The sequence below is a fragment of the Perca flavescens genome, chromosome 9 (assembly GCF_004354835.1).
Source record: "Perca flavescens isolate YP-PL-M2 chromosome 9, PFLA_1.0, whole genome shotgun sequence".
In the NCBI taxonomy this organism is placed as follows: Eukaryota; Metazoa; Chordata; class Actinopteri; order Perciformes; family Percidae; genus Perca; species Perca flavescens.
In genome coordinates, this window is record NC_041339.1 from 29,816,719 (window position 1) to 29,960,897 (window position 144,179).

Sequence of the window (144,179 nt, forward strand, 5' to 3'; positions counted from 1 at the left end):
GTGCGGCCAAAAGTAATAAGGACGTTCCACTCTACGATGTGAACCGCCTGAAGACAGCGTGACCAAGTCTCTGGTTGTAAGAAATACCTGGAACACAGAGAGAGAGAGAGAGAGAGAGAGAGAGAGAGAGAGAGAGAGAGAGAGAGAGAGATCAGTTGACATCAGTTGACGATCAATCACAGTCAGCAGCTGCATTTCTACCAACATTTTTGCATCAGTTACACGCCTTGCTCTGAGTGACTGACTACATTCCTAAATTGCTGAAATACTAAAGGGGAAGTAGTCTCTGAGTACACACGCTGATGACTTAAATGAGATAATTGAGCAATAACCAGCTTCTGAAAAGTGAGGATTACCTCCTTTTCTTTGTTTTATATAATTGTAAATCTAATAACTTTGGGTTGGCACTGTTGGTTGGACAAAACAAGCACATTGTGAATGTTGTGATGGAGATTTTTCACTGTTTTCAGTCATTTTATAGATTAAATGTTTAACAAATTAATGAATTGAATGAATATGAATAAATGCTACCACACACACACACACACACACACACACACACACACACACACACACACACACACACACACACAGTATCTCCCTACCTGCTCCCCTGGTCTGCAAAGGGGTACGACCATCCATAAGAGGTGAAGCACTGAGGGCCCTGCACCAAGGCGAATCCTGACATGATGAAACAGTAGCCAGACCCCACCAGGCCGACCGCAGCTGCCAACACTGACCCGCACATCTGGAGAATAACACAAGCAGACAAAGTGATTTAACGTGCACGTGTTTGGATGCCTTTGTGAATATGTGTGTGACTTGTTTCATTTATTCGTTTAATAGCTCAGATACAGAGGCAGCTGCAACAGACACACACACACACACACATACACACACACAGCTGTTAGCAGTTTGTGAGGTGTGCAGGTGTGCATGTGGCTTGAGTGGAGTGTGACAAGCTTACTTTGTTAAGTGTTGAATAACAATGGGACCCTTCTTAAATTATCACTGCTGGATTAGCATTAGCATTCCACCTCATAAGGACACAGTGTTGGCTGGCTTAATGACAACTGTACAGTATTATTCTCCGAGTGGGGAGAAAGAAAGAGCAAAATAGCAGTTAAATGGGAACATTATGAAGAGTTGCAATGGGTAAAAGACCAAAAAGCCTTATATTTTGATTTAAAAAAAGTTTAACAGTTCATAAATAATGGTCTGTATGTAGCACACAGAAATATATGAACATCAAATGAAGTCTTGGTTCTATATTTAGAGAGCAACTGTTGAGGAATTTCTCAAGACATTTGAGATAGCATTCTGCAGATTCAGCATAAATAAGTATGGGGCTTCTCTAGCATAGCATTAGTTTAGCGTCAGTGTTATTACTCCTTGAGTTATTGGTGCAGCCTAAGCTTGGCCTAGTGTACTGTAGTTCGGTAAGTCCCTTACCATTAAACTCTCATTCCAGGAGCAGCTACATTTCCCCAGAGTGATGAAGACCACAGCTGGAAACAGTTTTGTAAAAACTGTTAAAACAGTAGCATTCATTATTTTTCTTTCATTTAGGAAATTATACACATTAAAACGTTTGAGATAAGAAAGTAGTATAATAGTAGCCTAAAATAGGCCTAAATATTTAGATGCTAAAGCTATGCAAGATAAAATATTATCATATTTTACCACAATGGAAGATTGTTGTTCTTGTTTTTCTTTGCTGGCAGTTACTGGGAGCATTTCATAATATTAACACCACCACCTGTACCTGTACCATCACCCATATCACTACAGCCCTACAAGTCAAGCCAAGTCAATGCAAGTCAAATTTATTTATAAAGCACACAGCCTACAGTCCCTTCTAAGATCTTTGTCCCACCAGAAATTAATGGGTTGGTCAATCATCATCCTTGTTAAAAGCAGTATTCTTTATATGGATATTCACCAGAGGTGTCAAGTAACGAAGTACAAATATTTTGTTACCTTACTTAAGTAGAAAGTTTGGGTATCTATACTTTACTGAAGTAATTATTTTACAGCAGACTTTTTACTTCTACTCCTTACATTTTCACGCAATTATCTGTACTTTCTACTCAGTTCTACTACTTCAGTTTGGCTTGTTTTCATTCTGGCTTTTCATCGTTCAAAAGAACACACACAAAAAAAAAAAAACATCCATCCATCCATCTTCGTCCGCTTATCCGGTGTCGGGTTGCTGGGGGAGCAGCTCCAGCAGGGGACCCCAAACTTCCCTTTCCCGAGCCACATTAACCAGCTCCGACTGGGGGATCCCAAGGCATTCCCAGGCCAGGTTGGAGATATAATCCCTCCACCTAGTCCTGGGTCTTCCCCGAGGCCTCCTCCCAGCTGGACGTGCCTGGAACACCTCCCTAGGTAGGCGCCCAGGGGGCATCCTTACCAGATGCCCAAACCTCCTCCACTACTCCAAGCTCCTCCCAGATGACTGAGTTTCTCACCCTATCTCTAAGGGAGACGCCAGCCACCCTCCTGAGGAAACCCATTTTGGCCGCTTGTACATTGGATCTTGTTCTTTCGGTCATGACCCAGCCTTAATGACCAAAGGTGAGGGTAGCAACGAAAACTGACAAAAAAAAAAAAAACTATCCAGATGAATCGCGCCATCCGGATAGAGTGAATTTCGTTGTGGTTGGATGAAAAGTATAAACATATACCATTCCGACACTCTATTGGTTTGTACGCGATCCATCGCACCTGCACAGACCCGTGCTAATACGGCACCGGTGCCTTAACAACCGTTATCTCCCGGACCGAAAAGCAACGTGGATTTCGGTGCCTTATTTAAGTGTCACTTCTCCCTGGTGCTCCGAAAATGGACTTTCAAAACATGAGCTGCGCGAAAGAGAAAAAAAAAAGCGTCATTTATTGCACCCAGCACTTCTGGAAATGTAGCCTACTTCCGAATGCGTCTCTGTCCCCAGCACATTTCAAACCAAACTGACGCCCATGGGGGCAGAGGAGAAATACAGAGAGGAAGCAGCTGCTTGACATGTAGATGCGACCGGAGCAGAGTTGGTGGAATAAGTTTCAGTGTTGTAGCCTACACAGTGTGTGCGGTGTCTGAAACAAACTCTACACACTTCTTTTTAGTTTCTAGGTTTTCAGCAATGAAAAATCTGTTACGGTCAGGCTGCAGGCATCAGACAGCTTTTCCGAACTACCGTCCGTGGCTAAGCGAACATCTGATAGGGTGGGCCGACTGCTTGCCTTTACGTGATTTGTCAAGGTCCGAGGTAAATCACGTAGTGCCGTCTGTAGTTTATGTAACGTTAGGGTTGAGGTATATTAACATCCTACTTTATTCTGATCATTCTATAACTTGTATTTAGGCCATATCTGAACTATCTATATGTAGCTAGAAGTGATGAACTTTAGCCTACTTTCAGAAGACACCTCTCTGGAAAACATCTGTCATGCTTATCAGTGGGGCCTCGAGATAAGGCCAGTTGGCTTTTAGCCATTGGTCAAAGTATTGTTTCCTCCCCCATCTATGTTACATATGTTATAGAATATAGACCATGTTCGAACAAAAAAAGCCAGAGTGACTTTTGAGAATCTGGGTAGCTGTTGCTCTCCAAGCTCTGCAGGACTTGTACATGATGCTGATTTCTTTGATGTAAATAAACCTTTATAATCAAGAAACAGTGTCGGCGGATTCCTCTCTACCCAGCAACGCACCATCGATACCATATAAAACAACAGGGTCAATCTGTCTGACACTGACGCTTTCTCTGTCAGTGGTAGAGTACCGGCTACATGCGAGAAGTAGCGGTATGCAAGAAAAAGTGCAGGTACGCTTAAGTGTAAAATGTAGAAGTGCCGGTAGGCCTACAGCATACCGGTGAGTACCGGCCCACTTCGAGCACTGATCTAAACATGCTGATCAAAACAACTCTTGCATCAAGACATTGCACTGAAAGTGTTATTGTGTACCAAGCCAGACCATCACACTGCATAAAAACAGACACAGTCCAGCAGCTACAGACAGAAATGTGTCAGCAACATATGAGCTGCTTCACACTGGTCTCTGACTGTAGTGATCAAGCCTTGTAGGTCACAGACTGCTAGCGCTGCTAAATCCCCGAGTTCATTAAAATGATGCTGCGCCACCCAGACTGAACTCTTGCTTGTGTCAAAGTATGATCAACTTAATACCACAATTGCAGGTTTTCTGGTTTCAGCTTTCACTTTTACATTCCTGTGAATCCCAAACATGACTAATGTCAATAAACTAGCATTGCTCAGTTTACTCTTTTCAACCCAAGCCATCTAGAGAACAATTACAGATGACTTTTTCAGTAACATGTTGATCAGTCCGCAAGGGTTTTTGAGTTACAAATGATGCTACACATGAATGACCTGTGAAGTGCCAGATCTCACTGAAATTTATTGTAGCACTCGCTACTCAAACCATGGTTGAATTAGCTCTTACGGGTACCCCAGCCAAAAGTGTGTTATTTCAGGGCCAAATTGATCGGTGCATCCCTACCTCTGTGACTGTAATCAGTCAGAGGTAGTGATGGGACAACCGACTCTTTTACGGGAGTCGGTTCAACCGGACGGTCGTTGGTTGGCCTACCGAGTTAATAGATTCGGTCACCGGTTCGCGTGCCCTCGGCGGCGGCGGCGGGGGGGGTGATCGCGTTTAACTTTACATAACTATCAAGATAACATTACGTGTATTTGTATGTGATATAGGCCTAATACTTTCCCCTTGGTAATGTAGCACATGAATTTCCATAAACACAATTCTAAAATGCACGAGACATAAAGGCTTCTGCTATCGGTTGATAACTTAAACTTGCCGAGAACCAAGACATCGCTTGATTACATTAGAGTCGAGCGGGCCGACAGGTTGCACGGTTACATTAGACTCGAGCGGGCCGGCCGGTTGCACGGTTACATTAGACTTGAGCGGGCCGGCAGGTTGCACGGTTACATTAGACTCCAGCGGCCGGCAGGTTGTACGGTTACATTAGACTCGAGCGGGCCGGCCGGTTGCACGGTTACATTAGACTCGAGCGGGCCGGCAGGTTGCACGGTTACATTAGACTTGAGCGGGCGGTTACGGTTACATTAGACTCCAGGCCGGCAGGTTGCACGGTTACATTAGAGTCGAAAGCGGGCGGGCCGACAGGTTACATTAGACTCGAGCGGGCCGGCAGGTTGCACGGTTACATTAGAGTCGAGAGGGCCGCAGGTTGCACGGTTACATTAGAGTCGAGCGGGCCGGCAGGTTGCACGGTTACATTAGACTCGAGCGCGCCGGCAGGTTGCACGGTTACATTAGAGTCGAGCGGGCCGGCAGGTTGCACGGTTACATTAAAGTCGAGTGGGCCGGCCGGTTGCACGGTTACATTAGAGTCGAGCGGGCCGGCCGGTTGCACGGTTACATTTCGGTTGCACGGTTACATTAGAGTCGCTCGGCGGGTTGCACGGCATAGGGTCTCTAGGCATTAGTAGCTCATTTCCTGATTGATTCTACCACCACCACTCCAGTCCAGCGGAGGCACTAATGAGCTAGATTACAACACACACAGTAGCAGAAGAATACCAGCTACACAACGGCCAACCATTGACATATATATAATGCCAACGGTACGAATGAAGTAAAAGAAAAAAACAGGAGTGAGTCGGTTCATTGACGTATAGCACTCGATTCTCCCGGCTCAGTGACACAAGTCTGGTTAATTAACCGGCTCTTCGGTCAGTTCGTCAACACTAGTCAGAGGCTCTTCCACAGAATACAGGTTTCCCCTACAGATGTATTAGGTTCATAGTAACATTGCTGCAAACATTGGGTTTCCACACACGATGCAGTGACAATGTGCTGTCAGGCTATAGAGCCCCCTGCTGCCTGCCTGCTGTCATTATTAAACTGAATTTGTATTCTTACATTCTTCAGTGTCATTTGGAAAATATAAAAGCAGTTAGACAGTTTCAAATGCAATTTTTTATATTACATACCTCTTGGGTTGTTGTGTTTTATTCTGAGCTGTAATTATCTCAGTAACTTATCATATTTAGCAGATTTTACAAACACCGTTTAGTCAATTAGGTACTAAAATTCAATTTCTCCGCTGTTGTCTTTCTGGAGTTTTCTCAACTGTTCAGCCAAATAATCCCTTCTTCTTTTCTGTTGAAGAGAAACACACTTGTTAGTACCTGTACAGCATCCTCATTATCCTGCTCTTAGTCTGAATTTGTGTCCCTGCCCAATTAGATTCCTTACCTTTCTTAGTAACAGTATACGTTGTCTCCATGCCACCTAATATGTGGTCAATGACGTGACAGTGGAGCAGCCAGGTACCAGGATTCGTAGCGCGCATCTTTACTGTCTGAACAGGAAAAAGAAGGCAATGCCAACATGATTTACTGGTCACAAGTTTTATTTTGAATAATGTTTGACAGCAATGTCAAGCCACTGTAATTTACTCATGCAAAATGTTAAATGTAAATATCTGTAAGAGCCATTTTCATTGGTTTGGGTGTAGGACACAAATTGTGGATGATGAAATGTTTGTTGATGGAGCTTGATGAACACATGGTTTCTTGCATGTTTATATGAAGAGCTTTGTGATCAATAATTGTCCAGCAAAACGCAACGATGACTATTGGAGTCTGTGATTTCAACAGGAGACTACTGAGTGGTGTCAGTTAGAAGAGGGCGCATCAGCTAGTTTACTAGCCATAGACTGTTTGTTTGTTTGATTGTTTAAGTCCGCATAGCAGCCCCTCACTGGCTTTAAGTTTTAGGCTTAGCCATTATAATATCTATCGTATTTGTTTGCTTGTTTGCTTGTTAAACATGGAAGGATTGGAAAAGGAACACGTCACTAATATTCAAGCTTGATATAATGTAATATAATTCTTGTTTTTTGCCCCATTTGCAGATTTCTTCTGACCAGTTTTAGGAAAACATATTGCAAAGAAATTACTTGATACGATGAAGATTTTGCAATCAAACGAATGAGATTTACACCTTTTTCTGTGGTTACACTGATCGCTAGAACTTACACCAATGAGTATTTATTGACATTTAAATGTAACTTGCAGCATGTTTAATGTTGCAAAAGACAAATAAAATCAGGTTTTACCTGGAAGGTAGCTGGAAAGAGCTCATACACATCAGTTCGATGAGGACCTCCGCCCAGCTGTAGAGAGAGAAGAGTTGATTTTTGTGTGTACCAGCTTGTATAATGTGTAACTGCGTAGGGGGGTCTTGCATTTTTGTATGTTTTATATACCTTGTATTCCACACTGTGTCCATGCCAGTGTGCAGTGTGTATGTCCACATCATTGCCCATTCCCATCAGGTACCAGTACACCTTATCACCCACCTCCATATTCAAAGTATTCAGATTGCCATACATATAACCATTAATGGCTGCAAGCAAAGAAAAGCACACATACACACAACATACATATGAAATACATTAAGGACATTTTGTCTAGACAAAGCAACAAAAATATCATCCCATCTGTCAAATGATGCAGTTCATTTTGTGTGTGTGTTTATCTCACAGTGTTTCTTGTTGCTCTCTATAAAGGTTGCATCATCCTTCAAGTTTGTGCGAGGGTTACTGATGTAGGTCCTGATATTTTCATCCAGGTACCTGGAATAATAAAAGTAATAATTTGTCAAATATTGTACTATAAATATACAGTAGTTTATCTTCCTGGCATTGCTGCAGAAGACACCACAGACAGTGATGTACAGTCTATTCCGACAGTGATGTGTACAGAAAGTGTGTTTCATGTAGCCAAATCAGATAAATGAGGGCTAGGAGGATTATTATATATTTAGGTGGGAACCCATCAAATTTGAAATTGGTACATGTACACTTCACTGTTAAACTACGTCTACTGATGAACTACTCCCAATGGAAAATGTTGACAGTGCAATCCGCAGATTGTCATCATTACTTGTGGGATTGTTTCTAGAAAGACAATTTACAAGTATACAGATTTTTTGTTTTAGCATAATCAAAATTCCATTTAATTCCATTGTATTGGGTGGTAGCAGTAGGCAATTTGAAGGGGGGTGAGGGTGGGTTGCCATCCCGCTTGTTAGCAACATGAGCAAAATACATCCCCTTGTTAATCTGCCATCCCTCTCCATCCCATACCACTAGGGCCTAGTAGCAGAGATAGTGTAGGGGCAGAGGGTTTGTTCAGTTGAATATGTTATTCTAGTCTTCTAGTCTGCCCGACTCATTGACCCTTTATCTGACTGAGGTTTGTGCAAGTTAGAATCTATGGCCCCGACCATGGCTCTGAAATATCAGAAGCCTTGCTGTGCTGTGTATTGATAAATCAATGGTGCTGTCCATGGTGCTGAGGTAGCAGACAGATTTGTAATTGCGACTTTTTCTCTCAGTCCCGCCCTTCTGTCAGTTTCGTCTTGGATGTATAATATTCTCTAAAATATAGCTTATATGGCGGGTTACTTAAATAAACTGGCCTTCACATCACTAAGGTGTTTCCACTGGGCCATTCCCCCTGTTAAAAAATAACAAATTGGGCATAAGTTTCAGACAAAACCCTTAAATATAAAACCAAAACAGCATTTGCATTGTAGATACCATGAATTAAATGGACTAAATCAGATTTTTTTATTTAAATGTACAAACTACTAAACGTCTAAAAAGGTTAGACTTTACTTACCAGCTGTAATTCTCATTAAAAATCAGGAAAAGCAGCACAAACTCTTCGACTTCCTTCTTCATACCAAGAGTCCTGGAAGCAACACAGTTTGTACAACTGTACATTAGCACTCTATTATAGTCGTTGTGTGATGCAGAACCAAAATAATTCGATCTGCCTTAGACCTCAGATCTGGAAATCACACTGTATACGCTGCATAAATAAGTGAGTACTAACTAGTTTGGGTAGTTCTTTATTCATTTACAGATGCGAAAACACTCACCTGCCCCAACTACGACGACAGATCACCAATGGACCAATCAGACCGCTGTACAGGTCCTGTTAAGAAGGGAGACAACATAAGTGCGTGCATGCATGCGTGCGTGCGTGCGTGCGGGCGTGCGTGCGTGCATGTGTATGCATGCAACATACAGTACAGGCCAAAAGTTTGGACACACCTTCTCATTCAATGCGTTTCCTTTTTATTTTCATGACTATTTACATTGTAGATTCTCACTAAAGGCATCAAAACTATGAATGAACACATATGGAATTATGTACTTAACAAAAAAGTGTTAAATAACTGAAAACATGTCTTTAATTTTAGATTCTTCAAAGTAGCCACCCTTTGCTTTTTTATTAATAAGGGAAAACATTCCACTAATTAACCCTGACAAAGCCCACCTGTGAAGTGAAAACCATTTCAGGTGACTACCTCATGAAGCTCATTGAGAGAACACCAAGGGTTTGCAGAGTTATGAAAAAAAGCAAAGGGTGGCTACTTTGAAGAATCTAAAATATAAGACATGTTTTCAGTTATTTCACACTTTTTTGTTAAGTATATAATTCCATATGTGTTCATTCACAGTTTTGATGCCTTCAGTGAGAATCTATAATGTGAATAGTCATGAAAATAAAGAAACACATTGAATGAGAAGGTGTGTCCAAACTTTTGGCCTGTACTGTAAGTGTGCATGTGTGTGTGTGTGTGTGTGTGTGTGTGTGTGTGTGTGCGCGTGTGTACATGCGTGCATGCGTGTGTGCGTGCATGTGTGTTAGCGCACCTTGGTAACATCAGCAGTGGAGTAGTATGCTGACACAGAGCACTCTTCCTGCTCTGGGGTTGGTCCTGTATTCTTATTAACGTACCAGTAGTAGGAGTGAGTCTCACCTGGAAAAATACATTTTTTCAAGGTATTGAATTCCATGCTATATTACGATAACTTAAAGTTACACAGAGTCTAATAGAGCTGGGTGGATGGACAGATAATACTGAGGTCAGCTAATACACAGGCATACACAGAAACCTTCATATTCTGAGAAAATTAAAGCCATACCCGCTTTGATTGTAATACACAATGATAATTAAATAAATCCACAAAAAAAAAGAAGCATTTTGTGTCTCTTTATTAATTGTCTGCTACCCTGTCAGCTGATAATCTTTCTGTCTCTACCTGGTTGGGTGAGATGAACATCTGGGGTTTCTGTCTTGACTCCATGTGCGTGGATAGAATAAGGCCTGGATGCCATGTTTTTAAAAACCACTGTCACCTTGTCTCCCACATCAGCATGAATCATTGGACCTGAAAGAAGGGAAAGTGTTCTATTGACAAGACCAATCAGGCTGGAAAATAAATCCATGATGTTTCATATATGTGTGGCTTTTATTTTACAATCACAGTTTTTCTGCATTTCTTAATGGCCAGAAAGCCTACCCATAATGCCGAGGTGTTCCATATCGGCTGTTCTTTCCACCTGCTTGGTGAACTTGTTATTGGTGAACTGGCGGTAGAGCACCTTCTTGTAACGGGGGCCTATATACCCACCCTGCTGGTCCAGGAAGACAAGAGCAGGGCTGCAGAGGGAGAGGACCGGCTTATTTTGCAGAGCAATAGGTGGTTGAGGTTTGATGTGTGTGTGTGTGTGTGTGTGTGTGTGTGTGTGTGTGTGTGTGTGTGTGTCTGTTTGTCTCTCTGTGTGTGTGTTTGATGCCAATTTTCTGCTGATATTCTGTACAAACACTTTGTAAATGACAAAGACTATATACTACTCAATGACTACATATGCAGTGGTACCGTACTTATCCGGACCGGGGTACATCTCAGCCTCCCAAGTTCGGTTTGGAGAGTAGTTCCAGTCCATTTCCATGGCAGCGATGTAATAGGTTTTTGAGTGAAGCATAATCTCACCCTGACGCTGAAGCATGCTGCATTTCTTTACCGTGTAGTTGGCTCTCATCCCAGCCTGATAATGGTTCACTGTGGCTGACACCACTTCAAACTGACCTGAAACACACACAAACATCATATGTGCAGAAATATATTGTGGTGTGTGTGTGTGTGTGTGTGTGTGTGTGTGTGTGTGTGTGTGTGTGTGTGTGTGTGTGTGTGTGTGTGTGTGTGTGTGAGTGAGAGAGCGAGAGAGAGTTGTATACCCATGCTGTCTGGCTCCATAGTGACAGTGTGTGAGATGTGAGGGAAGACGTTAATGGTGTCTCGTCTGTTCTGGAGGTAGATGAAGCGGTTTCCCTCGAAGTAAAGGCTGATGATGTCCGTCTCTGAACCCAGTCCTGACACGTGCCACGATACTTTATCCCCCTTACACATGGTCAGGCCTGGGAGGTTCCTATACACAAAGCCATTGATGGCTGAAATAGAAAGCCACAGTAATACAACATATAGTGATTATCTCAAAAATGCTAAAATTATTCAGGGAAAAATTCTCCTATGATAAGGCAAAATAAGAGAATCAAAATCTAACTTTTTTGCTAAGCATTACAAATTCATATGTAGAGAGTGATCTGAGCTGCTAGTGATCAGTATGTGAATATGTGTTTGCTACACACCATGCATCTTGTTGCTTTCTATAAAGCCCTCATCTTCCTTGTTAACAGCAGAGGGAACAGTGCATAGGGACTTAATGTTGTCATCCAGATACCAGCTCAGGTTCTCATCAAATATTGTGGCCATGAGGTGGAACTCTTTGTCGTAGTTTTTCTACATGAGGAGAAGAAGAGGAAAGGTGTCAAAAATGTGGTTTCATCAATACATTTTAATTATGCTCTTACTCAATTGAAGCTGTCATCCATCCTTTTGCCAATATCCCAAACATTGGGATGTGTCCTAATCAAACACTTGTGTAGTTTCTGACGCTCTCTTCTCACCTGTTGTCCTTTTTTAAGTGATCCAGGTCGACAGATAAGGAGCGGTCCAACCAGTCCAGAGTTGGTGTCTTTAACAGGGTCCACTCCAGAGTAGTACAGATAGGACAGACAGTCAGCCTCCCCTTCTACTGGACCAGCACCCACTGGCACCGTCCACTCATAGGTGTGAATCGTCCCAGGTCTGACCAGAGCAGCTGGGAGAGGGGTCACCACTCCTGATTACATAGATTTATATAAAGAAAATTAATTATTATATGACATGATATGATATGATAATAACAATAACACATGCTGACTTAGATTAGTGATCTAAGTAATACATCAGGTTAATTGGTTCCTTCTTTAGCTCCCGCAGTTTCTTCGCTGTATGGGTCTCTGAGGAGAATAAGTGTAGAAGAGCCCTCAGAGACACAAAAAACGATAAGGAAGCATTTCATGTATAATGTAGTTCATTGATAACAGTGTGTATGTATTTGCGTGTATTAACCTTTTAGTTCATTGTGATAGAGCGTCCCATCTTGTTCGATACTGTACTGAACACCATGGGGTTGTATACTATAAGGCCGGCTGGCTTTGTTCTTAAACACCACCTTGATGTTGTCTTTCTCTTCAGCTCGCAGCACAGGACCTGGAGACACAAACAGACACACAGCCACAAATTTAGGACAAAGGACCATTAGATGGAATTTTGTTGGGAGAAATCTCATCAGGGTAACAATATCCTGCAGACATATTTCCAACATTTGTGTTGAAACTGGCAAACTGTTAAAGTAAAGGAGGAAGTCTGTCCAAAATAGGAATCAATGCCTTCAACAATGATGATGAAGGTCAAAAGATAAGACAATTGACATACCCAAAAAGCAGTTTCTCTGTTTTCTGTCATTGTAATCTGAATATCTTGGGGTTTGGGATAGTGGTTTGGACCAAACAAGCAAATTGAAGTTTTCATTTTAAAGGGGAGCAAAACAAACCTGCAAGCAAATTAGTTACATAGAAATACCATTGATTCATTTATTAACAAGAGCGGTTGGTTGTACTAATATGACTTTATTTCTGCGTACAGAGAATCTCGGACTCTGAAAAACCCAGCCTGGATTACCCATAATTCCAAGGTGTTCCTCCTCTGGGCTGCGTAGCATCTTTCTTGTGAAGGTGATGTCAGTGTATTCCACATAGCGGACCTTCTTATAGCGGCTTCCAATACGGTTTGGTCTTCTGGTTACAAACATGTCTGCTTCACACACACACACACACACACACACACACACACACACACACACACAAACACACACACAGTAAACTTTTTGAATGTGTCTCTTACAGAATCATCAAGGCCAGACTGTACCCTTTCTATGAATATGTGTTATGTATAGAGTAACTAACCCATCAGTAGGCTGCGTAGGAGCGTAGTCCCAGACTTCTTCTTCAGCAGCAATAAAGAACGGTCTGAGCTCACCGTGTGGCCGGGGCTTATGGACGTTGGGGAAACACTTCTTGATCTCAAATATAGCCTGCATTCCAGCTGGACAAACGCATGAAACAAAAAGTCACAAAGAAATACTAAACAAATGAGAAAATTATCCAGTTGAGTGACAAAACGTTGTGCGTGAGCTCACCCATGAAATGGTCATTAACGTTGCACGTCAGCAGCCAGTTTCCGGGATTGTCAGCCATCATTTCAGCTGTAGTGCTGGAGGCGGGGAAAAGACTGACTGTGTCTGTGTGGTGGTTCTGAAGGGTCAGAATCTGGCCATTGAAATGAACTGAATGTATGTCCACCTGGGGTTGAGTAAGGACATTCAAACTGGGTTCAGACCAGGTGCTTGTAGCTAACACGAGACATGATGTAGGCTACAAACTGCAAGAAATAATCCTATTTTTGGACAAAGTAACACGTTCACATCAATAGAGGCAAGATTTCATTTTAGAGGCAGAACAAGCATCTTTTTGACAATTCTCAAATCAAATCATTCAAAAAATCATTGGCGAAAGACACCGCAACAGACTTTGAGCTACAAAATGTGAAAACTAACTTTCGTTCTTAAAAGGTATATATATATATACCTTTTATATATATAAAATCTGTGAGACGTTTAAAGGTACTTGATGTTCAAATTTAGCATATTGTAAATAATAAGGCCCATTAAGGCTGACAAGTTTTTAAAAGACATTTAGCCTCTTTTAAATGTACTTAAAAAGACAAAACCGACATAATGCAAAATGTCTAAGATTAAAAGGACTAGTTGTATATTTTGAATTTGATAAGTTATGTTCCTTAACTAAGAGTTTTCAATGAGCAATGTCTGGAAAAACTAAAATATAAGACATAAAACTTGAACATGACAATAACAATTTTAAAGAATCCCTGTAACATCAGATATTCTGGTTAGCAATAATAATTATAATAATACAATATTTACCTCATTGCCTAAGCCAATCAAGTGCCAGTGGATCTTGTTGCCTTGGCACATGCTCAGTCCAGGCAGGTTACCATACAGAAAACCGTTTATACCTGCAATCCACACTCAGAGTTAAAGGTATGTGTATGTATATGGGTATGTGTCTGTGGAGAAGGATGCTGCCCCCTCACCGTGCATTTTGTTGCTCTCAATGAAATCTTCATCCTCCTTCAGGCCTCCGGCAGGAGCACTAATGTACGTCCTGATGTTGTCATCCAGGTACCAGCTGAAGTTCTCATCTGACACCATGAAGAGCAGAGCGTACAGATAGTCTCCTGACCTGTCTCCATGCAAGTCCAGAGTTCCTACAGAGGAGAGGACATTATGCATTCATGTTTTAAAGGGGAAACCTACTTAAAGGCCGTAAAAACATATTTTCTTAATTAACTTCTTACTATCAATTAATCCATTATTTAACTAATCGTTTCACCACTAATAAAACTATTAAGAAATATTGCTGAATTCCTGTCAAATCTGTGAGATCAGCTGTGTCAATACCACAAAGCAGCATTGAAAATATTTCTTAAGTAACAATAGTGAAATATAATCAAGTACCTCAAAATAGTACAGCACTTGAGTACATGTACTGATTTCAACCACTGGATACTATAAGGTTACATAGCTTCCTGTACCTGTCTTACAGGTGATGAGGGGTCCTATCAGTCCTGATGGGATGTCTTTTGGTGGGCTCACGTGGGAGTGGTAGAATCTGGTCACGCAGTTGCTGTCATCTGATGCTGGGCTCTGTCTCTCTGGGAGGGTCCAATCATAGGTCACTGTTGTACCAGCAGGCACTGAGTCGTCACGCTTCAGCTCTAGACTAATACCGTCTGGGTATAGGGCTCCTGAAAAAACAGATCCAAGCACAGAAAGTCACAAAGTCACACATCAATCTGTTATCTGTCTATTAAGTCTGCCAATTGATTTGTGCATTGATCATTAATTCCTCACCCTCATTGCCCTTGCTATAGTTCAATCCATGCGGGTGGATGCTGTAAGGTCTGGTTGCCATGTTCTTCAGGTGGACAATCAATGTGTCTCCCTCCTCAGCCATCAACAGGGGTCCAAGGTAGCCCAGCCAGTTCGGTTTTATCACCTCAGTCCTGTAGGTGGCGTCGCTGTACTGTTTATACACAGCCTTCTTGTAGGTGGAGCCAATACGCTGGGGGCCTCTCTTTAAATACACTGCGGCTTCTCTACAGAGAAAACATGAGGATTATTATGGATTACCATTCAAATATTTTAAAAAACTGTTTCTATTTGTCAATGCGTCATATTGTTTTGATGGTCTTGTCATTGTATTTAACCAATATTTGGCCAGTTTTTGTGAGGCCTTTATGTACCTACTGAATTCTGCATGTATTGTAAACAAAGGAAAGTGTCTGTAAAGGTGCTTCTGTATACATTGCTGACTATGCAGACACAAGTATTCATTCATGTATGTTTTTAAATGTATCCAATCAAGTCAATGTATTTAAGAGTAAAGAGTAAAGCATGTGGACTAAGTAATACAAATGAAACAGGTAAATGTAATAGGCCTTTTGCATGGAAAGCACATTAAAAAGAATTCACAGAATCGCTGTCCAAAGGATGCATCTCTGAAATTTTCTTAGATAAACTGAAAGAATGTGTTCTATGTTAAGAAAATGATCCTACTTCTGAAGCTACATAAACCATGTAACAACTCATTGAATTATCGGGAGAGAGAAAAAAAACATTGTCACAAGGCTATTTTTCATATGTCATCAACTGTTGACCTTTTGAACTTACAAGGTTTTCACACAACAGCAATGATTGTAGTCCTAATAATATTAGCGTGGACTAAAGAGCAATTGTTAACACATGGGATTTAAAAATTGATAAACAGTAGATGGGAAGACTTGAAATTGAGGAGTAAACTGTTTAGCAGCCTAGGGCAAAAATTAATCAAAATTATTAAAACAAAATTATTAAAATTAAATCAAACATCCATGGATTTTAAATAACGTCATGGAATTGAGGTGGAGAGACAACTGGAGAAATTGTGGATTATAATATGATCCTAATCTTATAAAGTTGAAATATTAACATTTAAAGCGACGCCAATACAGGAGAGATATGGTTTCTTTTCTTGGTACCAACGAGGAGTCTTGCTGCAGAATTTGGACCAACTCTGTGAAGGCTGACTGACTGAGTGACTCCAACATTATCGAGACAAGACAATGTACTGTGCATGTACTTACTCATCCTCCTGCAGAGTACGGTTTTGAATTAAGTTCATCCCGCTTGGAGCATAGTTCCAAGACACCTCTTCTATCTTAAGGAAGTATTCTCTCCTCATCCCAGACACACATACTGCTGCCCAACACAGCAGCAACGCTCCACTTAACCACAACCGATGCATTTGGCCAACTACAAGTTAAACTGCCAAGGAGGAAGATGATTCTTTCTTTCTGTTCAGTGATCCAGAGGATAATAATGATGAAGACAAGCAGTGCATGCAACTGACAGCTGTCAGTCAGTCTGTCTGAGAGACTTTAGACCCTCGGGGTATCTTTATACTCCCTCAGCTGACTGCTCACTGGTCACTGACCAACAAACGGGGTTTGAGCCAACCTGTGATAAAGGTAAGAAAAGGTTAGACTTGCACAAGAACACGTTTTTCTATGCAACATCCACATTTAATAGTCCAAACATAAGGAGATCAGGTACACCGTAAAAAATAAAAAGTTGACACAACTTACAATTTCAAGGCAACAAACTTCAGCAAAATTTTAAGTTGGGGAAAGAAACTTAACTTTTTTAAGTTTAAATGAGTTGGTCTAACTTTCAATTTTAAATTTGCTTAACTTAACTCCACTTCAAAACCTTACTTATCTTAACTAAACTAAAAGTCACAGTTAATCATAACAATACATTGTGATGACTTTAAAACCTTTCTTATCTCAACTCAACTTTAAGTTTCAGTAACTCATGATTGTGCTTTGTAACAATTTTGAAACCCAAGTTAGGGCAATTTCAATATAACCATAATACCCACTTATACAAATAATTTGCACATGCAAATAATCATATACAATGTCTTGATTCAAAGCTTTTTTTTATTCAACATGTATCAAATGCTTCAAACAAGCAGCTGAGAGCAGCTGAGACCCATAACTGACCTAATCAGGCTAAACAGTTATACTTTTCTAACTTTTAAAATGTTGCAGCAAATGCTATGTGTATTAAAATACTGTCTGTGTGTCAACAATTCACACACAATGAAATCCTTACACAAGTAAATAATACAGTATAGTATTATATGTAACTAATAAAGTGCGGGTTACTTAAAGAACAACTGACTATAAGAAATGGGTAGAAAAGGAGAAAAAAAGTTAAGAAGTGTACAGATAGAGCAATGTTTGTTAGTAGCAGAGAGATAGTTAAAAGTAGTACTTTTACTTCTTCCCCCCGCATCCTGTCCCCCCCTCCCCTTCTAACGGCCTGATCAGCGCTGCTGCACAAAGAGAGAGCGGAGAGGGAGGAGGGGCTGTGGCTCTGCTCCTCACTCAGTCACAGAACAGAAGACTTGGCGGCCACAGGAGAGAAATACCTCTATAATAGCAGCATTATATTAGCAGCACCTGTGAGTCTATCATTTGACAGCAAAAACGCGAAATGCGGAGTATGTCCTGTATCTCCCTTACCGGCTAACGTATTTCAAGATGGAGCATGAATATGGAGCATCCACCCCAGTTCATGGTTGTGCAAATGTAAAAATTCAAGCCAATAGGTACTTGGAATTGATGGGAGTGGTACATATTTATGAAAAAGGACAAGTTTGTGAATGGGCAACGAACAAGTAAAAACGTTATATGCCAAAAGCTATACGGAAAGGGACTGGCCAGTTAACAATTGAACAACTTCTGTTATAGCTGCCTTTTTTATTTACTTAGGCAGAGGACTAAAACTGAATCCACAATTAACTATTGGTAAACAGCTGTTTTCTTCCAAAACCTCAGTTTCATTGAGGTTGGTGAACTTGCAGGACTTGCATTGCATTCAACTTAATCTGAAAGACAAAGGTTACAATAGATTGGTAATAAGCAAAACAGGCATACGAGAAACAATTAAGTATGAGTACACACTGCAATGCAAAAAAAACTATTGAAAACACTGGACCCATGCTTGGCATGCTTGGAAACGCCTGGCTCTTAGATGATCTAAGAGCTGACTGGTTCAGAATTGACTCAACATGATGTGTTATTGTTTTTGAATAAGAGAGATTTTAATTGATATTAGTCTGATTTGAAGCCTTATTCAGATCACATGTTGCGTGACTGACAATAGCGTTTTGTAGTCAGAGACACTAAATCTGATCATCAGCAACATATTGCATGTAGAGCATTTTAACAGCTAACGTTACTCTGTCATAATAAAAACAATTGGAGACTCCGTACAAGCTGAAATCAAATAACATTTTAATAAATTGTGTAACTGTTTTATAAAACCTCCTTACTTCTCTCCTGAATCAGAAGACGGGGAGATGCAGGTAGAAGTATGTCCATGTGTTGAGGCAGCATGATTTAGCTAGCCCAATCTATTCTTCTTACCTGTTATGTAGACATTATACGGTAATGTTAACTCACGTTAGTACTAAAGTTACTTTAAAACACAATTCCACAACACTGACATGAATTGAACCCTTGAATCTGAAGTAACCTGGCTGCTAGCTTACGATTAGCCGAAGCTAGTGGCAAACGTTAGCTTTGGGCCAAACTGTTACAATGAAGTAACACTGCCAGACACACATACCTGTGCTGCATATGACAAAGTGTTTACCACTGACATTTTTGGGGATTTCAGTGTAAAGTGCTTTGGCTGAGTGTAATTGCTAAATGTCCTAACTATGAATTTTAAATTTTGTTTTTTGGGTGGACAAAGATCAGCTTAAACTTAATGACTCACTGGAAACTTAAAATGGAAATAGTCTTTTATTTTTATTCAAGGCAGCACAAACAAACATACATTATAAAAATATGTCACTAAAATATATATAAAGTGTCCATTAACACTGATCTAGCATCCAAAACATATAAAGAAACAATTTACAACAAAATGCTCTGGAAATTAAAACAAATGTACAAAGACAAACACAAAAATCTGCTCTTAATCCTTAGGTGATCCAACACAGTGTATAAACGTTGGAACCACAAGTATCAAACTGGACAGAAAGGACACTTCCTGGTGCATCAAGATAATCATGTCAGCCAAGATGCTAATGAATAACTAAATAATGGAAATGAGCATCATCAACTCATCATCATCATCATCATCATCATCAAGGACTGTATAGAGATTTTTGCCACTTTAACAGGCACATTAAAAGCTTGAAAATATAGCAAATATACTGACGTGGCAGTCAGGTGTCCATGACACTGCATATGTACTGTAGGTCGGTCTGTCTAAGTAAGATTGAGGTGTACTTCCACACATATAAATGGTGCTGGGCAATAAGGTTGCGTATGCATGTGTCCATTAATGTCCTGTATGTATGCATACATTGTCGAGTGTGTGACTCTCAGCAGGTGAGTCTACATACACGTATGCATGTGTGTTTAGATCTAAGCATTAAGACTATACTCCTGCTTGTAGCAACAGGGCCGGCAGACGGCATTGACTAAACCGTTTCCCAGCTGTAAGAGACAGATGATGAACTCCAACACGGCCAGGCCCAGTAGCACACACAGCAGAGTCACGTTCCACTCTACGATGTGAACCGGCTGAAGACAGCGTGACCAAGTCTCTGGTTGTAAGAGATACCTGGAACACACAAAGAGAGAGAGAGATCAGTTGACATCAGTTGACGATCAATCACAGTCAGCAGCTGCATTTCTACCAACATTTTTGCATCGGTTACACGCCTTGCTCTGAGTGACTGACTACATTCCTAAAATGCTGAAATACTAAAGGGGGAAGTAGTCTCTGAGTACACACGCTGATGACTTAAATGAGATAAGTGAGCAATGACCAGCTTCTGAAAAGTGAGGATTACCTCCTTTTCTTTGTTTTATATAATTGTAAATCTAATAACTTTGGGTTGGCACTGTTGGTTGGAAAAAACAAGCAAATTGTGAATGTTGTGATGGAGATTTTTCACTGTTTTATGTCATTTTATAGAATAAATGTTTAACAAATTAATAAATTGAATGAATATGAATAAATTCTACCAAGCACACACACACAGTATCTCCCTACCTGCCCCCCTGGTCTGCAAAGGGGTATGACCATCCATAAGAGGTGAAGCACTGAGGGCCCTGCACCAAGGCGAATCCTGACATGATGAAACAGTAGCCAGACCCCACCAGGCCGACCGCAGCTGCCAACACTGACCCGCACATCTGGAGAATAACACAAGCAGACAAAGTGATTTAACGTGCATGTGTTTGGATGCCTTTGTGAATATGTGTGTGACTTGTTTCATTTATTCGTTTAATAGCTCAGATACAGAGGCAGCTGCAACAGACACACACACACACACACACAACTGCAGCTGTGCATGTGGCTTGTGTGGTGTGAGCCAAGCTTACTTTGTTAAGTGTTGAATAACAATGGGACCCTTGTTAAATTATCACTGCTGGATTAGCATTAGCATTCCACCTCATAAGGACACAGTGTTGGCTGGCTTAATGACAACTGTACAGTATTATTCTCCGAGTGGGGAGAAAGAAAGAGCAAAATAGCAGTTAAATGGGAACATTATGAAGAGTTGCAATGGGTAAAAGACCAAAAAGCCTTATATTTTGATTTTAAAAAAAGTTTAACAGTTCATAAATAATGGTCTGTATGTAGCACACAGAAATATATGAACATCAAATGAAGTCTTGGTTCTATATTTAGAGAGCAACTGTTGAGAAATTTCTCAAGACAATTGAGATATCATTCTGCAGATTCAGCATAAATAAGTATGGGGCTTCTCTAGCATTAGTTTAATGTCAGTGTTATTACTCCTTGAGTTATTGGTATTGGCAGCCTAAGCTTGGCCTATGTCATATAATGTGCCCATGTAAATGTGGCCGTATACCTTTAAGGGCATTCTGCTGCATCCCTACGCACGTTGCGCCTGTAACGTAAGACTCACGCAGTTGTGGAGAGTTAAGTTTAGCACCTGCCTGTATGTTACCTGCATGTTTGCTTAATACAAAGGATTCTTTCAAGTATAAGACTGGTGTGGACATTTGAATTCTTTACATGGTGTCAGAAGCGTTTGACGGACACATTGCTTCTTCGAAAAGATGGCCAAGTTTCATCCTGTGGAAAGTTTCGCTTTTAGAGAGATTTTATTTATTTATATGCACATTAATGAACATTTCTGTAAATGCACCAGTGTTAGCCAGTCAGCTGATTTTCAACTGCAGTCCTAGTTGCATGCATGTCTTTACAGTGGGAAGAAACCAGAGCAAACCCATGTAAGCACGGGGAGAACATGCAAACTCCACACAGAAAGGCCCGGGACGACCTGGATTTGAACCCAGAACCTTCTTGCTGTGAGGTAGAAGTGATAACCACTGAGCCACCGTGCTGATCGTCCAAAAGAACGGGCTGACTGGAAACAACGTTTCCTGCGATTTCGGTTGGCCACTAAACTGAGTAAAGAGGACGGCGAAGTGCAGGTCAGTTTGCTGATTTATGCCATAGGGCCTGAGGCTGAAAACATTTTCAAGTCTTTCACCTTGAAGGAGATGGATGGGGATGAGAAGATTGACGTTGTGTTGGGAAAATACGACGCATACTTCCACCCTAAACACAACATGATTCACGAGCGCACCTGCAGAGATTGCAGTGGCCCGGTGAGAAAGCTGAAATGTTTATCAGAGCCCTGTACGATTTGTCAGAACACTGTGACTTCGGTGTAAACAAAGACGAACACATCCGTGACCGCATTGTGGTGGGCATTTTGGACAAAGAACTGTCACGTAAATTGCAGCTAGGCTAATGGCTGATCTTACACTTGCCCAAACCATTACAACTGTTCGCCAGTCCGAGGAGGTTGCACTCCAAGTTCACCTGCAGGGTGAGTCATGCGCAGCGGTGCAGGAAATCCACGGGAGAGGATTAGGCAGAGGAAGTGGAAACCTAAAAAGAGAGAAAATGATCAAGGAGACTCGAAATGTGGAAAATGTGGAAAACTGAAACACAGAGATCCGGAAAGGTGCCCAGCCATGAACTCTACATGCAACAAGTGTAAGAAGGTGGGTCACTGGGAAAAGAAATGTTACAGTAAATCAGTCAGAGAAGTGACAGAGACTGTTTCACAGACACCATACTTCCTGGGTGCAGTCACCAATGAAAACAGAAGTGATGAACAATGGACAATACGGTTTACAATTGGAACAACACCGGTCAAATTTAAAATTGACATGGGGGCAGATGTAAACATTATGGGAGAAGAGACATTCAAGAAATTAGTTCCAAACAAGAAATTGGAGTCATCTAATGTTGCACTGTGCAGCCCAGGTGGTCAGTTGGACTGTTTAGGAAAGTTTCAAGCCAGCACAGAATATAAAGGAAAGCCATACTCTTTTCCAGTATATGTCATCAGTGGCCGAAACGCAAACAATCTGCTAAGCAGAGTCACAGCAATGATGATGGGGCTTGTGAAACGTGTCAAAGAAGTCCACAAAGCATTCGGTGAGCATGGAACACTCAAAACCGAGCCTGTTAAAATCCTGTTAGGAGATGACGCCAAGCCATACACAGTGCACAGTGCTCGTCGCGTTCCGTTGCCTCTACTGCAAAAAGTAAAAGAGGAATTAAAACGCATGGAGGAAAATGAGGTGATTGAGCCTGTGACTGAGCCCACTGACTGGTGTGCGGCTATGGTACCAGTTCCAAGGAAAAATGGGAAGGTGCGCATCTGTGTCAATTTGAAGAGGTTAAACAAGGCTGTAAGGAGAGAGGGGTACGTCCTTCCAACTGCTGAGGAAATTACTGCTAAACTCAGTGGAGCAACAATGTTCACGTCACTGGATGCTGCCTCGCAGATACCTCTACACCCAGAAAGCACAAAGTTAACCACCTTTATAAAACCCTTTGGGATATATGCATTTAAAAGACTCCAGAGCAGCACGACCAGCGTCTCAGCAAGGTGCTGGAAAGGATCGAGTCAGCCGGCCTGAAGTTAAACAATGAAAAATGTAAGTTCAGGCAGGACCAGCTTCACTTCTTGGGCCAAGTCATTGACAAATCAGGTGTCATGACTCTGACAAAGTCAAGGCAATCTGCGAGCTCCCACCACCACAGAACATGGAAGACCTAAAGCGGATTCTGGACATGTTTAATCACTTAGGAAAATTCATTCCCAACTTGTCTACAGTGGGTCAGCCACTTTATGACCTGTTAAAGTCTAAATCAGTATGGACATGGGACCGTTCTCAGCAGGAGGCATTCCAGCGGATTAAAGACATCCTGTCCACTTCTCCAGTCCTGAAGTTCTACGATGTAAACCGCCCTACTGCTGTCTCAGCCGACGCCAGCAGTTATGGCATAGGCGGAATACTACTGCAGCTGCATGAAGGGGAATGGAAACCTGTGGCATACTGCTCACGTCGTCCGTCTGATGCCAAGACCAGATATGCACAGACTGAGAAGGAGTGTTTGGCGAGTGTCAGGGCCTGTGAGAGATTTGAAAAGTACCTGTGTGGCCTTGAGAGCTTCAAACTGGTCACCGACCACAAACCTCTGGTTCCACTCATGAATCAGAAAGACCTGGACAATGTGCCAATACGGTGCCAAAGGCTACTCATGAGACTTATGAGATTTAAACCGATGGCCGAATATGCACCAGGGAAGACCTTAACAGTGGCCGACACACTGTCACGGAGTCCACTACAGTGCCTGGAAAAGGAGACTGACACTCACTCTGACGTAGCGTGCTACATAGCAGCCGTTGTTGACGCCATGCCTGCAACCCCACGTAGGCTTGAGGCCATAAAGACAGCTACAGCAGCAGACCGTAACCTACAATTGGTGTTGCAGTACATAAAGTCAGGGTGGCCAGAGTACATAGGCCATGTTCCAGCAGCAATCAGGGAGTATTTTCCCATGAAAGCTGAATTATCTGAATGCAACGGGATCATCATCAGAGGCAGCCGTATGGTGATTCCAGATGTGCTGAGAACAGACATCCTGAACAAAATACACGATGGACACCAGGGTTTGACAAAGTGTAGAGAGCGAGCCCATGCGTCTGTATGGTGGCCCAGCATCTCATCAGAAATCCATCAAAATGTCCAGTCCTGTGCCGTGAGATGAAACCCAGCCAGCGGAAAGAACCTCTCATCTCTACCCCCTTACCTGAACGGCCTTGGAAGAGACTTGCTATGGACCTGTGCGATCATGACAAACACACTTACCTTGTCGTGTCAGACTATTTCTCCCGGTTTCTGGAAATACTTCACCTGCCGACAACCACTGCCTCGCAGGTAATCTTGAAGTTGAAGGCAGTGTTTGCCAGATTTGGCTGTCCAGACGAGGTTGTGTCTGACAATGGGCCTCAATTTTCATGCCAGGAATTTAAAGACTTTGCGAGAGAGTTTGACTTTACACACATCACCTCAAGTCCACACAACCTTCAAGGGAACGGACATGAAGGGAGAAGTGTTCAAACCGCTAAAAGAATCTTGAAGCAGAATGACCCTCTGCTCGCCCTCATGTGCTTTCGGTCAACGCCTTGCACCACCACAGGCGTGAGCCCGGCAGAGCTACTCATGGGCCGGAAGATAAAGACAACGCTTCCAACACTGGAGGCAAATCTACAGCCCCGATGGCCTGATCTGGAAACTGTCAGGACCAAGGATGCATTGGAAAAAGGGAAACAAGCGTTCTACTTTAATCAGCGCCATGGCGCTATGCCTTTGCCTTCTTTACAACCAGGTGATCCTGTCCTCATGAAGCTGGACCATCAGAAAGCCTGGAGAACACCTGCCGTTGTTTCTGGAGGCAGCATCACACCACGCTCCTTTGTCATTGAAACACCCCAGGGAGCAACTTTGAGACGCAACCGGTGTCACTTGCAACAGGTTTCTCCAGCGGCTGGAGCCACACATCCTCTAGCTCCAGATGGACTACAGCAAGGAGCTGCCACACAGAAGCCTGACCCCACAGTCTTTGCTGACACTGCATCACCAACCCCCAGTGTCGAACCGCCTGACACACAGACTGGACTGTTCCATACCCGGTCTGGTAGACTGAGTAAACCTGTTGAAAGGTTGAATCTGTGAAGAAAAATCACATGTTCGCTGTGATGGTGTGGCTGTTTTGTTCATTTTGAGTTATGGACTATGGGGAGGGGAAAAGAGAAATTATGGGAAATGTTTATTAATTCTGTGGACCGACAAGTTTATTGACACTGTGAAGAGAGCTGATGTTATAATGCTCGTTAATATAATGCACAGAGTTATGTTTGATGAGTTAAGTCAACTGATATTAGTGCCTTACTGTTTAATCAAATGCAGTACCTTTCAAATGATCAGTTATAGGAACAGTCAGGATATCTTTTGATTCTTGTTTATCGTCAGAGAAAGAAACAAAACTTAAAAGGGGAGATGTCATATAATGTGCCCATGTAAATGTGGCTGTATACCTTTAAGGGCATTCTGCAGACTTGTGTGGACATTTGAATTCTTTACAGCCTAGTGTACTGTAGTTCGGTAAGTCCCTTACCATTAAACTCTCATTCCAGCAGCAGCTACATTTCCCCAGAGTGATGAAGACCACAGCTGGAAACAGCATCTGGAAAAACACAGTTAATTGTTTTGTTAAAACAGTAGCATTCATTCTTTTTCTTTCATTTAAGGAAATTATACACATTAAAATGTTTGAGATAAGAAAGTAGTATAATAGTAGCCTAAAGTAGGCCTAATATATAGACGCTAAAGCTATGCAAGATAAGATATTATCATATTTTACCACAATGGAAGATTGTTGTTTTTTTTCTTTGCTGGCAGTTACTGGGAGCATTTCATAATATTAACACCACCACCTGTACCTGTACCATCACCCATATCACTACAGCCCTACAAGTCAAGCCAAGTCAATGCAAGTCAAATTTATTTATAAAGCACACAGCCTACAGTCCCTTCTAAGATCTTTGTCCCACCAGAAATGTATGGGTTGGTCAACCATAATCCTTGTTAAAAGCAGTATTCTTTATATGGATAATCACCAGGGGTCAAGTAACGAAGTACAAATACTTTGTTACCTTACTTAAGTAGAAAGTTTGGGTATCTATACTTTACTGAAGTAATTATTTTACAACAGACTTTTTACTTCTACTCCTTACATTTTCACGCAATTATCTGTACTTTCTACTCAGTTCTACTACTTCAGTTTGGCTTTTTTTCATTCTGGCTTTTCATCGTTCAAAAGAACACAAAAAAAACAACCTATCCAGATAAATCGCGCCATTGGGAGAGAGTGAATTTGATTGTGGTTGGATGAGAAGTATAAACATATATCATTCCAACACCCTATTGGTTTGTACACGATCCATCGCACCTGCACAGACCCGGTGCTAATACAGCACCGGTGCCTTAACAACCGTTATCTACCGGACCGAAAAGCAACGTGGATTTCGGTGCCTTATTTAAGTGTCACTTCTCCCTGATGCCCCGAAAATGGACGTTAGAGGGAACCAAAACATCGCCGCACGGGACGCTAGTTAACACTACACTAGACAGCAGGTAACTTTAGCCTACCGTTAGCTAGCAGCTGGAGTAAACACGGTTAAAATGCTGACAGCCCATCTGAGTTTGCAGGTATGATTTTAATATAACATTATAGTCATTATGGCCTTTAAAAAACGTTTTTGTTGGGTAGGAGGTAGTGCACTATAGGCCCTTGTGGAGCAGGCTACTTTTACTTGAGTTGATAATTCAACTTCTACAGAAGTCTTTTCAAACCCTAGTATCTATACTTCTACTTGAGTAATGAATGTGAATGCTTTTGACACCTATGGATATTACCTAAAAGACCCGTCATCTAGGAAGTAGGTCTAAGTCAAGAAGTACTTTGTCATAATCTGCTGTAGGCTTACTTGTGCTTTGAACGGAATGCTAGCACATGCTAACGTAGTACATAGCATGTTAAATAACATGGCAAAGGGTAAATATGGTGCACTATACAGTAATCAAGGGATCATTTGCCGTCTTTGACTGTTAGCATGCTTTGTTAGCATTACCATAGAAATGAGATTTAAAAGTATCCTAACGGGTTGCACAAGTGAAACTTTTGACCTGTTGTTGGTCCAACGTGAAAGGTCAGGGGATCAGGGTTCATCTTTTTCAGACCATACACATCAACACTAAATTAAATGACAACAAATCTGATAGCTGTGACAATACAAGTGGTCAAACAAGAGCTAAGGCCACAGATGTTGTACAAACGTTGCTCAGGGAAAAGAGAGAAAACTGCAGGGGATAGAGAGAAATAATGGCAAGTCTGTTTGTTTGTTTCAGGTTTCTCATGTTTTACTATCCCTCCATCCCTTTTTCCTCTCCTCCTCTTTCCTGTGTTGTTTTCTCTGTCTCCCAGCAGTCAAGGACTTTAACCCTTGTGTTGACTTTGGGTCACATTGACCAGTGCTTGAAGTGGAAAAAAAGGTGCCCATACTCCGGTACATTGGCAAATCATTAGGCTATGACATTTGAGATTTCTACAGTGAAAAACAAAACTTGGAGATATTGTGTGTGTGTGTGTGTGTGGGAAAGGGGCAGCATAGGCGTCGATTTCAATGGGGACGCTGGGTACGTGTACCTACCAGATGTCGTTATGAGTAATTTTGTACCCACCACTTTTTTGAAAACCTCAAGCTCAATTTAGTTAAAAAAAAAGTCCATAACACATATAATTCTTGAGCGACAGATACCAAAAAATCCACAGCAATCTCTATCCCCACAGGGCAGGCACAGACACAGCCGCTCTGCTGCTGCGCTGGCTGCACGCTTCTCTGTTCACAACCCTGCATGTCGGGACATTCTGCTTAACGTGAAAAAAACTTAACATGGTTTAATCTACCTAAACAACGATCAATGATTACCAAATGTCTCATGGCCATATCTTGTAATGAAAAATTAAGCCTGTCAAAAGAACTAAACTGAAACCCAACGATTATATAATTTATCTCACATTAGCGTTTTTTATTCTTCATTGGAGCCTATGGCGAGGAAAAAGCTTGTACCTGAACAATGATCAATGATTACCAAATTTCTCTCTCATATTGCTCCTCATAACCACTGAAAACTGTCAAAAAATCTAACCAGAAATGTGGTGATGATTGATCGTTGTTTAGGTACATTAAATGTTGAACTTTTTCACGTTAGGACTTATACGCTGCCCTGCTGAAAATGTGAAGCAGAAACGCTTAATGTCAGATAACGTCCATAATAATTGGACTTTGGGTTCGATTTTTTGACATTTTTCAGTGGTTATTAGAGCAATATTAGAAAGACATTTGGTAATCATTGATCATTGTTTACGTAGACTACATTAAACCACGTTTTTATTCATTCTAAGCTACAGGACAGTGTCTTTCAAAACATGAGCTGCGCGAAAGAGGAAAAAAATCTGGAAATGTAGCCTACTTCTGAATGCGTCTCTGTCCCCAGCACATTTCAAACCAAACTGACGCCCATGGGGGCAGAGGAGAAATACAGAGAGGAAGCAGCTGCTAGACATGTAGATGCGACCGGAGCAGAGTTGGTGGAATAAGTTTAAGTGTTGTAGCCTACACAGTGTGTGCGGTGTCTGAAACAAACTCGACACACTTCTTTTTAGTTTCATCAGACAGCTTTTCCGAACTACCGTCCGTGGCTAAGCGAACATCTGATAGGGTGGGCCGACTGCTTGCCTTTACGTGATTTGTCAAGGTCCGAGGTAAATCACGTAGTGCCGTCTGTAGTTTATGTAACGTTAGGGTCAATCTGTCTGACACTGACGCTTTCTCTGTCAGTGGTAGAGTACCGGCTACATGCGAGAAGTAGCGGTACGCAAGAAAAAGTGCAGGTACGCTTATGTGTGAAATGTAGAAGTGCCGGTACTGTGTACCGGTGAGTACCGGCCCACTTCGAGCACTGATGGGAAGACAACACAAGGGTTAAATCACGTCCTAACAGAGGAGGGAAGTTCCCAAGGTCCCAAAGATCATAGGCATCATTGCACATCCTGGATGTCCCCCTAAAGATTATCTTTGAGCAGAGGCAGAGAGAGAGAGAGAGAGAGAGAGAGAGAGAGAGAGAGAGAGAGTGGCTGACAATACAGAGGGAAGTGCACAGCGAGAAAGGAAGATAGAGAAAAGCGGAAAAAGGAGGGAGGAAGAGCGAGGGAGAGGAAGGGAGGGAGATAAAGATAGATTTCTCTCAGAGGGGTTTAGTTTGCTCTTTGACTCTTTAACCTTCTGTCATTTCCACAAAGAAAGGAAAAGACGACAGGGATATTTTCTTGGCACACAGAGAACACAAAGAAAACAGAGCATGGTTAAGGTGATATATTAAATACATAAAGTTTTATGTAATTAATGTGTAATTAATTACAGGGGAGTTACAAAGCAAAAGTGTCATTCAGTTTCACTCCGCAGCTCCCAAAGAGCTCACACAGAAACACATTGAATATAACAGTTTGGCAAAAGTATTCTCTGACCAGACAAAAAAAAAAAAAAAAACATAAATGAAGATAATCATGTATGAAAATCTCCCGAAATAACACAAATAACTCCCTGTGCTTGCAGAAATGTTCTGTCTTCTAAGATGTAACAAGAATATACAGACCAACCTAAACACAGATGAACTACTGTATATTCCTAAAATAGTGAGCCTTTATTCCCCTCAACTGGGTTTAGAGGCCTTTATTTCTAAATTCCCCCCGGTTTGTCATCATGTTTTAATAGGACCCTGTTTTGTGGTCCATTCCTATTTGTTGCTGTTTGATTTTAATACTAACTTCCTCCATAGTTCACATTAAGAACCTTCCAGCAGTTCAAGGGGCCTCATTTTTATTGTGGAACATCCGCAGGAAGTGTCATTTACAGCATGTGAAAGGAACATTTTAAGATTCAAACCTTTCTCTCTCATAACTTGACTGGTCTTTAAAATGCATTGCTCATTGTTCTGCATCCTCTTCTGGTTGTGAAATGCATGGCCCGTGCTGATTCATCGCCTCTATAAATAAAGTTTTCTAACAATGAGAAAACCAAAATGTTCAAAACTTGTTGTACCTTTTGGTTTGTTCTGACAGCTTTGCACAGAACTTAACAAGCAGTTAAATTGCCCCTCTTCTGCATTAAATGAGTAGTAGTGGAAACACACACTTGCTTGGTCATGTATATAATTTACTTTTCTGCTAACCATTTTCTATGCAGTCTGTTGTCATGTAGAATACAGTATATATATATATATATATATATATATATATATATATATATATATATATATATATATATATATATATTACAGTGACATGCTAAGATGTTCGGAGCCTTTCTTTATTTCCAAACTAAATAAGAATCTAAATATTTGTACAGAGTGAAGCTGCGTCCACCCAACACAAGTGCACTGCTGTTCAACAAGGTTAATCTTGTTTGGGAAAATACAATCTCTCCTCTGTTCCTCCTTAAAACCAAACTAAAAGAACAGCTCCTTTCTGCTATCGGAGCATAAACCCAACAGATCAGCAGCATGTAGCAGACGGATTAACTGTGAATTCACATAACACTCCATTGTTTTCAATGAGCAACTGCAGACACTCAGACTGAATGGTGTTGAAGGGACACAATTGACATTTAATAATATTTGGTCTAAAACAGCATGTTTTATGAATCAAAGGCTTACCCTGCATACAGATAAGTGCAACAAAACAAATCAACAAATCACAATGGACAAGAAAGGCAAGTTAAAAGCATGAGTGAGCCTGAATTAGCATCAGTCTGATATAATAAACACAAACTGAGAAAAAAAAAGGCTTCAGTCTATATAATAGTAAACACTATCTACTTTACATGTACCAGCGTCTGTCTTTATACCACTGAATAAGGGCGGAAGGTTTTTTTTGGTAAATGCAGCTCGTTAATGAGGCTTTTTTAAAGTATGCATCGCTAAAAAGCTGTGAAAGAATCTCATTCATAAAAAAAACTGCGGTCAAAGCATGGTTTTAAAGAATGTTACTGATGAAAAGTGTATCTCATGACTTTTAGTTTCAATTAATTTCTCTCTCCAGTGCAACTGACAGTGATAAGTTCCACCAAGTGGTACCCGTGACCTCAATTAAACCTACGCCCACATTGTTTAAACCGCCTCTGCCAGGCAAAATAATCCAATCCAATATTTGGAAAATGGCTGCCACATTGCACCGATACCAAACATTTCAACTTCTTTTCATTCATTATGGTGAATGACGATTTCACAGAAGTACAGAAGTTATAGTCAGATCATACAGACTCGTAACTCTTTACCCTCAGAAGTTTCACAGCTTTCTGTATCAGCTTATTACAGTATATTATTTTCCACACTCATACCATGTAAAAAAAAAAAAAAAAAAGGAAAGACCAAAACCTGCCACAAATACAGATGCCAAACTTTGAGTAAATATCATATTCAAATCTCTATGCACCAAGCTCACACTGCTGCAACTGTAATCCGATTCTATTTGAGCTGCAGGCAATGAATGGCAGGATGTGCCCGACGTGGGAAAAAGAGCTATTATGTTTAAAGTTGTGAATGACAAACCAGGGTTTTGTCTAAAATCTTGTCGCACACAAAGAATAAAATATAGTTTAAGGTGTTTTTTGATTATTGATTGGCATAAAAAACAAAGTAAAGTATTTTTTAAAAGATGGTATACACATTTTAAACTTAATGTAAAGCAAAAACTTTGGGCTGTATAAAGTTGAAGGAAAGTTATTTTCATGATGCTAAAGTTGAGCTTTTAAAGAGAGGATAACCACACTACACTTTGTTTGGTCAAGGTAAAATAACGGGACCTTAGTGTGTGGTTCTCCTTTCTTCAAAATATGTCACTGCAATTACCAGAACCTAATGTTTGGTGTATGTTCACCAGTAAACTAAAGTTTCTAAAGAAATCTGATGATTTGACCAAAGCTGAAAAAATTGGAATCAGAATATTTTGACATTTTGACACACAAAACCTATAGTATAACCCTAGAAATATAACAAATACTCATCATCTAATTAAAACATGAAGGCAGTTTTTTACGCACCAGCAATCCACCTCCTCCTAGTCCACCAAAGTACCAGATGTAGCTGGCCAGGCGGTCCTGCTGGATGTAGGTGATTTCTCCCATGGGAAACAGCAGCAGTAGGTTGGCCAGGATACAGCAGAGGGCCAGAGGCAGCAGAGCCAGACCCAGAGACCTGGCGAAACCCACCGAACAACACATCGCTCAACCCAAAAAACACTCACAACCGCAGGGAGGAAAGGAGAGAACTGGAATGGGCCGAGGAGAGCAAGAGAAATTGAGCAAGAGGGGAGGGAAGGGTCAGAGCAGCTGGGGAGCCAGGAAACAAAAACAAGTGACAAGAGCCTGCTGTATGTTAGTGTGTTAGGTGTGTGTGTGTGTGTGTGTGTGTGTGTGTGTGTGTGTGTGTGTGTGTGTGTGTGTGTGTGTGTGTGTGTGTGTGGATGTGGATGTGGGTGGGTGTGTGTTTCCCACATCCTCTTAGTAAGCCAGGCCTCACACAGCACTCTGGAGTATTAATTTCCCTCGATTACAACATCGTTTTTTTCTTATTTCCTTTCTTCCATGGTAAACACATTTGTAGTAGATGTACCATATTAAATATTATATATTCCTCACTTTATCAATTATTGATCATTTAGTCTATACGATCTATTATATACTGTATATATATATATATATATATATATATATATATATATATATATATATATATATATATATATATATATATAAAGAAGAAAAAATAAGCAAATCTTCACATTTGCAAATCTTCTTGTAATCAACTAACTAATGGACTAATTATTTCAATCCTATTCTGTACTATACCAACAGTAGTATATCACAGTGTTAACCAAGTACCCATGGGTATAAAAACCACTGGGTCACCAATCACACCCAAGACAATGGGTTATTTTGACCCAGACTAGTGTTACTTAGAAATATTTTAAATGGTAACAATGTCATATTTACATTTCTGTTAAGCCATCCGTCAAACCAAAAGGGTGCATACACATATGCACCTATAAAAACTTAAAGGTGCAGGAACCAGCAGAAGAAGAAGTATTCCAATAATTTACTATTACAGTAAAAGTAGAAATCCTCATTCATAAATATACTTTATACTAAGTGAAATTTTAGAAATAAAAATGTTACTTAAGTGAAAGTACAGAAGCATTAGCAACAAAATGTACTTGAAGTGTCAGAAGTAAAAGTACTCAAAATGGCACCTGTCAGTCAGTGTTTTATGACTTACTTACGCAGTCGAAGTGGAGCTAATTTTAGTAGTATTAAATCTGTGAGAATACATCATATTGTATAAACCGATCATATGTTTTGGATCTAAAATCTGTACAGTAACTATAAACCAGACAGCTGTCAAATAAATGTAGAGTAAAATGTACAATATATCCCTCTGAACTGAAGTGGATGATATAAAGTAGTAGAAAATTGAAATACTAAAGTAAAGTACAACTATCTCAGTACTTGAGAAAATGTAATCAGTTACTTTCAAATACTTGTAAGAACATTGCTGACGTATTAATTAGATGGTGATACATTTAAAATAAGCTAAACTGCCTTATCCAAAATTTTAACTTTTCAGGAAAATAAATAAAGACAACCCTTGATGACAACATTGTGTATTAAATCTGGATTAAAGGATATACCAGACATCAACATTCTATCAACATCCATAAATTTTACAAGAACCGATTCAATCCAAATGTCTCACAGGTGTTCCCAAATTCATCATAGTGCCCATAGGCAAGGCCGCCTCTTTCTAGGTCAGAAAGTGTGGGACAATAATGCACAACGTGATTTCTAACACAGATTGTGTTACGTGTACATGTGTGTTTAAGGGGCCCGGCATGTTGTGAGCTGCTTTATAATCCAGCTGGATTAAGATAAGTAAAATGGAATTGACCACTAACGACCTGCTCTAACAAGATGTTTCAGTAAGTGTTAATTAAGACAGATTATGTAAAACAGAGAGTGTTTGGGTGACAGAACACATGGCTCTTAATAGGACTAAACGGTTGGTACCAGGTGGGGGTTGGAGCTGTAAGGAGATCAACAATGAAACAAAGTCCAACATCATGTTTCTACATCAAGAGATTTGTGTTGAAGCGGAATCATGATTGAGCTGTATGGTGAAGGGTACACATGGTTTACAAGCTGTTTACCAATTCTCTCATGTTTTCAACATCCTTTTTTTCACACAACCTAAGCATCTGCATACAGTAATATGATTTATCCTCCTCACTGTCGGTCACTGTTTCTCATGTCTGTGGTATGTTGAGGGGCAGCAGGGCATTTCCCGGCAGCTAAAAAATTCACTTAAACATAAAGTTCATACACATACACAAGGCAAAACACCCACTTCATCAAGCCTGCACGGAAACATGCAATGCAAAAGATGCATCATACGCAGTGTTTAAGTCATCAGACACACTTGGGGAGTTGGAACAGATTTAGGTAATTTCATGGATGCCTGCATTATAAATCTGTGCACATTTTGATACCAGACCATATCTCATGGAGTGTCAAAAACAGAATAAGAATGAAAAATGGTTTGTCCTCTGGTCTACTTAAGTGTGCTGTGTAGATGTAACAGCAATGTGCCCATTAAACTCTTAAATAGATTTTTGATGGTGGTCTATGTGGTGGAATTTCCGGTAACACCATGTTGTGGTATGATTAGAGTAAAGGGAAAACTTAGAGAACATCAGGTCATTCATAGGTCACAGGTCAGGGGACGAGAATATTCGGCCAGTCTCTAATAACCAAAACCGTTCATGTATAATTATGTTTGTCTGTATAGATTCAGGGAATCTAGGCAGCTGTATGATAAGGGAATGTTTTGTCTCAGGACTATCTCCTTTTGGAGGTCGGAGGGCCAGCCACACTTTAGCATACTTTCCAGATAGAGAGAGATAGGCTGAATTAGGCTTCAGCATCATTGTTTATGGTGCCTGCAATATCTTTGTTTACCTTAAAAGGTACAGTAAAACGCAACGCCTCCAGCATGAGTTTAAATACACCTTCAGGAAGACAGAACTTGAGAGAGTTGGGACGGCACTGCACAATAAAATACATCATGGTTAAACTGTACTGCCTGCCTAATTGTCTCCTCAACTGAGTGTTCATTAAATGCTTCTGTGTAAGTCATAAGTCTCCCAAACCTTCTTCACATACAATATGTGAATGAGTTGTGGTGTTTTTCCTTAAACAGTCTAAAGAGAAAAGGTCAGAGAGTAAGCAAATAAGTATTCACCCTTTGGGGACTGTGAATGTACAGGGAAAACTGTAATACATCGCTCTAGTAGTATATATGTTAGTATACAGTTTTACATTACAGTAGTGCAGCACAAAATTATTAGGAATCATCGTTTGATGACCCTTAATATCCACACATACAAGTCCTTTTTGAGCTATCTTTCTCTGGACCAAAGTGTTGGACAGACCAACTTGTGCAGGTGCTGAATCCGAAAAACTGTTACTGAGTATGTTTTTCTTTACTATGTTGGGATTATGGAGGATTATAAAGCCCAGGAACAAATTAGAGAACTAATCATCACTTGAAAATAAATTACATTTATTTGTCAATGTTAAAAGATTTACAAAATCATGAATAGATTCAGCATCATTTGAAATGCAGACTGTTAAATCTGTAAATATATTTTAGTTTAAAGTGCAAGAAAATGATGCAAAGGGAACTTGAATGAAGATATAACAATGATTGAATTGAATCACATTACATTATCTAAATTCAATTTGTTTTGTAAAAAGTCACCCAGAGAAAAGATTATATCTATAGCCTATCATTTGATCATCATTTCATTGACGAAAGAGGGTTATATGTATATGATATTGTTGTCGTTTCTAGACCGGCAGCAACTAATTAAAAACATTGAAACAGATAATTATCTCAACCAGGGTTGAAGAAGGGCATCTTTGGTATGTCATGTAATGTCACACAAAGATTTGTTTTTCAATTTGGACTTAAGAGGATGTGGAGGGACATATGATGAATAGAGAAACTTACGTGCTATGCTATGATGCGGTGCTATGACTGTGTTATAAACCTAAGTTGTTGTCATAAAACCAATCGTCTCATTAAAGAAACCAAAGGAAAAAGGTTACTGTAAATTACCACCAAATATGTATAGTACTTTTGCTCTACACATAAAGGATTTTGCCTACAGAAAGTTTTGTAATCAGTTTATCAGAATATTACATCTGCAGGGAAGAGGAGAGGAGGTCAGGTATGTTTAATATCCCTGAGCACATCCATCCGCTCTGGGGTCTGATCCCGCCCACAGCACCCTGTATGGACCATCAGCTTGATTGACAGATGGGTTCCACCAATCCCCTACTGTAATGATCTGTCCCCGCCCAAACTGAGACCTCTTGTGACCTGTGTGTTTGAATGAAAAGATAAATGAAAAGAAATGCAGTGAGCCCAAACTCTCCCATCTTTTACTGTTATGCACTATAAACCAAAATATCCTGTCTCATTAGCATAATAAGATCATGAGATGAAGGTGGCAGATAGGTTGTAAGGAAGATACACAGAACTGATTATTTTCTCAAGTGATGAGCAGCACAGAGATGAACAGTTAGACGTTTAGTTTCTTAAATGTGATTTATTTTGTTATTGAATGAATGATTGGAGTGTCATAGTCTATAGTCCACACACAGGCCAATACAAATAGCTTAAGACAGTTAGGAAGAACAGGTTTATTTTACCTTGTATTTTCCTATTTCTAAATGTTGCCCTGAAAAAAAAAATCTATACATCATTGCAGCATTCATTTTGAAAAAATGGCCAAGATGATTGGCAGATAAAAGCTTCTTCACCACAACGGAGATTGCTCTCTGATCCAATCATGAAGTGGCTGCTGGTTCTTCCAGAATTAAACAAAGGCTGATGGCAGTATCACACAAAACATGATCACACTCTTCAGAAAAGCCAGAGAGCAACAGCTAACAAACCCATAATGTTGCCAGGGTAGGGAAGAGGAACAAATAAAAAGATCCTGTTTGCAACAGGAAGCAACAGGGTTTATGGGAAGCATGGTCTAATACCACCAATTTAAGACTACCAGTTGTTTCAGCCATGGTCTTGTTTATGGCCTTTACTATACACCAATATAACAATTAATGTAACATATTAACGTTTAAGTAGGCTACATGTAACACCTATTTATCATAAAATACTTCATCAATGAGACAAATAAAAAACTGAGAATGGGAGAATGGTCTACTTTCTGGAACGGTTGCATACTTATCATGTATAAAATACCATGCAGCCACTCAATGCCAACAGTAGTTGTGTAAATAAAAAAGTTACCTGTGATTGGCCAGCTGACTTTGTGGCCCCGTCTTTTCAGCTCCTCGGCTACCTCCTGGCGGACCCCCTCCTCCAGATTAACCGACCACTCATCAGCTGGACATACAGAATGTTTTATCAGAATATCACTTTCATAAGCATAGGACACAGACAGTCTACTTTCACAAAATTGTATATAAATTAAAATACAGTTTATGATTGTGTGTGTGTGTGTGTTTTGGAGAAGGGGCGGGGCATACTTGTGCGGTCATACTGTACATAGACTCTTGGTGCATCCAGAGCTTGTTGAGGATTCATCCCAAACTCCAACATGTTTAACAACACCTAAACACAAGAGCAACATCAGTTACTCATTAACACATTCAACTTACAAGTCTGAATCATAATTAAAGCAAGGCATATTCAAGTCATGTTGACGATGTAATGAAGTCCCCCTAACCTGGTACACACAAACATTTTTGTTTTTCTAGTTACGATTTCTCCAATGCCTGATCTGGTCTGACTATAAAATAACCAATAACAACTTATTTACAAACGGACAAATCAAAAGTTAATGTTCAAAAACAAGATGGATAGAAAAATGAATTAAAAACAGTGATAGCGACATTTTTATGCTTTATCTTAAAGTGCTCATATTGTGCTCATTTTCAGGTTCATAATTGTATTTAGAGGTTATATCAGAATAGGGTTACATGGTTTAATTAAAAAAAAAGAAACACCATATTTTTGTTGAACTGCACATTGCTGCAGCTCCTCTTTTCACCCTGTGTGTTGAGCTCTATGTTTTAGCTACAGAGTGAGGCATCCCACTTCTGTTCCGTCTTTGTTGCGAGTCGCACATGCACAGTGCCTAGGTTAGCACTGCTAGCCAGTCAGAAGCAGAGCAGGAGGGAGTGCCATGCTAGCAGCTACGTGAGCATAATCAATAGAGCTGTTAGGAGCAGTTTGTGAACAGTGTTTATTGTTGGAGATGGTAAGTCCCTTTGGGGTGGACTTCGGGCTTTTTCACTTTGTAAACCTATAACATGCACAAAAAAGATATAAGGGAAAGGGAAAAGGCCAAAAAGCATACTATGAACACTTTAAAGCAAATTTTCTGCACTTTATGCTCCAACTCAGTCTATTTTTGATCATACCTGGACGTGTCCTTGAGGTTGCATAAAAGCCCCCATCACCCCCAGCGCAGCGAGGAGTCGTGGTTTTTGTGATGTGGTTGCGGAGTCAGTGAGAAGTGCAGGTATTATGGTGTGATATGGCCGCTTCCCCCCAGCAACACAGTTAACATGGTTACGATGCAGAGAAAAGTTGGCACCACGATTCTGTGACCGGGAAAAAGGGATTTCATGAAAACACCTATCCATCGCTACCTCACATGCACACAAACTCATATCCTTTTTCTGACCCCTCAGACCTGGAGTGAGAATCCACAATCCTTAGGGACCAGCCCAGTTCCAAAGCCAGCAAATATGCTGTTGATGAAAGAACAGGCATTGCCCTGACTGTCAATCACACAGAAATAGACTGTGTCACATCCTGTTGTCAAGCCAGGCTGCACTCCTTCCATGGTCCTAAAGTTAAAAACACACGTCAATTAAAAACACAAATAAAGCCATTATAGTTGTTATGGTTTTCATCTGCTGGCTCCAGCTACATATTTTGGCATACACACATTAGGGGGGTATCAATCTTGCCATCCAGTTCTCAGCAAAAAAAAGCAAATAAGTGTATTTCCCAAACCATTGATATATACTGTACCTTTTAAGTGTTTTTCTTTGCTAAGCATGTTTGTGCAGCAAAAACTAACTTTTTAAAATTCCTAATGTTAAAATGCACTGAAAGATACATAATGAGGCAAACGTGGCAACTACTGAATGCTGATTTATTTTCTAAAGGAACACAAATATGATATTTTTATCAAATATATTTAATTGGAAAATAAAGGTCCTAAGTAGTATTACAAGGCCCAGACTGCCTCACACATTTAGAAGCACTGGCTAGGTCATCTTTATAATTGTGTGCTTTCTCACTAAAGCTGACTGTTGGTCCTAATGTTGCGACCAGAACAAAAAAGCTCTTCAGCCTCTAGCGTCATATACCACTAATAAGCCATATGCCAGCCTTGTTTCAAAAAGATGGTAATGTGTTGGCTGGGAAATTTGATTGCCAGCTGCATGTAAACACAGGTTTTACAGTAACCAGGTTATTGAAGTGCATATATTGTAAATATGATCTGTAATTTCCTGCTTTCGCTTGATTTCTCTCAGGTTTATTGTGTGCATGTAGACATAATGACTGTGAAGACAACACTTTTCTTACCGTTTGCATTAATGAGAGACATTAGGTTTTGATTCACATTAAATTTAAGGTTGGTTGAATCAGTCGGGTTGAGGTGAAACTAAAAACGAATGGGAGGTGTAGGATTTGTGTATATACTGTATTTGTGCATGTTGCCTGATGCAGTAACACCCTCAGTAATTTAAAGTTAGTAGAAAATATGAAACAGAAGGATTTAGTACAAAAGAGTGTGTGTGTGTGTGTGTGTGTGTGTGTGTGTGTGTGTGTGTGTGTGTGTGTGTGTGTGTGTGTGTGTGTGTGTGTGTGTGTGTGTGTGTGTGTGTGTGTGTGCGCGCGTGTGCGTGTGCGTGTTGAGATACAGTATTATTATGTTGTTTTATACTTCAGTCTGTTTGTCTATTTGTCTTAGAACTGATTAAGGCCTACAGTTCAAAGTTCACCGTTCTGACCCGTAAATACATACTGTTGCCAAAACATACACACACTGCCACACAGCAGATGGAGCAGTGGAGGAGGGACGGAGGCATGAAGGGGTGTTAAGGTCGGGGAGGAACAGTCTTATCTAAAGTCAACAGAGCATAACTGGTACACAGTGGTACTAACAGACACAGACACACACACACACACACACACACACACACACACACACACACACACACACACACACACACACACCTGTTCATGCTGATGTGCTGCGCTCGCTGGTGACTGTAGCTCTTGTCCAGTAAGGTTTCCAGAGGGATGGTAACATGGTCTGGATCGCCCAGGTAACACAGAGCGTCTATTTGTGCCAAGCGCACGGCCTCCACCAGTACATGGATGTAGTCCGAGCTGTTGTGGCCAGCAGCTACACACAACAGATTAGTGCAAATCAAATTCTATGATCCACAAACATTTCATTTTTTTTTGTGTGACTTTTGGTTTTGTCCTCTCGAAAAAGGACGACAGTAACTTTAGACAAATACATAGTGAACATAATCAAGTGTAATTTCCAAAATCAACATGTCATCCCCATTATTTCTTCTTTTTTTTTTTACTTGCTGTCACTAAAGATATGTGACATTGTGGGACTTATCCCATCAACAGATCAAGTGGCAAGCTACAAGAAGCATACAACCATCCACCATCTATACCTTATCCAAGAAAGAGTCACAGAGGCTGGAGCTTTTCTCAGCTGTCATTGAGTAAGAGGCCGGGTACACCATGGAAGCTCTAATTGCTGTGTTGTATTGGTTATGACTGCACTTCCCAGCGATCAGTAAAGTGAAAACTGATTCTCGTGTAGAGGAGAAGCTGCATCTAAACAGCTTTATATAATCCACAGACTGTGAACAGTTTTCACTGAAACCACTTTCTATAAAAGAAATAGTCCCTATGAAAACTAAAGTAAATTGTATGGGTTATGCAGAGGAACTGCTGCATTTTTTCAAGTGTCAACATAATTCCATTAACCTCCGTTGTAATGTTATGGGAGCTGAGATTTAAGAGGAGAATATCGAATTCCAGGCAAATAAAACCAAGACTAATATGAGTAATTATGTTAGTATGCTATTGTTTTATTTTTTCATGAAGTGAATTTTGACTCATCCACATCACCAGACCAATATCTACATTTGATTGTATTATAAGGCCAGTAACTACCTCTGAGAGGGAAGTTCCCCAGGATGTTGAGCAGTAGCAGGGCAACCAATCCCTGGCTGTTTGGAGGAGGCTCCCATAGACGCACACCCTGAACACACAATGGAGTCATTCCTTCTGCTGACCATGTAATCAAAATACAGACAAGAATAGGCGCTGACCTCACCTTGTATTCTGTGCTTATGGGGGTGACGACCTCACTTTCATGGCTGCTGAGGTCATCCAGAGTCATGACTCCTCCATTTTGGTTAATGATATCGACGATGGCTTCGGCCACTCTGCCCTGGTAAAAAGCTGGTTTCCCGCGCTCACCCAGTTTCTGTGAATACATCAATCAATCAACTTTTCAATCAGTCATCATATATGAGGGCTTATTTCTTTTTTCAAATCACTGTACAAAACACAAAAACATACAAAATATGTTTTGCATGATGTAATGCCACACATGAGTGTAGAGTTTGAAAATATGCAGGTGAAATGTCCACTATTGTGTGTATCTACAAGTCCAATCAATGTTAGCCCACGAACAGGATGGTGTGTGTGAATGTGTGATCTTTTTTGTTCCACAAGAACGTACTATATCCGTCATCATTGAGGAATGACCGCCATGATGCCATGGAAACCATCCATCAATGAGGCTGAGGTCACTGCTATTGTTTCTACTGTCTCAGGGGTGTGTGTGTGTGTGTTTTTATTTTTTTTTTATTTATCCTTTATTTTACCATGTGACGTCCCATTGAGATAGTCAAATCTCTTTTACAAGGGAGCCCTGGAGCAACAGTACACAAGTTACACAGAATCACAAAAACAGACACAGCAAACAAAAAACTGATTTACAGTACATATTAAACAATTTAAAATAACATAAAAAGGCTTATTGAAAACATGTGCATTGTTCAAATTTCGTTTGTTTAAGTAATTGTTTAAAATGTTTAACTGGGATGAGAACAGAAAGCTTCAAAACATTTTGGAGTAAATTCCAACACCAAGGAGCAGCATAACTAAAAGCAGTCTTGCCAAATTCTGTTGTTACACGTGGGATATTCAGAGCCAAAATGTTAGCGGAGCGTAGATTGTAAAGGTGATGATTCCTGGTCAACAGACTAGTAAGATAACTGGGTAAAGTACCATTAATTGCTTTAAAAATAAAAAAAGTGCCAGTGGAACCATCTACGCAGACCTAAAGAGCTAAAACCAGTTTCCTCATAAAGACGACAGTGATGAGTGCGTGACTTGGCATTAGTAATGAAACGTAAGGCACCATGGTAGACTGTGTCAAGTGTGTGCAGCGTGGTAGAGGCAGCATGCATGTAAATAACATCCCCATAGTCTAAGACTGGTAGGAAAGTGACACTGATCAATTTCTTCCTAGCTTGGGTAGTAAAACAGGATTTATTCCTAAAATAAAAACCAAGCTTCACTTTCAGTTTTCTCACTAATTTTTCAATATGAATCTTGAAGGTTAGCTTTTCATCAATCCACAAACCAAGATATTTATAAGATGAAACATTTTCAACGCACTTCCCATCTAGTGTGGAAATGGCTAGAAGGGTTGATGCGGGTACAGTCCAAGACTTTGTGAACTGCATCACTTTAGTTTTACCAGCGTTTAATACCAGTCTAAGTTCAATGAAGATGGTCTGTAATAAATGAAAAGACTGCTGTAGTGATTGATAAGCTTGAGCTAGAGTAGGTGCGGAACAATATAGTACTGTGTCGTCTGCATAGAGGTGTATTTTGCCTATATCTGCTACAGAGGCAATGGTGTTAATGTAAATAGTAAATAGAATCGGAAGTAAATAGAATCGGACCAAGGATAGACCCTTGAGGGACACCTCGCCGGACCCCCAGCGGGACAGAACTATGCCCATCGACAACTACAGTCTGTGTTCTGTTATCTGTTTTTTTTTTTTTTTTTTAATTGATGCTGTATTGTGTGAATGATCTATTATTATTGTGTTTTTACGTATTTGATCATGTGTTTTTATGTACTTTGATCATGTTGCTTTGCATGACTAGACTATGCACGGTATCCAAGACAAATTTCCCAGTGATGGGACTAATAAAGTATAAAGTAAAGTAAGATAGTTTCTGAACCAGTCTACTGCCTTAGTGCCCAAGCCAATGCCCCGGAGCCTCTTGAGGAGGATACAATGATCGACTGTGTCAAAGGCCTTTGATAAGTCAATAAACAGGGCAGCACAGCTCATCTTATGGTCAAGATCACAGATGATGTCATTAAGCACCTCGGTAGCTGCAGTAATGGTACTATGCTTGGCCCTAAAGCCTGACTGTTCCGGGCAAAGTATGTAATGATTTTGCAGGAAGCCCTTAAGTTGGGTATTTACTAAAGACTCTAGGACCTTTGCAAGCACAGACAGTTTAGAGATTGGGCGATAATTATCGAGAATGGAGGGGTCCCCCCCTTTCAGCAGGGGCAACACATGGGCAGATTTCCAAACATCTGGTAAGTCATTTGAAGACAAAGACAGGTTAAAAATGTATGTAATAGGTTCCACTATGATATGTGCTGATAATTTTAGTAAACCAGGATCTAGGCCATCAGGACCGGCTGATTTCCTAGTATCAATTTCTTTAAGAGCCTTAAGCACTGCAGATGAGGGAATGAATTCAAAATCAAATCCCTCACTGACCAGAGAAGCAGGTGAATTGTATTGGAGGGGTGAGGAGACATGGCCATGTGAGACCTTTTCCGGATAGGTTTGTTTAAAAATGTCACCTGCCTTAACAAAATGGTCATTGAAAGCATTAACAATATCATTCTTGTTTAAGATCTGTTGGTTGTCTTTAACTATATGCTTAGGGAGAGCCGAATCACTGGGGGGTAGTTTCAGAGATTTTATTGTCTTCCAAAATTTAGATAAATTATTTAGATTTAAGGACATTGATTTAAGGTAATAATCAGATTTGCATTTTCTTACAAAGTAAGTGCACTTGTTCCTAAGATACCTAAACTTCGTCCAGTCAGATTGGAAGTTTGTCTTCCTTGCTAAAGCCCAGGCTGCATTTCTCTCATGGATCAGAGAAGACAGTTCATTAGAGAACCAGGGGTTATCACATCCTTTAATTCTATAGCACGTGAGAGGGGCATGTTTATCAGTAATCGAGAGAAAAAGTGAGTGAAAGTAGTTCCATGCCACATTAATATGTGGTATAAGGCTGATTCTAGAGAAATCGCAGCCATTTAATTCATGTAAAAAGGCTTGTTCTACAAATCTGTTAAAATTTCTTTTAATGAGGATGCAAGGCTTAGATTTAGGGAGCTTGGTGTCCCTAACACATGCTATGGTGCAACGGTCACTAATGTCGTTAGAGAACACCCCTATCTCTTTATATTTTTGTGGAGTGTTTGTGAGTATTAGATCTATTAGGGTTGACTTATCTGGAAATTTTATATTAGGACGGGTAGGGAAGGAAACAAGCTGAGTAAGATTTTGTTCATTACAAATATTTTTCAGGCAGTCAGAATTAGCTGAGAGCCAGTCAAAATTCAGATCTCCCATAAGCACAATTTCCAGATCCCGTAATTCGACTAATACATCAGCTAAAGAACTTAAGGCCTCCTTAGCAGCAGAAGGAGGCTTATAGCAAGCAATGACAGTAAGGAGTGATGTGGAAGAAAAAGAAATATCAATAGACAGAAACTCAAATATTTTAGGACGGGAAATACATTTACTTACTCTGCAATTAAACTTGTTTTTAATGTAAATGGCAACACCACCGCCCTTACTTTGACGATCACTACGAAACAGATTATAACCAGTAATATGAATAGAGGAATCAGAAACCGATTTCTTCAGCCAAGTCTCAGATAAAACCAAAACATCGGGGTCTGAGGTAGACACCCAAACCCTGACAAGGTCCATGTCAAGACTTCTAACATTCATATGGAGGAAGCCAAGACCATTTTGTTCTTTAAAATCAGATGGGGTAGGTAAATTAATACATGGGGTTGTGTGTGTGTGTGTGTGTGTGTGTGTGTGTGTAAGGGGGTTATCATGGGCGTACTCGGCAGTGTTTCTGCGTTACTGAATTACTAAAGAGTGTGTGTTTGATCTAGTAATACAGAAGAGAATCAGTGCATGCTTTAATGGTGACACACACACACACACACACACACACACACACACACACACACACACACACACACAAATGGGGGCTGCCATCATTCTAGTAAAGTCTCACTGACAGGAAACTACAGAATGAGCTTGGTTTTATAAATTATACATTGTCCACACACAATCATGGTCACACATTCACATGAGGGTTTTTGTGCCAATGCATCCAGTCACAGTGGTTGTTGAGATATTTCAGTCTGCATCAAGTGGGGGACCAACCGTCCATGACATGTTGTCAACATTTTGTCGACATTGAAAAAGCTGTAATTAAGATCAGGAAAGTCCATTAAAATACGAAGAACTTGTTGATGGCCAGGTAAACAGTCGGACTGACCTCAGTTTGACTTGTGATGCACTCCCTAATCCACACATTTCTTCTTTTCCCATCCACCCCTCCTCCTCTCTTTTGATCAATCTCCATACCTGCCTTTCCTTGTCCTGCTTTTACTCCCTCCCCTCCACCCTTCCCTCGCTATTTGAATCATTGGAATCCTACTACACCCACCCCTGTATTCCTCCCTCCCTCACTCCCTCCCTCTTCCTTGTTGTCCTCTCATATTCAGTACATCACGCTAATGGGTTCAGGGTTAATTACCCACAATACCTCAGGGTTGATGCAATGTCTTCCCATGTAGAAGACTGAGTCAATATTTAAAAAAGAAAACAACCTCTGAGAGGACGAGGAACCAGCACAGCGGTTTCCGCCTGCGGGTTCCACATTGTTCTGTTTCCTTCTGTTTTAAATAACTCGATTTTAGAAAAATGTCCCAGTGCTCCTCACGCGACGCCTGTGTTTCGGTGTGTGTGTGGGTGTTTTAGTTTCAAGGATTTACCTTCAGAGTCTTGGCCAGGGAAGGGTTTCTGAATACTTGTCCACATTTTGGCGCTTGACCATCAATCAGCAGGTCTCTATTTAGTTCCTTCCCAGCATCTCTCAGAGCAGCCACCAATTTTTCCCAGTGGTGAGCTGTTACCTCGGCAACAGGAAACCCCACCCCTGCGAGCTCTGCCGCCGCGCTCAGCACCTCCTGCAAGGACAGCTAAGGAAACAGGAAGAGGAAACACACGGTTATTACTTCACAGGAAAACTCGCTGAGCAGGACATGTGTGAGTCATTTTTTTTTAGATGAATATGTGGAGACTATATCATTGGTTTGTAATTTCCTCTTTAGTTAATAATGTAGTACATTTTCCAAGACACATTCTGACAACACAAAACTAACAGTAGTGAAGGTGTTGCATGCATCTCATTCCTTTATTTACATGTTATGTAGGCTCAGTTGTTGTGATAGTAGTGTAGTGAAAGTATTTTAAAATGAATGATTAAAGATTACATTGATTTGTGAAACATAGTACCTCTAATCCAACACCTTACGTTGTAATGGACCTGTAGAAACCCTACCAAAGATGACTAAATTACTCCTGTTTTCACCCCCCCCCCAAAAAAGTTATTATTATCCACAGACCCCGGTGATAGGTTGTCAACTCCTTGCTTATATCTCATTGATTTAACTTCAACACCACTGTTTAAAACACACACACAGTTAGGGCTGGGCAATAGGGAGAAAATCAGATATCACGATTTTCTTGTCCAAATATACCTTGATATCGATATTGCGGCGATATTCTAGGGTTGACAATTGGTGCTCTAACAAAATATTTTCACACTTAGATTTTAGATAAATAATCATCAGTAATATGGACATAATGTCTAAGTGGGGAAAACGCAAATAATAGAACAGCTAAAACAGTCTGGTAAGTTCAGAAAAGTACATCACTGTACTGTAATGCAGCCTTTAGAAACCAGTAATATTATTTTTTTTAAATATGCCTATTTGTGGAAAGAAATATGTAATATTTGAGTTACAGAAAAGCTTCCTAATTGTCCTTGAAATAGTGGTCAAAAAACCCCCCACTCCCAACACTAAAATGGTTTGGCACACACACACACACACACACACACACACACACACACACACACACACACACACACACACACACAAAGTCAAACCTTGTGACTACCAAACAGCTGTACGGTGTCGCACCAGCATGCAGGGGCCCCTGGTACTGTGACATTCAAGGCATCGGAAGGTGAAGGGGGGTTCTCCGCAGTGTAACCAAGTCCTTCCAGGAAGTCCAGGGTCTGAGCTCTGGGCGAACGACCACTGAGGACACAGAGAGAGGCACAGTTATTAATCATTCTATTGTATGAAGACAACAGCAGTCAGTAGCGAAAGAAGGATCTCCACCTTCCGTTAATCCCTCGGATCCCTCCAGTTTTTCCGTTGTAGAACAAGCAGAAGGCGTCTCCGCCCGGACCGGTGCTGAACGGCTCGGTTACCGCGAGCGCTGCTGCAATGGCAACCGCAGCATCTGCTGCATTACCCCCACGCTTCAGGACGTCTGGACACAAACACACACATCCATATGGGATTGACTGATTGATGTAACCCTTGAGTAGGCCCTATGTTATAGGTGAATTTGCTACATATTTGGTCATCCACAGCATATTAGGCCTACTAACTAAACATAATTCTCACTATCCCCTATAGTTATATTTGCACTTAGTTATATTTTTAAGGTTTTCGAGGTAACGTTATTCAACTCTGAGACGCTCCACTCAAGTGTCCCAATGTCTGCCTACGTTTTAGATCTCCGTGGCCACTTTTTTGCCCACTCACCGACTCCTATACTGGAAGCTAGCCGCTGACTGGACGCCACGCAGCCGTGTAAACACACCACAGGTGACCGACGAGATGAGAAAGGCAAGTCGGTCTCCATTACGCTTTTAGCGACTGTAGTTGGCAACAACAACAAGGCAAAATAGGCTCGTTCGACATGAACTGAATAAAAATCCGCTGTCAAGTCGGACAGTTTTCCAGCCGATTCCAGCAGCCTTCAGGCTGATCAGGAAGTGACAGAAACATTATGCTCCGATTCCGATTTAATAAAATGTTACCAGACCCATAAATCTGCTGCACAATCTCCAGTTGTTTTTATGTCAAAATGCTCTACATGCGATCTGTTGCTGATTTTAATTAACAACACACTGTAGATGATACGTAATCTGAACATATTTAGTCTCTCTGACTTCCAAACGTAACTATCAGCCACACAACATGTAGTTTGTACAGAATAAATCAGACAAATAGCAGTTAAAATCCCTCCAATTCAAAATCAATAAAAAGTTTATATAAAACGTCATCATGTTGAGTCGCTTCTGAACCAATCAGCTGTTAGATCAGCTGAGAGGCCGGCGTTTCCCAGCATGCCCTGGGTCCGCCTGGCTCTTGCAGTCGGTGGAGATTTCTGATGATTTCTACAGAACAAGGGCACAACAAAGCATTAGAAGCTGTTTTAGGTATCCTGCCTGACAGCAGCTACATCGAGCTGTCTGGGAGAGGCGTGGGAAGAGTTTTTATTATAGAGACCTCTTTGTTTTACAGGGTTAAACAAGATGGCCAAGATCCAATCCGAAGCACCTTTCTAAAATGTCCACAGATTAATGACTCATTTGGGTGCAGGTGTTTGTCTTTTTCACAGTACAAAGAGCAGGATTATAAACCTTTCAAAATCAATGATTTCATGATGGATGTCTTTATTTTTAATCAATATTAACTCAAATGTAGAGGATATACAGTTGAAACCCCTTGATTAGCCACATTAGTTACAACTGTGATAAAGGCATTGCTCAAAATCATGTTTTCATTCTCTGAAACATTATTTACGTGAAATTATCCAGAGTTCACATATGGATTAGAACTAATCTAACTGATGAAGAAATCTGTCTTGTTAGTTACTCACTAAGCCAGAAGCAGATCAGGCTATGCCGTATCGACCAACTGTCACTTCCCTTTCTTTCTCCATGTACACAAAACACATGGTAGAACATTAACCCATGTGTCATGGTGTGTGTGTGTGTGTGTGCACACAGGTATAATCCCATGTTGTGTTCCTGCCATATTATAGCTGGCCGCTATAAAAGTGTAGCAGCAAGTGTGGGTTGGGCTATAAAAGCATAAATATAGCATCAACCCAATAAGAAACAGGACAGGTGAGGCAGACAGTGCTTTTTGAAGAAATTGTTAGGAGGTTTTGGCTGTAATTGGAGATAAATATAGGCCTAATTTGCAGCCAGAAAAGCCAACAGGTGGAGTGCTATTATTCCCCTGACTTGGATTGGACAAAACTGGACCAGATTTAAGTCTCCACACTATTTTTAAAACCAGGACATCCTTGCGTTGACAGTTTTAATATAATTCATTCGAAAGATCAACCTAAGTAGAGTTTCAAGATACTTTTAGGAGTTACTAGTTACTAGTAGGGGAGGTTGAAGCACCAGTGTCAAAATGTGTTCAGGTGGCTTTGCCAAGTGTCTGGGGATCAGTCTGATGCCTCTGGCGATTGTGTGTGTGCTGTGTAACATCCTGCTCTTCTTCCCCGGTGGAAAATATGTCGAAAGTGGACACATCACACAGCAAGTCTGGTACTTTGGAGGCATTCTGGGATCTGGAGTGCTGGTGAGTACGTTCAAATTTCAACACTCACAGTAATAGCTGGTAAAATGAAGGATGCTCACCGCGTGATATCAGCTGCTTTTATCATCACTGAAGACAAATTTCTGGATTTTTCAGATGTTTTTCAAATTTAATATGTTGCTACTTAAGCACGATGAGGCATTTTTGTCATGATGACGATATCCGTGTGTCTGTGTGGACTCATGAACACAGTAGTTTATGAATAACAAACCAAATAATCATTAATTCAATAGTTATTTTCATTGTAGATTAATCTGCCAATTATTTCCTCAATTAATTAGTTAATTGTTTATTCTATAAAATCAGTCAGAAAAATAGGGAAATTTAAAATGCCTGTTATTCCAGATCCAAAGGTGCATGTCTTCAGATTGCAATTGTTCTATCTGACCAGCAGAACCTAGATATTCAGTTTGCTACATATAGGGCTATTGCTAAAGAAACAAAGACAATCCTCACATTTAAGAAGCTGGAATTGAGGAATGTTTAACATTTTGTCTTAAACAAAGAAATTAATTGACAGATCCATCAATCAACTAATTGTTTCAGTTGTAAAACATCCATTTTTTCTTCACCTGGAAAATTTAACAAATCTATGAATCAGTTTAAAGCCATGTGTAGAATGATGTATGTGATTTTAGCATCTTTCAATGATGCATGACTGTTTTTTTGTGTGTGTGTGTGTGTGTGTGTGTGTGTGTGTGTGTGTGTGTGTGCGTGCATGAACTTGGGGTGTGTTTGGGCGACAGATGATCTTCCCAGCTCTGGTCTTCCTGGGTCTGAAGAACAATGACTGCTGCGGTTGCTGTGGCAACGAAAGCTGTGGGCAGAGATTTGCGGTGAGGAGATGTTCCACTGTTTAAATTCTCACCATAATGAAATAATGATTCACAGCTGTGGGTTCCAAAAATTGGGCGTAGATTCAAATTAGGCCCACGGAGCAGAAAGATTAGAATGGATCCCGTGATAGTTTTGCAAAGACCGGTGTTTTAATTTTTGTCGGGGAACAAAAAAATCTAATGTTAAACACACACACACACACACAAGTATGTAGGTCCACACAAGTATTTCCATGCCCAAGTATCTTAGGGTATAGCCTCAATAAACAATTAGGATTAGAAAGTAAACCAACATCATAAATTTAAACAAGGTTGACTTCAGCTGGGATTGTTGCATGCACAATACCAGGACACTAAAACTGAAGCAGCTCAATGGAATTCAGCCATCGTTCATTTTATTATTTACACCTGTGCTTTTCCCACTGTGAAATATCAAAATATTCTCGGTGAAGGCGGTCTATTAAACTGGCCTGTTGCTCATGCAGATCAGGCTCTGTGCCAATTTTTGGTGTAGTGGCCACACTTGAAAGTGCAAATCACGCTACACCCAAGAACCTAGAAAGTCATTTTTCTGTATCCTACAAAAGTGATCCATTAAGACAGCCATTCATGCATACAGGCAGTCAGCAAGAGAAAGACCCACGCAGCAGGATCAAGAACAAGCATTTTTCCCAAATGTGTTGCTTAAACAGCGTGAATTGGAGTGAAAAGACTGCCATGTTTGTCCTACTCCTTGTGTCAGAGTTGAATTGGATATTTGCAACCTAGAATATAACGTGAATTGCAAAAACTTGAAAAGAATGAAATGCCCGCACTATGCTAATACTCCCATACGTTTATTGTGCTGCAACGTTTTGACCCTGCTGGGTCTTCCTCAGGCAAAAAAAAGCCTGAGGAAGACCCAGCAAAAGTTTAAAAATAATTGGTGTTAATTTTTAATTCTAAAAAAACAACTACTGAATGTGATGGATCGGATTATGAAATACCATTTACAGCACAAAAAAGTAAGCGCAACATTAGGTTGTTATGGCTTATTTAGCTTTTTTGTTATTGTGTTTTTGTTTGCATTTGCTCCACATTAATGTCTTTCTATAACATAATAATATCTTGAGCTGTGTTCGCCACAAGAGGACCTAAATTACCGGTAGGAATTTCTTCAGAAAGAAGACACTTTTCACCGCAACACAACTTTTATATTCTATTATAGTCCCTTTTATTACTTTCTTGGTAAGAAATAGGTACAAAAAGTTATAAGCCTCATGAGTGGCCAAAAATAAACAAATAAGAGAGTCACTTCTACTTCTACTTCTACCAGTGGATCTACTACAGTATGTTGAACTGTTTCACTGCCTTATCAGTTGTAAAAACAAACACAATGGCACTGTGTACACACACTTCATGATTTACACAGCCAAATAAAATGCCACACACACATTCACACACAATATTGATGAGATTTGGATCCCCGTACAGTAACAAAAATTTTCTTCTGATTGGAGTTTCGCATGACTTTATCACACAGAGCTGGTATTGTTCTGGAACAGACACACATAGTGGTCGGTACTTTAGGAATGTGTATGTGTGTGAGATGAAAGAATCAGCAAACACAAGTCTGTAAGATTACCACACACACACACACACACACACACACACACACACATATACACACACACACACACACACATACTTAGTCTGTTCTCTGCACACTGAGAGAATAACTTCATTGTACAGTAGTCACAGAAGTTAAAAGTGCGATAGTTAAAGGTATTGATTCCCAATATGTTAACTTATCCCTCTCTCTCTCTCTCTCTCTCTCTCTCTAGATGCTGAGTTCCATACTGTTTGCAGCTGTGGGTGTTGTGGGTGCTGGTTACTCAGTTATTGTTTCCTCTGTAGCCATAAACCACGGACCTCAGTGTTTGGTTAGGGTTAATGAGACATACAAGCAGTGGAGCTACCCCTTCTCAAATGGGTGAGACAAACAGCTCTATTAAGTATAAAACACGTACTTCTTATTCTAAATTACGTGCAAAAGTACCAGTGGAAAGATGGGCACGAAGTTTCTTTCAGCGAAAAATGTAAACCACAGTTTTAGTTGCTTGAAAATTGATCAGTTTATGTTAAAAATGTGATTTTTACTTTTCATAATTTGGAATCATTTTTGTTAATGTGAATGTCTCAAAAAAAAAAAAAAAGTGAACACATAAGGTCTCAAACTATTCATTTAACATATTGGTTGTGGATATAAAAGAAAAAGAATGAGAATAGCATTTAACCATCCAATGATGAACTAATTTAAAGGGTCAGTTCCAGTTTTGGTCTGGTGTCAGACTGCTTCCAGCCTTTCGTCCAAGGTGCTCACCATTTCACCATGTGATGCATGTGATGTCTTACAATACAGTAGAACAAACACAAAAACGCTCATAACAATCCATTTGTAAATAGACCTTGAGTCTAGTCAAGAGTATTTTAAAAATAATCACACTAAGTTTCATTCACATTCACTTCAGGCAATAATCTGATAGATTTATGTAAACCAAACCTTAAAACGGAACATTTTAACATCCCTTAACGACATTCTAGTCTGTTTTTATTGGTGCTAACTCTGCTGCAGTTCACTACACGGTAGCTTGTACCACCAGACTATTAAAGTGACTGTAATCCACTGAGATCACTCACTAATTAACCTGCTTTTAACCAGTTTAAAGTGTCTACAGATTTTTCTTTTTTTTAAACTTGCGGTCTCTTCTTCTTCACCCTCCCTCTCCAGTGACTACCTGTCCAACAAAACTGCCTGGTCAAAGATATGCTTAGAGCCAGCTGGCGTGGTGTCCTGGCATCTCTCTCTGTTCTCTGTGCTGCTGGTCATGGGTTTAATCCAGATGGCACTGTGTGCTGTGCAGGTGGTGAACGGCCTGCTGGGATGTCTGTGTGGGGACTGCTGTGGAGGGGTCAGTATGAGATGAGATGAGTTCAGTCAACCCTTGTGTTGACTTTGGGTCACACTGACCTGTTTTTTCATGTTTTTTTTTTTCAAGGTTGACGGGAAGACAACACAAGGGTTAAGACTATTTCTGAGACGAATTGGATACATTTGAAGGGATAATAGACAGTTTATAGGTTATAATGGAATATTCATTGTTGTAACACTTTTTTGGTTGGCTTCTTTGTCAGAATTAAAGATTTTGATCTCAATGAAACATTCACTTGGTTAAATGAAGGAAAAGAAGAAGAAGACTAGTGAGGATCTCACAGGAAGTTAAAAAAACAACAACATTCTAACCCAGATACTTTCTAATAATATAATTGATAAACTGTATATTGCCCATATAATAATGATTTGATACTTGGCTGGTGAATGAAAGTTAGCTGACAATAACTCAATAACTGGGATCCAGTGAATTATTTAACTGGTTACTGCTTGACAAAGATGAATTACATTTTTAGAGTAAACCATGAAAATGTTGATCATGTTTGTCTTTCAGAGTGATGGAGCCTGAAGTTTGAACACGTCCTACAGCTGTGAGAGTCTGCAGGCGGCTGTTTCCTGTATGTTGTCTGTTTTTAGAGGATGACAGTAGTTTCTTGCTTTATGCCATAGTTGTACATTTTTGCATAAGAGCTCATTGATTACATTGTGTGTACTATCAGACAACACTGTTGAAATGACAGAGCTCTAATTTAAAGGGTTTCCCATTTACTCTCTAGCAAACACTAATGACTGCATCTTCTCATTATTGTGAACACTAATCACTGTACTGTAGTTAACAATTTTCCTCCTGCTATACACAAATCAGTGAATAAAGATCCTATTTTTTATATGTATGAGAAGCAGTGGGACCATGATACATGATAGGGTCATACTATTGCGTAAAATACTTACTTTTTTTCTTATCTAGTTTAAACACGGCAGCAACCTGTTAGAAAAATCATTCTTAAGAATTTCTCGCTTGAGATAAGATATTTCTTTTGCGTGACTGCCCCCTGCTGGGCATTTGGTGTAGTAAGCATGAGTTTGATGGGGGTTAAAAGGTCATAGAGGTGGACCTACATATATAAACCATAGACTGTGAAACAATATAAACTATATATATATATATATAATTGTTTACAGTCTATGGTATCGACACCATCAATACAATCTAACATAATGTACCTCTCATTGAGTGTGTTTACATGGTGAATGTGAATGTTGCTCTTAGAATCAGAAGTACTCCAACAGAATGCTTTTATTTCAAAATGTTGTTCCACCAGACTTTAGTAAGGTTGTTGTCATCCAAAATTTCCCTTGGGAGATGAATAAAGTATCTATCTATCTATCTATCTATCTATCTATCTATCTATCTATCTATCTATCTATCTATCTATCTATCCATCTATCTATCTATCTATCTATCTAATCATATATGATCATGACAAATGTGTTATGGAGGTGTTTTCTTGTATCAGTGTGTGCCACGGTAAAATATTTCACACCAATTACTCACTTTATGCATGGATGTAACTGTTATTAGGCTTTTTTCACTTCTCTTTTGTACAGACTTACATATGTCGGCCTTTTTATGACGAGGTACTAACTTGTGTGATGTGTTATTAAAGTACATCTTTCTGTACGTTTGTGAGTGACTGATCTGATTTCATGCTGTGTATGGGTTTACAAAATAATCTGTTATTTTTAACTAACCTCTGCCAGAATTATGATACAGCATAAGCAAATAAATTGGCTGTTAATTGAAGACTGGGCGTAACATGGAGCCACTTTCATCTCCTCTACATCTTTTGACATATTGGATAACAAAGTGAAATGTGTAACTTTCTTACCGGAGCTCCCAGTTATCCAGACCGTCTCCGGTGATGACAGCCATCTTGACAGCATGTTACTGTGATGAACAGCCCATCGATGGTGCTTCCGCACTCCAAGCACACCAACTGCCAGAAAACACACAGACTTCTTTGGTCCTTATTGCTTATTCAAAGAGAAAACTTACAGTAATATGAACCTATATGACAATATTATGTGGAATAGTCTGTATGATGCAAAGAAACTATGGTGAAATTTACTGTAGCCTAAATTTGTTGTAAATTGTAAATGTGTTGTTTGTTTCTTTGTTGTTAGATCAGTGTGATGAGATGAAGGAGAAGGCCTGAACACTACATTCAGTTAGGCTAGTTAGTGTCTGATGCCTGTTCTGTTGCTGGTTTCTTTTATGCCTAGAAAAGACTTAAAATTAGAGACAGTTTCAGAGGATAATGTCATTTATGCTTCACTACATGTATTTAACAACTGTAGCTTCTGATTACTTTGCAAATCAATATTTTGCACACAAAGCATCTGTTCACCTTATAGATAAAATATGGAGCATTGCTATAACTATATCAATAACTCTCAGTTATATTGCAATAACTTGTTATAATTTGATACTATAAATAAATTGAAATTGCTACCGATTAAACAATTAGCTCTACTTGAACCTGCTAAAATACTATATGCTAATGCTATATAATAAATACCTCAATCGTGTGCATAGTAATATATAACAACTGCTCAAAAGCTTTTTATGTAAAATGTTAATATGTAACTTCTATGTGTCAAATAAATGTAGCCTAAATAGGCTTAAAACATTTCCTGCTGAACTGTAGTGCAGTATTGTAGTGCAGAGTGTTGTAGTACCTCAAAAGAGTGTTGTAGTACCTCAAAATTGTACTTAAGTAGGCCTAGAGTACTTGAGTAAATGCCTTACTGGATAAGTATTTTATTTTTCTAGACGACCAACTTTTCAACTGACTCCTCATTGCTAAAGATGAGATTAATCTGTTTTGGGACGGACGAACTGAATGATGCTCGTTTATCAGCCCTGCTAATCATGTCAAAGATCACTTATAACCGTCTGAGAGAAAAGAGAAACACATATGTGTTTGTAGCAAGTTTATTTTTGTCAAATTATTAATAAATCTACATGCTAGCTTGCTTCGATTTAGACTCACTGTATTCAAGTGGAACCATTAGTTTAGGACGCCTCTTCGGAAGGAAATAAACCGCGTACCAACGTGTTTCTCACATCCGTGCCCACTACATACGCGGTGACCCCGGGAATACATGTTTAAAGTATGATGTTTTTATCCTAAAACAGAGGTAATTATTGTGCTCGTCCGTGTTTCGGGAATGCAGTTATATATTAAATGCTAAGACATAGGCCTGCTTCAGCTGTGTAACGTTAGCCGTTAACTCAGTAAAGTCGTTGTGTCGCGGTTAGTCTCAAGTCTGCAGTAACGTTATGAAGATACGTTGAGATTTTTCACATTATTTGTGATGTTTATCTGTCTGAGCTATATTGTAGTTAGCGGCCGCAGACAATTTTACATGTTGGTTAACGTTAGCTGAGAGAGGAGTCTAAACCGGTGAAGGTGAACCCATATATGAATAATAGGAGCGGGGAACCAGTATAAAGAAAAGCCTCTTTCCGACCAAGTAGTTACAGGAACGTCGTTACAGGAACAGTCCACTTCTAAACAGTTCTACTAACTCTCCCCCAAAACCGGTTTTCCCATTTGCATTCGTACTGGCCAAGTGGCCGTAGGAACTGGTAGGAGGGGTAAGGGAGTTCAGACAAAGTTGTCTGAAAGCCAGTGTAGACCTTTTGTGATGATAACACAAAAATGTCAACAGGTGTGATTAGATGGCTGTGTGAACACAAAGTACCTTTTATTATAACACAGCCACAATACCACAATATTTAGTTATGATACCACAGCCATTTAACCTGCTGCTGCTCTATTTTTTTAATCAAGCAAGTAGGCCTACCTTCATGTGTGCATGTACAAATAACTGTAGTTATCCACTTTTCTATTAAATATTGTATTTATATCAAAGTAAAACACAACACAGCAAACGTTAGAGTGCAAAGATAAACTTAAGACCTGTTTACAAAAGTAGAAGGCATGCTAAACAGTGAAGTTAATACAATATTAAAAAGGGAAAGACCCTGCCCTGAGTAGAAGCTGAAAGAGTTACAGGAACTGCGGCCAGAGGAACTTAATAATCCCCAAATTCGTCCAGTCGCAACACGAGAATAAAAGGGTTCTAGGAACGTTATGTTCTAGGAGCTGCAAAAATCTCTCCGGTGGGAAAGGGACTTAAAGACAGAATGGTTTGACTGGTTTCTGTATCGGGTTCAACATCCGCTCATCAAGTTTCCTCTCTTGGTTTCGCCATCTTTTTAGATGCTTTGGGTTCTGTTTTATTTTCCATGCATCTTCATGTGTGTTAAATTTAGTTTGTTTGGGAGGTTGGCAGAACAGTGTTTGTATATATTTATACAACTTGTCTGTTAAAGTGTTATCAATTTTATTCTCATGGATATTTTTTTGTACTATCTGACACTATTGACCAAATGATTGATCGGGAATAATAATCAGGATTTATTAGTAATTAAAATAAACATTTGTAGCCCTAATCCAGTTTACATTTGATCCTTTTTATTCATATTTTAATTAGCTTTTTTTTTTTTTTGGGAGTGAATCAGCTTTTATTGTGTCTTTGCTCTGTCTAACCTGATCTGTTTACTTTTTTCATCAGATGCTCTCTTATATGTTTAGAACCACCTTTGCAGCTCAGAAGGTAACAGGCCAGTGATTTACTTGCTCCAAAAGCTCTTTTGCTCATATTTTAATAATGTATCACTTTAAAACTAAAATGCATTTTTTTTCCTATGTAAATGTCTTGTCTTTAGGTATGGCATTGGGCAGGTCCTCCACAAAGTTGCTGGACATCGGTCCTGACACGAGCTTCTGAAGGTGGATCCAGCTCCCTGCAGACCTGCTGTGCCTCAACAGCAAGGCTGCCGTTTACAGAAAGGGATGCCGGACGAGTAAAACCTCCTGCTGTCCTCGGTTTCAAGAGGATCCACAGTCATGCAGCTCCATTTTTAGTGAGGAGCCAGCATTTCCACTCTTCTGCTGTGAGACTGAAGAAGCGACCAAAGCTTGAACCTCCTCCCAGAGAGCTGGATCTGCTGCGCTATGACATGAAGGACTTGTGGAAAGGTCCCAAACCTGCCCTGTACCTGGGGTTTGCAGGGCTGATCCCCTTCGTCGCCCCTCCTCTACTCATGGCTGTGACTGAGATCTACTCTCCAGAGTTGGCCTATGCTCAGTTAGCTTACGGCGCCTCCATTGTTTCCTTCCTGGGTGGAGCTCGCTGGGGATTCGCTCTTCCTGAGAGCAGCCCAGCAAAACCTGACTGGATGAACCTGGCCAACAGTGTGGTTCCCTCCCTGTTAGCCTGGGTGTCCATGCTGATGAGCGACAGCATTGTTCCTGCAGCCACCATGGTTATCATGGGACTAGGAATATCACTGCATTATGATCTGTCTCTGCTGCCCACTTACCCCAGCTGGTTCAAAGCCCTGCGCTCCATCCTGACCACTGTGGCATTTTTTTCTCTTATTGGTACACTCATAATAAATGGAATATACCTAGAAAAGAAGCTATTCTCAGATTAAATAGTATAAAAATATATATAAACTATAAAGCCATTTTGGAGATCTTATTTCTTGAAAATAAAGTTTTCTGCCCCTCTTCTGTATTAATCACAGGTCTGTCTGTCTGGTCATGATCTGTGTTTTTTCTTGAACAAAAGTGGCCTATGTCTAATGTATAGAAGTTTTGTATGTACGTGTACCATCTTTCAAATTATTCTGAAGAAAAAAGCTTGTCAGTGATTTTGTTTTTTCAAGCTAGCACCAGGAGTCACACAAATCATTTTTCAAATACAGCACATTAAAAGAACTGAACAAAAAAAGACAGAAATGTGGAAGTTGTTGCTCAATGAATGTCAAATAAATGCACTTTTACCATTCAGCATACTATGTTCTTTAGTCTTAAGCTAATTGTTTTCTATTTTTGGCCCAGACATCTTCGATTTGTGATATTAATGAGGAAAAAATTTAGAAGCGGTGACCAAAAAATGTTCACATTAAACGTTTTAGCTTGATTATTCAGAAATCAAAATCATGTTTTGAGTTATTAAGCAGGAACTGGATAAGTTAGAAAGCAATCTCCTTTAGTCACTTCTTTAGTGCAATACAAATGAGCAGAACCCCTGTTACTGTGTCCTGGCCAAGATCAGACAGCTACAGTCAGAAGTATTGACATCACTGGGCAAAAGAGTATTACATAAGATCTAAAGTGGAGTAATCTGTACTTAAAGCTTCAGGGATCAAATGGTGCAACACACAAGGCTCGAGTGAAAGCTTGTACTCAGATTACATCTGGTTTCACAGAGCCAAGTTTTCAGATCACAACTGATTCATTACTTGCCTTGTTATGTTGTGCCACACCTTTATGACAAACATCAAATGTTTTCTTTAAAATACATTTCAACCACAGTAAGCTGAAAATAAATGTGTTCAAAACGTCTCACTTTTGTATTCCAATTTTTTTATTAATGTAAACACCAGCATCTAATGAACCAAATACTGAAAAGAAAGGCAAAAAAATGAGGGGTGTAAAAGTCAACAGATATCTGAGAAAAATCACATAAGGCACATTACTCCCCTGTTCACCAAACTTGCACATATCCATTCCCAAAGGGACATACCTGTCTCAAACATACCAGAATGTGAATCACCAAAGTGTAAATACAGTATTGCACTTCAAAAGTTCCCTCAGATTTCTAGGTGAAACAGCTCCCCACTCAAACAATATTTTGGGAAACTGAATATAAAGCTGGACGAGTGTCTTTAAATGAATGTAAAATGTAAATTTTCTTACAACAGTTTGTCTATACAGATAGCAAAAAAAAAAGTGTCATCCCCTTATTTTATAGTCTATTGTTATCCCACTTCAGCAAGTGTTTCACTTTTTGGAACTTGCTGGTGCCTTCTGGTAAAATGTTAGAAGAACCTGCAACATAACTGGACCCATCCTTAAAATGACTGACACAAAAAATATTGCCATTTCTACCCACATCAACAATTATAAGAAAGTGAACCTCTCCAAGTGTTTTTGGTTTTCATTCATTCTTAATATCCACCTCTTTGGTTGATTCAACTGAAAGTGAAACTGACAGTGCACTTAAATCTGTGGTCTTGCAATCACTTAAAAAACTTCTACAATGGCTCCATATGCGGCAGATTGAGACTTTGGAGACCTACAGATAAACAAATTATTTACATAACAGTTTCCCTAATATGTTAAAAAGGATGTGTTTTGAAATTTAAAAAAAAAGTTGCTGCAAATCCTCTTACACTCTCGCAAACACACATAGTCACAAATGACTCTGCTGCCTACTTTTGAATACCCAATTCAGACCTCATGTGCTCATACACCACGTAGCTGATGCTGACAGCCGGTATGACCTTCATGAAATTTGGCAGGATGCCACGGTAAAGTCCAAAGAAGCCTTCATTTTTCAGAATCTTCTTCACCATAACGTTCATGGGCAGCTGCTCTGATCCCTCCAGAGACGCTGAGAAAAAGGGAAAAAAGATCTAAAACTGCTGGATTCTTGATAAAAGCAGACATACTAGTGTCAGATAATGATGTCCGTGCTTTCATTTGTCATTAAGTAACCAACCAGGTAATGCCAAATGTTTTTCACCTTATATACTGTACATTTTTTTGTCACGTAATCAATCATTTCTCTCAAAGTTTATGAGCAATCTTTGAATCACGTGTGCGATAATAAAACCCACCCCAACCTGCAGTAACTGTTTTTTGCCACTTGGGGGCAGCAGAAATGAGCTGTAAACAACATTGATATATTATCACCTAATAAAGTTGAAATTGTAGAATTGTAACAGTTACCTATTTACAAATCCAGCAGATACGGTGCAACATTACCAATTATTTGGAGTTGTTTTTGTGTCTACGTAGTCTGGCTCAACAGATGTACATTGTTGAGATAAAGCCTACCGGATTTCCTTCCCCTTCCGCTATCTCTGCTATCTATTTTCCAAGGGCATCGTTGCTGCGTCCGGGGCTTAGCGCCATCCAGGCTTTCGTGATTGGTTTAAAGAAATACAAACAAGCCAGAGCCTTTTCCTCTATCCCAGAATAGATAAGCAGTGTAGCCAGACCACACCTCAATCAGAAAACAGCACTGTGGAGATGGAAATGCGAGAATAGTGTCGACCTGATGAATGTAAGTCCAATAATCAATTTCTTTCTAGCCCTAATTTTAGTCTCCACTAACTCCTGAGGGAAATATCTGGTTCTTTAGCTGCAAAATGCTTTTCACCAACTTAACGTTTAGTTTTTTAGAGCTTTGCTTGCAGGGGTGGAAAACACAAGACTAAATGCGGTGAGAGTGAACCAAAACAGTAAAGTTGCCAGAAAACTAATAAAATGAGCTTAATGACGCTGTAAAGCTCAGTAGAGCTAACGGGAACTAATGAGTTAGGCAGGTAATAATTCTCTGTAGGTTCATCACAACAAGGAACATCTTTCACATACAAATATGTATGTCATGCGATCCATTGTTCATTTAAAAATATTAATTATAGCTGCTTTAACGTAATATTTACTCAATCTTTACTTTGGCTACAGTAGTGCTATTTAATAGTGCCTATTAAGGGATATTTCTCTACCAATAATACAACATTCACAGTTTAATTGGTTAACTACTTTCTATATTTTTTCTAAAATTTTGAACAATTTTGAAATGATTTACTACACCATGTTAATCCCTCTGGATAAGACCATGGGAACACTGAGTAAATGCGAACAAGGCTAAATTAAAAGTTGACAGAATCTTGAATGAGGTTTGGTTCTCTGTACCTTGTGCCTGCATCCTGGTGCGGATCAGAGCCAGGGGGTAGCTGGCCAGCTGGCCACACGTGCTGGACAGGGTACCACAGCCCAGCAGCACCACAACCCCGGGATTGGCTGAGTCTTTGGCGTAGCGGGACAACCAGAGGTTCTTCAAGCTCTGGTGAGGACAAGGAAGTGTTTGTGTGTGATAAAGGACTATTAGTTCTATCATATTTAAGTGGCGTCTATTGAACATGCCAAGTGAAAACCCTTCACTGTTTTAATGTTGAATGTGGAAACAGCTTTGTTTCTACATTTTCCACATACCTCGTACACTGCCAGATCGATGCCAGCGTAAGGGATGATGCCTATAAGATTGGGAATGTAGCCCTTGTAAAACGCCTTCACTCCCTCCCTCTTCAGGATTTTTTTGGCACAGTCAAACATTCCTGAGTACTGTCCGGTCTTCCTCAGGGTCAGACGGGTTTTCATCACCTGTACGGACATAAGGGTTAACTAGGGACTGTTCCTTACCGGACAGCATTTCTACTTTAGAGCAGTCAGCAGCTGAGGCTTAACAATAGCAAGGTAGCCTTCAGTCTGATTAAAGCTAAGTAATATGTGAATGATTTATTTGTCATTATTGATACATTATGTTATTATTTAACCTTAACAAGCAAGGAAGGACATCTGCATTATGTTCTGTAATGTCACTCACATCTTTTTACTTTGCTCTTTGTTTTCAGGTTAGATTGAAAGAGGCAGGGTACAGGCTTATTTAGAATGAAAAGTATATGTTCAGAGAACAATTAATGTAGACCTAACAGAGACAACTACCATCATCAAAGTTTTTTTTTTGAAAATACATTTTCTCTAACCTGATGGTACTCTTAATTATTAGCCATTACCACAGGTACACCTGTAAATGCCTCCAACTCTGCTCACCTCCATGGGATAGATGACAGTTTGTGCTGTGGCTCCAGCCAGTGATCCAGCCATGAACCTCTCATGGGTCTTGACCTTCCCTGGTTCACTCGACAGCAACTTCTTAAACTAATGAAACACAGTAATAATAATAATAATAATAATAATAATAATAATAATAATAATAATAATAATAATAATAATAATAATAATAATAATACATTTTACTTTGGGGCGCCTTTCATAGCTCTCAAGGACACCTTACAGTTAAAACAGCAAAAATACAGTTAAAAAGGCAAATATAATTAAAACAAACAAACACATTTAAAAGACTGAGATAGAAAATTAAAAGAAAGCAATCTATCCATGAATTTGATGGAGAGTGGAGTTATGTGGGGTAGGCCTTTCGGAATAGGTGGGTTTTGAGGGAGGTTTTAAAGGTGGGTAGAGACTCTATAGTACGGCTGGATAGAGGGAGGGAGTTCCAAAGGCGAGGAGCAGAATGGCTGAAGGCTCTGAACCCCATTGTGGACAAGCATACAGAAGGAGTGAAAAGCAGTGAGGAAGAGGAGGATCCGAAAGTTCGGGATGGAGTGTAAGGCTGACGGAGTTCAGAGAGGTATGGAGGAGCGATATTATGGAAAGCTTGATAAGGGAGTAGTGCATTCAAACTCAATGACTATTGAAGACCGGTAGTATCAGTAGTAATCAACTTCAGCTGAAAATTGCATCATTTTACTCCACATCAATATTATGATCTTTGGTATTAAAACATTACATCAACAGTGACATGTTGCAGAATGATAATCTTTCTAGCACATAACCTGAGGTGTATAGTGTAATCAGTTTGGATTTACCTGCTCATAGGCCATAAATTTAATGGCAGTCTCAGGGGCAATCTTCAGAACGTTGATACCGTTTCCTCTCCACAGAGACATCAAGCCTCCTTCTTTTAACATTTGCTTAAAACCACCAACCAGGCTGATTTGGTTGCTCTTGGAGGAATGCACCTGTACAGAGAGATCTTGCATTATGACCCATTACTTTAAAAAGTTAACACATGTATGCAGTATTAAAGGCAGCATATTTTTACTTTTGTCATTACTGTAATTGTAATTCTGTAGTATGTTGTAGTATGAGATTATCCTATTCTGATGGCACACGTCATATTACTGTGTACATACTACAGCTACCACTGTTCAGTGACTCTGAACCCTGTTTTGATTGAACCATGTTTTTGTTTTGTCGGAAAGTTACGTTGGCCTTTAAGGAGTACATTCCATACCAAAATATAGAAGACAGAGTGGACATGACGGACAACCAATAATGAAAAAAAAAAAGAAATAATGCGTTTTGACACACCTGCATGAACACCTTCATCCTATCCAGCGGCGCGGTTCCTGTACGGGACACGGCGCCGGCCATGGCCCCCGCTGATAGCTGCTTCCACCACATACCAGTCGTCTTCTCCTTCTCTGTGAACTCATCTGGGATAGAGAGGCTGTCACCAATATCCAGCACCTACACACAACACAATACAATTAAATCACAGTCAGTCAGAGAACCTTTTCAATACTGTGTGAACTGTGTTTAGTTTCTATACATCAATAAGGAGGTAAAAGAAATTCTTCAAAACCTGTTCAGGGCCCCGTAGACTCTCAAAGTGATATAGGTCGACTTACTGTATAACCAAAACATGAGTTGGCTGCCAAAATAGACCTGTGTGAATTTCACTTAAGCTTTGTGTAATTTCAAAAGTCATTTCAAACCATGCTCTTGAGATCCATGTGTCATTCAAGTGAATCCCTCAGCTTCAAAACCACACAATTAGCAGCTTTGCCGCCAACTTAATGCCTGGCATCACATAACAAACCGCATGCCTTTATCCAAAGTCTTATATACTGTAACTACAGCTCCATGCTGTGAGATCAATTACATCATTGCACAGCACTTTACAAGACTGGTTGTTTAAAATATTTTTTTTTATAAACATAAAAAAAAAAGATTCTCACTTACAACACTGCAACTGCAATCTAATTTAAACAGACAGTTAAGTGAAAAAAGAAAGTGTGGACCAATCATCCTGCAATATAAAGGCTTGCATTGATATTAAGGATTTATTAATAGTGACATATTGTCTTTTTTACAAGATGAATGGAAAATATGTTTCCATATAAAAACAGGGCAAAACAACATGAACATTTGCATGATGTAATAAAATAGTGAGTAATATTCCAGCAATGAACACTCGCTTTTGTGACTCTATAATATATATCTACAGTATATATATATATATATATATATATATATATATATATATATATAACCGGAGTTGATTGAACACCTTTGTCTCACAGTCCGGAAAAAAATGGAACATTATAAGCTATTGGATTCAGTGTATCAGAATAGCTCAGGTGTTTACGTTATTGTTTCCACGCCCAGCATTATGGCCTTTCACCATTCGAGAGTTTTAAAAATGCTAATACAATACATAAGTCAAGGAACTAAGGAAAGATACAATAAGCACAAGGAACCCTTGCATTTGGTTAATAAAGAATTGTGACAAAGGTATGTACTGAGCGAGACGTTTTACAGTTGAGAAAACAAACGCTCTCTAGTGGCAACACTATTTCTAAAATACTGCAAACATATCATGACTGCAATTTAATGTAATTTATGGTCTGACATACTGAATATTTTAGTATTCGTGAGAAGCTAAAATGTATCAAGACCAAGTTTTCATTCATGACCAGTCGACAACCTGGACTGTGAGGCTAAATACACAAACCCACCATGTCCACCTCCACCAAATAGATCCCCCCATCGTCTTCAAAGTCATTGAAAACCCACTTTCCCTGTTGCTGCTGCTGAGGGTGCAGCAGAGCCATGGCCATCCAGTACAATATAGTCCCAGTGTTGTACAAGCTCCCCTCCTAAACTCTATTTCTCAGACTGATCAGGATCATTTACATAAAGTTCCCCCGCGTCAGATGTTGAGGGTCTGCAGATCCAATCCAGCCCAAGTGGAGAAACGTTGAATCCCGAGTGGCCGGTAACCATCGACGTGAATACGGGAGTGGGAACCTATCACTGCCATAGAAGTTACCAACCACTAGCTTTAGTCTCACGGATGCCTCAGCTCAGTGACTTGACTCCAATCCTGTCCTGTTCTAGACTCCCGTCCTCTCTCAGTGACGTGTCCCAATCCCACTGACAAGATAATCCTTGTGAAATTAGTTTATCTCTGCCTCAATTTAGCAGCCACAGGTACATTATATTTAACCTCCAAGGCTGTGCCAGTGAACGGATGCAGCAAACATCAGAGATTAGCCATTGACTGGTCCTGGCTGTGTCTCTGTCATGCAACCATAGTACAAGTCACAGTATATTTCTATAAAGCCAACAATCTACATGTGAAATTTCAGTTAAAGCATTGCAATTTGAATATTCTTTGTTTGTCTAACCCGCTGCAAAAGGTTTAGAGGTTAAATAATGTGTTTGATATTGATGTACAGTACAGGCCAAAAGTTTGGACACACCTTCTCATTCAAATGCGTTTTGCTTTATTTTCATGACTATTTACATTGTAGATTCTCACTGAAGGCATCAAAACTATGAATGAACACATATGGAATTATGTACTTAACAAAAAAGTGTGAAATAACTGAAAACATGTCTTATATTTTAGATTCTTCAAAGTAGCCACCCTTTGCTTTTTTATTAATAAGGGAAAAAATTCCACTAATTAACCCTGACAAAGCACACCTGTGAAGTGAAAACCATTTCAGGTGACTACCTCATGAAGCTCATTGAGAGAACACCAAGGGTTTGCAGAGTTATCAAAAAAGCAAAGGGTGGCTACTTTGAAGAATCTAAAACATAAGACATGTTTTCAGTTATTTCACACTTTTTTGTTAAGTACATAATTCCATATGTGTTCATTCATAGTTTTGATGCCTTCAGTGAGAATCTACAATGTAAATAGTCACGAAAATAAAGAAACACATTGAATGAGAAGGTGTGTCCAAACTTTTGGCCTGTACTGTAAATCAACAATTAATACTACATATTTAAAACAGGACCAGAAGGTTCTCACTCAGTATGGTAAATAAATCTATTTGTTAAATATAGTTTTCCAAGAAAAGGCCATCGTTCAAAAGTTAGGCCAAGCTTCTATCTCCACCTCTCTCCCTCCTTTTCTCACCTCTTCTCTGTAAATGAATGAGTCTAATCTATTGACACAGAACTACTTATCTGTTGCCAAATCCTCTCTTTCACAACTTTCCCTTTGAGTGAAATGGTTCTTAATGTGGCTCTTACGAAAGTCAAAGGACATAAAGATGGTTAACTGTTTGGCCTCCATGTCTCTTCTATTTTTATTAGAGTTTCTAACTAGTGATTTATTTTTCAATGTGAGAGCATTCTCAACCTGCTCAGACTGGCTTTGGCGTCATTACACAGGAGAACAAAACAAATACATATTTACCAGCACCATCCATTTAAACCAAAAAAAAAACCCATTAACAATAAGTTTAAAATACTTTAAAGCTTTGAAGTTTGGTCCACACCATATGGACAAAGACAGTACAGTCACTGAGTCATGCCCTCCCCTTACCGTAGAGTGCTTCCAGAATCGGATAATCTCCTGCAGGTCGGTGGCTGGGTTAAACAGGAAATGCTCTCTCCATTCATTCCAGTCCAAAGTCATAGTGCCGTCCACATCGATACTGTACAACAAGGAAAAGAAGAAGACATTTTTTTTCACATTTTGTATGTGTTGTTTTTGTCTCAAATTTGAACCTAATGTCGGGAAAAAAAGTTTTGTATTTTAGCATTGAAGGGAAACAACTGTGGACATTTTTGGAAGCACACAAGCAAACACCACCACACAGGCTAGACAGTAAATCTAATGTATTCAATTACAGAAAACATAAATGGAATGAAATATCAGGCACTAATTTATATTCCTTAAAAAATCATTACCATCACATTTTTTAAGATAAAGGTCACAATTTATCTTGTAAACTTCACGTCATGTGATCCAAGCCCCTCCACTAAAGAAAATGGGCTACTGTATTAGGAACAATGCTGATACTCTATTCCAAATCCCATTCACTTTCTAGACTAATTAGGCTCCTCCTTACAGTCAGAGAGAGAGAGAGAGAGAGAGAGAGAGAGAGAGAGAGAGAGAGAGAGAGAGAGAGAGAGAGAGAGAGAGAGAGAGAGAGAGAGAGAGAGAGAGAGAAAGAGAGATAGATAGATAGAGAAAGAGAGAGAAAGAAAGAAAGAAAGAAAGAGAAAGAGAGAGAGAGAGAGAGAGATTTGCCTAATGGTAACAGATAGTGGTAAGGGAGCATGCAAACAAGAAATAGGTCACATTATGAAGATTGAGGTCATCAAAACCCCCATTAACTATAACAGTATTTCTTTTTACATTCATTTTTACAAGTCTAATTTTTGATTAAATTAGCAAACAAAAATGCCTTAGTTTATCTACCTAGAAACACATTGTGTGTCTCCTCCACCTCTCCTTTGGTCTTTTCTATAATCAATCTATGTCCTCATCTGCTCTAAATGTTCATCTGTCCTTCATTTCCTTCCTCCAGTTTAGTTCTGCAGGATGACACACACATACACACTCATGAATTAGTCTCTGTGGATTTCAAACAAATCTTTCGTTCTGATTCATAGTCATGCACAACCTGCTTTACTTCTCTTTCTAGGTCTCACTATCAAGCCTGCTCTTGTACATCTGCTGCTTCTAACTTTGTTTACGCAAAGTCAGAACATATACTGTAGAGCTCACTGCATAAACCTGGCCTGACTTGCCGAGCAAACAATATCAAGTGCTAAACAGGATCCAGTTCAACAATTCAATTGTAACATTTCAAACTTGTTTCTTCATAAGTGTTAAACATGATTTTTCTCTACTGCTGGACATTTCTTCACAATTTGCTTACTTAAAAAGTGTTACCACGTAATATTAATGTCTGGTTTTTTTTGTTTTTGTGCTTCCAAGTATGACTGACTGAAAGACACATAATAAACAGGGTATACACGCATGTAGGTCCCAGAGCTTTGACTTATTATTATTTATTAAAGGTTTTTGAAGAATAATAATAACAAAATCATTAAATACATAATATTATTTTAGCATCAGGTAGCTCAATCAGCATTTATGAACCCAAAGCAGGGAACCAAAGATGTGTGGTATACCGAAAGTAACTATAGTCTGGAGCTGCTCCTATATCTGTCCTATATATTTTAATATCTTATAACCTTTATAGGCCTTTGTGTGTTGATGAAGTTTCAGGAGTCCCTGATGCCAGGGTTTTGCGAGGGTTCCATGCAATCTGAGAAATATTCTACAACTATTTAAATAGGCTACCGTACTATCATAGCTATATTGAGAAATGTGTATTAAAAAGTCTAGCCACTATCTCTCCACTTCCACGTCTACTGCAGCGGTTATCTTTCTCATTACCGTATTTACGGGCACAAAACTAAGCTTCTTTACCATAGTTATTTACACAACTTGCGTCTTTTTCTATTATATTAAGTTCCTTTAAGTAATGTATAGCTTTCTCTATCTTTATGACCGTTCATCATCATTTTACAACACCAAAACAACATGTTGACATATGTGGATGTTGATTTGCACGGAATAAAAGCGACGCAAGAACTTTTGAGTAAACTTTAAACACGATAGCCTACGTATTCTCGTCATTTTTAACAAAGGATGTCGAAGACGGTATTAGCTTAAATGTTTATTTCATAGCTCCAGAGGAAAGCAGCCACCGAACATTTTAATTAAAGAGACTAAACCCTGAACCGTTTCTTCTACTCGTAGGCTATAAATCACTGTCTGCAAGAAAAAAACAACGCAGGAAATTAATCCTGTGGCGACATTAACCGACGAGCCAATGAGGAGTCACTGCAGTCAACGAGCATTATGATTGGATGGGTGCAATTATTATGGATAGGCTAGTAATATTTTATCTAACACTACTTGCAATACTAATACTGGATATTGTTTGTGGGAATATAAACTTAAACTAGTAGAACATTTTAATTGAGGTGGTTAAAATGATTATTATTAATGTCTGTCTAAATGTAATAATAGACATGTTTTTACTATGAGGGTGCAAGTTTTGATGACATCACAGAAAAAGTAACACACATATGTAACTTACACAAGTAGGTCAGAACATTATGTACAAATGACCAAGAAAAATGTTATAACAAAAAAATAGATATGTACAGCCCTGCATACCAAGAAAGAAAGAAAGCATTTATTTTATGTCTTTATATTATTATTATTATTATTTGGTAATTAAAAGTTCAATATGTGTAACATGTAGGCTAATTCAAATGAAATCAACTTTTAAATGTTCTTGAGGATTTATTTATTTATGTGCATAAGTAAAGAAAATATTAGTTATTATTTCACACAACTACAGTGCTGATAAACAAATCCTTTAACTCATGGAGGAAGCATGTGGGCTGTTCATCAGCACAGACTTGTTATTTAACTACAATAACAAAGAAGTGAATAGTATAAGTGTATAAATTAGGGCTGTCAGCATTACCGCGTTAATCGCGATGCCGGCCGAGCATAACGCGTTCATTTTTTTAAAAATCGCATTGATCGCATGCCGGCATTTATTAATTTATTTTACACTTCACTTGTCTTCGCGCCGTGCCTAACAGGCTACTATTTTGACCCTTTGCCGCACCGTTAGTTATCATCAAGCCGTAATACCTCCTGCTGCTGCAGGCATGATGGAGAAATGCAGTAGCAACACGATTCCGAATGGCGCTTTTCATTTTCCAAAACTCCCGGACGGCTCGTAGACAAGTTGAAAGCCATATGCACATTGTGTAAAGCCGAATTAAAATATCACCGAAGCACGTCAAGCTTGAGCTACCACCTACGAGCTAATTAATGTGACTCAGGTTGATGCTACCCACTAGCATGCTACCCACTCAGGCAAAGCAGTATTTTGGAGAGCGCTACGAGTGCTACTTGCCTGTGGATAAAACCAAATCCAAAAAAATTACTACAGCTCTTACAAAATGGGTGGCAACTAACTGCAGACCTGTCAGCATCGTAGAAGACTTGGGTCTTAAAGAAGTACTACGGTTGGCAGGTTCTGACCCGTCTCATTGCCGTCGAGGGGGACAGTATAGTTTCACAGCCTGTACTCCACGGAACACTGCAAACGCTGTCTCATGAACCGGTGATCGCTGGACGTCAGTGAGTAATCAAAATTATTTAGGCGTTACTAAACACTATAGTGACTCTGGTAAGGATAGGGATTTTTTGTTTTTTAGTTAGTTACTTGGAGGAATTGTGCACTAATGACAGATTCACACATTTTTCTTTTGTTTACAGTAAATAAATATTAAACAAATACAAATCTTAAAGTCAAGTTCATAAAGTAACTTTCTTTGCATTCATTTGATTCCCAATCAAGATACACTGGTAAGAATTGCTTCCCATTGTTAATATGTACTTAAAAACAGTTCTGAAATGCAAAATAATAGAATTTTAATCATGTGATAAAAATATGCGATTGATCGCGATTAACTATAGACAGTCAGCAATTAATCGCGATTAAAAAAAATGTTTTGACAGTCCTAGTACTAATATATTATGTGTGCTAAAACTGTGATTGCATCAGAAAGATACTTTTTAAAAGGATATGTGACCAAATCAGCAGTGCTTGAGAAACAAAATTACATGGACCCATTTGTCCCAGAAAATTCCAAATTACAGGTTTTTTTTTTAATCAGTTTATTTTAAGATAAGATTTTCCTATTATTGATCTACATGTTTGGATACATTCTCTAACACAGTCAGACATCTTGCCAGCTCTTTATCATGTGCTGTTAGCTTTCAGCCAAGTTACAGACTGAACTGGTTATCAGTCCCTCACACTGGTCCCCACCTTTGACATCTTAAAGGTTCATGAGGGTTTTGGCTTGGATCCACAAGTAAGTAAGTAAGTAACAGAATATTTTCATAAGAACCTCTACCCCTCTGGCAGGCGCTACAGATCCCTGCGCACAAAAACAACCAAACATAAGAACAGCTTCTTTCCCACTGCCATCACACTACTGTGGCTAAGAGGGGGCATCCACACTTTGGCCACTCACCCACTTCTCTACACATTACATACTTATCATTCCAATATGCATTTACATATTACTTTTTGAACTTTACATCCACACTTTACATGTGTACTTGTCTTGATATTATGTCTTATTTGTATTTTTGTACATTATGTTGATATGTGCCATATGTATAGTGTTGTCTCTATTGTACAGTATGTGTCTATATTACTATGTGTCTATGTTACTACTACATGTGTATTTGTTGAATGTATTAGAGAGTTAACACATACCAAAGTCAAATTCCTTGTGTATGCAAGTATACTTGGCCAATAAATCGGATTCTGATTCTGATTTAACTCTCAACTAACTCTTTAGAGTAGAACGAATACTGCAACGTGACCTTGCTCAATTAAAGCTAAATTAAGCAGAAATACCTTTGAAGGATCTTCTGCGCCTCCTCTTTGCTTATGTCCATTCCCAGATCTGCAAGTGACTGCTGTATCTCCATTAAGTCTATTTGACCTGTTGAAAATAAAAACCGAGTAGAATTCCTGGCATTTGGTTTGACTTTTTAGGTACATTTTCATCATTCATGAACTTAAAAGTTTGCTAGGTAAGATAATTACACCATACCATCATCGTTTTTGTCCAAGCTCTTGAAGGTGAGTCGTAACTTCTTCTCATGTTCCTTTAGATAATTGGAGAACTCGATGAAGTCAAGCCCGTCATCTTTGTCTTCGTCTCCAGAGGACATTATTTCCTAAATAAAACACAGAATATTAGAAATTCCGTTTAGTTTCAGAGTATCAGAGTCTGATGGCTGTCGGAAACCCTCACTGGGTGGTAGGAGTGGTTTTTTGGTGAAGTCTGTCATCTCCTGTTTGTACAGCAGCTGCTTGAATCTGCCAGCTGGTGGCAGAATAACACAGTCAAATCCTCCTTTGAGTCTATATTTCCTGCTTTGCTTTTATTCATTTAAATCTGAATTGGATCACTTTTTATTAATTTGCAAAGTGCTATGTAAATAAACACTATCCTTGTTTGTAGAGAAATTGTCTATAATCAAGAGGGGATTTCATTCAGTCTTGCTGTATTACATTACATGTCATTTAGCTGATGCTTTTATCCAAAGCGACTTACAATTGCTATATATGTCAGAGGCCGCACACCTCTGGAGCAACTAGGGCTTAAGTGTCTTGCTCAGGGACACATTGGTTGATGTATCGCAGTGGGAATCGAACCCACGTAAGGCATGTGTAATATCCACTGCGCCATCACCGCCCCACCGCTGTAGGTGCACAATGTTGCACAACAGTGTGCCGATTCGGGATCAGAATATAAACTGAAACCTGGACCTTAGTGTTACTATTGAATATTCCCAGATAGTAAGGAGGCCATCCAAGCCATGTAGATGGGTGCAATCTACATGGAAATTATTAACGGAAAGGAAAAAAGTATTGGGAAAAGTCAAGTTTTAAGAGATGACTTGTGGACACTACTGACTGAATGAGGCAGATTAAAAAGCAGCCAGTGCTCATACTGATTACCTCTTTATGATATTCGTATCACAGATAGTTAAAGCTCCTGTTTTACAACATCTGGCCACACACAGCTGTGACCTCTAAACCTTTTTTTCTTGACTCAGTTATCAGTCAATTATCAGACTGATGAGGAATGTTAATATTATTTGATCAGCGAGGATGGGACCTTCCGCTTCAAGTCACAGCCCACAATAAAAGCTCAACTGCACCTACAATTTAAACTATGAGACCGTTTCAAACATGCTGGCCCGCCTTTTCTCGACCCACCCTGGACCCACCCTGCTCCTTGCAGGCCTCAGACTGCTGTTATTTTTGTAGAGAATCCAGATTTCTAAAGAAGCCAGATTGTTTAGGTAAATATGCTCCAGGTGATTTGTTTCTATCGGAGTATAGACGTGTTAGAAAATTCTGTTAGATTAGATTCATGACTAGAGTTTGGGTTTAGGATTGGTTGATCAGAGATGGTTGAAATACTCCAGATTTACTGCTCTTTCATCTTCCCTGCTCAGTAAAAGTCCTGCATTCAAAATGTTACTGTAGTATCAGTAAAAAAAAAAAAAAGTAACATCTATAACAACTGGACAATGTGACATAATCAAAAGTTTCAGAAGACCTTCCAAATGGAGCTGGTGGTGAGTTTTCTAATCTCTTTAGGATATGTTTGATGTGTGGTCTATGAAGAGGTGACATCACAACATTATTACTGGACAGGGGCCGTGTTTACAGTAGCTTAGGTTTGATTGAAAATCAGAAGCTGCGGTATTTGGAAATACTGTTGAAGCGATTAGTTGATGAATTAATGACACATTTTCATTTAATTCAATTATCAAGCTAAATTTACAAATATTTCTGGTTCCAACTCCTCAAGGGTTGTGACAAGCTGCTTTTCTCTGTTTTATATAAAAATAAAGTGAATATCTGAAGGCTATGGACTGCTGGTTGGACAAAACAAGACATCTGAAGATGTCAGCTGGGAATGTGTTGAGTCTATTTCACTCAAATTTGTTTCAAAAACATACTCAACAGATTATGAACTGATAATGAAAATAACTGATATTAAAGTAAAACTTACAATAAAGTACCATGCATCTAAAAACTGTATTCTGTGACAGTATTTGAGTAAATGTACTTAGTTACTTCCCCTGAGGCCCCTATTGTTAGGGTTGTTATGTATGAGTAATTGCGGTCTGTTCCTTCAGGAATGCAGTACTACATAAACCAGCCTCTCTGTGCCAACTGTCCCTCCCTATGAATGGATCCATGGCGGTTACCTGAGCTGCATCTTTCCCGGAATTGATGCCCATAGCAGCCAGGCCTGCCTTCAGCTCGGACACATCCACTTTTCCATCCTTGTTGGTGTCCAGCTTGGCGAACAGATCATCGTACGTTTTCGACGCATCTTCGGCGCACTGGCAGTCCGTAAAAAACAGCTTCCTTACGACTTGATACATTGTTGAACTGAGAATGAAAACAAGCTCTACGCAGACATCAACTTGGGCAATAAAACTGCACTGGAAACACACACACACACACAAACCGATTCCTGTGGCTGATGGCACTTCTGGTTTGAAGCAGCAGGATCTTCCCGTGTGGTTTCAACGAGATTTCCGCAATTCAGTTCAAGTTGTAGAAAAAAATCCTTTTACATCGGTGTGGTAAATAATCCGGTAAGTAGGACTACGTAATGTAGATTTAGTCTACTAAAGGCAGTTTATGGATGAGGTAGGTTGACAGCGCTGAGCAGAAGGGTGGGGATACTCGGTTTAGTTTGATTTAGAAGACCTCCTCTTTTCTGCCCGCACATACAGAGACAGACACACCCTCAGCAGAAACACAAGTGACACATTTATGGCGTGTTGCCATGAGTGCCATAAGTGCCTGATTACACAGGTGATATAGCCTAGACGTAGCTGCTGTGATCGTGCTTTTCCTTCATATAGTTCCATTTCTTATTTATTTTCCCAAGCTTTTAGTTTCTGCTTTTTGAAAGTTAGTTTGTCTTTTGTTGTGGTTTTTTGTGGTTGTGGTTCCCCCCACACACACACACACAAATATGCATATTCATATGGTCCTAGTCCCCATATAGTGTGCTCCAGTCGATATATACAGTCTGATTCAGTTCAGTGAGTCATACCGACAGGAATTAGCTGGCAGCTGGCCAAGGCAAAACATATCCCCAGAACCCAGACGACAAAGGCAGATATGAATATGGAGAGGGGGAGGCAGGAAAATTGGAAATCGGATTAATCTCTTAAATTCTGTTTTTCCATTTTTACAAAATCATGTTGTGCACCAAAGAACTTCCAAAATATGTCAAGGTGAAACTTTAGGAAAACTTCATAAAATTATAGATATTGTAGCCCCCTCCTCAATACACACACACACACACACACACACACACACACACAACAATGTATAAACAAATATTCACATATTTAAGTTAGAATAAAATAATAAAGTAAAGTAGTCAATGAAATAGAACAAGGTAATAGTGGATAGGCTGTGTGTGCAATACCTGTGCCGTATGAGTAATATATGTTAAAGTGCAAATTGAAAACTTTGATTATAGTGGGTATGGTAATGTACAAAACCAGCATAACATAATATTCATCAGAATCATGGGTTAAATTTTCAAGTTGTAACAAATAAAATATTATTAAAAGATTAAAAGAAACTGGCTTGAAAAGTGAAGTTTAATGTGAATTTCAAGGCAATGCCTTTAATGTACCACAAGGTGGCGACAAATGTTATATAACAGCAACTGGTTTCACTTTGTTGCTGTAATCTGTCCAATCGGTGCTGCTGTTGCTCCGACTGACCGCCAGGGAGCGACGGAGTGATGAGGCGGGCTTTAAGGAACTCCGTTCAAGCTAATATCTGTTATTTCTGTGCATCCGTTTAGTCCTTATTTATTTCAAAATAAAAGCAGAGGCGTACTTTTACCTCAGTATTTCAATTGTATGCTACTTTATACTAAATTATACAAAATATAATCCAAAGTAATGTGTGATTATCGGTTAAAATAAGACTTTATTGATCCCTGGGGAGAAGCAATTGTTTGTTCTTGAAGTATATTATTTATATTCTTGCTTGTCAACATATACAGTCTATGCTTGTCAAGCAATTCTATTATGTTTACATTCATGTCTTTTCTAAGTCATAGTTAATCACTGTTCAATCCCTGCACTGTTCACTTTAGCACTACACTTTAGCACTACACTCTACCGTAGCACCTTATCATGGTCATTGCATCACATGGTCAGTCCATACCAGACCTTTGCAATCACTTCACAAATTGTTAACTCTTTACATTTCTGAGTGATTTCTATGTATGTGAGATATATGTGTGTATGTGTGTTTGTTGTGTTATGGCTGTCTAAGCTACTGGATTCCTAAAATTTCCCTTGGGGTGAATAGGCCTAAAGTATCTATCTATCTATCTATCTATCTATCTATCTATCTATCTATCTATCTATCTATCTATCTATCTATCTATCTATCTATCCATCTATCTATCTATCTATCAATATCCAAAGTAATTAAAATGAGCTCCTTTTTTACTTAAAGCATTTATTCTTACACTGCAGTATTGCTACCCTAACCAAAGAGGTTATCTGAATACTTCTTCCACCACTGGTATCACTGATTGTTAATGGGTTCAAAGCATATTTAATTTATTTTGAAAACACAACAGAAAGCAGCTCTTCCTCATCGTTAGCTTCACTGACTGTAACTGTTGTGTGTCAACAGCAGCTCTACCATCCTCCCACACCACAACAGTGTCGGTACTAAACACAATGGGGCTGTAATGTCAGCGAGGGGCGATATTGGAGCATCTTCTCAAGAGTACTGATTCTGTGTATGGATTTAATGATGATGAAAAAAAAGAAATTTAAGTTCAAGGTGGACTTTGAGCTGGACGATCTCTCGTCGGTTCCCTTCGTCAACGGTGTCATTTTTTGTAAAGTCAGGCTGCTGGACGGCGGGTTCTCCGAGGAGTCTTCTCGGTGAGGATGTTCAGTCATTCAAACACTGACTGGCTTTTTTTTAAGCTTGCAGGTTAAAATAGCTGAGGAGCTTTAGCCTTCTATGATAGATTAGCTACTAGCTCACCAGCTAACATGCTACATGACTAACGTTAGAAACTAGCTAACGTCAGTTGTGGTTGTTCAAATGTAACGTTAACGTTACCTTCCAGTCAAAGCTATTTTAACCGAGGCAGAATTGTAAACGCCATGTTAGCATCGAGTGGAGAAAACAAACTTTAGCATGTGTGACAATTAGCTACTGCTCTGAAATTAGTTGGCATTTACGTTTCACAGGCTGACTTCCTCGCTGGTCGTGGTATTGATTAACTGTGCTATGAGTAGCCAGCTGACTTGTCACATAACTGCCACACAGCTAAATACGACTCCTCTGTCTATTGATGCTTAAAGGGATAACGTTACTTTGCCAATATGCAACCAACTTTATATTATAATATTGTTGGTAATAAACTTCCCTCCATCTTACAAGTGCCCAGATGTCTTGACTCTAGGGCTGGGCGATATGAAGAAAGTCAAATAACACAATATTATTGACCATATACATCGATGTCGATATTGCGAGGATATTGTAGGGTTGACTATTGGTGCTTTAACTTAATATTTCACAATGAGATTTTAGATAAATAATCATCAGTAATGTGGACATAAGTGGGTAAGCCTTTATTACCAGGAAAAGACAACACTTCTAACGATATTACGATATCTAAAATCTAAGAAGATATCTAGTCTCTTATCACGATATCGATATAATATCGATGTATTGCCCAGCCCTACTTGACTCACTCTGTTTTGGGCCTTTTAACGTATTTATAAGTTACAGTAAAAAGTGGCTTTTTATCATTCTGCCCCTTAAAGACTACAATGGGGAAAGCATTAAGCTTTTTTTTGTCCAAAAAACAGTCTAAACCCAAATAAATGTATTCATTTACTGTCACATAAAGACAAAGAAAAGCAGCATATTTTTGCAACTGAGAAACTGGAACAAGGTAATGTTAGGCTCTTTTGCTTGAACAATTCATCAAATATCAAACTAGTTGCAGATTTATTTTCTTTCAATCCATTAACCATCTACATCATTGCAGTTTTCATCCAAAACCCAAAGATATTCCAAATATTATCATAGAAGAAAGAAGAAGAAACCCCGTATTCACATTTAGAAGCTGTAGCCAATGCATTATTATGATTATTTTGTGTTTTTGCTTAAAAAAAAAGAATGAATGTATGTAGCGATTACTTTCTGTCAATAGATGGATTGATTAAATGCCTGTGTAGCTGAATGGACAAAGTGATAATGTTGGTGGTACAAAATATGTTAATAATATATATATAATAATAATTACACTGAAATGGTTGTGAAAAGGAACTAGACGATAAGACATCCAATAACGTATTCAAGGAAAGAAATGACATAATCCTATGCCAATTATACAGACTACACACTACCAATACACTGCTGTCAAGTTGAGACAAGCACAGACAGTCATCTCCTCTTTAACCTGTTTTGGGTTTTTGCTCATAAATTAGACAGGCTTCCAACACTGGACTAAGAGAATAGCATTGTTTTAGAGTGAGGCTGTAGGGATTAGATGGCTTCCCCCGGATTATATAACAAGCCCTCTGTTTGCTCTACAGTAAGTAGCTCTTATAAAACGGCTTGCTAGAAAGGCCCAGCGTGTCGGACTTTGCGAATCAGGATGCTTCTAAGTTCATGACATTAAGGTCATTTTAATATAGCTACAATTTTCTTTGTACATTTTGTTATATATGAGCAGCCACTGCAGCTGAATCAAAGCGAAGAAACACTAAAAGGCTTTTAATCCCATTACCCAGAGACTGTGAAGCTGATACGGTCCAGATTCTAATTAAAACATCCTGTTCTGGCTCTGAAATGTTTAAGGTAACAAAATTCATAGTCACGAATCACGAGTCTTGAGCGTCATTAAATAAAATTTTTGTAGCAGTTTGATTTGTTAGACCCTCAAACGTCAATGTTTCCCCTGACACTATTTTGAGTCATCCCAACTGTGAGTGTAAGGGAAGTTAGGATTGTTGTTTTCTGAGCCTTTCTTTTCCTTTGGTGTGGCTTGTCATCAGGAGGACTGCACCATTGTTACTGCCCAAAACAAGTTTTCCAAGTATAACATTTTATGGACAAATTCAGAATTACAGTTAGGCCTAGACATTAGAAAACTCTGCACCAAATTCATGTCAACATTTTTAGTTTTCTATGTAACAACGCGTTAATAAGAGAGTTTAATGCCTGAAGCCTGACGGCAGCTGCTTTGTTAAAAGGAGAGCAGCTGTAGTTTAACAAGACATCTGACCCATGTACAGAGATGAAAGAGACAACCTCAGCATGTGCTTAGAACCAGACTTACTCACCCTCACATACGTATAATAGGATTTTTGCTGCACTGAGAAGTGCTGTGAGTTACAGTACATGCAGTCAAGCACACAGTGTCCAGCTGGCTGGGAGTTCCCTCTCTGACTCTGGAAGTTCACTCTCGGAAATGTATCAACCCCAGGATGAAGTCATCGTGTGTAAAACATTAGTCACGCAATTTTTTTTCTTCTTCTAACGAGGCAGGGATGCAGTGCACGACTCGGGCCTGTATATTCAGTCAGTCTTAACAGGGATCTGCACGCCGTGGTGATCATTTAAGTCTTCTATCGTAAATGTCTCGCATTGCAACACGTTCTGTTTGTATCCCTCGTCTTTGTCTCTTTTTGTCACTATTTCGGAGGTAAACTGCATCATTGTTATTTGTACTGTATTTGAGAGGGAAAAGCATCGGCTCTGCTTGTATTTAAATCCAGCAAAATTGGTCCAAATGAATGGCATGTGGACTATCTTGACAGAAGGGAGTTGGTTAAGTGAGTGGAAGAGGAGAGGATGCCAGTGAAAGGGAGGCCATCTGGGGTATCGTAATGCTGCCCACGCATACACGCTCTTTTCTCTTTCTCTTCATCTCATTCTGTCACTCAGTAGACACTCTCATTTACTCTCTAGTTATTGACCAGGGACGTGTGCACATGGGTTTCTCTTTCACTCTCATGCCAAAACGAGCTACACCTGCTGCTGTAACCTTTAGATCAATTGGTTAAAACAGCATTCCTAATTAATTAGCTTGTTTAATAAGTGGCCTGAAAAAATTGAGGCTAAGCACATAAGCTTGTATTGGCAACTTAAATCAGTAGCCTTAAGCAGGGGGAAGAGATGTGAGGGTTGTTAATTCAGTAGTCATTCAGCCTTAGTGACTTTCATTGTTATGTAATAATGATTTTAAAACTTAATGAAATTAAGTTTTGCTACTGATGCAAAACATATTTTTCAATCATTTGCTTTTAAGAATATAGACATTTATTTCCATAACTGTTTTGCATTTTACAAAAGAAGCCAACATTCTCAAATGTTAAATACACGGCTGAAGCAGCGTTACAAAAACCTCTTCTTTTAAATGCAATACAGTTAAAAATTGGCAATTGTTTAAAATTTTAAATCTGTAACTTTTTTTTATCAAACAACACCTGGTAGAGCGGGCGCCCATATATAGAGGCTTATTCCTCGACACAGCAGCCACAGGTTCGACTCCGACCTGCGGCCCTTTGCTGCATGTCATTTCCCCTCTCTCTCCCCTTTCATGTCTAAGCTGTCCTATCCAAATAAAGGCTTAAAAATGCACAAAAAAAATTATCTTAAAAAAAAAAAATGCTATTTTCAAAGTGCGCTACTTTGGCTCGGCTACAGCTCTGTGTCTGTCCCTCTGCTTCGGTTTCACAGAGTCTGACTTAATGTCCCGCCCACAACACTATCTCCCTATCTTTTACTGTGTAGTATGTTGAAAGTTTCTAATTTATTAAATAATTGTTTAAAGCCTTTAAACAAAATTTTGTGTTGGAGTTTGTAGGGCTGCCACCTCTTAGTCAATTAGTCGACTAATCGGTCGTTTTGGTCTTAGTCGACTAAGATTTCTTTAGTTGATTAGTCATTTTTTATGCTTATTCATGCTTAATTACTTATTTCCAAGAAACGTCTGAGCACATTTATGGTAAACACAAGATTTATAGTGGTGCTTTTGCAGGATTAATTGTGGAGAAACTCAGTTTTACAGATGGTTAATTAACTACATTTATATTGTGCTTTTCTAGTCTCAAATATCTCTCAAAGTGCACAGCTCTGTCAATTAAATCAACTAATCGATTAGTCGACAAAATCGTATAAGTGTTAGTCGACTAAGAATTTCTTTAGTCAAGGACAGCCCTAGGAGTTTGTAACATTCCAAAATCGTAATTTTTACTTACTCACTGTAAATGCGTATCTGTTCCAAATATCGGTTATCGGTTTTACTAACTACTAATAATCGGTATCAGCCTTGAAAAAACATTATCGGTCGATCCCTAATTTTTGTGCATATTTGTAAGAAACCTTCTTTCACATGTATAGATATGATCCATTATGATTCTGGGTAAGGAGCCAACTACAATCAGAAGTTATAATGTGAGTTTTCCAAACCGCAAAAGGAAATGAGCTTTTCAGTTGTACAGAGATGTGTTCAAATGATTGAGCTACATAAGGACTGAAATCCCAAATCCCTGCCAGTGTTTGCACCAATCACCTCTACTCTAGGAGTATCTTTCTGAAGCTGGCTAACATCCAGTTGTAAATTGGCTTTAGTGACCACAAATGCAGCCCATGCATAACAAATGCATTTCTGACCTTACAGAGTGCTGAAAGATGGTCTAAGTGTTTGTGATTTCCCTTTGCAGGGAGCCGGTGCAGGCCAACTGTGTTCGATGGAGGAAACGGTTCTCTTTCCCCTGCAAGATGAGTGCCAATGCAGGGACAGGTGTACTGGACCCTTGCATGTGCCGTGTGTCTGTCAGAAAGGTACAGTATGTGGCTACCGAGCTCCAGATTTCACATATAGTAATACCTACATAGTGTTGATTCATAATCTGATGCTTTGCATGTGAATGTACAGGGTTCAGGTTAAAGATGCATCAGGCCAAAAATAAAGGCTGTTGTTCTTGTCAGTGTAAAATTGCTTTACCTGGCTTAAATTCTGGTATTAGTTACTGTACGTTCACATTTATGTGCCAAATTGAAACTTGAAAATATGAACTGTAAAACGCATTTAGCAAGCACAGCATTCTTAAGAAAACAGACTCATCACACAGTGAAATCTTTTGCTGACCATCCTTTGTCTGTCCTTTTAACATTTAACCTTAAACACGAGTGTGCTCTGTGCTGTGGTAGTTTAATCATAGTTTATAGGCTATAACTGCCAAAAACGGCAGTAAAATCAAGGAAATGGATAAGCCTGAATAAGCCTTCCCGGTGAAATGCATCTCGTGTTTCCACATTGTAGCTGCAAGCTATTTCTGGTGTGCCCTGCCCTCTTTGTTTTAGGACACGGAGCATGTCAAGGACTCAGAAACTGAACTGTACTGTTGTTTTTCTTTTTAGGTTTTGAACTTTAAAATGTCAAACAGTTGCCCCTGCCCCCATTTGGACCCAACAGCAAAAGAGTAGTTTTGGTGTACTGTATATTTTTCTGCTCATGGCATGTAGAATATTTGTAATAATATTAGTTTACCAGACCAGAATGAAGTTGTTAAGTTACTATTAACGGTACCAGGACTGGAGAGCATGACTCAGTCTCTCCACTTTGATTTATATGGAGCCAAAACATTTTAATTAAACTTTCTTTTCCTGTTTTAGAATTTTGAAACTCAAATCAATTTCAAACACATTTGACGAGCAGATGGTCATCACTAATGCAATGTTGTTGTTTTTTTTTTATTTAATCATTTTTAAATGGAGCATAAGTTTAGAGTTCAGTTTAATTTAGATATGTATGCTTCTCTTTTCCAGGAGCTGAAAGGTGGGAAGGCATATGCAAAGGTATTGTGGTGGCAAATTTTATTTTAACCATTTGTTTAATGATATTAACCATTGGTTTAATGATTGTTTTATAACGCCACAAGATTTAGCTTCTTCATGTGTAGATTCAAAAGGCTCCAAGTGAAATAGTTGGCAACCGTGAACTATAGCCCAGTAGAATTATTTAGTTTTACTAGTTTGAACCTTCTCACATTGTTGACTTTTTGCTTAGATAGAAGTGGAGAAGGCCGATGACTGGTTACTGTTGTTTAGGCTAATGAAAAGAACAGGAGCAGAGGGGAAGGTGAGACAATGGTTTGACTGTTAATGATGTCCTCTCTTCAACTATGGCCATACTAAAAGATACATTTAGAGGGGTGGCTTAATGGAGTTTCTTCACTATATGATGTTTGGATGTTTAGAATTTAGGTTAGAAAGACATTTTCAGTTGTGCTGCGTGTACCTTTTGAAACTGTTTTCTCCATTTGCAAATGTAAATAAATACTCAAAGACCAAACTTTGGTTTAATTCTCAAACGGTCGTTATTCGTTTTCATTTGATCATTGATATTTCTAAACGCTGCTGCTTCATAGGAAAACTTCCATCACAGTATTTCCTCACATAGTTATGTCATCCAACCCCCATCCCCTAACCCAACCTCCAGGTCGCCTAGATTTGCAGTAATCAACCATATTTATGTAGAACACCATGTGAGCCCGTAGCAAACAGATGGCCGTAGCTGCCTGCGGGCTGGCTCATTATGTCATATGTTATCGCTTTTACTGTTTGCAATTAATTATTTACTTAGCAGGCTAAAGCTCTTGTGGACTTTCTAGACTAGATGAAAGATTTTTTTTCCCTGTAAATATTAAAATTGGAGAAAATGACCAGCTTGTCATTGAAGAATTAATATTGTTAAATTTCCCTTTAGTTTCTCCCATGTCATGACTGCTGGCATTTTACACCCAGAGATTTTCAGAGTGCTGACTGTGCCAAACATCAATCTCCGAAAAGAAAACAAAGTTCACCCAGTGTCATTCTTTCTCCTTCAGCTTGGTTTTGCAGATTTGAATTTAGCAGAGTTTGCCGGCTCAGGGAATACAACCCGCAGATGTCTGCTGGAAGGCTACGATACCAAAAATACTCGCCAGGATAACTCCATTCTCAAGGTAACGTTGAAGCTACGGTAACGCATCCACACCAGTCTAATTTGACGTCTTCAGGAGGAAACCTTGGTGTTTTGAATACAATCCTGGTGTTTTTCCCAACTAGTAAGCAGGAGCGGAAAAAGGTTTTCGCATAAACATCTAGGATTGAACAACAATTGCTAGGTTACCAGGTAGTCCGTTAAATTGTAGCCAGAAATAAACCATTGAAGAAAGTGGTGTCAACTGTGGAAGATAAGAGGCAAATTAAGCCATTATCTGCCTTATTTCATGTACAATTTTCATTCCTAATTTGTGACAAAGCTAAAGAAATTCTCACCTAACATTTGGACTTAGTCAGGGTATGCTGATTCACCATGGCTCTTTAAGATCAGTTGGTTAATCTCCATATACTTTTTTTAGTTTTCTTTCTTGATTCTCGTCAAGTTGGAATAAAGTACAACTATGCTAGCCTAGAAATCTAGACTCACCCTAGTGGCAGCAAATTTAATTTGCAGCCAGGGGGGTCTAGGCACTCTCCGTTGGCTTGCGAGCTGGAAAAACCAAACTCTGGTCAGGCCAATCACATCGTGTATAGAGTTAGTGGGCGGGCTTATGGCTGCTGCTGCTGCTGGGAACAGCGGTCTTCTGGAAGACTTGGAGTTAAGCTTTTCTTTGAGAAAAGAACAAAGAACGGCACAGAAATCATTCTTAAAAAAGGATGATGTGTTCGGAGTTTTGCCGACTGGATACGGCAAAAGTTTAATCTATCAACTAGCTCTGCTACCTTCTTCATTGCTCTGCCTGGTTGTAGCGCTATCCTATTGCATACAGAGGGAATTTGACAACCGTTTATCCCGCCCCTCGGATTGAGCCCTGCCTATGGTGAGTTCCCAGACCCAACATCTTGATGTGGGTCTGACTTGTCAGGCTACAACTATGCTTGAATCAAAAACACTTTTCCATTTCTTTCTTTAAACTAAGAATCCAGGCTAATGGAAACCTTGAATGCAAGTCAAATGTGAATCATTTAACAAGTCTTTTTTTTTTTTCTTTCTTTTCATAGGTCATCATCAGTACACAGCTCATGTCAGGGGATCCCTGTTTTAAAACGTAAGTCAAACTGATATTTTTCACCTTTTGTATGGCACCAAATCTGCTTTGGTCTGCAGTTCATGTTGTATTAAGTCAGTCAAGGTTAGTGGCAGCTCACTTGTAGTTCAGTCTAGTGCTGGGTAATATTGAGTCCAATCAAATATCATAATATTCTCGACCAAATACACCGATGCCGATATTGCAGGAATATTGTTGGATTGACAATTGGTGCTTTGATAAATAATCATCAGTAATGTGGATACAATGACTAAGTGGGTAAAGGCAAATAATAGAACAGCTAGAAAAGTCTGGTAAGTTCAGAAAATGGCATCACTTTACTGTAATGCAGCCTTTAAAACCAGGAAAAGACAAAACTTCCAAAATTTAAGACGATATCTGGCCTCATATCGTGTCGATATAATATCGATGTCTTGCCCAGCCATAGTTTAGTCATTTAACCTGCAATTCCATTGTAAAACCATTAATTGCAGAAGTTTTTGGACTCAAAAAAGCTTGTGAATTAAACTATTCTTCTGTCTGTGCTCGACTATGAGCTTGCCCAGATTTAGATATTTACCGTCTCCCTGAGAAACCAAAACCAACCCAATGACCTGGACTGGACTGTAATTTAAAGCAGTGCCCTCTTTGTTCTTTCAGAACCTCTCTCTCTCTCTCTCTCTCTCTCTCTCTCTCTCTCTCTCTCTCTCTCTCTCTCTCTCTCTCTCTCTCTCTCTTTCTCTCCTTCTCTCCATACATTTCATGTCTGTATCTCTACTGCCACTATCACATAAAGGAAAACCCTAAACAGAAAAAAAAAAAATGATTCTGTATTATGTGCCAAAGTTCTGACATTCAGTCTGCTGCTATAATCTGCTGCTCATTGCACTTGTTTGGGAGTGGATCCAAGAATGCTGCTGTAGGTGTGGTACTGACAGCTCTCAGTGCTGCACGTCAGACTTGAGAAAGTTTCATGAGAATCAAACCATACAGAATTAAAGCAACACCAAAGATTCTTTTGTACCAATAATGTTTCCAAAATCGTTTCAGTGGTTCATCAACTCATAACCAGAGGTGTCAAAAGTATTCACATTCATTACTCAAGTAGAAGTATAGATACTAGGGTTTGAAAAGACTTGTGTAGAAGTTGAAGTATCAACTCAAGCTTTTTACTTAAGTAAAATTGTAAAAGTACTGGTTTCAAAACTACTTAAAGTATAAAAGTAAAAGTAATGTAAGGCAGAGATCTTCAACCAGGGGTCCTCAAAGTCATTGCAGGGGGGCCTCCAAATTATTGTAAATTTTTGAGTCTTTTTATTTTTTTTGATTCTTTTAAAATTAAAATGCCTTAACATAATTCCAACATATTATTAGCAAATATAAATTCCCACTGATGATAGGCTTACTGGCCTATAGGTAAGGGAGTCCCTAAGATATCAGCCCACAGATAGTTAATCCTAGATTTACTGTGCCACATACAGTATGTAACATTAGAATATTATAAAATCATGCCAACAATTAATATTTTAATAGCTTATGAAAAAAGGGTATGTAAGAACGCTTTAGGTTGCCCTAACTGTTATTGTAGGCCCAGTTTAATAGGCAACTTAATTTCATACAAGTTAGTTGGGGGTCCTTGCTACATTTCACTTTAAGTTAAGGGGTCCTTGGTTTAAAAAATGTTGAAGACCCCTGATGTAAGGGGGAAACAATGCCATTAAGGACAACAGCTTAACCCCAAAACTTTAGGACAAAATCATATGACTATAATAATGTAATATTAAAATCATACCTGCAAACTCAGAAGGGCTGAAAAAGGTGACACATCTCTTCTGTGTTTTTCAGACAACGGCAGCTACAGTCTTGTGTTACAATCCTCTCCAGTGAAATACAGACACACTTTTACACCGTTTAGCTGTCAGCATTTTAACCGTGTTTACTCCCGCTGCTAGCTAACCGTAGGCTAACGTTAGCTGCTGCCAACTGTAGTGTTAACTAGCGTCCCGTGCGGCGATGTTTCAGTTCCCTCTAACGACCGTTTTCGGAGCATCAGAGAGAAGCGCAGGCATCTAAGTGGCACCTAAATAAGTCACCGAAATCCGAGTTGCTATTCGGTCCAATAAATAACGGTCGTTAAAGCACCGGTGCGGTATTAGCACCGGGTCTGTGCAGGTTTGATGGATCGCGTACAAACCAATAGGGTGTCGGAATGACTATGTTTATACTTCTCATCCAACCACAATCACATTCACTCTCTCCGGATGGAGCAATTTGGATAGGGTTTTTTGTGTGTTTTTTTTTTGAACGATGACAAGCCGGAATGAAAACAAGCCGAACTGAAATATGAGTAACGAGGCTATTTTTAAAATGTAAGGAGTAGAAAGTACAGATAATTCCGTGAAAATGTAAGGAGTAGAAGTAAAAAGTATGCTGTAAAATAATTACTCCAGTAAAGTATAGATACCCAAAATTTCTACTTAAGTAAGGTAACAAAGTATTTGTACTTACTTACGTTACTTGACACCTCTGCTCGTAACAGGGTGAACGGCACTTCTGCATTCGCTTTGCGGCCCTCTATCGGCTGTAACCGCACTATGCAAGTTTGCCAGATCGGGTAGCGGATCTGTAGTTCAAATGAGAACGGTAATGGACAATTCTGCTTCCAACCTGTAGGGGGACCGAAGAGGAAAAGTGCTTTGGTATTGCTTTAAGCAAGCCGAAAGAACTGTTGGTTATTCAGAATTTCACAATCCAAAAGCATTGCTTGATTTCATCCTGCAAGTATCCCGCAGGTTGTCGCACTAGTTATTCTAGTAGAAATATGACTTTCTGTGAAAGTATGTGTCAGAGAAATGCTGTTTCAACCAAGGGCAAAATTTGACCTAAAAATTATTCAGTAGCCTGTATGTTAATGCCAAAAGCTGCAGCATGTATTCAAATACTAAGCATCTACAGTATGTTCACTTTTCTGTTCGCTATTCTGAATGCTAATATTTTATGCTCTTTCCCTTGATTAATCTTAATGATTTAATCCTCACGACCCCATTTCACCTGTTTTTTTTGGTCTTTCTCACCTTGCTTTGTAATATTAGACAATTGACACATTGAAATACAAGACAGGAGAAAAAGCCTTATTGTCTTTCCTGTGTCACCAGGCCTCCCTCAACAGCCACAGTGATCGGGATCCAGGGTGATGGAGAGAGCCTGCTGGAGGAGAGGAGGGGAGGGGATTCACAGAAAGGCTGTTCTGGTGAGACAAATCACGCCACATTACTCATCTGCCCTGCTTAGTCATCCCATGTTTTCCAAACATTCACAGGCACCTAATAGAGCACACTTGTTAGCCATCCTATTGCGTGCGGAGTCTTAGGTTTAGAGTTTGGATTCACTTTTATGTCTGTACAACAACCTCACTGTTTTCTTGTCTGCCTTTATTTGCAATGTTAAGCCTTTGCTAATAATTGGTGTAGATTTACATTGGAATGACATGGACACATCTCTGATACCTTTCAGGAAAGCTAAAATATTCCTCCCAACATTTTGACTTGTAATCCCAAGGCTGAAACTAATTTTCAGTTTGGTTAGATCCCCATCTGGATAGCTGTGTAAACTTGCTGCGCACCTCATCGCTTGTCGTTGTTGTAGCATCAATTTCTATTATATGTGGCTAGCAGATCTAACCAACAGTTGAAATAAAAAGATTCAGAGTTAGTAATTAGGTTACATTTATAATCTTAGAGTGATTAGAATCCAAGTTTACTGGCCAAATTCAGATTAGAGGAAGGCATAATCAATTGTAAGTAGTACCTTCTGATAGGAGAGTGCTCTGTTATATTAAATAATGTATTGCTTTATAACACCTTTGGCAGTAAAAATGTAAAGTTAGAAATTCAAATTCAACTATAGCATAACCTTTGATTTACCTGCCTCCTCGACATATTCAATTCCAAATTTAAAAGTGCGCTTAGCCCCAGCGACAATGCAAACCGACCATTGCCTGCTGCTCCTCCACATTATTAAATGTTTCACAGAGGTTATTTGTCACAGAGTTTAGCGACTTCCAGCTACAGTAAAGTGAAGGCCAATTTTGTTTTGCACATTTTCCGTGCTTTTTAGTTGGCGTACAGTATTAGTTAGAACTGCTGCAGGTGACATGCTCTTATTGCAGGTTGGTTGTTGAAGTCAAACCTCAAACACATTAAGACAAGCATCAATTTCACCGCATGGAAAAGCACACTAATTCAAATTTTATGGAAGTTAACCTCTAGTTTCTTACTTTTATTCATTAGGTTAATTAAGGTGTGTGCGCGTGTGCGTGTGGGTGCACTCATACTTCATATAACAGCTATTTATCTCCAATCCAGCACTATGCAAATATTTCTCTTCCAGCTGCCCCTTTCTGCTGCATTTCTGTTTCACCCCCCCTCCACCCCTCCACCCCCTCCCCCCTCTGTCATGTTCTGTGTGTGTTTCTCCATGTGTGAACATATTACAGTGTTGTTTCTCATGGAAGCTTAAGTGTAGCGCAGCTCTTTCATGTATAATTCAAACTAGTTCTCTTTTAGATTAGCTACAATCTGCTCGAACCCTGTAGGCTCTTGCGTGGTTAAAAATAGGAGTGTGTGCAAGTCTGTCTAGGGGGTTTGTGTGTTTGTATGTGCACACCACATGTGTATTTGTCTGCTAAAGACAAAGCTCTTTCCTGTCAGCATCATCGTGTCTTGGCCATGCAAGTTTGCAGCGTATGTGCGCTGCAGGTGTGTTTCATGTGTGTGAGCAGTATCAATTCAAATGGGAGGTTTGGTAAATTAGGAGGAAATATGGTGTAGCCTTTTATTGTGTAGATGGATTTTTGTCATAATATCTTCCTGAATGCTTATTATCCTCCCAAGACAAGTTGGAGTGTTACAAATAATTGATTGAGAGCATAGAAATAAAATGATATTTCTATGCACCGGGTCACTGGAACCTACAAGGTTCCATAAGTGAGTCAAAAATGACCTGTATCAGTATTAGAATCACAATTCTTCATAACAAATATATGCTATCTTCAATTTTGAACAAAATGAATTATTTAAATTCTACACTAGATTTTTTTAAACTATTTAAATAAGATAGTTACCGTGTTTTTGAAAAGGTTAAGAAAAATGTGCATTATATTGGGGGGAAAACAGTAGCCAGGTCATGATTGACACACCTATGCTTAATCTCTTTTGAAATTGTGTCCGTTTTCTGTTGTGTGGCTGAGGCAGAGACCTTTCCTTCCTTTCCGGCAGGCAGTTGAACTCTGATCTCTTCTGCTTTGTCGCAGCTCAGCTTTTTGCCCGTTTGCCTTGACACATGTTCATGTGTCTGCACGTGTTTTTAAAAAGGCTCAAACTCCAGACACTATTGTACATACAGTTCCATCTCTTTTTTTTTTTTTTTGGGGGAGGGTTCCTCTTCAGCCTCACAGATATTGTGGATTGCACATGATTTCCTTTACATTGCAGAACCACCTGAGCTGTGGCACGGTTGTTATCGTGGGTATAATATTGTAATAGTATTAAACAACTATTCCTCTAAATGTGTTTGTTTTTTGCCAAACCCCAAGCAGAGCTACTGCTGTGTTCAGATCCTGGCCAACTGTGATCAGTCGCTCATTCAGGGATGCTGAAGTAAGGGACAGTGTGTGGGAGGAAGAGGAGAGTTTTCTCTGTTGTTGTATCTGTTGGTAGGAAATAAGCTAAAAAAAAAGCCAGTAACACAAACTGAGTTTATCTCTGTGGTCTCAATGGAAACTTGTCTAGTCAACAATCTCTTTCACATGAACAGGCGCTTTATACAGTTTCTGGGGTTGGCCATATCTGGTGATGTCTGTCATAATCTGCAAATAACAGTATGTTGTATACTTGATCATTTACAAAAGAAACGTGCTGCAGCTCGTGTTGCTGCTTTAATTTTAATTTTGGTTCAGTACAGTCAACCAATGTTTAAAATGGCTTTGGAAATGTATAAAAAGTGGTTTGCAACCCAGCATTCTTGTTCGGCCCCTGATCTCTGTCTCAAGTCCGTGTGCGGTCCTTCTCCTTCAATTAGTACAATCGACCACAAATGTTCACGTCAGAAACACGTTGTATTACTTTGTTCAGCTATTCCTGCTTTCATTCACAAAAACTATCCATGCCATACACCAATCTGGTGTATTGAGCTGAGAATGAGCCATGGTATTAAATAAGTACACAGCATGAGCCTTGCACGTTTTGTTCTTGTTTGTCCCGTGCCTCTCTAACTATATGTGAAGGCATGAGAAAAGCTGAACATCAGCTTTTTTACTTAATTATGGCAGTTTGTTGCAATAGAACAGACTCTTTCTAAAACCAAGCTTTTAGGCCTTCGTCATCCTGTTTGTCTTTTCTTCTGTTCTTTCTAATCTCCCAGAGAGTCGAGAAGGGAAGTGTCCTGTTGTTTCTGATGAGCTCGGGGGCTGCGGCCACTCCCGAACATCCAGCTACGCCAGCCAACAGTCCAAACTTTCAGGTAAGTGCACCCCACATTTATAAAAAAAAAAAGTGTATTTACTGTTGTCGACCTGACATGGATGGCAAGCAATCATACAGACCATGTTTGCAGATGGTATATAATGTATATGTAGCTGTCCAAGCTGGCTTTCTGAGTGACAATTGAAACTAGTTGTTACCAGCGTAAACTACATAACACAAGTGGTGTACAAGAAAAGTTTTTGTCCGACTGAGAAAAGCTTTTGACTGAAGAGGAGGGAAGTGATAAAACTGTTTTCCAGTGACCCTACACCAGAGCAGTTCAAACCTGAGGCCCGAGTTTCCATTACAGGCAGATCAGATGACTGTAATTAAAGATCAGAGGAAGTGGAGAGATGCGCTAAGAACGGCTCGGATGCCTCTCTAATTTTAAATTTGACAATGTATTTCCTGCCTCATATTAACGTGTGTGGGAAGTTTGCTCTTCCCTTGCTGTAGTGATCTGACACCCTGAGATAATCATAAATAAAAAAATAAAAAAACACAGACAAAATAAAATAGTACAAAAATAAAATACCAAACAATAACATAACATACAAACAATAATCATACCAAAACAGTGTGCTAGCAGTAATATAATGCATTTTTTGTTTAAAGATAAGTTTTGAGAAGTGATTTTAAGGATATCACTGATTCTGAAAGCCTCCGATGTCTCTTGCTCGAAATGGCTTCCTGCAGACCTGAACAGCGCGTGAGTGTAACTGTAACTTTACTGCACTGCTAAATCTTTTAACACACTGCAAGTTGCAAATCCGCTTGACAGCACAGCAAAATGGGTTTTGCCAGAAAGGGAAAAAAAAACTAAAACTGTATAATGCCTTATATGAATAGCAGATCATTGATTTATGAATTAATGTTTTCATTCAGATACTAGGCAGTACATCTGTATCTTCTTCTGCACTTGTCGTTCATTCGTACAGAAATTATTGGACTTTTATGTGCATATATCAAATTGATCCACTTTCATTAATGTTTAAAGGCAAATTAGACCACTGGTGCTACAGTATTACTGCATGCATATAATATGATGAATGTATCTCAGTAGCTGGTGGTTGCAATCTCTTGAATGCACCTTTGCACGATTTATCAGGGCATACAGCTACTTAACATTACTGATCATAGTGATGGTGAAACCTAGTGAAGAATTTAGCGGCAAAATTTTGTTTTGCAGAAAACCGAGCTAAAGAGAGTGACTATTGGACTTACATTCAGAGTGGCCAAAGAAAATCAGCAATAGCAGAATTTTGACCTGCTACTGTATTATTATATTATCAAATCTTTGTCAGGATACAGCACAGGTCACTCCCGCTCCTCCAGCATGTCAGAGTTCAGCCACCGGAGAAACCATTCAGTGGGCAGCGCCTCAACGGGCATCGGCAGCCTCCCAGAACCCAGCGAAGACCGAGACAGAGAGTCCAGACCCTGTCCTGCTCTGCCTGAACACCCGGTCCCCACCACCACCACTAACAACCCAGCGGGCACACCAGTACGGAGCGCCTCGTCCTGTGAACGACTCAACAGGTGAATCTTTAGGTGATTTGTCAAGTAAAGAAAGGTAATTTACTAAAAGTATCCAGATAATAATCATTTTCATACAGAAAGCAGTCAGCAAGTCATGGTGATCTCTTTTATCATAGGTAATTACAGAGTAGCAATTGTTTTAAGGAAGTTAACAAAACTTTAGGCATAATCAGTGTCTGTGTCACATTTCAGGAAGCAGCTGACATGCAGTAAAAAGCAGCGAGGCAGAGCAGCGGAAGAGTGTGTGGTTTCATTATGTGGTGTCAATAGCGGATCTTAGTATTGATGAAAATCTTAGTCTTTGTGTTTTGTGAAGTGTCCAACCATGAATCAAGCAGAGTAACTTCACAAACTCAAGACTGGGAAGGATGGTTTTAAAGTGCCCATATTATGAAAAAATCACTTTTTCTGGGATTTGGGGTGTTATTCTGTGTCTCTGGTGCTTCCACACGCATTCAAACTTTAAAAAAAAAAAAAAGGGTCGATCCATGCTGTTTTGAGTGAGATAGGGGTTTCTGAATGTGTCCTGCCTTCAGTCTCCGGGTGAGCTGGTCAAAATCTGCATGGCTTTCTACGTCACTAGCCGAAACGAGCTGGCTAACTGCAACTGTTAGCGCTAGCACGCTGCCTCATTCTCAATGGCAAAGCACTGCTACAACACACAAGTTCACCATAATCTACAAAAGAACTACTTACATGTTTACATTTAGAAGAAGTCTCCCAGCTAATCCTGCCTTGTAACTGACCGAAGTTGGAGAAACAGCCTTTCTTTTACTGTCTATGGAGCTAGCTGACATGATCTACGATCTGAGCTACTGCACATGTGCGAGTGCAATCAAAGATAGTACAGAAGAAAAGATGTCTCACTCTGTAGCTAAAACAGGGACCTGAACACAAGGTGAAAAGAGGAGCTGCAGCAGTGAGAGAGAGAGCTGTGCAGTACAACAAAAATATGGTGTTTTTTGATGTAAACCTATTCTGGTACAACCTTAAAATACAATTATGAACCTAAAAAATGAGCATAATATGGCCACTTTAAGTACTTTTATAGCTTAAAGTACACTTTATATTCAGTCTTTGAAGACCAGCATTTAGTCATGTAGTTCTCACGTCATTATTACCTCAGACGCTGTAGCGTGTTTTACTTCATCCAGTTATTAATGTTCAGGGTTCCAGTTTTTTGAAGGAATAGTTAGTTTTGGTAAATTTGCTTTTTTGCTTTCTTGCCGAGAGTTGGATAAAAAAATTTATACCACTCTCATATCTGTACATGTCAATATGAAGCTACCACTAGTTTGGTGACAATGAGTCGACAAAATCATTTCCAGCTGCTTAGATGGAATCCCTTGGCTCACAGATTGGCCACACCCTTGCTTAGCACTAAGTGAAATGTAGATTCACTATGAGAAACAAAGAACATTTTCTGTTTGTGATGAAAGCCATTAGTGGTCAAATGAAAGTGACATGAAAGTGTATCCTCTCCTCAGACACCCTGTGAAGCAGGACTCCATGGAGTCTCAGCTAAAAAGAATGGACGACACGCGGGTGGATGCTGACGATGTTGTGGAAAAGATTCTCCAGAGTCAAGACTTTACACCCAGCCTACTGGACTCCAGTGCTGAAGGTAGGCTACTCATCCAGAGAAACAATAAGGTGTCTCTTATAGGAATCGCCATTTCTGCATTTCTTTGTTTGGGGTGTCAATGTTGAGTATGTTCCCAGGCAGATTTCCCCCGTCTTGTTTCGTCTCTTCAAGGAAAGGTTAAAGTTACAAAACACAACCTTATTCTCAAACTCTGTAGCAGAAATGTTAATCAATTACTCGATTGACAGGAAATTAATCAGAAACTGATTCATATAATATATTATTATCGTTAATTAAACTAGAGCTGCATCTAACAATCATTTTCATTATGTTTTTATCTACCAGTTGTCTCCATTAATCTATTCATTATTTTGTCGTTAAAATGTTCTTGTATGTCAGACCAACAGTTACAGTGATGGAAAATAAAAAGAAGCAGAACATATTTATATTTAAGAAGCTGGTATCAGCACATTTTGGGCTTTTTGGGCTTGAAAATTGACTCAAAAGCTAAATCAATCATCAAAATAGTTGCCGAGAAATATTTCTGACCATCAAATAATCACAAACCACAAATATCATTCAATTTGTATCAATCAATCATTGGTTGCAGCCCTAGTCTGGAGAATGTCTGTGTGTGTTACAGTAAATGCACAGCTACTTTGCCTAACACAATAATTAACTTGACAGTACTGTGCTACCCCATGAGTCAGTCTGTGTACTTTGAGGAGAATGGCATTGTTTTTCTTCTCAAGGTCTCATCCAGCTCAAAGCTAGGAAAAGAAAGCTGCTGTCAATAGATGATTATTTTTAGATTGCCTAGCAACTGGCTGCTCCTCATGACAAGAATTCTACAGGAGGATGTGGGTGCTCTCTGTACTGACCGTATGACTACTGACCACAACTGTTTCTGTTTCAGAGGAAGGCTTGCGTCTGTTTGTTGGCCCTGGGGGAAGCACAGCCCTCGGAAGCCATCACCTTCCCACCAGGTGAGCATGGGATATTCACTGAACTTAAATCTTTAGTGCGTACTTTTTTTTTTTTTTTATAATAATGAACGTCCGTTACATTCAAGCCAAGGCCAAATGAGTTGGTACAAAGCTTATTAAGACTAACGGCTCCACACAAAACTCTCTCTGTATTTCTCAGTATGGCTGTGTTTAGAAATTGGTCTCCTGTGGCGACCTTCGCGCACAGAAACTCAAGTCAAGATAATTACTAGGGGTGTGACGAGACGCTTACTCCATCTCTACGAGACGAGACACATCACGAGATTGGGTTCACGAGAACGAGACGAGATTTCTCGTCGAGGTGAAAAGTTGTCTCGTGAGGCGATGTGATGTCAGCGTGATGGAGCGTGAAATTACTATTGAAGATCCCCCTGCCACTTTTAAATCATTTGTGTGGCAACATTTTGGTTTCCCTGCGGAAATAATAAACGGCGAAAGAGTGACAGACAAGACGAACATAATATGTAAACATTGTAAGAAAAAAATGCCGTATACCGCAGCTAACACGAGCACTATGCAAAAACACTTACAGCACCACCACAGCTCTCTACTAACTAGTTAGTAGTACGGCATAGTAGTAGTACGGCAAAACCAATATGTTGCCACACAAATGATTTAAAAGTGGCAGGGGGATCTTCAATAGTAATTTCACGCTCCATCACGCTGACATCACATCACCTCACGATACAACTTTTCACCTCGACGAGAAATCTCGTCACGTTTTAATCTCGCAAGATCTCGTACAACGAGATCTCGTCACACCCCTAATAATTACATCTAGTCCATCATCTTTTTTTTAATCCTCCGTGTCCTCCTTGGCTACGTAGCAACTGTGTGGAGGAGGGGTGGGGGTGAAGCACAATCACGGAAGGTTTGTGTCATGTGGATGCACCGACAGAATTGTTGTCATTACTTAAAATTCCTCATGGGGCCGACAGAAACTACGCACTATAGCTTTAACTCATTAGGGCTCAACACTAACTTTTGGTTGCAACTTTTGGTTGCCAGAACTGAAAATATGTTTACCATTTTTAATCATCTTATATTTTGAATACTTGAAAACTAGACTATAAACTGTGTAGTACTGAATTGTAGAGTTAGACCCTTAACATGTTTTTCACCATTTAAATTTGCACATTCTTTGTGATGTTGACAGGTTAGTTGAACCTTTCATCCTACAGTCAAACATCTTAATTTTCATTCGCCATTGTCTCTAAAACACACGTGCAGTGAGGTCTGGTTCTGGTGACTGTAACCGCAATATTTAAATATCACTAATGCAACAGATATTTAAAAAATATATATTTTAGGGTGCATGTTTTGCTGTTTGCTGTCCCCATTTTCATGTTATAAAGTAGTTGCCAAGAATCAGTTGCCAATTTCTTAAAATGGTTGCCAATGGCTGTAACCATAACTGCTCATATTAAATTATGTATACCATTCATAGTAGATGGAGAGGGTGGAGGTAATAATAAATAGAATTCATATAGCGCTTTTCACGAACTCAAAGTCGCTGTATAGGTAGTCGATTTGAGTCTTTTGTCAAAGGTTCAACCATTATTGGCACTTCCAACTTTCTCTGGATAAGAGTACAATAACTGTTGTCTAGGAGATTGTGTTATTTTACTGTTTCAGCTTTTATTGCCACATGGCTCTAGGGATGGCAAAATCAGTCTGACAGTTGGTCCACCACTTTGGTTCAGACTGACACGTCAATGACTAGTAGATGGATTGCCATGCTACTTTTATTATAAACCTTTGCTCTAGTGCCACGATGAGGTTGACCTCTTTGGTGTGAGTGAAACATCTTCGCAGCTATTGGATAGATTGTCCTGAGAATTTGGTGGGAACATTCATGGGTGAAAAGTTTCAATTTGTCCAGTACTTTAGTTCATATGGACTAGATACCTGCAAAACTCAGATTAATGTAGATATAAGGCCGGGTCATGCTGCAGAGTATTTGCTGTTTGCTTGGGTGAGGATAGGATTCAAGGACGCTTTAAAAGGGCAGTAGGTCAGAGAACGGTGTGATATAACTAGTAACTATTTGTAAGACAAGTGGAGCTAGATAAGTAGAGATAACGGCTGGACGCAGGCCCTGGCATTAAGATGATACTGCCTATCAAGGCTGCGTGGCCAGCCACAGCAGTTTAGCAGCACTAAGCAGACACAATGTAGATATAGGGAAGGGTCAAGTATCTGCTCTTTTTTTGGATGGGAGTGGGACTTAAAGGCAGCTTAAAAGTAAATTAGATCAGGGTTAGTCTCGCATTGCCAGACCTTCCTCCACAGTTCTGCGGAGGAGGGTCTGGCTCGTCCACACAGCATTCCCGGATAGCAGAAAAACGTGCTCTGGTTTATTGGCATTTCTTTAAACCAATCACAATCGTCTTGGGCGGTGCTAAGCGCCGAGCGGAGCCAAAGTGCCGCTTCAAAACCGCCTCGGGAAGGAACTTGTTTTGGTGGAACATGTGTACGTTCAAAGGTTGTTTTAGTCATGCAACAGAAAACTCAGATTGGACAGATAGTCTAGCTAGCTGTCTGGATTTACCCTGCAGGGATCTGAGGAGCAGTTAACCACAGTCCTCACAAATCCACCGGAGTTTAAAATTACAACACAAATAAAGGCATAAGGTAACGGACATCCAGAAAGAGTGACATCCGAGCAATCCCAGAAGTGGATCGTCGTGAATATAGACTAGGTCACGGTTAGAAAATGGTGTCGCCTGTCATTTCGCCCAGTATATTAAACGGCACAGCCTGATACCTACTACAGTGCCTAATGATAGGTTGAAACTTAACTTAACATAAATAGTGGACTTCCATAGGAATGTTTACTCAACTTTTAGCACATTTACTGTGTATTGATAACTTTTCTGTATTTAAATTATGACAGGGTTTGGTGCAGAATTATTTTAACACTAGAAAAAGCGGGAATGATTGATTCAGTGATAATGCATTGTAAGTTGTCAGCCCATTCTTTGTGATATGTGAGCCAGATATTCCGGTTATATATTGGTTAGATATTGGGTTGCTAATTTTGTCCTTTTTTTTTTGTTATCCCAGGGTTGGTGCTGGAGCGTACGAGCAGGTGGTCATAAAGCGTTAGACCTGCAGCCTCTCAGAGGTGGACTGACACTGCTTACATAAAAAAAAAAACTGGAGGCAAGGCTGTGTCAATTTCACTCTGCATTCCTACAGCACAACCGTTACCTGATCAGCAGCACCGTCTCTGACCTGATCATTCTGTGAGCAGGTGACATTACAACAGTGCCCTCCTGTGTCCATATCTCCTGTATGACACTGTAGCTCCCTGATCGATTTTTAAGAGTGAGAGGTAAACCATTATTATCTCAGTGTAAACATACAGATATGAATGAAGTGAAATGAAACATTGGCCAGTAACATACATTAACATGTATATAACTGAAACGGTGTACTCCTTATTTTCTGGGTGTAGACTAGCCTCATCTTTTGGGGTCAACTTTGTCATGCGGCATCGTAATCCAACCCAATTTTAACTGTTAGAAACCGGAAGAAAACAATTAATCTTTCTCTCTAATGGAGGACACCGGGACAGGCTATGCGTGTGTATCATCAGAACAAACTGAAATCTACACTGAAGAGGAGTATGCAATGCGCTTTCAATACATTCCTTTAGTCTCTCAGTGTTTGTTTTGGACTTCCTTTTCAAATAGGATGTTGTATTTAATATTAGCCTATAAGCTGCTAAAAAGTTGTAGTTGTTGGCACTCTGACAACCGTTGGCGTTTTAAAGTTGAGAGTATTTTACTACAAAGACGAGGCATCAGACTTAAGCTATTTGATGAGTGGACTGTGTGAATGTGTACGTGTCTGCTATGTGACAAGACCACTTTTATTAGTAGTAACCGTTATCCTGTTATGTTGGATGAGTGGAGGGATGTGACATGATCTCTTGTAAGGAATGCTATATTGGTACTTGCAAAAAGAAAATGGGAGAACATGACAATTTGCTTTCTAGTAATCGTAACAGGTCCTTGTTCTCATTTGTTTGCGGAGCAATGTTTTAGAAAATCCTGCACTAGTAATCTGCCCTACAAAGGCAAAACACAGCAACATATATGTTCAACACTTTTTGTTCAAAGAGTTTTTTAATCCAACTTTCTGACTATACTGATATTGGTAATCCAGTTTCTTGAATTCAGATTTTAGTAAACTCTAAAAATCTTTTCTTTTGACTCTAGTGACATTCATGTGCTTTGGTGTGATTAAGATACCTTCAGTCTTTCACTATATATTCATATTAATAATAGATGTACAGACACCCAGCAAAACGGATACATTTAATTATCATAATTTAAAGACTGAATAATGAGAAGTTTATTTTCGTAAATAAAAATAGTTTAAAAGAACAGAAAAGCTGAAAAAACACACTCTGTTGGTACATACTGTGTTTTCCCCCTAAGTTACTGCTGTCTGCCTTTGTAGGGCAGTTGATACCGAAAATAAAAAAGGGGCTTCTGTGATGGATATTCCTATAGAAGGGCATATATCTAATGCCAAGCATTTTAGCTATGTATCTATTGTATACCTGTGCTTTGCAACTTAACTACATCTTTCTGAGCTGGCCTGTTGAACAGGAAGCTTACATCAGTGAACAAATGGAAGATCCTGTGACGTACTCACAATTTTTAATTAATGTGTAACTGAAGCATACTGTCATTTGTTTCACTTAAGGATTGTACAGAGGACTAGTTAAGTAATCCACTGCCATAAGGAAAATACTCAGCAGCACCTGTTTTTAAAAAGGCCTAGAGTACTAGTTTTGTGCGTGTATCTATACCTCCTAACATCTTAACTGTAAGATTTGAGAACAGTCTTAAAACTAGTATAATTAACCAATGCAATCATAGTCTCACTAGGGCTGTAGCGATACACTAATCTCACGATACGATACGATACATGATATTCAGCTCACGATACGATATATATCACGATATTCAGCCAACGATACGATTCGATATATTTCGATACACTTACATCATTTTCTGAAAGATTTAAAGGGGACCGAGTGATTTTGGTGACATCTTGTGAGTGTTCCATTTACTTGGATTTAATTAATTGAACTGAAAACATCAATTACACAATATATGTCTCTGACTGGACAGAGAGTCTACAGCAGGGATCATCAACTACATTTTTGTCAGAATTTTTCTAAGCACTCTGGCGGCCGGACTTTCAAATAAAGAAAATAAAATTAATTTATACCTAATACGCCTATTCTTGTTCGAAATTTTCACTTTCTTACTGAATTAATGCTACTATTTTTTAACATGTATTAGTGTGAGAAAACTCCTAAAACATGGAAACTCTAATAATAATCTAATAATGATAACTGGCTCTTTAACTAGAAAAATATCTCAGACTAGAAGGCAGTTCACTAAGGAGTGATGGTTAAAGTCTGTGATTATGGAAACATTATTGTAGTATGCAGCATCCTGATTGGTGGAAAATGCTTGCAGAAAGAAAGGCTGTTGTCAGGTAAACATGTCACCGTCAAAGAGGCTGAAGCGAAAAGTTGATGTGGAAAAGCCAAAAGCCCAGCTTTAATGATGAATGGACTGATAAGCAGGCTATGCACTCGTCATGTATGCCTCATTTGCAATGAAACGATGTTGCAAAATAATACAACCATCATCATCACTCGAACATAACGATCGCGTCATTCACGTACATATTAAGTAGCTCCAGATTGTCCGCTCTAGCGGAGGATTTGGTTTGTTCAGCCAGCAGTGAGGTTTACAAGAATTTGTCAAAATTTCCAGATTCCCGGCAACCTAAGATAAACAGTTAGACTACAAACCGACAGCTTTTGTTTTAGCTTGTTTGTAAAAATTCGCTATTTGCAGAGTAGAGCTGTGTTTGCGTAAAACAGCGCGGTGGACTGAGCAGATTGAAATATCGCTTTCTACATGTTTATGCCGGTCTACACAGGTGAGTGCATTGATAAGTATTGGCTTTCTACTCACGAAGGTTTAATTGTAACCTATTTTAGTACAGGAGATTAATGGCATATTTCAAGAGAATCGTTCAAATTGGTATAGAAGCATGAAATTTGGCACAGATACTCTCTAAGGGTCACTTTTTGGGAAAAAGGCATTGGCCACCCAAAAATTCAACATGGTGGCCATTTTTTCAAGATGGCCGCTATTTCTGTCAAATGCTCATTATGTCAATCGTTCAAACAGTGATGTAGGCATAACATTTTGTGAAAATACTCTCTTAAGAATGTTTTTTTGGAAAACGGTGCTGGTCCCTCAAAAATTCAAGATGGCAACCTTTTTTCAAGATGGCCGCCATTTCTCTTGAATCCTTTCATACATTTTTGACAGAAATGGTGGCCATCTTGAAAATGGTCGCCATCCTGAATTTTTGAGTGGCACATACCTTTTTCCAAAAGAGTGTTCCTTGAAGAGTATTTCTGCCTAATTTTATAATTGCATCACCATATGAACAATTGAACTAATTAATATTCGACAGGAACGGTGGCCATCTTTAAAAATGGCGGCCATCTTGAATTTTTGAGGGACAAGCATCTATTTCCATTAACATGTCCTTTAGAGAGTATTTGTATCAAATTTTATGCTTGGATCACTGCTTGAATCATTGATATAATAAGCATTGAATAGCAATGGCGGTCATCTTGAAAAATGGCCGCCATATTGAATTTTTGAGTGGCCAATGCCTTTTTCCAAAATAGTGGCCCTTAGAGAGTATCTGTGCCAAATTTCATGCTAGTATACCAAAGTGAACGATTTTTTTACTAATCTGCTGTACTAATTTACAGAAAAGAGACAGCGTGAGTTCATCTGCCCCAGCGGCCGTTGGTAACTCTGTATCGTTCCCAGTCAGGTGCTGCGTGTTTTAACCTTTAACACACACACACACATCTCGGCTCAGTGGTGTGTGTGTGTGTTTTAACGCACCAATCACAATCTGAGGAAGGGGAGGAACAAAGACTGACACTGATGTCAGACATCTGGTAAACCAGAGTAATGCAATCAATATATGAACCATTAGTGCTAAAGACAAAAATATAATCTAACAATATATATCTGCTGAGTTTTGAGCTCCTGATGTCGTCATGAGCATTCACTATTTGCATTTCCAGCCTATTAGAAGATTAAGTGCACAATTTATTCATTTTATTAGCAAATTAGCCAAAGTACACAACACACTGTTATTACCTGGAAGCCTGTTAGGCCTATGCATAATGAGAATACTAGATGCATTAGAACTAGTGAAAACGGACTGTACAGTGTTTGTAATATTCTGTCTCCTGTCATAAGCCATATTAGAGGTAGGATAACTCCTCCAAGATAAACTATATACATGTTAAATCAATATCTGCACATGCATTATCAGTGTATGGTGTTTTAACTATACGTCAGTGTTCTCTGTTTTTATGTATGTATGTTCAAGATGTCCTTTTATTAGCTTGCAGAACTTAAAACGTTTTTTTTTCTAATTTTAATTGTGCCATCTTTTAATCTGAATATTACCACATTGAAGGAACAATTTCGCTTGCCTATTGTGCATGTAGGAAAACATTTTGTTCTCATTACTTCATGTTAAAAACTGATATCTGTGCAGTGTATGATGTAACTGTAAATCAGTGTTCTCATTTTGTGTTTCTATTTTTGGCAAAGTTTAAATGTCCATTGTTGAGAAATCACATCTATGAAGATATCTTTGTTTTTAAATCTTTCATTGCTGATATTGTGCCATATTTTTGCTAAATATTTTTATTGTGAAGAAAAAAAGGGTTATCACTACATAGTTAAGACAGTGTTAAGTGCATGATTTATGGCTACCAAATAACTTGGGAGATTTTTTTGTTTTACCTGTGTGACACAGGTATAATTTTCATGGTACCTATCATGTTGTTACAAACATGGTTTCTTCTCTTCTGTGAAGCTGTTGTCTGTCTAAAACTGTAAAATGTATTCTCCTGTAAAGTGATGTTCTGCGCTGTTCTGACACTGTCCACACTTGTCCTTTCGACCAACGTTTGCTTCCTTAACAAGTGTCCTGGATGCTTCAAATGTGTACCTTGCACTGTTAAATAAAAACAGTTAAAAACCTTGAGCATGTTTTAGATTGCGCTTCAATTTGGGTGTATTGCACAACAACACAATGTGAACCTTTTCTCACATTTAGAGTTTTATTGTCGCCTATAACACAAAGATGCAGTCAAAATAAACCATCTAATAAATCCAAAAGCCAGTTTCTACAGTGTAGTTGGGAACTGTTGCTACAACTGCACTGTCCAGTAGTAACCAAGGAAAACCGTTTGCTCGCTCAACAACAAAGCTGCACCTTCCAGATCAAACATTTCTCTCCCAGTCTTCCTCTGGGTCAGCACTGTGGGAGCATACTGCATACCCGCTGTCCTCCAAATCATCATGATCCTTTTCTTCCTCTTCAAGGTCTTAAAAACAACACAAATGAACTAGTGTCACAACCACAAAAACTTCTCAATTCATAGAATATGCACTGGAGGAAGCAGCATCGGATACAGTCAAAAATTGTTGTGACTGTCAATACATCTTGCAGTGATACCTCTGCTTTGAAAAACCAATACTGTGTACATGTTAACAGTACCTTGTTCCTGGTCATTTAGGAGCACAGCAGAGCCGTCCTGGCTCAGTTTAACTTCGGGGTTATCCATCAGGACATGTCTGAGATTACGGAGACTTCCACTCAGGACACTGAGTTTTGGGCAGCAGGACCAAAGCACAGCCAGAGGTACAGACACACACCTGCCAGCGCACACAAAAGGTGACATTACGACATGAAACCTTTATGCTAGCTGTGATGCCAACTTTTTTTCCCAAATGGAAGATCAATGACATTTGAGAGTTTTTTAAATTTTTTTTATAGCCGCTACATGAAACAAATATTGAAATAAAAAAATGTAGGACTTTACGTTGATTCTTAAATAGTTGGTAACATGGTGAAGCATACAAATGTAATGAGACAACTGTATAGCAGGAAGTCAAAAGTACAGGTGCCACAGAAACTAGGCCTGTGTTTGTGATCTGTATGTCACAAACTGCCTTTTAACTCGCCAACGCCATACTGTTCCTCCTCAACTTCTTCGAGGAAACACACCTGTGCAATTTGCAAGACTCCTGTTGTCCTTCGCCATTTGTCCAAAACAGCTCTGATTCCTGATGCTCCCCCGGATTTTTCATCTCTGCTCCACATGCTGCTGTGAGGTATAATACGCTGGTTATTTTGTAAAGAAACATCATCTAAGCTTCTTATGTGTTAAACTTGCCAAGAACATTTTTTCACAAACAACCTGGCAGTACAAACCCAATGATATTCTGGAGAAACCTTTGATTTCGAGAAAACGCACCAATGGAACTGAGATTCAGACTGTTCAAAATAATTTCCTGGAGGCTTTTTGCTGGCCCTATTGCTTCCAATATTTGTTTCTGCTACTGCCGGGGACGTTCACCTGTCTGTCTGTCTTCCATCTCCATGTGTCGCTCTGACGCTCTGAGGCATTCCTCCCCTTCACCCTCAGCCGGATACAATGTGTAAGTGTCATCCCTCTCACCAGTCTTCTCCTCTATCCAGTTTCTCTTCAGCTTTTCTGCCCAGTACAACACCTCACTCACCAGGACCCTCTGCAAGATGTTGTTGTCATGCAGGCTGGGGTAGTTTATACTATAGAGCTGATATAGAAACAGGTTAAAGAAAAAGAGACATAGATCACAATATCAGATTATCATCGAAACCTTTACCGATTGTGAGCGCATCCTGAGTGCCCCCACGTCTTTTGTGTATCTTCTAAGAGTAAAAGTATTTTTCTTTTTTTTGATGATGATCATGTTGTGTGCACTTAGCATCTTTGGTGATCTGTTAATCAGCTGACTGAATACAAGGAATCTCTAAACAACCCCAGAAACCCACAAAACCTTTTGCATTTAATAACATTATTCTAACAACCAATTTAAAAGTTGTTTCAGCAAAAATATGACATTTTTATACTAGTGTTGCCTTTATTTGGTAGTGAAACTAGAGAGCAAGAGAAAATATGGAGAGGGAAAGAGGGGAACAAAAATCCCCATGAATCAGTCACATATCGACAGGTTGTGTCTTTTAAAGACTGGGCCAACAGGACTCAGAAATGACTGATCTAATTTATAAAGAAGTTTACTCACCAGTGTGTATGAAAACACATCCTCAGCATCATCACCAAAAAACATGTTGCAGTCCTGTCTCCCCCCAAGCCAGTGGAACACACCAATCTGGGAGCAGAATCCGACTCTCTCCTCCTGGCCGGGTGGCGCCTGTCCAACACCAGTGAACTCCACCTCATAACCGTACTCCAAACACACCTTCAGAGCCCTGAGGAAGGATGTAATGTTAACACAATTCAGTTTAAATCTCTATTTTTGATTGAGGAATATATAACAGTGCTGATGTGTTTTAGGGTGCATTTAGCCATTAGCATTCCCTGTCTCTACCATGTTCATCAACACCATCAACTTTGTGCTTTCCACTACACTCGAAAAAAGCCTGAAAAAGCATACCAGGTCTTGAACTCTGCTCTGGTCCACTCAAACTTGTGATCACTGTGCCTGAAACCTGCCGGTCGAGGGAAAAGGGGGTTGAACTCAGAGTTTGGAGTACTGACGATAACAGCCACTGGGGTCATGTAACCAAACACCACCTCAGAGAAGCGCTCCACGTCAGCCAGAGTGAGGTGCTCTATGCTGCAGACAGCCAGGGAGGAAACATGGTGATAAATAATGGCCCAAGAGGGACACAGAGAAACCAAAAGATGGAAACCACACTGATAGAGAGAAAGACCACATAAACATGGGGAAAATGTGTTAAAGCAAGAGAGCAAGACAAGTGACAAAATGTGAAATAAAAAGACGAATATTTCCACCGATAGCTGCCAAAGCATCAACACTTGAAGACATTGAACCTCAACAGCCAAACAGACCCTTACAGCTCTATACTGGTCACCAGATCAAATCCTCTGAGACGGGCGTCTTCTTGTGTGACTGAGCCCTGGTACAGCTCAATGCGCAGCTGATCATAACTTGGCTGCAGATAGTCAGTCGACATAGGCGCTAATCCATGCCTGGAGGAACACATAAGCACAGTGTACACATTATCAATCCACACAGTATTACTTATTGCAACAACAAAAAGCATGAGGTGATCAAGCTCTTATCCAACAAGCAGGTTAAAGGTTTCACATGTGGTGCACTAGTCAAGACTAACTTAGGTCTGGTCAGTTAACTGATTAATGCTAAAAGGGCTGAGTGATGATTCAGCAAAATAATGTATCAACAGTGATATAATGGTACTGTGTTATTGTTTTATAAAATGATATTGTCCAAATGAATGATTGCAAGCAAACAAACAGCATGTAATAAACAAAATGGTATTTAGTTATCATATAGAGCTGTCTGGTATAGAAATGGTGAAATGCATGCTGGTGGAAAAGTTAATTGCAATGGCCATCTATTTGACTATTTTAGGTGACTTTGCATACGTCTAGGACTGCAATACTTTTATTATTCATTAATCTTTTTTCAGATTAAGCCATTGATCACTTAGTCTTTGCAATGCCAATCACATGTTCTATTGGTTGGCAGTCCAAAAGCCCAAGATGGTTTTGAAATATTCACATTTGAAAAGTTAAACCAGCAAATATATTCACCATTTTTTTCTGATTTAACAAGTGAAATAAACGGATTATGAACATTGTTGCTGATTATTTTTCTCTTGAAAACTCAATTGATTAATCAACTAATTGTTTCAGTTGTGCCCAGGGTATAAAATTAGCCGAATGCAGCCAAATGCTAGTGACACATGCAAGTGGCTGGGAGATTTCCTTTACTCACCAGCTAAAAAAAAAAAAACAATAGTAATCTATTGTGTGGATGGTAACATTTGAACATTCACTAGCCATTTGGCTGGTGGACAAAAAAGTTAATTTTGCACCCTGTATTTGCCATATTGTACCATGTATTGTTATCAGAGAAAGATCCCAGTCCTGGATGATGGCTTTTTTAAACATACATACATCTTTTTTTTTATATTGGCACCATCGATGTCCACTCCAACCAGTAGTTCAATTTCACGGTGAAACTTCAGTTTTTGAAGAAGGCTGCAGTCACTGCAGCCCAAGTCCACCACCTGAGGAGAAAGAAATAAGATGACGTAGGCTAACTTGGGAAAATTGGGTAAAAGCTAAAGTAACTTCAGTAGACTCTTGGCTAGAGGGAGATACATATTGAATGGGTTATCATTGTAAAAAAACACAAACCATTATGAAGAACAATTAACGCAAATAAGTTTATTTAAATCTAGGTTAGTGTAAATATATCTACCGTTAGCTCTAAAACTCCACCAAATTGTGAGGAAGAAATTATAATTTCTGACAATGACTGATAAATGTGAGTCCAGGACATCTCTGACTATACAGACTCAAAATCAAGCATTTAATAGTATCAATTTAGAGATTTTTCAAAGTAAAAGTACCACATTTGTAACTTGAAATGATTTCCTTTCTGACACTTCAGATGCTGTAAACACATTGCCAAATCATATATCTGATAGTGACTTATATATTTGAGTTGAGTTATTTTGAATGAAATGTAGTCAGAGATGTCCTGAATTTAAATGTATCATTCACTGTCAGAAATGGAGCATTTTGTTTTTACAGCAACTCAAGTTTCAGAAAGGCAGGCATTTCAAATGTTTCAAAGTACATGCGGGAATTCCAGTATTATCTATCCATATCTAACATTATGTCATAAAATGCTTGATTGTGAGACTATAACGCAAGTTGTCCTTAAAATGTAAAAAATCAAGTAATTTTGATCCCAATTTAGCAGTTATTTTTTTGATGAAATGGACACAGTATTTTTATACTTCCTGTTAATCCAATTAATATTATTTCCATATATGTATGTTATAAACACTCTGTGTTAACCATAGGTGTTAACAACAATTTATTTGGAAAACCGGGAGTATCCTTCCGCTGCAATCCATATACTGTAATAACAAATAAATAAAAAATAGTACCGCGGAGTGACGGCTAGCTTGACCGCAGCACCGTCGTTAATGCCTTTGTGAAAAGCATGGTGAAAACAGACGGTATGAAAAGGTTAGCTAGCTTAGCTAACACGTTAGCAAACAAATGTTGATTTTGAAGTTGAAGAAATACAAGTTTCCCAAAGGTTCGGGTTTGTTATTCTTTACAATGTTAAAGTTACCACGGCAAATGACCAAACCATTAACATTATGAAAAACATTTAATGCTCAACTTGCTAGCTAGCTACATTGTGCGAATATACCTAACGTTAGCTCTACGACCTTATTGGTTCGGTAAAACCTTTAGCATAGTAGCGGCGATTCCATTAGCTTTTTGAATTATCGTTAGCATAGCTACATGCTCAAACAAACGTTGGTTTAGAAGGTAAAGTGCGTTTCTCATTAAGACGGTAGCCACCTTTTTGGGTTTGTTCCTCTTGACAAAATCTATGACAAACTGATGTCTCTGTCTGTGAAGTGGAGGACTGAAGATTGGATCCATCTTCGCGTTCAGATACCGTCCTCGCCGGACCCCAGAGTGCGCTGTTATTATTTAGCTAGTGTTGACGCAATATTTTTATTTTATTCGGTTTTTTGGACAACGACGATGCCTGCAAACCATTTAATGCAAACTCAAGATAGATTTGTCCAGGTAAAGGCGAATTTCCTTACTACTTTTAAAGTATTTTAGCTCTTAGGGATGATAGTCCGTCTGTAACGTTACTCTCTGAGCTGTCCCGCAGAAAAACTGTATAAACTTTAATCCAGACTGAAAATATCTTAACACCTGTTGATGCTAGCTAGAGTTTTACAATGGAATTTACAGACTGAATCAATTGAATGTACAGACGTGCATGTTCTACAGAGGATGAATCCTAGTCTTTTGGTGAAACTCTGTCTTTTCCTCTATGGCCAGCAGGATGTCAAAGTGTATTATTTGTTTGGCCTACAAAAAATTTAATGTTTAATTTATTTTCTAAAGGTATCCTGTCAGTATGTTTATTATTAGTGTAATTCAAAGCTGAACAGTCTCATACATCTGTTGAGTGATCAATCAAAATTAATGTCAAAATTAAAGTAATTGAGGCCTGTGTTAAAATTAGAAGTTACTGATAGGTTTCAAGGGTAAATCTTTAGTCATCAAATACAAAAATGCCTTTATATTATGAAACACTGTTGTTCTAATATGTAATTAAATCATGTCAAAATACCTTCAAATACTAAATGGTGAAGACAGTTAAAACAATGCACATGTTTACTTCAAGTACAAAGAGCATCCAACTACCTAATGGGCACATTACAAAATACAAGAAAACAGAATAATGTATTTTTGTTGTGCTCATAGTTGTAGGGTTTAGGAATTTGTTCACCCAAATTCAAAAATACATATTTTCATTTTACATACTGTACTCTCCTTACTCCATTATCTGTGAAAATGTGGCCGATCAACTTTTGTGTTGTATTGATAAGAATTTGTAGTGAAGTAGGCCCATTTCAGCAACCCACCAATGTTAGCTGACCTCATCTATTTTATTTATCAATGTACAGTAGATTACAACTTGCATTTGGCGAGTGGCAGGGTGCTAATTTTGGGCCCTGATCACCATATAAAACAGATATGGCAAATGTGTTAGCAGACAGTGGCTAATTTACACATCAAGCAGACGTGTAGCAACATCACATCTGGTGAATACAAGTCCAATATTTCCTTTCCCTCTCCTTCCTAGGTGTCCACCAACTCCTAAGGGAAGCTCCTAAGCTCCTTAATCCTCCATTATGTGTATTAGCACTTTTTCAATCAACTGTTTGGCACTCAGTAGGTAGTGTGTAGTGGGTTTATCAAAGCTTTTTTGCTTAAAAAAGCTGCCTGCTGTGATTCAAAAACAACGCCGATGAGAGTGAACCAAAAGTGTAAAGTTATGGCTGAAAAAATGAAAACAATGCGTTAAAAGACACCCAGACCAACTCCTCCTTTCATATTACACATTTGAGCCATTCTTTATATAAAAATATCAATTAGAGCAGCTTTAATTTAAGTGTATTCAGGCGTATATTTATAGCAGATACTATTTGTCACATGCAAAGTGGATAGTGGTAGTTTGAAAGAGGGAGGGAAATGTGGGGGAGTGAATGATGTAATGGAAGAGTTGATGATCAGAAATTATGGGGAATACAAGCTGATGGGAGGAAGTGTCCACAAGAGGAGGAGAGATATAGAGGGAGGGCAACAGCAAAGATGGTGGAAATTAAGAGAGATAAATATCTAATCTCAAAAAGGAAAAAGTTAATCAAGAGGCTGCTAGACCTCTTCAGCTCTTTGTTCAGATATCTTGATGTTGAAGACATTGGAAGCAGCTGACCACTGTGTCCCTCCCCTGAACACGTCTGTTACTCCCCAGGCCGTGTTTATCAAAACACTCACTGCATGCTCACTGTAACGCTCAACTTGTTGGTCATCGTCTCCATCTCCCACTTCAGGCACAGACACTTTTCTTGAAATGTGACAGCTAATAGTGTGTATCAGTTTAATTCATGACTGGAAGCTTTGTTTGTTCTATGCGAAAAAGTCACACTTTAGCTGTTTGTCCACCCTCTATACAAGTTTTTGGACTGTTTTTAAAATGCTAAGACAGGCTGAGATTTCAGGACATTCACTTGTTAATGTCATTTTTAGTATCTTTTTTTTATGTATAAATGTGTCACTATAATAGTAAATCAAGATGAACTTGTAGCCTACTCAATACCACCAAGTGCTGTAGTAATTATTTCCAATAATGTGGATCTGATTGATATTCTAGAGCTTTTTTTTGGCATGTAGGCTATGTAGTTTGTTTTTTGTAATACTGGGTCTCTCAAAGTAAAATTTCCTTATTTTGTCTCTATTCTCAATAATTGCTGGGCTCTAAACTCTTTTGCACTTAATATGAGGCTCTAATCACAATCTTCCCCTCCAGGCAGCTTCACACCTCCACCAATCTCATCCTCCTCTCCCTGGCTGTGTCCGACTTGCTCGTGGGCCTTTTCAGTGATGCCAGCTGCAATCATCATGCTGCAGTCCTGCATATTTCTGGGTAAAATTGTGCTCTTTTCTACCTGTTGAGCTTCACCCTCACCTCTTCCTCTGTTGGGAGCATGGCGCTCACATCAGTCGACAGCTATGTGGCTATTTGTGATCCTCTTCGCTATTCTTCCACGGTAACACCAAGCAGAGTTCAAATCCGTGTGTCTCTGTGTTGGTTCTGCTGTTATTTACAGCTTTATATTACTGAAAGATCACTTGTCACAAATAGATTTGTCTGGTTCCTTCTATCAAGAATGTTTAGTTGTCATGAACTACATTTCAGGTGCAGTAGACTTGCTTCTGACCTTTTTCGGCGAGAGTATGAGAGTTTTTGTGGTGGCTGCATAGACTGTATAATATTAATGGACAGAGCATGTGTGATGTCACCCATTGGTTTGTGGAGCCCTGCTATGAGTCGTCGAGTTTGCCATTATGGGCGCAGCCATCCTGGTTGCGGATGTGACGATTTTAGACGTGAGGGAGGAGCCCTTACACTCTACGTTAGACACTTTCACTGGCAATCACATCATAGCCACGCCCTAAAACACCCCCTGCTTTATCGCTGATTTTAAAGTCAACAAGACCATAATTCTAAAATTAACATCATTCTGTGTTGCAGAAGACTTAAAACTAATGATTGAAACCATGAACTCCTTATGAAAATGTTTACTGAGGTAATAAATCAAGTGAGAAGTGGGTCACTTTCTCATAGACTTCTACAGAAACAGACTTCCTTTTGCAACCTTACGTGTCGCCCCCTGCTGGAATTCAGATAGAATGCAGGTTTAAGGCACTTCACCGAACCGGATGTTTTGTCCATTAATATTATACAGTCTATGGGTGGCTGTTACCCAGCCACATTCCACGCAGTCTCAAATTTCAGCTTTCAAATCAACTGCAACTGTTAAGAAATCTGAGCTCAGGGCTGCTAGAACTCGTGGTATAACCCTTCTTGTGTTTATACTTTGTCTCAGTCCATACTACATTCCTTCTCTAGCAGGACAGGACACCTCATCTGGTGTAAATTCATTACCTCAACTTTGGCTGTTCCTTTGTAACTCCACTTTTAATCCTCTGATCCATGCCTTTTTCTACCCCTGGTTTAGAAATATAAACCGACTTATATCATGAAGGTGAAGCCAGTCTAATTGATGGTGAAGTACATTTGAACACACAGTGATGTAATTTCTTTGGTAGGACAGCAAAAAGAAACCTATTCAGGATGTAAACCTCTATACTTTTGAAACAACCTTTGCCAGTGGAGATAATGGAATTCTAACACCCTTGGTTCAGAGAAGCTATTACATTATTTCCTAAAGATCTGTCAGTGGGTAATATAAGTGTACTTCAAAACTAAACAGTCTCCCATAATGAATGAGGTGTAGCCTTAAGTTGCAAAGAAAGAAAGAAAACACAAACAAACTACATTATGTGGCATTAATCGATAAAATGGCCAAATGGAGTGAATGCCAATATTAGTCATTAGAGATCTATGTTAACAATGTGAGGTACTGATCTATTCCACAGGTACTTGTGTGTCTATCTAGGGCTGCAATAATTAGTCAAAGCTTTAGATAGAAACACACACAGTTGAAAAAAAAGCAACATTGAACACTAATGTTTAAACAGAGGGGTGTTTTATTGTTTCACAGATGTTTTTTTTTTTATTCCTTCATCTGTTAAAAAAAAAGATCTGTCAACGTTTTCACAAAATGAGAAGTCACATAGTACAGTACATCAGAAAGGAAATATACTGCATGGTTTTAAAAAATATTGCTTGATAAATTATGAGTTTATTTGTTTACGCTACTTTTTTAGTTTAACAATCATCCAGAGAATCTTAATAACCTATCTCGAAAATATAACAATTTTTGATAAATAGAATTTCAGCAATACATTGTTATGCTATGATACCAGCCACAATAATGAAAATGTATATATGCTATTGCTAACAAAGATTCATAAGCATTCAAATCTAAAGGTTCTCCTCAGGTTTGATCACAATTTATTCGCGGTATGTAAGACATACCCCAAACAGAAGAATGATGCTGTAGCTTTGTAGTTGTAATTACTTTCTTTTTACAATTTTCCTTCTAAAGTTTTTAGAGATTGAAATGTTAACAGTTATGTTATGGAGAGTGAAGAAAACAAACATATAACCCATTATTTCTGCCGAGTCCAGTGTCTATTTATTAAGTGGATCTGTGGTTCATTTGGAGGCACCAGTGCTTCTGCATATTGGCCTAATAGAGTAGTCGCTTTGCTTGATGATGTTTTTGGCGGCCAGCCTGATGCAGTAGGTGGTCCAAGGCTTGAGGTCAGTCACTTTGTAAAAATTACCTTCCGTGGTTCTCACTATAGGTGGCTGAATGGCCTCCTGGTCTTTCTGTTCCTCCTCAATCACAACCGTGTACTCTGTCGCATCCTTCACAGTCGTCCAATTCACATACAAGGAAACTCCACTTACTGTCACAGTCACTGCTGGGGTTTCAAGATCTGCGCGAGAGAGAGATGTGTGTGAGAAATAAACACTTCATAGTAAAGGCCTATGACTTCAGATTCATGATTCATTAACATGCTTCACACTATCTCTAAGTTATGTAATAAAACTACAATTACCTTTGTCAAAATGGGCAAAGATTTCACTGGCCGGCAAATCTCTTCTTCTGCGAGCTTGTACTGGACCTGAGAAAGGTGAGAACATACTCGTCAGAACATTTATATATTTTAAATATAGAAGGGAGGGCTGTAATTAAATGTAATTGAACATTGGGTGGTTTTGGCAGCATTGTTTTCTGTGAGGGACAGTCAAATACTTAGATGATGGATTTCTGTGATCCATTTTATCTCCCATTTGTTTAAAATTCAGGTGACAGACCGCAAAGTTCTGCAGGACCTTACTGAACCTTGTGCGTTTATACTCTATGTCAGACACGTAAGATGAACTAAAGAAATAACTCTTCATGCATTAATATAATAACCAAGCCCTCGTATATCATATTGATTGATGAACAGAAATGGGACAAAATAAGAGCCGCAAAATTACGAGGACATTGTTGCTGTGTTGTTGCTATATTCCATTAGCAGAAAGTTTGTGACATTGTTTGAGGAACTGTTGCTGTGTCAGGGGAGATCCCGGACAGACAAACAGATTAGGTGTGATGTATTCGTACAGCATTGGACATCGAAGAATTATGCTTTGCAAAACTATAAAATTTAGAATGAGAAATAATTATATAAAGGGAAAAGCAATCCGTAATGGAGGCTTGTAGAAACCGCTAAAATTGTATGAAATCATGGAAAGATTATTCCTTGAATAGTGGGTGAAATATTACAGGTCACCCTGCGTCTAACCTGTAATATTTTGGTTAGGGATGCTCTGTCCCGCTGCGTTGCTTGCTGTCACTTCAGTGGCGTTAGGATAGAAGTTGGTCAGCTGGCAGTAGAGCCCAGTGGTGTTGCAAAGCTTGACACGGCCTGACCCCGACACACTGTAGACAGTGTACCTTGTGGCAAACACTGATGCATCCCAGGAAAGCATAGCAGAGTCTCTGTTCCCACTGTATCTCACATTCTGTGGAGAACAGGGGACTGGGAAAGAGAGTGAAAATGCTGTTAACAGGAACTGCGGGATGTTGTATTTAAAACATGCATCATTTTTAGGTAACACTTTACTTTAGTTCCCCCCCATTTAGCATTTATAAGCAGTACACAAGCATTAAATAAATGGTTTATAACACTATAATGCAGTTGTTAGCAGATATTAAGACTGTTTATAAATGTACAGTATTTGTCAACAATTATAACTTCTCCTATGAAGATTTTATATTATTGTACTGTATTTTACTATATTGTCTATTTATACACCAGCTTCCACTTAAGGTACAATTGTTGAAAAATACATAATTGACAAATGCTTTAATAAACACCTATATATATGTAAAGGTCACTAAAACACTCTTCACTATCTGTATAAAGTTAAGGATGAGTGCAGTGTAAAGTCACCTGTGACTCCAGTAAAGGCAGTGGATGGCTTGCTGACCCCGCCTGAGTTTCTGGCGCGTACAGTGAGGTTATATGCTGTGCTGCAAGGCATTGGGAACTCAAAGTATCTCCTGGGCAGCCAGTAGGAAAAGACCTCCATCAGGGCTTGTGGGTTGTTCTGGATTCGACCGGTTATCTCCGCAAGGTACTCTACGTCAGAACAATTTACACTGTCCCATGATGTCATGGCCCAGTGAGCTTGGCCTATTTTCTGCATTTGGACTTTCAGAGCAGTCGGAGCGCATGGAGCTGAGGAGGTGAGAGGTTAAGTCAGTATTTTAACATTGGAATTAGACCAGTAAAATACTTTTAGCTCTTGTTCTTCATGTGTAGTCTACCAGCATACCATACTTGTTAAATGTAGTCCTTTGAAAACACATTTTAAAGAATAACTTCCTCTCTGGACTTCTTGTAGGATATACTGATTTTTACAATATGTTTACCACTAGACTAGCTGTATTGTTGGTATTAAACCAAATGACAGGGAATTAACCAATTTATTGTGTACTTATTTTTGTATTATACCTGAGCAACCTTAACACTGTAATATCGACATACACTTGTTTATCCACATATTTTGTTTATGTGAAAATTAATTTGTGCTCAATTTACTAAGTGGAGCATTAATTATGTTGAATTATAGTTATATTTTTGATCTCTAATATTTACCTGCTCCCGCCTGCAGAGGTGCACTAAGCGAGCTGTTGCAGACACCATTTGAGGCTTTAACAGAGAAATTGTAAACGTGACCACATTCCAGGCCTTCCATGGTGCAGAAGGGGACAGTGCTGTGGCAGTAGAGCATCTTTCCGTCCAAAGCTTGGGCAAAGCCAAAATACTCCCCAGCGCCCTCACTGGCACCCCAAGACAGCATGGCAGAGTGGGTCTCACAATTAATATCCACAGTGAGGCCAGAGGAATTACAGGGCACTGCGACCACAAAGAGAAAACAACTCCTATTAGAAAATCAAACAGGAAGCTGGCCTGCAGTTTCGACATTTTAGGTATGTTAACCCATCCTTGTTGGTTATGAGTTAAAAAATTCTAAACAAGGAAAGGAGCTCGATGCATTAATCTAATCAAGACAGGTGACTAGTAAGAATAAAACCCAGTACGCTGTACTGTTCCTTCAGTCAGTTTAACTTGGTGGTAATGTAGAAACCTGTGTAGCAGCTAGATGGTGCATGATTTGATTATTATTGATTGGTACAATAACAGAACAACAATAAAAGTTACTTTTCAAACACCAGGAATTGATTACCATTTCATTATGGCATGAAAAGAAAGAAACTGCAGTATCCAAATAGAAGATGTCTGCACGATTTCCCTGAGGACTCTTATTGTCATATTGTTTAATATATGTGCCCATTGAAAGCAGTATTAATGCTGAGTGGATTACCCTGATGGAATAAACTAAAATGTCTATCTCTACCTGTTCGGAAGGATGAAGTGCGGGGCTTGCTGGTGCAGTTGTCTCCACTGGCAGTGATGTTTAAGCTGTACGTCTGTCCGCAGTGCAGATCAGTCAGATTGCAGTTGTTTACTGAGGTGTTGCAGCTTGCAACATGTCCATCCCTTCCTGTGGCTGTCAGAAGGTAGGATGTAGCCACAGGGGATTGTCCCCACTTCACTGTGGCACCATTCTTCTCACATGATGCTAACACTGTCACATTGTCTGGGACACAGGGTGCTAAAGAGACAGACCAAATATAAGCCTTAAATATTTGTTTGTTTTGTTTATCAAAGTGCTCATATTATGCTTTTTGGCTTTCCCCCTTTCCTTTATTGTGTTATATATCTTTTTTGTGCACATTATAGGTTTAACAAGGTGAAAAAGCCCAAAGTCCACCCCAAAGGGACTTACCATCTCCAACAGAAAACACTGTTCACAAACTGCTCCAAACAGCTCTATTGTAGTCCAGCCTTTACTTCAGACAAACGCGCGTCATTTTGTAACACACGTTATAATGCTCGCCTAGCTGCTAACATGGCACTCCCTCATACTCTGCTTCTGACTGGCTAGCAGTGCTGACATAGGCACTGCGCATGTGCAACTCCCAACAAAGATGGAACAGAAGTGAGATGCCTTACTCTGTAGCTAAGACAGAGAGCTCAACACAAAGAGGAGCTGCAGCAATGTACAGTACAACAAATACAATTATGAACCTGAAAATTAGCATAATATGAGCACTTTAAGATTCCCATAATTGTTTTGGGGCCGGCATAAGAATACCTTTCACAGTGACCTCACAGTCACTCCTAAGCAGAAAAACATGACTCACTCTATAACGTTACATAAAACATACAATATAATTCATCCATTTTTATATATATATATATATATATATATATATATATATATATATATATGTTGGTGTGTTTTTGGTTTCTGTCGGTTCACCCTCACTCTCAACAGTGTGTGGACACGCCCCTCCTGCTGTTCTCTCTCCGCACCTGACACCAGTTAATCATCATCATTCCTCCAGCTTACGTGCAGTATTTCCAGTCCTGTTTTTGTCGAGTATCTAATCTGTCTGTTCCGTGTTCCTAGAAATACTCACTGTCTGAATCTTCCGCCAGTTCAGCCTTCCCTCGGACCCAGCACCTCCTCTGCCTACCCAGCTTTCTCCAGTACCAGTACCACTATCTGCTCTGCCTTCACCGGACCCACTACCACTACTGCCAGCCCCAGCCTGCTTCAGAACCAGAGCCTCACACTAACCATTGACTTTCATTATTAAATAAACAAATTATTTTTGCACCAGTTCCAGTGTCTGCGCCTGAGTTCTGTCCCCAACCGTGACCGATCCATAAAAGATCCTCTATTTTGTACAATTTGTAGTTTTCTCATAACCTGCAGAAGTACTTGACCATACTGTTGCGGCAATAATCAAGATGGGATAAAACCAAGGTCTGAATAACTCGCTTCGCTGTATCTTGTGTGAAAAATGTCTGATACCTCTTGATTACAGCAAGACCATGTTATCTATGTTTTACCCATTATAATTTGTTGTATAAGCTGATTCTAAGTAGCTTTGCTTCTTTTACATGATTACTTAGCACTTCATTTATGTAGAGATCAATAGTTGTTTTGGCAGTGAGTGATACACTGAATCAGACTGTACTGGTAAGAAAAATACCTGTTATGATCTTCGTTGGTGGGCTTCTGAGGCTGCTGCACTTATCAGAAGAAGCTGATACTATGATGCTATAATGCATGTCACAGCGGATATCTGGGAGTACACATGAGTTGGAGGAGCTGTTACAGGATATGAGGGTTTGGTCATTGCCCTCAGCGGTCACAAGGTAGAGCGGTGCGTCCATCGTCCTCTCCCAGTTAACCAGGATTGTGTCGTTGTCGCATTCTGTCGCTACACTAACGGATGTTAGAGCACAGGGACCTATGGGACAGGAAAATAGGACAGGAATAAAAAAAGATTAGCATCAGAAAACACTAGCAGTATGAAATGAAATAGCTCTCAGTGGCAGTAAATTTAAGAGAAACTTAAGCATTGTATCCTTGTCATTTCTTGTTTATCATAGTCTGTCAGAGAGGCCGTCTTGTCAAAAGCCTTCATAGGTGCTTTATTGAGTAAATCCTATATTGCAGATGATTAGTTGTAACTTAAGTTCCCAACTTTTTGGGTCAGGACCCCTTCAATGGGTCCCAATAAGATTATTAGGATGGAAAAGAAGTAAAACATTATTTTGCAACACAAATTGAAAGTCTTTGCTTTTTTGGGAAACACTGAATAGTTTTACCGGTAACAGTGAGTCAAATCAAAAGAAAAGTCAGTGTTTGGTGAATACATTCATTTTAAGGGGTCACAAGCCAAAAAGGTTGGGAACCACTGACTGACATTGTTACAGTACTTTTGTGCCAGAAGAGATTTAGCGTTTTATTTATTGTTTGGTAATGCATTAATATGGAACGATGCTTACTAGATCATTTTCCTAGTAACCTTTCAAAGACAACACTTCAGCACTTCACTTTAAAATTGGTGTTTTGCGAGTAAAGATTCTTTTTGAATACCTGTCTCAAGCTCAAAGGGGGTGCTGTGATTGCTGTTGCAGTATTTGTTGACAGCAGTGACGTGGAAGGTGTAACGCGTTCCACATTTCAGATTTGGGACATTACAGGGAGAGGAGGTGGTAGTGCAGCTGGAGTTATGACCTCCGACCCCTTTGGCCTGCACAAAGTAGCTGAGAGCTCCTTCTGAGGCGTCCCACGTCACCCAAACAGAGTTTGTTACGCAGTCCAGATGGCCATCCACGTTCTTGGGCACACACGAAGCTGTGGGGAGAATTCTAAATTTTATACCTCCACCTATTACTTATTATTTCCTTTTTCCGTTTAACCCTCTTCACCTTTTAATGCTATTTCCATATAACCTGATCCCTATGTGTTTCATATCAAAATGTTCAGAACAAACTCTTCTTTCTGTAAAGTGACGCCCAAAATTGTTCCAGAGCAATGTATAAAGAAATAATTTGGCCCTAAAGTGGAAATATTTCTCAAAGCTCTTGTATAAAACATACCTACACTCAATTGTTTTGGTGCCTTACATGAGTTTACAAAAGTCTTGGGTTCCAAAAAGTAGCATAATATATGAATAAAACAGTAAATACATTTTCCAAAATGAAATTTTGTTAATTAGTAGGAGTGTTGTCAAACAACGCTTGGACTTGCTGGTGCGTCTTTTGTCCTCAGAGGATTAAAGACATTCTCCAGAAGCATAGGGTTGGTAGGAATTATATTATGTCATCACACATGGAATTTTTTTGTGTCAGCAGCAGTCATATTGAAACGCAGCAGCAGCAGTTTATTTATACATGCCAAGGTGTGCCATCTACAACATTCATATAAATGATTTGAGTTTTTAATCAGCTGGTAAGAAAAACACTTATTCACCGTCTTTTTGAGAATAGGAAGAAATAGTTACAGCATGTAACTCCCCCCAATGTATTTATTTAGTGTAAGGATTAAACAAATGAGATGGACAGCATGTTAAGTAGTGAGCTTTAAAGGTATTGGTAGTCACCTACAGTAGGATAATTGCCTCCTGCCACCAGCTCTATACATGAGCGTGATATCAATCTTCTCGAAACCAGCTACTATTTTTCTTTCCTATAGGTGGCGCAGGTTGGCATGTTTAGAACTGGTCTGATAATAACTGCTCAGCATCCCCTTGTGGAGAATCTGGAACCTGCTATGCATGCAATTTTGCAATTGAACAAATTGAAGTTTACCTGAGGAAGTCTTTACCACAGCGCTGGGCTTACTCTCACAGTCATCTCTCACGGACAGCACAGTCACGTTGTATTTCTGTCCACATGGTAGACCCCTTATGTTGCAATAAGTGTTACTGGAGTTACAGTAGAGTATTGCCCAGTTGTTGCTCACTGCTGCTACATGGAAGTACTGGGTGTCGGGGTTGGGGGACCATGACACGTTCATGGCACCATCATCACACTGTGTATTAATAGCCACATCCTGGGGTGCGCAGGGGGCTGAGAGGAGAGAGGTGAGAGGCAGAGAAAAGCAAAGAGGCCGGTTAATATAGCATTGTCAAACTAGGCAATTTCTATGTTGCTATATTGAGAAACATTGATGTTAAATGGATCAAGAGAAAACTTTAAAAGCAAATTTACACAGGAGAAAAGCCCTTTTGAAACCACCAACTCCACCCTATAACAACAAATAACACTGTCATCACTATATATAGAAAGTCACAACAAGCCTTTGCAATGAGTTCGTATTTGGCCCCCCCACGTTTACAATACCTGTCCGCATGTAAGCCTTGTCGCTCGCCACACTGGAGCAGGACTCATCCTTGCTGAACACGCTCACATTGTAGGTCTGTCCACACTGCAGGTTTCTCAGAGTACAGTAGGTCATGGTGTTGTTACATTCAGTCTGGTGGCTTCCGTTTGCTGTAACACCCACGGCAAGATAGGAGAGCGCTCCACTGGCTTGCTCCCATGTCACTGCAGCAGAGTTTGAGTAGCACAATAGGGAAGCCTTGACGTAGGTTGGCCTGCAAGGCACTGGGACAGAAAAAGAGGATAGACAAGCAGTGAGATGATAGAATTCCTTTTGTTTAATATCCATATGAGAGATGAGACAATTTGCATGTGACAAAGTGCAGAGTTAACAGTTACACATTGAAAAGATGATTATAATCCTACTTGATGACTTTGGCGTACCTTCCTGATTCTCCAAAGTGGGTTTAACAAACCCAACAAGTACAACAAACTTCTTAAATGCTTTATTAATTCATTTAGATTTCTTAAATTCAGAGTTTTATTTCATCTCTCTTTTTTATTAGGTAATATGTATTCTATCTAGCAAAACCTCTATTTCTGAGGTAACAAGGGTGCCCACACATTGTGGGTTAGCCCTTTTTTATGTTTTGCTGTTAAGTTAGACGATGAAATAAAAGACTTGACCTTAAAAAAAATCTGGGTATTCTACCAACTTGTAACCACATCCAAAACGGACCTGGCGATGGGACCCCCCTGTTAATGGTTAATGATAGAAATAGAAATAAACCTTTTTTAACTGATTTTGTGTGACAACCAATACAACTTAAACCATAACATGACATCATGGAAAAGGACACTTGTCATACTGAAAAACGTACCTGACTGCAGATTGAGGTAGGCACGGCTGTTGTCACACAGTCCATCCTGCGCTGTCACTGTCAGGTTGTAGAGCTGGCCACAATGCATGTTGGGTAGCTGGCAACTGGTTGTGGTAGTGTTACACTGTATCTTGTGGCCATCGGGCCCAAAAGCTTGCACCATGTAGGAGGACACACCCTCTCCTTCCCATGACACAACGCCTGTGTTATTACTGCACACCATCTTTGCTGTTACATTCCTTGGTACGCACGCCACTACAGACAGAAAGACAGACGGGTATGAATGATGACAGGTATAAATAGAGCTTTAATATGACGTGCAATATGCCTGACACCTGATTCTACCTGTGTTGAGCTGCACAGCGGAGCTTCTAGCGCTGCTACACGTCTCATCTGAAGCACTAACAGTGATGGAGTAGTTGAGGCCGCACAGCAAGTCATTGAAGAGGCATGTTGTCCCGTTGCTCTTGCACGTTGACGCGTAGCCGCCATTGCCCTGGGCAACTGTGGTGTATAATGATGCCCCATTGCTGGGCTCCCAGGAGACCGCCACAGCGCTAGAATTACAAACCACCTGGGCCTTCACCTGCTGTGGTACACAGGGCACTGAACGGGCACAGAGAGAAATATGAATCTTGCATAATGATTCAGGATCAATATACTGTAGGCCCAATACTTATCTATTATTAGTAGAGCTGTCAGTTTAACTAAAGTTATTAACGGCGTTAACACAAACCCATTTAACAGCGTCAATTCTTTTATTGTGAGATTAACGTTCTTTTTGGCCTAGCAAACTTTGTAGTTTTTTTTCACACGCTGTTGCAACAACTAGTAATGTTAGAAAAACTACAACACCAGACCGGATCTAGCGAGCCGGCCAAAGAGTAGTAGGCTAACGTTACATTTTGAGTGGATGGCGAGCACGCGACACCAAAATGGATGCCAATAAGATTCTGAATGGAAAGTTTACTTTTAAAAAGTTGCCAAATGGTTCCATTGACGAGACCAACGTGATCTGTAATCGCAGCATGTCCAGTCTGAAATACCACTTGATGGCCAAGCACACAGCTGATGCCAATTCTCCGCCCCCTCGTCAAAGCCAGGCGACAAAAGCACAAAGCAATCCGATCCACTTTTCTATGTTGATAAGAGCATTAAAATGAGAAAAAAATAATGGGACAAAAAGAAATCAAGGGACATTTAGAATAGATAAAACAAAGTTGACTATGACATTAATCCGATTAATCACAATTAAATATTTTAAGCGTTTGATAGCACTAATTATTAGTTATATCAGCGCTACTAAAGACAACACAACACAGTTAGCACAATTAAATTATCCCAATCTGTAAAGGAGACGTATACCATGCTGCTATTCTTCGATGGTCCTCACCTGCTTGCAGCTGTGTCATGTTACTCTGCGATACATTGCACACGCTATTGACAGCAATCACACTGATGTTGTAGGTGAAGCCACACATAAGGTCTGGGAGGACGCAGGACTGTGTGTATGTCTCGCAGCCAGATTCATGTTCTTCCACGCCGAAGGCTTGGACAATATAGTAATCAGCCCCTATGCTGGCCTGCCACTTCACAAGGGCTGTGTTGGTAGAGCAGTTCAGTACGGTCACAACCTCTCCAGGGAGACAAGGCACTGGAGGAGGAAAGTGAGAGGGATCGAATGCTAGTTTTGTAATTTGCCAGGTAGAGGATGACTTATGGGCCATCTATAAGATGTCTTTTATTGAACATAGATTTGCCTGACTTTATATAGTAACACCAAGCTAAAAAAATGCATTTAGCTGACCTCTTCTGGCTAAAATTACACACCACACATCCATTACTTTTATACCTGTTGCAAAAAGACATTTTAAAATAGATGATTAAAATAATGTGTGCATTTAAATTGTATTGTATTACAATCCAATTCTCACCAACAGTTTTGTTTATTGATTCTTTTTGACCTGTGTTTTCACATTTGTCAAAATTCAAAAATAAACACCTAACAGGATTTCTTCGGGGGAAATACGAAGTGAAAATAATGACCACGTGTGCACACCCATGTGCTGCTATTGCAGCAAGATGAAAATTTCAGTCACTACAGGTCAGGAAAACAAAATTTCAGCTGGTGTTAAATTACCACTGTATTTAAAATCCTTGCCCCTCAACTCTAATTTGATTAAACTGAGTAAAGGTGCTTTTTTTGAGAGCTCACCTGACTCCACCTGCAACATGGTGCTTGCAGGGCTGCTGCAATTTTCATTTGAGGCCACAGTGAAAACATTATAGGTCTGACCACACTGCAGGTCCATCAGCTCGCAGTTGGTGATGTTTGAGGTGCAGGTGGAAACATGGCCACTAGAGGTCTGGGCTGTAGCAGTGTAGTTCAGGGCACCCTCGGCGTAGGCCCAGTCCAAGAGGGCCGAGTTGGTGAAGCAGTCCAGAACCAATGAGCCGATGCTAGGTGTGCAGGGAACTAAGAGAGGGAGGGAAGAAACGGAGGACTGTAGTAACTCAATTCATTTAAACATCCAAAGGTGATTTATGTCCATCCAGTTGTTTTACCCGATGCAAACTTTGTAGCTGGGCTCGGTAAACTTGAGCAAATATCATCCTGCGCCACCACCTGGACAGAGTAGTCCTGCCCACAGGTCAGGTTGGCCAAGGTGCACATTAGCTTTGTACTCTGGCAAAAGGACATGGCTCCCTGTGTGCTCTGAGCCGTCACTTTGTAGGACAGGGCGCCCTTGCTGGAAATCCAGGACACGAGAGCCTTATTAGTAGAGCAGTCCATCTTCACATCCACGCCAGTAGGAACACAGGGCACTGGAGAAAGGCAGGTGGAAGAGATTGTAGTAAGTTTAAATATCTAATTGTGGAGTGGCAAGAAGTTTGAGATCGTCTAGACAAGCCTTCATTTCAAAGATGTCTGATATTGAATGAACTGAACATAGAAAACAAAGATCTAAATCACAGTTCAGGCAATAATAAGACAACACTACGACCATTTTGCAGACAATTATATATATACATTTTCTTACCTCAAAGCCACCTAAACTCTTGAGCAACAGTATTTTCAGTTTGCAGAATTAAAAAGGCATGAAAGAAGTATAGAGAATATGGATCAAAGAAGTTTACAGTTTAAAATTGTCCTGAATGTCTCACCTGACTGCAGTGTGTCAGCCTGGCTGGTGTCAGAGTTGCAATTCTCATTCGAAGCAACGACCGTCACTGTGTAGTTCTGTCCACATTTGACGTTGGGCATGCCACACTGCTCGCTGTCAGACCAGCAGCTCAGTGATTGGCCGTCTCTCTGTGTCACCGTGGCGGTGTAGAAGTCCGCCCCAGCCGAGCTATACCACGAGACCACAGCGATGTTAGAGACGCAGTTCATGAAGCTGGAGACGCCGGTAGGAGGACAGGGCTCTGAGGTAAGGAAGGAGAATAGACTTAGTGTAGTTAGTGCAGGCTGACTTTGGAATAAGCAGAAGTGCCCTTGTTTGCGGATCTAAGGTTAATATCCGTGTTGCAGAGTGTATTTAGTTGGTGAGCAATCCATCAGTTTGTGTCTGTTTCTCCCTATATGACAGAGGGTGTTGTAGATTGTACAGATCTTAAATCCTTCCGAGACCAATTTGTGATTTGGGGTCGTCTATATGAGTAAACTTGATAATGGGTCACGAAAGATGCTAAATTGAACACCAATTCAAAAATGTTAACCAATTGTTGTCAACTGCAGTTTCTCAGTAAAATATCTTTCAAATGTATGTGGTTTGAAACTCTAAAAGAAGAAGTTAAATAAATAATTAAAATAGATAATTCAATTTAAGGAATAAGAACTTAGTAGTTCAAATTTTGCATTAAATAATCCTACAGTTACAAAATATAGAAGAACTTTAAAATTAAGAATGTTAAACCTGTATATGCACTTTGAAAATAACAGAATATGCGCATAGTAATATGTGTTGCCCTTTTACTTTAACTTTGTGTCATCAGAGTCGAGCTTTCGGAAATACAGTTGACTTGTTAAATACTTTGAAAACCAGTGTTTCGGCTTAATGGAATAGGAATCTACCTGACTCGAGCTTTGATGGCTGACTGGGGAGGCTTGTGCACACAGAGTCTACTGCCTGAACAGACAGGAAGTACTCCTGGCCACACAGGAACTCAGAAATAAAGGTCCAGGTGTCATTGGTGCTAAGCTGCACTTGGTGGCCATTGTTGGTCTTTGCTGTCACAATGTAAAACTCAGCAGTTTCACTGGCATTCCAGGTCAGCGATCCCACCTACGAAACAGGTGACAATATTTTTTTCATGTAATAATGAATTAATTTGTTTAGCCTCTTTCAAAACAAAAGTGCTTCACAGGGCAGAAATGTAGATGGAATAATTTATTTCCTGAGAAGGAGCTTTGAGAGAAACATTTTGTAAAAGTAAAATATTTACCTTCATTGTGCAGTTCAGAGATGATGTCAAGTTCTGAGGAATACAGGGTGCTAAAAACGGAAGACGAAAAAAAGTTTTGTTGTGATTTCGGCGGCAAATTATGATTATTTTTTATTCTCGATTAATCTGCTGATTATTTCCTCAATCAGTTTATTAATCATGTCAGAAAATGTTAAAGTTTAAAATGCCCGTCACAATTTCCCAGAGCCCAAGGTGATGACTTCAGAAGTCTTCTTTTGTCTTACCAACAGTTTAAACCCTACAGGTAACCCATTTACAATGATCAAAAGAAGCAAATCATTATTTTGTAGAAGCTAGAACATGGGAATGTTTGGCATTTATAACTTAAATAATTACTTAAACAATAATGGATTATTAAAATTGTCTGTCGACTAATCACTTAATCAGCTATTCGTTTTAACTCTATTAATGCTATTGGTGCTTTTCACATTGTATTATTAAAGAGCACTCAAGCCTGATTGATTTGCCCAATTCTTGTTGGACTTCTCTTTAACCTTTAATTTGCTATGATTATGCAAAATTTCCTTTTCCAGTCTGTAGTTTGTGTATTCATTTACAATGGTGTAGGTGTGGCCTAAAAAATTCCCATGTAAAACTTCCAGGTTTTGACATAACACTCAAGTGTAGTCTGATGTCTCATGGTGAACAGAAAAAAAGTTTACCCATTCGTATTGAAGTGCTTTTGCTCGGCATGCTGCTGCACAGGTAGTCGTTGGCAATGACGTGAACTGTGTACTGCTCTCCACAGTGCAGGTCGTCCCAGGTGCAGTTGGTGGTGTTTGTGGTGCACATGTGGGTGTGGAGGTCATGTCCTACTGCGATGGCCATGTAGGACTCGGCTCCATCGCTTTTGCCCCAGCTGACCGAGCCCAGACTGTTCTCACACTGTGTAAAGCTCTTTACATGCTCAGGCACGCAGGGACCTGAGGAGAAGGCGTATTGTTGCATCATCATAAACTTACTATACTGTACACCACATTTGACAGAAAATATAAATGAGACTCATACCTGTCTTGAATTTTTTAGACAGGCTCACAGCGCTGTCACATCGATCATCTTGAGCTGTTACAGTGAAAGTGAATAGTTGTCCGCAGGGCAGCTGAGCCCCTACTGTTGTCATATTGGTTTGGAAAGCTGTGGCGTACCCCAGGTCTCCTGTGACTGTCACCACGTAGACTAATGCCCCTTGAGCCGCCAACCAATCCAACACCACTGTCTCGTTGTTACAGGACCCAGTGACTGTCAGGCCAGTCGGCTGGCAGGGGTCTGGAGGAGGAGTTGGACACTTTTATTTTTGTTCTGATGTGACCTTTGCATCTGACATGTTGCTGCAGTGTAGGGCTCAAACTAACAATTATTTTCTGTTATCAAATAATCATTCCATTCTATATTGTGTTCTATAAAATGTCATGAAAGAAGTCATATTAAGTTATATTCAAACTGCTTGTTTACTTCAAAAAAAAGTGTTCAGTTTAAGAGTAAAACCACAAAAAGTATTCATATTTAAATTTCTGGAACAAATGAATTGTTGTACTCTTCTGTCAAAACTAGAAACAATTATTAAAATTGTTGCAGATGAATTGTCTGGTAATCGACCTATTAATTAATCGATTAATCGTGTGCAGTGATTACTCACTCCAAAACAGATTGTTTAAAAAAAAAAAGTAATAATGCCAGATAAATGCATAATACAGTAACTGCATAGTTGGGTGACAGACAGCAACTTAATAGACAAAATGAGAAATATTTTTAAATAAATATCAATAAAAAACTAAACTAGTATAACATTTTGGATATTTTGGTTCTACAGTTTTAATGAAATAAAGTTGATCTTGAGTACTGTGGAAACCTTTGTAAAACATAAAACCTGCTGCTCCTTCTTGGTCTGTTGTATGCAAAATGAAAGAAAATGAATCGAGTGGAGAGAAACATTAAAAAGCTAATTAAAGGAACCACAAAGATTGACATTATATTAATAAAATTAAAAAAGTAATACAGATGTAGACTAGCACTGACAATATTTAGTTAAACTGTAATGAGCGTGTACTTGCACAATCAGAAGGATAATTCCATCTCTATCTTTATGTAACAAAAAACCCAATCTCTCAACCAGTTAATCAATCAATCAATTACCCAAATAGTTAATTAGTTGACGATGAGCCCTACCTGTCTGAATCTCCACCGTTCTGCTGATTTCACTGTAGCACATCTTACTGTATGCAGTTACAGAGAATGTGTAGGTTTTCCCGCAGTACAAGTTTGGGAACTGGCAGGTGGAGTTGGTGGAGTTGCACTTCAGCGTCATCCCCATGCTGCTGTTGGCAGTAGCCATGTAGAGCTCCACTCCCCCACTTTCCTCCCAGTACATGGTGGTCGTATTCATCCCACACTGCAGGTCCACTCCAACACGCATAGGTTTACAGGGCCCTGGATCATATGTTTTGTTAAGTATCACTGATCTCCTTCTCTCCACTCTCAACTACTCTGGAATGAGATGTTGCTTAACTCACGTGTGCTGAACGTGACATTCGTGATTGTCTCGGTCTGGCATTGTTCGCTGATGGTTGTGAGGCTGACGTTATACGTCTGACCACACTGCAACACAGTCAAATCACACTGCAGCTCGGCGGTCTCGCATGAAGCCTGGTGGCCAGACGCTCCTACGGCAGTCACTTTGTAGGAGTTTCCTCCGTTAGCTGAGCTCCAGGAGACTTTGGCTGTGTTGTTGTAGCAATCCAAATTAGCTATCACATTCCCAGCTGCACATGGAGCTAGAGATAGAAGGGACGGAAGGACATATAGGAAATTGATGCAATTATTATTGATCACATTTTAAAGTTGCACTGATCTTAGGTTTAAAAATGTCCAAATCTTGTAAGAAAGCTATGTGGGCAACACTGCATGTCAGATGATGACAGTAGACTGCACATAATGCACTAACCCTATGTATTCTGGCTTCAGCTTTCTTTGGACAGAGCATGTTCACTGCTGTTTAATTAATTGTGTTTTGCTCTTAAGGGGTAGTTCCTACATCCATCTGTCCATACCCAATATCAAAATTTAAAAAGGTACCATGTGGAGGTTTCCTCTAAACAAATAGTTATGTTTACATTTACTATTTCTCACCAAAAAGTGTTGTGTGTTTTAAGGCCAAACTGTTGTGTTAAGTGCATTTCCTCCCTCAAAATATTTGCAAAGCCAATTTGTTATTATTTGATACGTGTATTGTGTTCAGTTAATGAGGATGGGGCTCTCTTCTTTACTGAGGCCCAGTTGGTAATTGAAGCTAAATACAGGGGTGTTATTTAAAACCAAATAAAGTGTTTCTAAACCACATAAAGTTATAGCTTTAGTACACAGGAGAAATGTAGGAGACGGGTTGGAATGTTTCACATATATGTATTCTCATATCTAATATTTTCACTTGAAATACCTATCAAATAGATTCACTGTAGTGGAAAACTATAGGTACGAGGTGTGGCGAAGAGTATTCAGCATATTTTACTAAAATAAAGACAGTGTTTGAGTACCATATACCTGAGACCAGCAGGACAGTAGTGGAGAGGCTACTGTTGAGTGTCTTTCCGATGGCCATGACTTGGGTGTAGTAGACGACTCCACAGTGAAGGCCTTTTACATTACAGAAAGTGCCGTTGGTGTTGCAGGACAGAGAGTGGCCATCGCGCCCGGCAAGACGAGCCTCGTAGCCCACCGCACCAAAGCTGGCCTCCCACGACACGATTCCCACGTTACTCTGACACTGCACACTGGTCCGCACGATGTTGGGAGGACAATGCTCTTAGGGCGGAAAAAGAGGCAGAACAGGTTGAAGGATGTTGATAGTATCTTTCATCTACATTGCATGATAAAAAACAACAAATACACTTCATTATCTATGAATCTCCATATTTTTAATACTTTGAAACATAAGATTTACATCAATAGATACATCATATGCCAAAAATGACACTGTAGTGACTAAGTCCTATACTTAGCCGCTATTGGTTGCTAATTGCGATTATTGTTTCTATCGTATACTCAGACAAAATGATATCCAGTCCTTTCCAATTGTTTGCATTTTGGGTCGTTTATTTTCCGCGTCCACAGCGTTGATTTACAATGAATAATAAGTCATATAAAGTCCCATCAACAACATAAGCCGAGCACAGTTAAAAACTGTTTGCTCCTCTTCTTCAATTAACAACAGCTGTTTGCATCAATACAGGAACTTAAATACCCAAGCCAGTCTAGGCCTTGACAACACAAGGCAATATCATGCCCCCTGTGGCTTGGAGGAAAACAACTCATATGGCTCCTACAGACACATTAAGCCTAAATTACATACATGTTTTCTGTCCTATGGCTGCAAGTAACTTATTATTTTTCCTTTTTAGTTAATCTGCTGATTATTTCCAAGATAAATTGATTGATTGTTTCAGTGATAAATGTCCATTTCAATTTCTTAAACTGAAGATGATGCTCTCAAATGTTCCAAAACTGATAGATATTGACTATGTTTTGCTTCATAATTGACTCAAACAACTGTCAGAATAGTTGCAGATTTGTTGTTGTTTTCGTGTGCTATCAACGCGTTCTCTCACCTGTCATAATTGTGACTGATTCGTTCGAGGTGGACACGCCCTGGCACACGCCATTGTTTGCTGTCACGTTGATGATGTACATCTGGCCACAGTCCATGTTGTACAGGGCACAGTTGGTGACTTGGGTGGTGCAGGAGACCATCAGGCCCTGCTCTGTTACCCCTTTGACTGTGTAGGAATCCGCACCAGCGGCCACGTCCCACATCACCTGGCCGATCGTCATGCTGTACTCAGTGGTGATGCGCATAGGGATGCACGGCTCTGGAAGAGAGGATGGAGGAAAGTGTTGATGAGTAAATAAGACTATGTTATCCATCATTCTGCACAGAGGAGGTCAAACATCCAAGTGAAGTGACAATAATTTAAACACATTACTGAATGGAGGGAGACTTCAAACATGCATGCAGCTTTGTTACCCCTGTGTGTTGCTCACCAGTGACCAGTTGTCCTGTCCAGTAAGCGATGCTGTTGCAGGTCTGTCCAACAGCTGTCACAGAGACAGAGTAGCTCTTGCCACAAAGCAGCCCTTCCAAACTACAGTAGGTGGTGTTGGCCTTACAGGTGACATTGTGGCCTGACGCAGTGGTGGCCATGACAATGTACGATAGAGCTCCATCACTCGGGTACCACTCCACCCAGGCCAACAGCATGTAGCAGTCCATCACTGCCTTGATATTTGTCGGCTTACAGGGAACTGAGAGGACATGTAAGACAGTTATGACAGTCGTGACTTTAACTTGATGTCTAAAAATAACTAGAGCTACAACTACAACTACAACTTTTTTAGTACAATTACAAAGCAAGGGCCTTAATAGCACACATTGTCATTTAAATTTACTAGATTTTTGCAAGATTAAATTTTGGTTTTAGCTAGAATAAAAAGTATTTTTACATTATCCATTAAGATTTTGAAAGGGTTTCATAATCCTAAATGGGTCAAAGAATCTCTTCAACTCCAAGATGAGACAAGACTATGAAAGCCTTTATTCCAAGTTTAAACCATTTCCTCTTCAAGCCTTAAAATCTGTACCTGAAGGTGTATCCACAGTAGTGGAGGGCGGGCTGTCGCAGTATCCATCGGAGGAGACCACGGACGCGTGGTAGATCTGACCGCAGCCGAGTCCTGTCACATTGCAGGAGCCCTCGGTCGAGCCCTGGCAGGTTGTGGTCTGACCGATACTGTCCTGCACTGTGGCGATGTAGGAGTCGGCTCCTGAGCTGTTAGACCAGGACACAGTCAGGCTGTTGTCCTTACAGGCCACCGCAGAGGAGACGTTTGCAGGGGTGCACGGCACTAGTGAGAATAGATAAAGAAGATGTGGTGTAGGGCTAAAGGCTTCCTTTGTTACCCTGAAGAGTTTTTCATTACTGAGTACTGAATTGATTATGAAGTTGGAATTTATTTTGGAGATCATACTTGAAGTTAAAGAAATCATTTTACATTTTGTGAAGTATTCTTGTTGGTTATCCAGAGTTAGATGAGAAGAACGATACCACTATCACGTCTGTGCGCTAAATATGAAACTACAGGCAGCAGCCAGTTAGCTTAGCTTAGTATAAAGACAGGGAAATTGCTAGTCTGGCTCTCTCCAACCTATTAGCACCAAATAAACATAATGTATTGGTTTTACAGGAGTGTGACCCTGACTATTTCTCGGCTAGGCGTGCTAACCACAACTTGTCGTTTTCACATGTCAGTTTTTGTACAGATTGAACAAACAAAGAGGCAACCCAGCTTTATATTCACCATACAGACATGTGAGTGGTATCCATCTCCTCATCCAAATCTCCAAAGCAAATAAAGTAAGCTTATTTCCCAAAATGTCAAACTGTTTTTTTTTAAAGCAAATACAAGATTTCTGAAAATGTTTACTAAAAATAGCATGAGCTGTCCCTTACTCTAGAAATAAACAAAAATAAGCACTACAAAGAAACCAAAAATAATTTAGTATTATAATAATAGTAGTATAATAATATAGTATTTCATAATTTATTAGGGAAAGTCTTTACATACCAGTCTTAAATGTCACACTGTCACTTGGTTTGCTCTTGCAGTCTTGGTTCTCTGCCACCACGGTAGCTGTGTAATACTGTCCACAGTGCAGATCTGTCAGATCACACTGGTCCTCAAAGGAGCTGCACTCTTGCACGTGGCCATCGGCAGCCACAGCCTTCACTCTGTAAATCTGTCCTGCCCTGCTGCTGTTCCACGACATGGAGGCCACATTGTTGCTGCAGCTGAGATTGGCTTTGAGGTTCTGAGGAACGCATGGCACTGAGGGGGAGAGGTCAATATAGACATTTATTTCTATATTTTTTCAATTTTAATTGTTTAATTGTTTGTAACAAGTTCTGCCCTCTGTAGCTGTGATTATTTAATTTGCTGATTCCAAATTCTTTTGACCATTTCTAAAAATAGGAGTGTGTATGCATGTGTGTGACATGTACAGTATGTACCTGTCCTGACAATGTCCTCTGTGCTCTGGGAGCCGTTGCAAGTTCGTCCCTCTGCCATAACATTCAAAATGTACATTTCTCCACACGGCAGATTGGGGATGCCGCAGCCGGTGTCCGACGTGGTGCAGCAGGAGGTGCTTCCTCCGTTTATCTGCTCCAGCGTTGCTGTGTACGTTAGCGCACCGGGAACAGCTGACCAGGTGATGGCGACCGTGTGATTGTTGCAGCCCACTGAATTCTTTACGTCCTCAGGAGGACAGGGAGCTGGGGAAGGAGAAGCACTGTGAGGTTCAAATACAAAATAAACTTTCCTGACTAAACCTTGGGTGTGTACTTAAGAATGCATAACAAAGAGGTACATAATCAACAAATGGGGCCGCTATTAGAGGCTAGAAAAACATTTCACTTGAAAACACTGCTAGAGTTTATTAAATACAGGCAGACTTGGATCACCAGAGCTGTCATAAACAGGGACTCTGAGGTTCCTTTTAGAAAAACCTCCTTCAGCCATAATGCACTATCTATTAAAGGTAGCGCATTATGGTACACACTACCCCCAACTATAAGGGAATGTCCCACACTGGGCACCTTTAAGAGCCAAGTAAAGGTGTGGCTTAGAGCTAACCAAACGTGCAACCACCTCTAACTGTATGCTGTACCGTATTAGCCCAGTAGAGTATACTAATGAATTGTGCCTCCGTTTTAACACCTACTAATGAATAGTCCTGTTTTTCTTTTTCTTTTTGTTTTTCCCTGTTTTATATAGCAAATGTTACTACTGTATATCTTTTGTCTTTTTTTTTTTTTGTAAGTTCAACCTGCCTAATGGACTACAGATGGAAATTAGCCCCCGGGCTACAATATCGCATTTTTACGTGTACTGCTGTACATGTTCATCAAATGTGCATTGTCCTGAATTAACAAAAATCATTTTTGTTTTTTTTAAAAACCCTCATGAGAGCTAGATTAGATTGAAAGAATAGATCTTAGGTATTTAGCTGGCTTTACAGCCTGAATATTTCTCTGAAAATGTTTAAATTTAGTGATTCTTTTCAGAAGAGTAGCTAATATCTTCTTCATGTCTACTACTAAAGCCACATGTATATATATTTGTATTTCTACTTGAATGTAGCATCTTTCAAGTTATTCTAATGGCATTAGCTTTTCTTTGGAGAGAGTTAGACAATGCTGATTAAATCTAAAAAACAAGACATTTTAGATTTATTAAAATGTGGCATTCAGATAATCTCTGAAATATCATGTTTTAATGAATGAATGAATGAATAAAGCAAATAAGTATTCAGAGCTTTACTTTAATACAGAGCAGGTTTTGCATCTCCCCTTTTCCTAGCTGTCTTGTCTAGCTGTTGGAGAGAAGCACACTCTTTTGGTTGGACTGACAATATCAATAGTTACAGCATAATATGTCTGTGTTATACTTGTGACTTACTGTTCTCTTGTTTTTTAATTGATCAATACTGTTTATAGTGTTTAAAGTTTCCTTGTATTTTTATTTTACCAGTCTCATTTGTGACAGCGTTGCTGGGTGCACTGGGACACTGCTGGTCGCGGGCCTTGATGGTGAAAGTGAGGTTTTGGCTGCACATCAGCGGCGGAAGATCGCAAATCCCATCTGACGTGGAGTTACACTCAAATGTCTGGACGTCACCCTGGCTGTGTGTCGCCATGACGACGTACTCCTCAGCCCCGGCAGACTCCTCATACATCACCCAGGCTGAGTTTGTCAGGCAGTCAATCTCCACGTCGGATAGGTGAGGTACGCAGGGAACTGGAGGTAAACATCAACAGGTCAGAAAATGAGTTGTGCGTAGTCATTTACTGCTGTATGTTAGAAAAATGACTACATACTATATAGTAGAAATGCAGGGTTCATGAACAGTTACTTCTACAGTCAGTACTACTATTACCTATAATGTAAAAACATTACATGAAGTAAAATAATGCCACATTTTAATCTTTGCCTAAAAATTGAAACAATCCTTTAAGTTTGACATATATTTTCTCAATCGGGAGGTGAAAGCACACAAATTTAAAGTATTCCTTTTTGTAAACCAATAAATGAATAAGCACTGAGATAAGACATAAAATAAAGTGGAAGTGGAATAAGAAGACGCATTAATAGGATTTTAAAAGAGTAAAATAAAATAGAAGATAAAATGTAATAAAACAGAAAAATAAAAGGTCTCTGTCTCTTTAATTAAGTAAAACTAAAATATTACTGATCCTTGCCTGTCTTGATCATTTTTGTGGGGCTGTCTCTGCCCACACATCCATTCCTCGATGGTGTGACGGTGATGCCGTGCTCCTTCCCGCACTTCAGAGTGCTGAGATCACAGCCGTTTGTGCCGCTGCAGTTTTGTCGGCGACCTGTGGTGTCAACCGCCGACACCATGTACACGACCCCCGGCACGCTGTTGTTCCAGGTTACAGATACAACGCCGGTGGTACAGTTGACAATGGGGGAGAAGGTCGGGAGAGGACAAGGAGCTGAGAGGAAGAGTTGAAGAAGAGGAGAAGATGAGGTGAGGATAAAAGAAGACCGTAAAACTAATGCACAAAAACCTTCTCATATAATTTCTTTAAAGAAAATAGAAGTTAAACAAGGCCAATTATTTTTTCCCAAATTGGAATATGAATGTATTTCTGCTGTCATCTGAAAGCATCACGACCTAATATGCATGTTTTGCTGGTTTTCTTTAAGGTTGAATAGGGGTGGGGGAAAAATCTATACAGCATATTATTGTGATATTTTCTGTGGCAATACTGTATCGATACACAGACGCCAAGTATCGATCTATTATTATATATGTGTTGGTACATTCCATTTTGCAGCAATAAAATTGAAATGAGATAAACAAACAGAGAAATTGATCTTTTTAGATAAAACAGATGCTGACAAACGAAGTTGGAAAAAAGATAATAAGTATTGTGACGATGTATCGTGAGGCCTCTGGTGATTCCCACCCCTAGTTGAGAGAAACTGTTTGTCCTTTAATCTTTTGAATCATTTTTAGATCTGATAAACTCAAAATTGCACGGTGGTCAAGAAACAATGTTTTTTTGTACTTAAAAAGACAAAATATTGGATATTCAAGGTTTTCATACAGCAGCAACATTAAAATGGCACACAGAAAAAGACAGACATGCCCTTTATACCTCTATCTGTTTGTAGTCATATGTTTTGTAATAATAACCTGACGCTTTACCCACCTGTAAGGACCTGCTTTATGGGGCTCTGGGAGCTGTTGCAGGTCTCATCTTGGGCCACCACTGTGACATTGTAGGTTAGACCGCACTGCATGTTGCTCAGTACGCAGTAACTCTTATTCGTCTGGCAGATGTTGACATGATCTTTGCTCACCACGGAGGCGCGGAACTGAGAGACGTCACCTGCCGACTGCCAGGTAATGTTTAGGACAGCAGGCAGACAGTCGAGGTTGGTCTGTACGTTCTGTGGCACACACGGAGCTGAACAGAGAGAGCAAAGAGAGGGTTTAGAGGAAACATCCTGATCCATGGGAGATTATGAGCTGCTAGTCTCTTTACTTGTTGCAAGCTGCTTCGATGAACTTGAGTTATTCTTGAGGTTACATAAAGTTTTTGCAACAGCAGATAGCAGGGTGTGTAATGTAATTTAAATAATCACCCAACAAGATTAGAATTGAACTACGTACAATCGGCATAAACATAGGCAATACAATAGTGAAAAAATAAAGGTGGAGTTGAAATTAAAAACATGTTAATTGTACTATATAACCTGAATTACAAGTTGCTTATAATTTATATAATATCATGGCTTTACTGCCATATACTAAGAGACTACCTGCACAACGTAATTCAGTAGCCCTGCAATAAATACTACCTTGACATGTTTTGGTTTGTTAAAACTACTACTTTCTGTTATTCATGTGTTGACTCAGTTCTAATGCACATTTGAGGCTTACTTTGAGGCGGTGTTCCAATTTTTGAAAGATGTTTCAAATATTTTGTCCACCTGCTTTATGTATGGAGCAGCAAGTATATTAAGAGATAAATCAGTGCTTCTCCGACATAGTGTCAACAACAATTGAATTCCGGTATAATATGTTTCCAGCATGAATGATAATTTACAGGAACGTTGCATATGGATTCAGTCCTCATGTAAATAAATGTAAAGCATCACTTTGTGTATTTTCTAAAATAGTCCAAGCTTATTATTTGTTATCTTTAAAATGATTCTGATGTCATGAATAGAATAAGCTGAAGAGTGTAGCGGCAGGACAGTATTTTTTGATACAATCACTGGGAGATACTAAAGGAAGACATTTTCATTTCAAAATTATAGTGGCTTTAATGAGGGAGAGAGATAATGTGAAACCTGAAGAAGAAGACGTTGTGAATAAGATAAGCTAATCACGATTTGCACACCAAATATGCAGTTTAAAGTGACCATAGACAAACCAAATATACCTGTATGAATAACTTGAATGTTACTCTTGGCTCCAATGCAGTTTTCATCAACACCAGCAACATAAACCTGATACCGCTGTCCACAGAGCAAATCAGATATCTGGCAGGTGGTGCTGCTGGTGTTACAGGACCTCCGGCGGCCCTGTTCATCCTTAGCCACAGCCATGTAGGAGACCGAGCCCTGCGACGCCTGCCACGACACCGTGATGTTGTTTGATTCACAGGAAGAGTTTACCCTCAGCTGTGTTGGAGGGCAGGGAGCTGGAGGATGTACAATTGCAAATGTTATACTGTATATAAAATACTTTTATATATATACTGTATATACTTCATTTTGACATTAGTTAGCAAGCAGGCAAAGGAGTTAAAATAGATAGCTAGAAGTACTAAAGAACAAAAAACATTTTAAATAATTACTTAAAATTAATAGACTAAAGTAATTTATAAACAGCTGACAAGTAAGGTCAAAATTACGGATAAACAGTTAAATGCTAGGCAAAAGTAATGATAATTGGTTGAAATAGTTAACTAAAAGCAATTCAGAAACAGTTGAAATAATTAGCTTTTTTTTTTAAGCTGAATTATTCTGTTAAAAAATGCAATCCATAAACTGTTGAAAGAGTATAAAAGGTTACCTGTGTTGATTCTTTTCCAGCCATTGGCAGGACTGGGGCAGTTCTGTCCTTGTCCACTGACGCTCACCATGTAGATTTCCCCGCAGAGCAGAGAGCTGATGTTGCAGGAGGAGCCGTTGGTGGAGCAGGTCTGCTGGTGTACGATGTTAAGGGCATTGGCCGAGGCGTTGTAGTAGCGGATGCCGCTGCCCGGCGTCCAAGACACCACAGCCGTATTTGTGTTACAGTCCAGGGTAGACTGCAGGTCACTGTGGGGACAAGGACCTAGAAAGAGATGGATGTAGAGAGGGAAAAGTAAATGCATAAACAGAGGATCATGTGAGTATGCATGGTGTAAACTAAAATGTTATCTCTGTAAAATCAAAACATAATTTTAAGAATGTTTGGAAGCATTGTCACTAGGGCTGGGTACCAAATTCAATACTTTTTATGCACCGACAGAGATACCTTTATAGTATTGAGTATCGAAAAATGCCTTATCATTCAATACCCAATTTCAGCGTCAGTGAGCAAATAGGCATGCAGTAAAGTTGTAATTGTTGTTTCAAAAATGTTTGAACGATACTCAGCCCTAACTGTCACATAAAAAAAAAAAAGTGCCGTTGCTTCTGTTAAATTTTAGTTGGATTATAAATTAGGTTTCATGCCCTTGACACTAAAAAAGTGCTCCCCATAAAATATGGCTCTTCTGTAACACCTAGAGGCAGCCATAAGAAAAAACAACATTGGCAAATAGGTCTTTCTGCAAAACCCTCCAAGCTTTTTAAAGGGTGTTGTGGCTTATCACAGGTAACTGATAATAACATTATAAAATAACAATGAAATGAAACAGAGGCTGCATATTTATCCATTGTTTTTTTTAATATGTTGGCAAGTGCAAGGCTCCACCAAGTAAAAAAAAGTCAGGTAAAGAGGTGTCACACCACTTGTACAGTAACAGTAATAAATCTGTCATAAGTGTATTTTATTCCTGACAAATGGCCATCAATGCATTACATGTTGTTAATCTTAGCTAGATTGTAGTGGATCATTGACTGCTTCCCTGTCCAACCAATGCAATTCCTACTCTGCACCAGGTTTTTCAAAGTCTGAAAAGTTTCTTTCACAGACTATGTCTAGTGCATACTCTAGCTTACGGTGAGTAGTTCAGGGTGGCTGTGAATCTGTCTCTTTGTAAAGCTTGAGTGTGTACTGGTTTGACTAAGCCATGAGTGGCAATGATCAACAAAAATTCAGCAAAACTCAGCTCATATATTTTGGTTATGTTACTACTTTTAAGATGCAGTAATGTCAATTTCAATTCTGCATCAGAGCATAGGGCTGCGTTTGTCAGTTTCTTCAAGTGCTACGTCACTGTTACTCAGCTGATGCTGCTTTTTTTGTCATTACCTGTGACGGCGGTGATGGACTCGCTGACCAAACTGACGCAGGAGTCACGGCGACCCACAACTGTAAAGGTGTAGACCTGCCCACACAACAGGTTATCAAAATCACAGTTGGTGTCAGTGCTGTTAAGTTCAGCATTGTGGCCGAGACTTCCCTTAGCGTAGACGGTGTAAGATGTGGCACCACGTGCTGAGTCCCATGTAACCGCAGTGATACCACTCAGGCAGTCCACTTCTGCTGTAAGCTGACTGGGTACACACGGAGCTGGCAGAGAGAGAGAGAGTTAGAGTTTTTATAGTGAAAAGTAACACAAAGTACATTTACTGTATTTAAGTACAGTAGGCCTTTTTCACAGCAGCCATTCTGACTTGTCATGGTAAGAAAAGCTCAGGTGTTACTAATAACATTAATGATGGCTCTGTTCTGTTCAAGTGTCCCTGGAAGCCATGACAGTGTGAAAGTGAGTCAGCATGTACTATATCAAGACCCTGAAACTGAGGCAGCTTAATAATAATCAAGCCACGATATTTTCTTTTTACACTTTTGCTTTTCCAATTGTGATACGTCAAAATGTCTATTGTGAAAAAGGCGTATTTTGAGGCACTTTATTTGAATATTCTACTTTATACTTCTACGTCACTACATATTAGAGGCACTGTGAATGTTTCAGTAGTATTAAAATAATGTTAATATTAAACTGAATCATACATCTACTTAGGCAAAACATTTACTTTTATTTTTACTTAATAGTATTTCTGCTATTATTATAAATAAATATTCTGAAACATTCTTCAACCACTGTTGAGTTTTTGGTTTTGGTTTTTAGTGAACAAAAGCTTTATAATCACACTAATTTACAGCACCTTGTGCAGAGGCTGCAGATGATCAGTTCGCTAACTAAGCTTAGAAAAATATATTTAACACAGTTCTAAACTATTTAGTGCGGAAACTTTAGAAAAAATATTTTGTAGGCCATGTCACTTCACATAAATTACATTAAATAAATAACTATTATCCTCCCCATTATTACTCAGAGTACATTATTCACAGCAGAATCTTACGTTTCCACCTTACCATTTTTTACTTTTTTTGTTCTTCTAAAAGTAATTGTAAGTCACACTGGCATGCCTAGAATTGTGCTGTCTCTGCTTGTGATTATGTCTTTATGTTCGTATAGTGTCAGTCCTGCTTTAGTGTAGACCATGTTAGCTCGCTGTATCTTATTCTTTGCTAAATAATTAGTACCCGTGTTGAGACTTATTGCAACAGCTGGTTCACTGCTACATGAATCTGTGTTGCCGACCACACTGATATCGTAGCTCTCCCCACAGGTCAGCTGGCTGAAGGTGCAGTTGGAGCTGCTGGAGTTGCAGGTGGTGGTCATTCCTCTGCTGTCCACCGCTGACACCACCTGGGTCTGGTCTGGCCCCGAGTTACCCCAGGTCACTGATGCCATGTTAGTGCTGCACTGCAGATTCACCAACACCCCATCTGGCTTACATGGGGCTGAGGGTATGGAGGTGGATGAATAAGAGAGGTAGGGTGTAAGATTCGGTAATTCATGATAGGAAAGGAGTTTTACATTAAGATAGGGTGACCAGATAAGACCACGTCAACTATGTAATCGATGACAACCGGGACAATTTCATAGTGGTTGGTGTAAACCGGTACATTTTAGCGTCCCGACAGGCTTTTGTCAGAACTTGGGACAGGCAACTCAAAATCTGGACTGTCCCTGTCAAACCGGGACGTCTAGTCACCCTACATTAAGAGTCTTGATCTTTTGCTACCTGACTGTATCCTGTAGTCGGAGCCCTTGATGGTGCCACAGTTGACTG

The 144,179-nt window shown here is 39.6% G+C and overlaps 8 protein-coding genes across 10 annotated transcripts; 3 read left to right on the top strand and 5 right to left on the bottom strand.

Annotated features, from left to right (window-relative positions):
• Positions 1 to 6,097: 6,097 nt before the first annotated feature.
• Positions 6,098 to 16,687, bottom strand: LOC114561678 (ceruloplasmin-like). The gene is made up of 25 exons (XM_028587747.1): positions 16,527 to 16,687; positions 15,256 to 15,500; positions 14,937 to 15,149; positions 14,436 to 14,609; positions 14,266 to 14,357; positions 13,462 to 13,624; positions 13,229 to 13,367; positions 13,191 to 13,195; positions 12,945 to 13,079; positions 12,333 to 12,473; positions 12,176 to 12,220; positions 11,846 to 12,060; positions 11,528 to 11,678; positions 11,117 to 11,329; positions 10,763 to 10,967; positions 10,398 to 10,537; positions 10,137 to 10,265; positions 9,747 to 9,853; positions 8,966 to 9,021; positions 8,704 to 8,775; positions 7,561 to 7,652; positions 7,284 to 7,423; positions 7,134 to 7,190; positions 6,269 to 6,374; positions 6,098 to 6,172 (listed from the first exon to the last, which is right to left on the bottom strand). Exons 1-25 carry the CDS (start codon positions 16,685 to 16,687, stop codon positions 6,147 to 6,149), a joined length of 3,222 nt encoding a protein of 1,073 aa, XP_028443548.1. The 3' UTR covers positions 6,098 to 6,146.
• A 2,580-nt stretch (positions 16,688 to 19,267) lies between these two features.
• tm4sf18 (transmembrane 4 L six family member 18) lies at positions 19,268 to 32,865 on the bottom strand. Its single transcript, XM_028588506.1, has 4 exons — positions 32,534 to 32,865; positions 25,990 to 26,058; positions 20,524 to 20,666; positions 19,268 to 20,088 (listed from the first exon to the last, which is right to left on the bottom strand). The coding sequence occupies exons 1-4, from the start codon at positions 32,711 to 32,713 to the stop codon at positions 19,890 to 19,892; spliced, it is 591 nt and encodes a 196-aa protein (XP_028444307.1). The 5' UTR covers positions 32,714 to 32,865; the 3' UTR covers positions 19,268 to 19,889.
• A 3,344-nt stretch (positions 32,866 to 36,209) lies between these two features.
• LOC114562215 (glutathione hydrolase-like YwrD proenzyme) lies at positions 36,210 to 48,996 on the bottom strand. Its single transcript, XM_028588555.1, has 12 exons — positions 48,619 to 48,996; positions 48,187 to 48,340; positions 47,949 to 48,102; positions 46,771 to 46,977; positions 41,965 to 42,117; positions 41,802 to 41,889; positions 40,836 to 41,007; positions 39,277 to 39,433; positions 39,002 to 39,184; positions 38,105 to 38,189; positions 37,866 to 37,961; positions 36,210 to 36,929 (listed from the first exon to the last, which is right to left on the bottom strand). Exons 1-12 carry the CDS (start codon positions 48,716 to 48,718, stop codon positions 36,784 to 36,786), a joined length of 1,695 nt encoding a protein of 564 aa, XP_028444356.1. The 5' UTR covers positions 48,719 to 48,996; the 3' UTR covers positions 36,210 to 36,783.
• Positions 48,997 to 49,178: 182 nt separating this feature from the next.
• On the top strand, positions 49,179 to 55,924 carry tm4sf4 (transmembrane 4 L six family member 4). Its single transcript, XM_028588310.1, has 5 exons — positions 49,179 to 50,457; positions 51,222 to 51,311; positions 53,135 to 53,283; positions 54,082 to 54,262; positions 54,797 to 55,924. The coding sequence occupies exons 1-5, from the start codon at positions 50,287 to 50,289 to the stop codon at positions 54,809 to 54,811; spliced, it is 606 nt and encodes a 201-aa protein (XP_028444111.1). The 5' UTR covers positions 49,179 to 50,286; the 3' UTR covers positions 54,812 to 55,924.
• Positions 55,925 to 57,200: 1,276 nt separating this feature from the next.
• Positions 57,201 to 60,281, top strand: LOC114562062 (transmembrane protein 69). 2 transcript variants are annotated; one of them, XM_028588308.1, is made up of 3 exons: positions 57,201 to 57,417; positions 58,888 to 58,929; positions 59,042 to 60,281. In XM_028588308.1, the coding sequence occupies exons 1-3, from the start codon at positions 57,409 to 57,411 to the stop codon at positions 59,810 to 59,812; spliced, it is 822 nt and encodes a 273-aa protein (XP_028444109.1). In that variant the 5' UTR covers positions 57,201 to 57,408; the 3' UTR covers positions 59,813 to 60,281. The 2 variants fall into 2 exon arrangements, with proteins under 2 accessions (XP_028444109.1, XP_028444110.1); XM_028588309.1 differs by having other exon boundaries at positions 57,206 to 57,444.
• A 447-nt stretch (positions 60,282 to 60,728) lies between these two features.
• Positions 60,729 to 76,503, bottom strand: LOC114561274 (calcium-binding mitochondrial carrier protein SCaMC-1). The gene is made up of 10 exons (XM_028587181.1): positions 75,916 to 76,503; positions 73,737 to 73,863; positions 73,538 to 73,625; positions 68,602 to 68,713; positions 65,349 to 65,507; positions 64,844 to 64,996; positions 64,008 to 64,115; positions 63,390 to 63,557; positions 63,090 to 63,240; positions 60,729 to 61,779 (listed from the first exon to the last, which is right to left on the bottom strand). The coding sequence occupies exons 1-10, from the start codon at positions 76,093 to 76,095 to the stop codon at positions 61,598 to 61,600; spliced, it is 1,428 nt and encodes a 475-aa protein (XP_028442982.1). The 5' UTR covers positions 76,096 to 76,503; the 3' UTR covers positions 60,729 to 61,597.
• Positions 76,504 to 78,373: 1,870 nt separating this feature from the next.
• Positions 78,374 to 102,436, top strand: fam102bb (family with sequence similarity 102 member Bb). Its single transcript, XM_028587567.1, has 11 exons — positions 78,374 to 78,651; positions 83,458 to 83,578; positions 84,566 to 84,595; positions 85,627 to 85,743; positions 86,786 to 86,832; positions 89,967 to 90,061; positions 93,232 to 93,330; positions 94,637 to 94,871; positions 96,359 to 96,495; positions 97,373 to 97,442; positions 100,530 to 102,436. Exons 1-11 carry the CDS (start codon positions 78,506 to 78,508, stop codon positions 100,570 to 100,572), a joined length of 1,140 nt encoding a protein of 379 aa, XP_028443368.1. The 5' UTR covers positions 78,374 to 78,505; the 3' UTR covers positions 100,573 to 102,436.
• A 3,210-nt stretch (positions 102,437 to 105,646) lies between these two features.
• On the bottom strand, positions 105,647 to 111,441 carry henmt1 (HEN methyltransferase 1). 2 transcript variants are annotated; one of them, XM_028588078.1, is made up of 9 exons: positions 110,995 to 111,441; positions 109,564 to 109,676; positions 108,478 to 108,612; positions 108,053 to 108,235; positions 107,681 to 107,867; positions 106,972 to 107,191; positions 106,620 to 106,719; positions 106,110 to 106,267; positions 105,647 to 105,936 (listed from the first exon to the last, which is right to left on the bottom strand). In XM_028588078.1, the coding sequence occupies exons 1-9, from the start codon at positions 111,076 to 111,078 to the stop codon at positions 105,833 to 105,835; spliced, it is 1,284 nt and encodes a 427-aa protein (XP_028443879.1). In that variant the 5' UTR covers positions 111,079 to 111,441; the 3' UTR covers positions 105,647 to 105,832. The 2 variants fall into 2 exon arrangements, with proteins under 2 accessions (XP_028443879.1, XP_028443880.1); XM_028588079.1 differs by having other exon boundaries at positions 106,620 to 106,716; positions 110,995 to 111,439.
• Positions 111,442 to 144,179: the final 32,738 nt, after the last annotated feature.

Bases quoted from the DNA above. Each gene is read 5' to 3' on its own strand.
- LOC114561678 (XM_028587747.1), bottom strand. From the start codon at position 16,687: ATGCATCGGTTGTGGTTAAGTGGAGCGTTGCTGCTGTGTTGGGCAGCA. The intron at 14,358-14,435 runs GTGAGGGGGCAG...TGTGGATTGCAG, and splicing joins TGAGAGCAACAAAATGCACG to GTATAAACGGTTTTCTGTAT. The intron at 6,375-7,133 runs GTAAAACCTGAT...TTTCCTGTTCAG, and splicing joins TCTTTCCAGCTACCTTCCAG to ACAGTAAAGATGCGCGCTAC.
- tm4sf18 (XM_028588506.1), bottom strand. From the start codon at position 32,713: ATGTGTTGTTCGGTGGGTTTCGCCAGGTCTCTGGGTCTGGCTCTGCTG. The intron at 26,059-32,533 runs GTGCGTAAAAAA...GTGTTTTTCCAG, and splicing joins TAGGAGGAGGTGGATTGCTG to ATGCTGTTTCCAGCTGTGGT. The intron at 20,667-25,989 runs GTAAGGGACTTA...GTTATTCTCCAG, and splicing joins GCTGGAATGAGAGTTTAATG to ATGTGCGGGTCAGTGTTGGC.
- LOC114562215 (XM_028588555.1), bottom strand. From the start codon at position 48,718: ATGGAGACCGACTTGCCTTTCTCATCTCGTCGGTCACCTGTGGTGTGT. The intron at 46,978-47,948 runs GTTTGACTTTGT...CTGTTTCCTTAG, and splicing joins AGCTGTTTGGTAGTCACAAG to CTGTCCTTGCAGGAGGTGCT. The intron at 36,930-37,865 runs GTAACTTTTTTA...TCAAACACACAG, and splicing joins AGTCAGCTGGCCAATCACAG to GTCACAAGAGGTCTCAGTTT.
- tm4sf4 (XM_028588310.1), top strand. From the start codon at position 50,287: ATGTGTTCAGGTGGCTTTGCCAAGTGTCTGGGGATCAGTCTGATGCCT. The intron at 50,458-51,221 runs GTGAGTACGTTC...TTTGGGCGACAG, and splicing joins TTCTGGGATCTGGAGTGCTG to ATGATCTTCCCAGCTCTGGT. The intron at 51,312-53,134 runs GTGAGGAGATGT...CTCTCTCTCTAG, and splicing joins GCTGTGGGCAGAGATTTGCG to ATGCTGAGTTCCATACTGTT.
- LOC114562062 (XM_028588308.1), top strand. The intron at 58,930-59,041 runs GTAACAGGCCAG...TCTTGTCTTTAG, and splicing joins CCACCTTTGCAGCTCAGAAG to GTATGGCATTGGGCAGGTCC.
- LOC114561274 (XM_028587181.1), bottom strand. From the start codon at position 76,095: ATGTATCAAGTCGTAAGGAAGCTGTTTTTTACGGACTGCCAGTGCGCC. The intron at 73,626-73,736 runs GTATGGTGTAAT...TATTTTCAACAG, and splicing joins CTTGGACAAAAACGATGATG to GTCAAATAGACTTAATGGAG. The intron at 64,116-64,843 runs GTAAATCCAAAC...GTGTTTCATTAG, and splicing joins AATTTATGGCCTATGAGCAG to TTTAAGAAGTTGCTGTCGAG.
- fam102bb (XM_028587567.1), top strand. From the start codon at position 78,506: ATGGATTTAATGATGATGAAAAAAAAGAAATTTAAGTTCAAGGTGGAC. The intron at 90,062-93,231 runs GTGAGACAAATC...CTAATCTCCCAG, and splicing joins TTCACAGAAAGGCTGTTCTG to AGAGTCGAGAAGGGAAGTGT. The intron at 93,331-94,636 runs GTAAGTGCACCC...AATCTTTGTCAG, and splicing joins CCAACAGTCCAAACTTTCAG to GATACAGCACAGGTCACTCC.
- henmt1 (XM_028588078.1), bottom strand. From the start codon at position 111,078: ATGGATCCAATCTTCAGTCCTCCACTTCACAGACAGAGACATCAGTTT. The intron at 108,236-108,477 runs GTAAGGGTCTGT...GGCTGTCTGCAG, and splicing joins CTGGTGACCAGTATAGAGCT to CATAGAGCACCTCACTCTGG. The intron at 107,868-108,052 runs GTATGCTTTTTC...ATCCTTCCTCAG, and splicing joins AGAGCAGAGTTCAAGACCTG to GGCTCTGAAGGTGTGTTTGG.